The 144179-nt window shown below is 37.3% G+C and overlaps 1 protein-coding gene across 2 annotated transcripts; it reads left to right on the plus strand.

Moving 5' to 3' along the window:
* The first annotated feature begins 11711 nt into the window (after positions 1-11711).
* QRFPR (pyroglutamylated RFamide peptide receptor) lies at positions 11712-65116 on the plus strand. Of its 2 annotated transcripts, none has more exons than XM_058721486.1 (6): positions 11712-12401; positions 53931-54089; positions 56761-56825; positions 60771-61006; positions 62201-62298; positions 63084-65116. In XM_058721486.1, the coding sequence occupies exons 1-6, from the start codon at positions 12062-12064 to the stop codon at positions 63422-63424; spliced, it is 1239 nt and encodes a 412-aa protein (XP_058577469.1). In that variant the 5' UTR covers positions 11712-12061; the 3' UTR covers positions 63425-65116. The 2 variants fall into 2 exon arrangements, with proteins under 2 accessions (XP_058577469.1, XP_058577470.1); XM_058721487.1 differs by having other exon boundaries at positions 56764-56825.
* Positions 65117-144179: the final 79063 nt, after the last annotated feature.

Consider the following 144179-nt stretch of genomic DNA (forward strand, 5'->3'; position numbering starts at 1 on the left):
AAAATAAATGAAATATATGTGTGTTCACTGAGCAACAAAACTACAATGTATGTAAAATAAACACTAATATGGTGGACCCCTAGGCAGCTCAGTCAGTTAAATGGCTAACTTTGATTCAGGTCATGATCTCACAGTCCATGAGTTCAAGCTCCCTGTAGAGCTCTGTGCTGACAGCTCAGAGTCTGGAGCCTGCTTCGGATTCTGTGGCTCCCTCTCTCTCTGCATCTCCCTGCTTGCACTCTGTGTGTGTCTCTCTCTCTCAAAAATAAATAAGCATTAAAAAAAACCTAAAAATAAAGTAAACACTATTATGAAAAATAGACATATCCACAATTATGGTTAGATATCCTCTCTCAAAAATTAATAAAATTAGAAGACAGAAAATAAGCAAGGAAATAGAGGAACTCAACCACACCATCAACAAACAAGATCTAATCAATGTTTATAGAACACTCCATCCAGCACAACAGAATGTACATATATATATGTACATATATATATACACACATATATATACACACACACACACATATATATATATATATATATATATATATATATTTAATGCCCTTGAAATGTACAGCAAGATAGGTCATATACTGCACCAGAAAAAGACCTCAACAAATATAAAAGAATTGTAATAATACAAAATATCTTTTCTGACCACAATGAAATAAAGCTAGGAAAAAGAAATACAACAGGGAAATTTTCAGACACTTGGAAACTAAATAACAGACTTCCAAATAATTCATGGGTCATAAAAGAAAATTTAAAGAAAATTTAAAAGTACATTGAGTGAAAATGAAAATATAACATACAAAAACATATGGGACATAGTGAAAGCAGTGCCAAGAAGGAAATTTATGGCACTAAATGCTTACATTAGAAAAGAAGAAAATTTCAAGGGACTAAAGTAAGTTTCCATCTCAAGAAACTGGGAATAGTTGAGCAAAATAAATTGAAAGTAAGCAGAAGAAAGAAAATAATAAGGGTAAGAGCAGATATTAATAAAATTGAAAGCAGAAATATAATAAAGAAAATCAATGAAACAAAGAGCTGGTCCTATTTAAATATCAGTAAGATTAACAAAATTTTAACAAAACTCACAAAGAAAAAAGAAAGAAGACAAAAATTACCAATATAAGAAATAAAACAGGTTATCACTACTCATCCTGCAAACATCAAAATGATAACAAAAGAATACTATTAACAACCCTATACACATAAATTTGATAGATAAAATTTATCAATTCCTCAAAAAACACAAACTGCTACAATTCAATATAAAATAATTTGAACATCCCTATACTATTAAGTGAATTAAATTCATATTTGAAATATCCTAAAAAAAGAAACTCTTAGACCCAGAAGTTTTCATTTGAGAATTTTATCAAACTTTTAAAGAAGAATTAATACCAATCCTACACAATCTCTTACAGAAAATAGAACAGAAATGAACACTTTCCAATCCATTCTATGAAGCCAGTATACCTGGATACCTGTAAAGGAAAAACACACTTCTGTATATCTCTCCTTTATACTCACACTATTACCACCTGCACACTTTTGATACCAGGTGTGTGGGTTTTCCACACATTATGCAATTCTCTGACACAAGCTGGGTGCCCTCCAATTTAACTCAATTATGACACTATCTACCTAGAGATAATGTCAGATCATACAGTTTAAGGATTCCATTAAACAAGACACCCACCCCCGCACACACACACACACACGTACCATTTCAGATGCCAATTGCAAGTCTCAGGTTGTCCCCTGTCTTACCAGCTAAACATCAGGATTCCCATCACCCCCTCCTTGAGCTTGATAATTTGAATGGCTCATGGAATTCAGGGAAATACTTTCATTTACTGGTTTATTATACAAAATATGATAAAGAATGCATATGAACATCAAGATGGAATAGATGAATAGGGAAAGTATGAGGGAAGGGGTGCAGAGCATCCATGCCTTTGCCAGGAGTGTTACCCACCCAGTACCTTTATGTGTTCAACAACCTAGAAGTTCTTAAACCCTGTACTCTGAGATTGTTATGGAGGCTTCATCATATAAGCATGATTAATTATTAACTCCATTTCTACCTTACAGAGAATGGGTGATGAGACTGAAAATTCCAAGTTTCTGGTCATAGCTTGGTCTTTCTGGTGACAAGTTCCTGTCTAGGAGCTCACCAAGAGTCACCTCAAGTGAAACAAAGATATTCCTATCAACCAGGAAATTTCAAGGGATCTAAATGCTCTGTTTCAGGAACTGGAATCAAAGACCAAATATTAGAACAAAATATGCTCCCAGGGCTCTTACCACTTAGAAAATTTTAAGAATTTCAGAAGATCTGTGCCAGGAACTGGAGGCAGAGACCAATAAATATTTCCTGTTATTTTACAATACAAAAATTAGACAAAGATAGTACAAAAAGAGAAACTCATAAACCAGTATCATTCTTGAATATAAACATGAATATCCTTTAAAAATAGAATTCAGCAATATGTAAAAATAACTATATACCATGACCAAATAGGGTTTATTTCAGATATTCAAGACTGGTTCAATATTCTTAAGTGAATCAATGCAATCCACATTAACAGGTTGAAGGAAAAATAACCCATATGATTGTATTAATTGATGTAGAAAAAGTATTTGAAAAAATTCAACATCATTTATGATAAAGTCTCTCAACATGTTAAGAATAGAAGGAGTATCGTCAAACTGATAAAGAACCTGTAGCTGACATTGTCCTTAGTGGTGAAAGACTTAGTGGTTCCCCCAAGACTGAAGATAAGGCAAGGATGCTCATTCTCATCTCTGTGATTTAATATAGTCATTTAAGCTCTAGCCATTGCAATAAGGCAAGAAAAAGAAATACAAGATACACAATTCAGAAAGGAAGAAGCAAAACTGCCCCTCTTCTCAAATGATATGATTGTCTATGTAGACAATCCCAAGAAATTTACACAACAATATCTCCTAAAGCTAATAAGTGAATTCAGCAACATGGTAGGTTTCAAGATCTACATACAAAATAAATCACACTTCTATTGTAATGAATACATGGAACTGAAAATTAGTAATAAAATACCATGCACAGATGCTTTAAAGAAAAGATATGCTTAAGTGCAAATATGACAAAATATATACAAGACTTATATGCTAAAAACTGAAAAAATGCTAATGGGAGAAATCAAAGAAGACCTAAATAGTGGTGAGACATACCCTATTCACAGATTGGAAGACTCAGCATAGTAAAGATGTCAATTTCTATCAAAATCCCAGCAAAGCTTTATTGAGGACATATACAAATTTATTACAAAATTTATATGAAAAGTCACAAGCTCTAGGATATCTAAAATGCTTTGAAAAAGAAAAACATAGTGGGTGAAATCACTCTACCTGATTTCAATACTTACATAACTACAGTATTTATGACTGTGTGGTGTTGGAGAAGTTAGACACTTAGATCAACACCTAAAATAGAATGGAAGGCTTAAAATGAAAAATGAAAAATTTTAAATCGAAATTTGGAGGACATAGGATGTGGTGAAGAATTGTTAGACTGTACATTAAAAGTATAATCAACAAGGGGCGCCTGGGTGGCTCAGTCGGTTAAGCGTCCAACTTCAGCTCAGGTCGCGATCTCATGGTCTGTGAGTTCGAGCCCCGCGTTGGGCTCTGGGCTGATGGCTCAGAGCCTGGAGCCTGCTTCCGATTCTGTGTCTCCCTCTCTCTCTGCCCCTCCCCCGTTCATGCTCTGTATCTCTCTGTCTCAAAAATAAATAAATGTTAAAAAAAAGTATAATCAACAAAAGAAAAATTGATAAATAGTACTGATTAAAAACTTTGATCCATGAGAGACCCTGTTAAAAGGGTAAATAACAAAACATAGACTAGAAGAAAATATTTGTAAACCATTTATTTAACAGAAAATTGGTATCTAGAATATAAAAAGACCCCTCAACACTAACAGCAAATAAGTGAAACAATTCAATTAGAAAATGGGAAAGATAGAGGTTTTTGGGGGGGAGTTAAGATGGCAGAGCAGCATGGAGACCCTGAGCTTACCTTGTCCCTGAAACACAGCTAGATCAGCACCAAAACATTTTGAACACCTAGGAAGTTGATATCAGTATTAATACAACAACCTGAATAACTTGAACCACAGAACCCAGCAGGTACAAGGTGCAGAGAGGTGAACCAGAGGAGAGAAAAGCTGTGGAGGGTAGGGAGTTGTTTTTGCAGAGAGAAGACAGAGAGAGAAAGGGGAGAGTGTGGCAAATCGGGACTGTGCAAGAAAAGCACTGCCCCGAAAGTAGCTGTAGAGAAAGAGAGAGAAAGAGTGAAAACACTCGCAAGGGACTGAATAACAAAATTGTTCCCCAAAACCATCGATGGGAAAAAAGGAGAGGGTTTCCTTCTTTTTATTTTTTTTTAATGTTTATTCATTTTTGAGAGAGACAGAGCGTGAGTGAAGGAGAGGCAGAGAGACAGAGAGAGAGAGCTAGAGAGAGAGAGAGAGAGAGAGAGAGAGAGACGCAGAATCTGAAGTAGACTCTAGGCTCTGAGCTGTCAGCACAGAGCCCAGTGAGGGGCTTGAACCCACAAACCATGAGATCATGACCTGAAGTCAGATGTTTAACTGACTGAGCCACCCAGGAGCCCCTGAAAGGAGAGGGTTTCAATATCAACATGATTCTATAAACAGTGGAGTGCAGAGTCTGAAGTTCTGGATCTCAGTGCGTGGTGGTGCTCCCATGAAGAAACCGAGAGAATCCTTAGGAGCTGGCAGTGGGGTCTGAGGGGTCCATATGCCACATGGGGAGAAATGATTCCCTTGCTTAGAGAGCATTTGGTAGAGTCATATGGCCTCCCCATAAGCAGAGGTCCCAGTGAACCCTGGAGAGCAGCCACATTTGCTGGTATTGGGACAAAGATGTCAAAGTACATTGAAACCTGGTGCCAGCTGTGTGTTGTGATTTGCCATAATCTCTGAACCTGTGCTGCTGTGTGATAGCATGAATGTTTTCTGGGACAAGTGAGCACCTAGCCACTGCTCAGCAAGACTATCACCCAGAGAGTTGGCATGAGTCCAAGCCTCAGAGGTCCTGAAGAGTGAGGTTTTGAAACACAATCCCATTGGAGATAAAATTCTGGAGGGAGGTACTGCTTGGCAGGTGGACAGTTTGGACACGAACATAGTAGAGACAGGGTATGGATAGAGTCATGAGACAAAGGATAGGTGCTTGACTGCGGGTCGGTGAGAACATGAAATCCTGTACCAGAGACTAAGGAGCTGGGTGAAGCCATTTCAACCACTCCCATGCACACACATGCACATGTGAGCCACAGTGATCCACCCCAGTAAGGTAAGCAACACCAGCTAGTGAAGAACAGAGCCATTACAACAAGCTCTGCCCAACTGCACCCTCCAAACACATCCCCTAGAAGACCAGCACAAGGAACTCCATCTGCTTAATATATGTACTGACTATAGAAGGCTTCATAGTTTCAGATCGAGGGGAAACTGGATGTAACTTCATTCAGGTTTCATTCCATTTGCTGGCTCCTTTATTTCTTCATTTTCTTCATTTATGTTTTTGCTTAATTTTTCTTTTTTTTTCCCTTTCTTTCCTTCCTCATTCTTGGATACAGAAAGAAAAAAATTGTTTTTATTTTTTTACTTTATTTTTTATTTAAAAAAATTTTCTATTTCATTTTCTTCACTTCATTTTCTTCTACTTTATTATTTAATCTTTCTTAATTTAAAATTTTTTTCTTACCATTTTTTTCTTTTCTTTCCCTTTTTTCTCTATTCTTTCAAACTTCTTTCAGCAGGCAGACCAAACACACCTAGGATCTACCTTCCTTTATTTGATTATTTGTGCTGTTTTTAATTTTTTAATTTTATTTTTTATTAGTTTTTTTCTTCCTTCCAATGACAAAACAAAGGCATTCACCCCAGAAGACAGAATAGCAAGAAATGAGTGCCAGGGGGTTAATAAACAGATATAAGCAAGATGTATGAATTAGAATTTAGAACCAAAAAAGCATAGAATCCCCTTCTGTAGAGATTAAAGAAATAAAATCTAGTCAGGATGAAATTTAAAATGCTATAACTCAGATGCAAGCTTGAATGGTGCCACGAGGGCAAGGATGAATGAAGCAGAGCAGCAAATCAGCAATTTAGAATATAAAATTATGGAGAATAATGAAGCAGAAAAAAAAGAGGAAAACAAAGGCAAAAGATCACAACACAAGACTTAGAGAACTCAGTGACTTATTAAAAGGGAATAACATCCAAATCATAGGAGTGCCAGAAGATGAAGAGAGAGAAAAGGGGGCAGAAAATTTATGTGAGCAAATTATAGTGGAAAACTTTCTTAATCTGTTGAAGGACACAGACATCAAAATCCACTAGATAAAAAAAAAAAAAAACCTGACCATCACCAAGGCATATCATACACAAATTCACAAAATGCACAGACAAGGAAATAATTATGAAAGCAGAAAGGGGAAAAAAGTCCTTAACATATCAGGGAAGACAGATCAGGTTCGCAGTAGACCTATCCACAAAAATTTGGCAGGCTGGAAAGAAGTGGCAGGATATATTTAATGTGCTGAATTGGAAAAATATGCAGCCAAGAATTCTTTATCCAGCAAGGCTGTCATTCAAAGTAGAAGGAGAGACAGTTTCCCAGGAAAACAAAAACTAAAGGAGTTTGTTACCACTAAACCAGCCCTGTAAGAAATTATAAAGGGGACCCTTTGAGTGGAGAAGAGACAAAACAAAAAAGACCAAAAGCAGCAAAGATTAGAAAGGACCAGAGAATATCATCAGAAACACCAACTCAACAGGCAACACAATGGCATTAAATTCATATCTTTTAGTATTCATTCTAAATGTTAATGGACTAAATGCTCCAATAAAAAGACATAGGGTATCAGAATGGATGAAAAAACAAGACCCATCTATATGCTGCTTACAAGAGACTTATTTTTAGACATAAAGACACATGCAGATTGAAAGTAAGGGGATGGAGAACCATCTATCATGCTAATGTTCATCAAAAGAAAGCTGGATACTTATATCAGACAAACCAAATTTTAAAATAATTACTGTAACAAGAGATGAAGAAAGGTACTATATCAAAATTATCCACCAAGAAGCTCTAACAACTGTAAATATTTATGTCTCCCATGTGGAGGCATCCAAATATATAAATAAATTAATCAATCAGAAATATAAAGGAAACTCATTGATAATAATACCATAATAGTAAGGGACATCAATACCCCACTTAAAGGAATGGACAGATCATCTAAGCAGAAAACCAACAAGGAAACGATGGCTTTGAATGACACACTGGACCGGATGGATTTTACATATATATTCAGAACATTGCATCCTAAAAAGCAGCAGAATACACATTCTTCTTGAGTGCTCATAGAACATTTTCCAGAATAGATCACATACTGGGTCACAAATCAGTCCTCAATAAGTACCAAAGGATTGATATCATACCTTGCATATTTTCAGACCACAACTCTATGAAACTTGAAATCAATCACAGAAAAAAAAAATTTGGAAAGACCATGAATACTTGGAGATTAGAGAACATCCTACTTAAGAATGAATTGGTTAACCGAGAAATTAAGGAGGAAATTAAAAAGTACACGGAAGCCAATCAAAATGAAAACACAACAGCCAAAACCTCTGGATGCAGCAAAGGTTGTCATAAGAGGGAATTATATAGCAATCTAGGACCTCCTAAAGAAGGAAGAAAGAACTCAAATGTACAACCTAACCTTACACCTAAAAGAACTGGGAAAAAAAAATGGCAAAAAAGTGCAAAACCAGCAGAAGAAGGAAAATAATTAAGATCAAAGCAGAAATAAATGATATAGAATCCAAAAAAAATAAAACAAAACAGTACAACAGATAAATGAAACCGGGAACTGGTTATTTGAAAAAATTAACAAAATTGATAAACCTCTAGCAAGTTTGAACAAAAAGAAAAAGGAAAGGATCCAAATAAATAAAATCACGAATGAAAGAGGAGAGATCCCAACAAATACCATAGAAATAAAAACAATAAAAAAAGAATATTATGATCAATTATATGCCAACAAATTGGCCAATCTGAAAGAAATGGATAAATTCCTAGAAATATATAAACTACAAAAACTGAAACAGGAAGAAATAGAAAATTTGAACAGACTCATAACCAGTAAAGAAATTGAATCAGTAATCAAAAATCTCCCAACAAACAAGAATCAAGAGCTGCATGGCTTTCTATGGAAACTCTACCAAACATTTAAAGAAGAGTTGACACCTATTTTTTTGAAGCTGTCTAAAAAAAATACAAATGGAAGGAAAACTTCCAAACTCATTTTATGAGGCCAGCATTACCTTGATTCCAAAACCAAAGACCCCACTAAAAAGAACTACAGACCAATTTCTCTGATGAACATGGATGTAAAAATTATCAACAATATACTAGAAAACTGGATCCAACAGTATATTAAAAGAATTATTCACCACGATCAAGTGGGATTTATTCTTGGGATGCAAGGCTCGTTCAATATCAGCAAATCAATCAGTGTGATACATCACATTAATAAAAGGATACGAACCACATGATCCTCTCAATAGATGCAGAAAAGGCATTTGAGAAAATACAGCATCGCTTCTTGATAAAAATCTCAAAACACTAGGGATAGAAGGATCATACCTCAAGTCATAAAGGCCACATATAAAAGACCCACCGCTAATATCATCCTCAATAAGGAAAAACTGAGAGCTTTCCCAGTAAGGTCAGGAACATTACAAGGATGTCTACTCTCACCACTGCTCTTCAAGATAGTACTGGAAGTCCTAGCCTCAGCAATCAGAGAACAGAAGAAATAAAAGGCATCCAAATCATCAAGGAAGAAGTCAAACATTCACTCCTTTCAGATGACATGATACTCTGTGTGAAAAACCCAAAAGACTCTACCAAAAAATGCCAGAACTGATACATGAATTCAGCAAAGTCACAGGATATAAAATCAAAGTACAGAAATAGGTTTCCTTTCTATACACCAATAATGAAGCAGAAGAAAGAGAAATCAATGAATTGATCCCATTTACAATTGCATCAAAAGCCATAGAATACCTAGGAATAAACCTAACGAAAGAGGTGAAAAATCTATACACTGAATACCATAGAAAGCTTATGAAAGAAATTGAAGAAGACACACACGAAAAAATGGAAAAACATTCCACGCTCATGGATTAGAAGAACTAATATTGTTAAAATGTCAGTATTACCCAAAGCAATCTACATATTCAATGCAATCCCTATCAAAATAACACCAGCATTCGTGACAGAGCTAGAATAAACAATCGTAACATTTGTACAAAACCAGAGAAGACCCTGAATAGCCAAAGTAATGTTGAAAAAGAAAACCAAAACCAGACCTTAAACTGTATTACAAAGCTGTAATCATCACAACAATGTGGTACTGGCACAAAAACAGACACATAGATCAATGGAACAGAATAAAAAGCCCAGAAATGGACCCACAAATGTATGGCCAACTAATCTTTTACAAAGAAGGAAAGGATATCTAGTGGAAAAAGCAGTCTCTTCAGCAAATGGTGTTGGGAAAAAGTGGACAGCAATATGCAGAAGAAAGAACCTGGACCACTTTCTTACACTATACACAAAAAATAAACTCAAAATTGATGAAAGGCCTAAATGTAAGACAGGAAGCCACCAAAATCCTAGAGGAGAAAATAGACAGCAGCCTCTTTAACCTCAGCTGCAGCAACTTCTTATTTGTCATATCTCCAGAGGCAAGGGAAACAAAAGCAAAACTGAACTATTGGGACCTCATGAAGATAAAAACCTTTTGCATGGTGAAGGACAGGAAAACTAAAAGGTAACCAATGGAATGGGAGAAGATGTTTGCAAATGACATATCAGATAAAGGGATAGTATCTAAAATCTATAAAGAACTTACCAGACTCAACACCTAAAAAACAAATAATCCAGTGAACAAATGGGCAAAGGACCCGCATAGACACTTTTCCCAAGAAGACATCCAGATGGCTAACAGACACATGAAAAAGGGCTCAACATCACTCATCATCAGGGAAATACAAATCAAAGCCATAATGGGATGTCATCTCATACTTGTCAGAATGGCTAACATTAACAACTCAGGCAACAGATGTTGGTGAGGATGCAAAGAAAGGAATCCTTTAGCACTGCTGGTGGGAATGCAAACTGGTGTAGCCACTCTGGAAAACAGTATGGAGGTTCCTCAAAAAATTAAAAATAGAACTAACCTACTACCCAGCAATTTTACTACTGGGAATTTGTCCAAAGGATAAAGCAATGCTGATAGAAGGGACACATGCACCCCAATGTCTATAGCAGCACTATTAACAATAGTCAAAGTATGGAAAGAGCCCAATCTCCATTTTAAAAAAGAAATATGAAAAAAGAAAGACAATGGGCAAAATACATGAAAAACTATTTCTCCGAAGAAAATACTGGGATAGCAAATAAGCCCACGGGAAGATGCTAATCATTAACTATCAGGAAAATGCAAATTAGGGATGAAGGAAATATCACTGCATACTTATTAGAACATATATAAAAAACAATGACAATGCCAAATGCTGGTAAGGATGTGGAAAAATTGAATCTCTCATATGTCGCTATGGCTAATGTAAAATGGTACACTTTGGAACGGAATTTGACAATTTCTTTCAAACCTAACTATATAAACCATAGATCCAACCACCAAACTTCTTGGCATTTCCCAGAGAAATAAAAATATTCGTTCACATAAAAACCTGTACATGATTCTTCATAGCAGCTCTATTTTTAATAGAGCTGGAAACAACCAAAATGTCCTCGTCTCCATGAATGGTTAAACAAACCCTGGGCCATTATCAGCAATAAAAAAGGAATAATAATAACTTGGGTGGATCTGAATGGCACTATGCTGAGTGGAAAAAATCAGTATCAAAAGGTATAATTTGTGATTCAATTTACACAATCTTATGTCAAAAGCATAGAGATGGAGAACAGCTTAGTAATTGCCAGGGGTTCAGGGCTGCGGGGGAGGGGAGAGGGACTTGGTATGACTACAAACATGTAGCAGGAGGGAGATCGTTTTGGTCATAGTTTTGTATCTTGATTTTGGTGATGGTTATGGGAATCTACACTCGGGATAAAGACGGACTTTACACACACACTGTAGCTATGTCAAATTCCTGGTCTGGTATTGTACCTTAATTAACTACGATGTAATCACGGGAGAAAGTAGATAAAGGATGCTTGGGACCTCTCTGTATTATCCTTGCAATTTTCTGTGTGCTGTAATTATTTTTGAAAATATAGGGAAAAATTAAAAATCCCATTTTGCCTCGGGTAGCTGTGGCCTACATTATTTAGTCAAAGGAGAAACCGTGAGACGGTACAAACCCCAATTCCGGGTTTTACACAGAAGCATGACCTGGGGCAGAAGAAAGGCTCAGGGCTGCAGAAGGCGGGGAGCCAGAGAGAGGTTTCCCTCTCCCTGAGGGTGTGGGAGGCGGCGTCGGAGCGCCTGAAGCAGGGAGGTGAGTGGCGCGCCGCCCAGTCCCAGCCCCACCCTCCGCGGGCTCCTGGAGTCCGTGCGATCCCTGCAGCAGAAGGCTGGGGAGCCGGAGGCGCGAGGACTCTGGAGCGGTGCTCCTGCGTTCCCGACACCGCGGCTCCAAACCTTGAGAGGACCAAGAGAACTTTCTTTGAACTGCGAACAGTTTTGGTCAACGGGATAGCCTCCCATGCTTTGGCTTCCCGCCTCTTCATTGTGGTTCTGATCCCTCGCTGCTTTCCTTCTCGAACCTGCTGGGGTGCAATCGGAAGCCCGTCAGCGCGCCAGACGGCTGTCCGGACCTGCGAGGGTGGGAGGCGGCCGCCAGCCCTGTCCCCTCGCAGCCCCCGCCCCGCCGCGCAGCGGTGCTCGCCCGGGGTAGCTGGCTGTGCCTGGCGCTCGGGCAGCGCGCGGCATGCAGTCTCTCAACATCACCCGGGAGCAGTTCTCCAGGCTGCTACGGGACCATAACCTGACGCGCGAGCAGTTCATCGCGCGCTACGGGCTGCGGCCGCTTGTCTACACCCCGGAGCTGCCGGGGCGCGCCAAGCTGGCCTTCGTGCTCACCAGCGTGCTCATATTTGCCCTAGCGCTCTTTGGCAACGCGCTGGTGGTCTATGTGGTGACCCGCAGCAAGGCCATGCGCACCGTCACGAACATCTTCATCTGCTCCTTGGCGCTCAGCGACCTGCTCATCGCCTTCTTCTGCATCCCGGTCACCATGCTACAGAACATCTCTGACACCTGGCTGGGGGGTGAGTCCGCGAGCGCACCTTCTTCTCTAAACCCCAGTCTGCCAAGGGACTCTTCCCGCCCCCTCTATTCCTTACATTTCTGTCTCTACCAAATGAATCCAGTGCTCCTTCTTAGAACTTCCTCACTTGTGCTCACTTGGAGAGAAGTTTTTTGCCACTTTTAATTCAGCCCAACGTTTCTTTTCCTTGTCGCTTAAAGACATAGTTAGGAAAATGCCTAGGAAACGTACAAGGCAGTGAGGTGGGGAGTTGCACCTCTCTCCTGTTATTTCAGCTCCTTTTCCCATAATTACCAGGATTTTCCCTATTTCCAATAAAAGTAAGATAAAAATATTTCACATAATAAAAGTCTCGATATCCGCTCTTCCTGCATACCTCTAGGTTCACTCCACAGTTGCCTCTATGGCTTCCAAACAGGTATTTGTAGATCTAACTCTTATATGAGGATTTAAACTATATATATGTATATATATATATATATATATATATATATATCTTGGAATAGTCCTTCTTTTTAAAGATTGTATTAACAGTCAAGCAGGGAGAAAGAACACAGAAAACATAACATACCCCCTGCTGACTGATAATGAAGGAGACAGCGATTTGTCCTCCTTCCTTAAAAGGGGAGTGGAAATGGCAGAAAAGCCATTCAGAGTCATTGAACTGGGAGCAGTATGTTGAGGTTGAGAAAAAAGTAGACACTTCACTTCCCTAAATGATTCAGTCTTTCCAGAGACACAGCTTTAGAGCATCCTTGTAATCCGTAAGCAGTATTGTCTTCTATTGTCACCAGTGTTCTTGGTGTGCCTTGGGGAGGAAGCACAGGTTGTGTTGTACCCCATTGTCATGGATGGGTGCATCCTTGAGGCCTCATCAAAATTCTTAGAAAGTGGTTGGAAATACAGAGGGAATGTGAGAGAAATGGGTCATTATGCCTTTAAACCCTGCCATTTCCACTCCTTTGCTACTTCCTTTAAATCTCACTGCGGGTGTTCATTTCATCCTACATTAACAATTTGAGATTTTCTTTCCCTGGCATAGCTTTTTTCCCCCATTAATTTGCATTGGATTTTATCATTAGTGGGTCAAGACGCTAAAATCTTTGATTCCCACCTCATCTGTAATGTAAATATTCCCAAAACTAAATTAAACATTAGAGAACATAGCATCCACTTGAGGGTGACACAGTGCAGGAATTTGCAAACTGACTTATGCGTTATAGCCTTTCTTATGCACTCTGATGAAATCATTGTCCTTGGGCATTTTAAAGTTGCCTGGTGCAACTAACTCCGCCAAATTAATGGGTAAACTTTTGGTCATCATATATAACTTATTTTTTGAGGCAATGGTACAGGAGTTTTCATTTCTGCATGTTTCTGAAGACAGATTTATGAAGCATATATGTATTGCTGGATGATTATAGCTCTGTGTGTAAAGGTAAACACAGTGAAGAAAAGTGGGATGTTATACTGGGAATTCAAAGACCTGGATTACTACTTTGGCTCTGATACATGTTGATTCAACACATCTGAGCCTCAGTTTCTCAATAAAATATTAGGAGTTCTGGGAGCCTGGAAGTGGAATAAAGCAGATGTTTAGCCCCTAGCCATCCTAGGAGATCAAGCCTGGGAAAGATTACAGGGTGGATCTTTCTTTCAGAGGACTTAGGTGGGCGCTGCAAAGATTTTTCTTAAACTTTCTGTTTTCCTTGCTTCCCCGTTCATGAAGGACATTTCACTTTAGGTTCTAAATGCTGAAAAAGAGTAATACATTGGGTATGTATTTTACAGGTTAGTGTGAGGATAAATGTGTTAGTAAAAGTGCTTTGAAGCAATTTATTATTCCATGAAAGTATAAGGTATTAATTCTATTAAGGATTGTTTGATTTTAGGTGGCTTATGTTTATCTGAGACTAGATTTATAGAATAAATATTCTTATAAATCAAGTAAGTAACACCAAAATTGAAGTTCAGGGGAAAGAAGAGAGCTTGCAGAGTTTCTGGAGAAAGTGATACAGATTTAACCTGTCCTTTATAGGATAGGATAATAATTGCAACACTCCTTTGATAAATTAACAAAAGAGCTTTCAAGGGAATGTAATCTAATAGTTCAAAGTTAATTCACAGTCTATTAGTCCCTAAAGCTATTGAGGATCTTCTTTATGGCAAAGCATTTTACCTTGGTAATACAAAAAAATGAACAAAGCTTATCTAATGACTTTTGGGGCCTCAGAGAATATGAAATATCCCAGAATAAGCAAATCTAGGATTTAATAGAAGAGGATCCATTCTGCTGCAAGAGCACAGAAGTCAGGAAGGCTTTACCAAGGACTTTTGAGCTAGATATTGAGGAATGATTCAGATTGTTCCTAACAAAGGAAGAAGGTTGGAGTGTGTTCTAGGAACAGGGGTCAATCCAAAGTTTGGAGGAAAGGAAAAGGTGATGAATTCCAGGAATGCTGTGTAAGCCATTTCAAGAATATAGTTTATATGTGAGCAATGGTGGGAAATGAGACAGAAGAGTAGGCTAGTGCAAATGGGGAAGAAAAAGTATATTATCAGTTATACTACACCTAAAATATGAATACCCCTCAAATTCCTTCAGAAGTGAAATAGGAAACATAAATGGAACAGCAGAGACCACTAGGAGGAAACAGTGGAGAAGGAAGTCTGCTACCTCCCCTAAAGCGGGCAGGATCCCTGCAGGCAGGGGTGTCAGATCTTCTTTGGTTGTTGTAGTTACTGCCTTTTTTTTTTTTTTCAGAGAAGCTGGGAATATGGAATGTTATGATCTTGGCATGTAATTCAAATTTAAAAGTAGAATTGTGTAAAAGAACCTCTCTGTGGGTTTGGCCACGAATAATTCATGAACCTCCAGTTTGTGACTTCTCAAAGCCTCCCTCTCAAACATTTCTGACAAAGGTAGAGCTATAAATGACTGTTGTTTTCTTCTTTAGTCCACTTATCTCCCTTGCTAGGGACCAGTGTTACCTACTGAGTCAAAGCCTGCATTTGGACAAGACCTCCAGGTGATTCATAAGCACATGAAAATTTGAGAAGCACCACTATAAGTAACGATTTTCAGACTTGGCTGCCTAGAGAACCTCTTGAGAGACTTTGAAAATGATCTGTGCAGGCCCCAGTCCAAATTAATTACATCTGACTCTCTGGAGCCAGCTTGCACTGACTTACAGAGACCATTGTGTTCATCTTTACTCAGTTCCCCATTCAGGGACATCATATTGTTGGCTTGAAATCAGCCATGGTGTAGCTCATGGATGGCTCAGTCGGTTAAGCATCCAACTTCAGCTCAGGTCATGATCTCACCACAGTTCATGGGTTTGAGCCCCATGTCGGGCTCTGTTCTGACAGCACAGAGCCTGGAGCCTGCTTCAGATTCTGTGTCTTTCTCTCTGCCCCTCCCCTGTTCACCCTCTGTCTCTCTCTCTCAAAAATAAATAAACATTAAAAAAAAAAAAAGAAGTCGGTCATGGTAGGAGTATTTACACTGTGGACATCAGCAGCTGCAGATCAGTTTCTTTTTTAAAGAAAAAACCCCAAAACTCAAAACCATACAGTTGTCTTCCAGCATACCACTGAGCAAAACTTTGAGTTTCCATTTGTACAGTGGTGACACTATAAATGACAGGTGCAACAAATTATATCCATAAATATTTGGTTTATTTATATGAGTTACACTCAATTTAGAAGATCTTAATTCAGCATCTGAGTTTGCTCAGCATTGAGGAAAGTGTATGTTCAATCCTTCTGTATATCTGGCATTACCAACCTAATGCCAACTCTCTGTGATCAACAGTTGATTTGCTCCCACACTACTCCCCAGAACTTCTGACATGGAGCTGGTAGGAGTAGAGATTCACTGCCCCCAAGAATAGTAAATAACATTTGCTTATGATTTTTTTTAATCACTAATGTGAGGATGGGGTTTTATTGTCTTAGCAATTAGGAGTCAGGCCTTGGAAGTTCTGTGTGCATTCTAGTCACCAATCTGTTTGGTTCAACTTCAGCAGTGAACTTGCCCTTTGTGTTCTTGGCACCACAGAATTTACCTATCCTTATCTGCTGGCTGTTCTTCCTCATTTTGTCTCTTTTTTTCGTTCTTTAATATATTTCTTCGAAATATCTAAATGTTCCTCCAAATTTACTGACAGTATGGTGAAATTTTTTTCAACTAAATTCAGTACAATAGATTTTGCTTCTGAACAATGCTCCAGAACACTTTTCTCTCTTCTCTAGGTGTCCATAAGCTTCTCTTTTTCCTTCTTACTTTGCTTTCTATATATCAGTCTTTTTCTCTATATTCTTTCCTTCAGTGATTCTCATACTTTCTCTCATTTTTTGAGTGTGTGTCACCTGAAGCCTGGTACGCAATCTCTTTTCTTCCATTGTTCATTTCTGCATAGAGGCTACAATCAAGACTCTCCTTTTATTGGTGATAATTCTGAAACCAGTATCTAATTATCTAATTATTGTAAGCCATAATCTCTCTTATCTGTAAAGTAGGCATTTACACATGGATATCTAATTAGCATCCACCATTCTCTCACCTTACTTTGTCTCTCGGCCCAGGGTCTAAATTATTATTAATAGTACTATGAGTCATTCTTGTATTCAGCATCCTCTGAATATCTGCTGTGTGCACTGGAATATTGTAAGTGTAGAGAAAGCTGTGTCCTTGTGGAACTGCCAGGTTTCAGTTAGAGCAAGAAGGGGAAGGTGCCATTCAAAGAAAACATGGGCGAGGTAGGGGATTTCGTTGATGTCAGAGATCCAGAGTGCACTATGGAGAAAGCAGGGGGGGGGGGGCGTGTTAGGGAATGGGACCTTGGGTCATAGTGGGGATATCAAGAGCCTAGATTGGGTCCAGGGGCAAGGGATGGTCTAGGAGAATAGGACTCATGGTGACTGAGATAAAAGTGAACTTAAAACATGAAGGGATTAATTCTAAAGTCTTTCCAGAAGGAGTTGGAAAATCAGTTCTAATCTTACCCTCCTTTATGGTTCTCAGCATTAATAAATTGAGATGCGGAGGCCTTGATGGCCTTGCCAGGAGCCCACAGGTCTCTCTGCTGGCTTTCATCCTGCTGGGGGTGTAGTCACAGCCAGGGGAAGTGTGCACCCAGAGCTCTATGCATCTCCCTGCAATCCTGTTGTGGGCACTGAAAAGAATTTTCTAATGATGACTGGCAAATTGACTAAAAGCAATTACAAAAAAGGAGTTCCAAAAATACCCTAAGTAATGGCAGCCTCACTGGGAGAAGTGTACTTTCACATACACTTACTACATTTGAAGACTACTTGCTTAGGTAAAAAAAAATGTGAAAATTAATTTTTTCAGTAGCTGATAGGAAAATTCCTATTAGAGCAGTGATTCTCAATCTTGCCAACAGATGGAATCACTCGGGGGAGTTCCTAAAATGATGACTGTTCTGGGGCCCCTGGGTGGCTCAGTCGGTTAAGTGTCCGACTTCTGCTCAGGTCATGATCTCGTGGTCCGTGATTTCGAGCCCCGTGTCGGACTCTGTGCTGACAGCTCAGAGCCTGGAGCCTGTTTCAGATTCTGTGTCTCCTTCTCTCTCTGACCCTCCCCCGTTCATGCTCTGTCTCTCTCTGTCTCAAAAATAAATAAACGTTAAAAAAAATTAAAAAAAAAATGATGACTGTTCCTACCCCTTAGAGATTCTGATTTAATTGGGCTGAATGTGATACCTAGGTACTGGATTTTCAGAAGTTCCTGAATTGTATAATTTGTAGCCAAGGTTGAGAACCACTGTTGTAGGGTAAATGTTGACAGCACCAAGGCTTGGGTTATTGTGAAGGTGAAAAGAAATAATGGATGTAAAGTGCTTAAATAGCACAGTGCCTGCTACCTATGCCAGCACACGTTTGCTATGTGTTGTATAAAAAAAAAACAATCGGAATTAGAATGCTTGGAAAATGCAAAAGTAAGCTGCATAAAATGGAATCCAACATGGAACTCTGAGACAGTTCTCCCATTGTACCCAGCCACGTCTTTACTAAAGCCATACACTTTTTTGGAGTCTTTCATGGTGGATTTAGAAAGAAGTCAAAAATGATTAAAATGTTGGGCTGATGTAAGATGAAAGACAAAAAGAATTATTCTCTCACTTGGAGAATGAAACTCTAATTTAACATTTTTAAATTAAAAAATTTTTTTTTCAATGTCTATTTATTTTAGAGAGACTGGCCGACTGTGAGCAGGGGAGGGGCAGAGAGAGAGAGGGAGAGAGAGAGAGAAAGAGAGAGAGAGAGAGACATGGAATCTGAAGTAGGCTCCAGGCTCCGCACTGTCACCACAGAGCCCAAGGCAGGGCTTGAACTCACAAATTATGAGATCATGATGGGGGCAAAACTCGGACGCTTAACTGACTGAGCCCCGGGGTGCCCCTGAAACTTAGCACACCCCACAGCAAGGTTTTCAGTGCATGTTACCCACAGCCATGGTGGCTGGTGTCAGTGTGTATGGAACAGGCGGGTTCCCAAGCTTTATCAAAATAGCCCCCTTCTCTCTTGTTAATAAATGGGGTTTTGCATAACATTTCATATTTGTGAAAAAGGATTTTACTGGAAGAAAGAACTGGAAGGAGGGAGGGTGAGAAAAAAACGAACACTCACTGTACACAACACAGAAATTCAGGTGAGTTTTTAGAGATTTCAGCTTGATAAATTGTGAAATAGGTTATTAAAGGAAATTGTTGAACATTATGTGGTGAAAAGATCTTAATTAGGGGGGCCGGCTCAGAGCAGAGGGATTAGACTGGAACTATTTCATTATTTGATTGGTGATTAGAAAACATCACTTACACATGTTATAATAATTTTCTCTTTTCCTATAGCATTTCAGAAACTTCAGAGTTTCTGGGGGAAATTTAAATATGGTGAAACTGATGTAAAATCAACAGTATTATGGGGCTTTTTAAAAACCTTTTAATGGGAATGATGAAAGCTCTTGACGAAGAGTAGACTCACTGAAAAAAATAAAAGAAAGAAATCAAAGAGAGACCCAATGGTAGTTTGGAACTCAAATGAAAAAATGTGCCAAGGCTAACCTCTGGGTGATCTTCTCTAAAATCAATTATGGGCACACTTTAAGAAGAAAAGATACCATGGTCAAGAAATTCACTAAGTTTTCTTGGAAGGCTGCAGGGTGGTAGTAAAAGCAGTGGGATTTGTATGCGTCTCTACGTAGAGACAACAGCATTTCATGGTTAAAATAAGGACACAGAAGGGATGCCTGGGTGGCTCAGTCGGTTAATCATCTGACTCTTGACTTCAGCTCAGGTCATGATCTTGCAATTTGTGAGATTGAGCCCTGTGGTGGGGCTCTGCGCTGACAATGCAGATCCTGCTTGGGATTCTCTTTCTTCCTCTCTCTCTGCCCCTCCCCCCATTCACGTGCTCAAAATCAATAAATAAACTTTTTTTTAAATTTTTTTTTAACGTTTATTTATTTTTGAGACAGAGAGAGACAGAGCATGAACGGGGGAGGGTCAGAGAGAGGGAGACACAGAATCTGAAACAGGCTCCAGGCTCTGAACGGTCAGCACAGAGCCCGACGCGGGGCTCGAACTCACAGACTGCGAGATCATGACCTGAGCCGAAGTCGGCCGCTTAACCGACTGAGCCACCCAGGCGCCCCAAATAAACTTTTTTTAAAAAGGGACACAAAAGGATTTGGCAATGACAAAACTTGGAAAAATTCATTGGGCACTTAAGAGGCATAAAAAAAATCTCTTTTTCATCTGCTTTTCTAAAATAGAGCTTAGCATGTTCTTTGGCCAGTGGTTGGTTTATTATAATTCTTGTTTGCAACTAGAGAAGCCCATTTTAAACTAACTTAAGAAAAGGAGCGGGCAGCGTGGGGCGGGGGGCGGGGGAGGTATTCTGACTCATGGAACTGAAAAAACTCAGGATTAGGGTTAGCTTCTGGCACAGCTGGATCCAGGTCCTCTGACAGTGACTCTGGAGGCCCACCATCCTTCCTCTCTGTGCCCAGCCTCACTTCCTTCTGTTTTGCGGCTTCATTCTTGGAATATCTTTTTCAGGTAGTATGAAAGATGGTCCTGGAGCTATAGGCTCACATTTTCTTTAAAACTCCCTATCTCAACTCAAATGTGTATCCACAGATAATTTTGTTGTCTTGATTCCTGCTTTAAAATTAAGTATTGATTTCATTTTTTTAAAGTTTATTTATTTTGAGAAAGTGTGAGCGAGGGAGGGGCAGAGAGTAAGGGAGACAGAGAATCTGAAACAGGCTCTGTGAGCTGTTAGCAAGGAGCCAGAGGGGTCCGTCTCCTGAAAGGTGAGATCATGACCTGAGCTGAAATCAGGAGTCAGAAACTTAGACGCTTAACCAACTGAGCCGCCTAGGCGCCCCTGAAGATTGATTTCTAATTATTAATTTTTAAGTACTCAAGTGTTTATTGTTCTTATCTGTCTAGGCAAGACAAAATTTGTTCTTCTTGTGGCTGTTTCTGAGAAATACATCGCGTATAGTACCAGAAAGATTGTAGATTATTAAGGACTAGTGGAATTCTCCTTAAAATGTATTGTGTTCTTATAACACAGGAGAAATAAAAGAGGTAAAAAGACAGTTTGGTTCAGGGGCGCCTAGGTCGCTCAGGTGACCGATTTAGGCTCAGGTCACGATCTTGCGGTTCATATGTTCGAGCCCCGTGTCCCACTCTGTGCTGACAGCTCAGAGCCTGGAGCCTGCTTCGGATCCTGTGTCTCCCTCCCTCTCTCTCTGCCCCTGCCCTGCTCATGCTGCCTCTCTCTGTGTGTCAAAATAAATAAACATTAAAAAATTATAAAAAAATTAATATAAATCAAAATGAGTAGGTCCTTAGTGTGGACAATACTGGGTTTTAATCCTGTCGCACCATTTATGACTCACAAGTTACTGTGCTATTAACTACATTTCCTTGCATTCAATCTGCTCCTATTAGGAGATGTTATACGATGTTATAAACTGAGAAGTTATAAAATAATGTCTGATGTTGCCCCCCAGTGGACAATGTAGCAGCATACATTACATCAAAATGCAAGATTTACATCATACTATATTTTATCAAAAATATTAATGCATATTCAGTTCTTATGATTTCCCATTGTATTTCAGTATGAAGTATACAATATTTACACATTTCCACCTATAAAACTTTTCACCTATAAAACTTGAAACGAGGTTGAAAGTCTCTTTCAATACATGTATAAAAAATATTTTAAAAAATCTCTTCTTTGTAGAATTGAGATGCATTTAATATCTGCAGTGTTATTTGCAGGTTGACAAACACAGTGTTTCATACTGGGACAATTATTTTATTTCTCCTTGCTGTAGCTTCTTCATCTGTAAATTTGGGAAACGTATGCATACTTTATAGGGCTGCTGTGAGAGTGAATGACCCTGTATGTGAAGGACCCAGCACTTAGTGGGCACCCAAAGAAAGGAAGCTAATTGTGACTTACGGCTGCAAATTATTACTATTTAAATGTTAGGGTGGCACCTGGGTGACTTAACTGGTTAAGCATCTGACCCTTGATTTCGGCTCACATCGTGATCTCATAGTTGTTGAGGTGGAGCCCTGCATCGGGCTTTGTGCCGATGGTGCGGAGCCCGCTTGGGATTTCTCTCTTCCTCTCTCTCTGCCTACCCCCTGCTTGTGTTCTCTCTCACTCTCAAAAAAATAAACATTAAGATAAAATAAAATAAATAAAATAAAATAAAATAAATAAAATGTGAATTTTATTTTAATTTGGTTTATAGACAATAAGGATGATAGAGTTTAAAAAAACTGTAATTACAGAATTAATTTCTCAAGGACATATGATATGCACTTATATAAAACAACTATAAGTAGTCCCATCCACATATAACTTAGTTTTGTTAACAAAGCCTTGAATAATTACCATGAAAATATTTACTTCTATATTCAATGAAAAGTCAAACTAATCATTTGTAGTCTAAACACAGAAAAGAGTACTTACTTTTGTTCATTTCGGAAGCAATAACATATCCTGAAAAGAGGCTTAAGTGGTAAAAGACTTGTTGGGGCCGATATAGATTTTGTAGTTCCTTGCAAGGCCCATGTGTCTTTCCAGGACACTGCAGACCATAGGCACCGTGTTGCCACGCTAGTATTAATACAGACACGTCCTGCTATGCTGGCACAGGGCACGGTTTCTCTTTCTGCAACGGGTTGCGTTTCATCACCTGTTTCTGCCCCATTTGTGCACAGTTTTGCCTACATAGTTAGACCTCATATGCTAGTTTCTGGGATCTGGAGGACAAATTTCTGAAATAAAAAAGTTGTCCTGGTCTTTTCCTCAGAAACTTTCACGAGAACAGACTCCTGCATATTTACTCTCAGTGGTTCTGCCCACCTGTGTACTAAAGTTTGGAGCCCTAACACACAACACATATTCCCAGAAGTCCATATTGACTCAGCTTTAGAAGTACTGTCAGCTTATTCTACAGATAGGGCAACATGTGTGGCTTTTTAAAACTTTTCCTCTACTGCAATATCTACAAACAATAAGGGATTTATTTTTTATAAGGAGGAATTTTATTGAGTCAAAATCGAATCCAAGTATCAATATAGACCTAATCCAAGCAGTGATTTCTTCAGTGGATTCTGAGGAAGAACAGTTTTACTTTAAAAAAAAAAATCAGAGTGATGGAGCTTTGAAAATTAGCACTGGTCTATTGCTTAAAATGAATTAAATGAAGACTTAATGACATAAAACATCACTCTGGGCAAGATCCGGTTAAAATTTTGTATTACCTATAAATAGAATCATTAGCTGTAAAATATAGATCTTCACACTGTGTTTGCAAGATGCAAAAATAGCTGGTCTATTCAATAAACACATTATTCAAATTAGATTTTCAGTGTTGGGGAAATAATACATGTGAATTTTATGACTTTGAAGACACAATCTATTTGCCTGTTTTTGGTCTTCTGCATTAGAAGGTAAGCTCCATAAAGTCAAAGACTTCATCTCTCTTGTTTATCCATCATTTAGTTAATTGCACGGTAATAGTTCTCAATATCACCTAGTAGCTTCTCAATAAATATTTTTGGATGCATTAAAGTATATCACCTTATTCGTCATTGTACTAATATTTGAGACTTTTAAGGAATCAGTTGTATTTATTTTCGCAACATGAGGAAGAATGAGATTATATTTATCTTTTGTATATATTTTTGCTTTTTTCTGGTTGCAAGGAATGAAGATTCAATTTACCTCAAATAATTGGAGTATGGCAAGCCTATTTTGTAGTAAAGAATAGAGGGATCTCCTTTGAATTTAGGGACAGTAGCAGGTAGGTCTCATGAAAACTGAAGTGGGATCCAAAGCAGCAGCTATGTGGAGTTCAGCATGAAGAATTCATGAATCTCCAGGGCTCAGCCATGAATGTGACTTTGCTCCAGTCCACCAGTGGACAAAAACTTGCTTATTAAGTCTGATTGCTTTGTACTACCATGGTGTACAATCATTTGGTTTGGTTGATCTTTTTACCATTACATATCTTTCCCTTTCTGCTTTCTACTCTTGGAAAGCTGAATAAATCCTAGGGTTCCAGGTGGCTCAGGCTTGGTACAGTGTCACATTCAAAGAGACTTAGTCCAGTGACCAACACTAATGTAAAATAATTTTGATCAAAGAAATTTTCAAAGATTTTAGTTCATTACTCACAAAATTATTTCTTGAAATCCCTCTCTTCCATTTCATTCAGGTCTTTAATATTACACGTAGTAGTGCCCCACAAAACTTTTTTCACCATGCAAAGATCGTGTGTCTTTTCAGAACACCCCAGACTGTACTGCTGCCTCAGTGATATTAATTCAAAAGCTATCACTGACTTGTGCCCTCATCTTGTAATGCAGGATGTCAAGGTCTCTCAACTTCCCTATCCCATCCCAAGGAAGCCTCCCTTGGTTAAGAACATATGCTTCAGTTACCTGTGGGCATTCTTACTACCTACTTCTTTCTATTCATCCTCATCAGTCTTTTCTCAGGTCTCCCTATTTCTATTCCTTCTCTCCCCATCTCCCTCCGCCTCCTACCCTCTCCCTCTCTGTCTTTAAATCTCAGTCTTATTTATGCAAATATCCCATCCTGATATGTGACCCCAATTATTACATACAATCTGGTTAATGAAACAGCCCATAGAGAGAACCATCCAGCAGGCATGTCTTTGAGTTAAAGAGAAAAGGGTAGAGGAGAGAAAGAAGCCAGGAGAACTCTTATGCTCATTTTATCCCTGTCGTATTTGTTTGTCTTTAGATTTTCTACTTTCTCATAACCCTTGTGGCCCCCACTCTTACTCATGACTTTTCTATATATCTATTGGCTTCATCTCACAGTCCTTATTCTGTTTCCTATGTCTTAATCCAAAGAGAAGGAATTTGACTGGCTTAGACTTTGGGCCCAAATGTCAGCAAAAGGCTAGGAGGAATAGGTGGGTTCATGTGACCCATGGGTTCATATGGGGCCACTCCTTCGACAGAGTTGGAGAGAAAAGGCAGTGCATTTGCCTGGCAGGATTGGCCTGAGATAAAATATAGTTTTGGCTCCTTCTTTAGGAAATTCCTAGAGGCCACAAAATGCACTAGGTTTGCATGGAATCCAGAGAGGTTAACTGACTAATTTATGTCTCTTAAACAATCTGTGAAATTCTCAAATTTTTGGAAGAACAGTTCTCTGTAATATATTTGCGAAGTTATTTCAATAACAATGATGAACATTTCAAGTCAGCTAAGCATGAATCTTGGTTAGTTATTTCAATTGCCTTTGCTTTTTATTCTTTTCAGACTTCATTTTTAAAGGCCTTTCTTGTAGTAAATATGTCAAAGAAAGACTTTTTCTGTTTTTTAAAGCAACTCTGTACACTTACACCCATTTCCTCTCTTCCTGGAGAAAGGTATATAGCAAAAAGGAAAAAAAAACTTTTAAAAAGGAAGAGAACTGGGGAAAAACATCCACATTTTTCTAATATTGTCAGAAAATCTTGACTTACAGATGTTACTGACAGATGGGAAACTGACTATATGAGAATGGAATTGTATTATCTTCCATTAAAAACTTTAAGGAAATCTCTAACAGAAAAAAAATTATTCAGAGAGAAGCATACAAGTCAAAATTGTATACTGAGCTATTTGGGTACTGCATGGTTTTCATACATCTTTTCAACATGTTTTCAGCTCTAGGTAGTAGCAATGGTGGAGTATTACAGACAATCGAAGGGTTTTTTGCTTGTTTGCTTGTTTTTTTTTAAGTTCCTGAAATAAAGGGGTAAATAAAAAGTGGCTGCTTCACTGGTAACTAGAAGGAACTTTATCTGGGGGTAAACTGTACTGATTCCTTTAATTTGAAAAGGGAAAAGGAGCTAAGTGTCTGGAAAGAGCCTAAGGAAAGGAGACGCTGCCCCTTTGCTAAAACAGTTCTTCTGCCAGGCGTAAGAGGTCATTAGGTCAAGAGGTGGTAGGACCCACCTCTCGTGGCCCAGTTACCTTGGTAACAAAAATGGGCCAGGAAAGAGCATTCCCTAACAGCAAAATAGAAAGTCTTCAATATACTGTGTACTTTCCTTGCTGTTTAGAATCTGCTCCATGGACCACCAGCAGCAGCAGCACCTGGAACCTTGTTAGAAACTGTCTCAGACCCCATCCTGGGCTTATGACCTATGTGGTCCATATGCACAAGGGAGTTTGAGGCTGGTTTATAATATACCATTGCTGTGTTACACTTTTGCTTCTGATGAACATGGGATAGATTCTTTTGACCAAAGGTGAAAGACCATTGAGCACTTTTCATTAGCAAATAGAATGGCTAAATACACCTCTTTGATTACCTATTGTACCATAGAGGCAGTTACTACAGTAACCAGGACTTATGCCATTATTTTCTTCCAAGTCATCATTATACCCAGAAGGGTACAGAATTTTATATACAATCAACTTTATTTATCTGCTTGATTTGTTGTGACAAAAACCAAGCTGATCCAAATTTAATGGGTGAAAATTTCCTGAGTAAGTAAGCTTTTACGAAACTGTTTGCTCTGATTTTTCAGAAATTACATTTTTCCTTAATAAACTTCTAGGATATTGAGTGCTTTTTCTGCTTTCTGTAGCCTAGGTGTGGATTTTCAGAGTGAAATCGATGGGATTTTGTTGTCAAAAGATATTATTTAAATAGATTTTTATAGAATTTTTACCATTTATTCATTTATTCATTCATTTACTCATCCAACTAGTGTTTATTGACTGCCTAGTAGATGCCAGCCACAATGTCAAACTTGAGATACAAGGGTGAACAGTACGCCGTGTAGACTGTGTAAAGATTTTGAGAGACATCAGGCTTCCTGGAAAATACAAGTAGCTCCATAGCCCTGGAGTTTAGCATTCAAAGGAGAAGTGGTGAGAGATAAAGCTAGAGAGAAAAGGAAGACAGATCATGAAGAGCCTTCTACTGCTATGTTAAGGAGTTTGAACTTCATTTTGGAGCAGAGGCATCACTGTTCTAAGGCAGTGAATTTCAGAGTATGAGTTGCAACTTATTAATGAGTCATGAAGTCATTTGGTGAGTCAGGATTAGCAACTGAAGAAAAATACAAATATATTAAATATATTAGAATAGAGAATATCAAAGATCATTTACATAATAAAACTTTTGGTTACATGTGTACACACACGCACACACACACACACACACACATATATATACACACACATACACACAGTAAGAAATACTTTTATTTATGTGTGTGTGTGTGTGTGTGTGTGTGTAATATAAAGGTATTTCTTATTGAGGTGAGAACCACTGCTGGAAAGGGAGTCGGGCTAGAGCAAGTCCAGTTGACCATAAACAGGTTAGACCAGCAGAACTCAGCAGCGCTTTGATTTGGGTGTGTGGCTACACAGTGGCTATACTTTGTTTTGGCCAACTGTCAGGATTGGGTTACTAAAATGGAGGAATTACCGCTTCTCGGCCTTTTGGCTAAGATCAAGTGTGGAGGAATTGATGATGCAATTTATAAGGAACACAGATAATCAAAAAATCGATTTACCTATGGTTGTTAATAAAGTAGTAAGTCTTTTGTATCCATTTTGGAATGTGTGGGTGTAAATGAGACTGACAAAGGCAAATTGTTTAGATTATGCCAAAAGATGTAAGCACTGGCTGAGTAGAAGAATGGCTGTCTTACATATGATTTTTGCCTAGGGCCTCCTAGCTCTCTGTTTGTATTACTGTTACTTATTACTATTTATTAGTAATTTCATTACTATTATTAATAAAAACAGCTTTTATTGAAAAAAAAGTATGGTGTACTCTCTGTGGATAATGTATTTTAATTTTCGGACTGTGTTAAGTTAGATATTAGTAAATTATAGCATAGGAGACCCATCACTCAAATAAAATTTAGGAAAATATTACCCCATTAAGATTCAAAAAACTAGTGTTTAGAAAAACAGGGTGGGAAAGCAATAAGAAATGTGAAAGGTGTAGAGATGAGATGTGGAAAAGAAGGAATGGAGATAATCAACATTTTCCGAGTCTAAATACACACACGGGTAGCTAATAGAGTTGTATTAATTGGGCAAGTAGTGAAGTAATTTAAAGGAATTTAAAAGAAATAACATTGCTGCTTCTAAACCAGTGTGGCACACTGAATACACACTTCTTTTGTAAAGCCTTCACTAATTACTTAAAATCTGTTATCTAGGGGCTATTTTTCATGGTGGCTAAGAGCATAGACTCTGGAGCCAGACTGCTTGCTCCATCATGTGGAATATAGGAATGACCTTAGGGAATTTGGTTTAGTCCTCATTTCTTTCTACAGCTGGAGATGTTAGCAATTCCTACCTTATAGTGTTGCTATGAGGATTTTATGGAGTTTATGGCTTGAGTTAATGCTTGCTAGAACAATACCTGGCATATGGCAAATGCTCAGTAAATATTACTGGAATGGAAGTTAGTGTTTTAACTTTGAACATCATCACTAGTTTCTCAGCCAAAGACATTGCTGGAAGATATAGGACACTAAACAGTGACATAAGAAGAGAGAGCAGGGGAGATCAGAGGTGGAATTTCATGCTGTTGCAAAACTCTAGAAGTTAATGAGAGCAGTGCAGAGAAAGAGATGAAAGATAACATATTAGTCAGGGTTCTCCAGGGAAACTGAATATGTATATATTGCATATATACACATATATATTATATACTGTATATATATACACATATATATGTGTGTGTATATATATATACACATACATATACGTATATATGTATATACATAAATACATACATATATACACATACATATACATATATATGTGTATATATACAGTATATAATATATAGTATATAATATAGTATATAGTAGGTAATATAGTTATGTAATATAGTATATAATATATAATATATAATGTATAATTATATATTATATATAATGTATATATTATGTATAATGTATAATTATATATATAATGTATAAACATAATATATAATGTATATATATAGTATATATATACTATAGTATATAGTATATAGTATAGTATATGTACTATAGTATATATAGTATATATATATACTATAGTATATAGTATATAGTATAGTATATATACTATAGTATATAGTATAGTATATAGTATATATAAAGTATATAGTATATATATAATATAGTATATAATATATAATAGTATATAATATATATAGTATATAGTATACAGTATATAGTATATAGTATATACTAGTGTATACTACACACTAGTATATACTAGTATAGTCTATACTAGTATATACTAGTGTGTAGTATACACTAGTATATACTAGTATAGACTATACTAGTATATAGTATATATGTAGTATATAATATATAATATATAGAATATATATTTAGCATATAGTATATAGTATAGTATATAGTATATATATGTATATAGTATATAATATATATAGTATACTATATAATATTATATAGTATATACTATATATGTACATATATAGTATATGCTATATATATATATATATATACTATTATAATTTATTATAATGATTGGCTCACATAGTTATGGATGTTGAAGAGTCCCACAACATGTTGTTTGCAAGCTGGAGACACAGGAAACCCACTGCTGGTGGCAGTTCAAAGGCCTGAGAGACAGAGAATCAATGTGTAGATTCCAGTCCATGTCTGAAGGCCTGAGAACCAGAGATGTCCAGGGAAGAAGAAGAAAATTGGTTTCTCAGCTCAAGCAGGCAGGCAGAGAGCAAACTCAACCTTCCTCTGCCTTTTTGTTCTATTTAGGCTCTCAACAGATTAAATGATGTCCACTCCTGTTGGGAAGGGCCATCTGCTTTACTCAGTTCACCAGTTCAAATGCTGATCTCTTTTGGAAACAACCTCACAGACACACCTAGATATACTGCTTAGCCAGATATGTGGGCATCCTATGATCCAGTCAAATTGACATCAAATTAACAAGAATTCATCAATAAAACATAAACCTCCTTTTACAACTAGTCCTTTCAAGAATAGTGATTCAGATAAAACAGAGAAAGAATAGAAAAGAAGAAAACAAAACCATAAGTCACTAAACATATATTCATTGGCATTATTTTTAGTTATAATTTATTTGAATATTATTATGTATCTGATGGTATGCTAGAGCTAGCTTGCACCAGCTCATGAGAACCACCTGTGTGCATTTCTTTCCAACTCCACATCCACTAATACCATGTTGGTAGTTTGGAATTGGCCACGGTGAGAGTATTTACAGGAGGGATATTCACAAACACTACAAATCATAATCTTTTTTCTTTTTAACTTGGAAAGCTGGTTTTTAATAATTACCAGCATATCTTCACTTGTATCCCTTGTAATGTAGATGATAAACAATAGACAGCATTCTAGGTATTACTTGCCACTATTGGTGTAATGTATATTTTTCTTTTGTCATTTCTCAATTAGATTTAGTTCATTTTTAAATGCTTTTTTAAAAATGCTTATTTATTTTGAGAGAGAGAAAGAGCATTAACGGGAAAGGAACAGAAAGAGAGGAAGAGAGAGAATCCCAAGCAGGCTCCAAGCCGTCAGCATAGAGCCCCATGCAGGGCTCCATCCACCAACTGCAAAATCATGACCTGAGCCCAAATCAAGAGTCAGATGCTTAACTGGCTTAGCCACTCAGGCACCCCAATATTTTGTTTTTGGTTTTTAAATATTTTGATTCCTTTAGCCTTATCTGTATCCAAGCAAAATTATTTGGAATACTACTTTGTAATTAAATGTTTATTTGTGGGATATTGTTTAATGTCTGTTCTCTTTCCATGAAGAACAGCTAAGAGTGTTTCTGTTTTGTTTTAGTCTGAATCCAAAAAGCCTTGGGGCACCTGGGTGGCTCAGTCGGTTAAGCGTCTCTTAGTTTTGGTTCAGGTCATGATCTCAGGGTTAATGAATTCGAGCCCTGCATCTGCATCCAGCTCTGTGCTAACAGCATGGGGCCTACTTAGTATTCTCTCTCTCCCTCTCTCTCTCTACCTCTCCCCATTCATGTGCATGAGTTCTCTCTTTCTGTCTCTCTCTCTCTCAAAATAAATAAATAAGCTTCAAAAAAAGACTTAAAAAAAAGCCTTAAACAGTATATGACCCATAGGTGAATGAATGAACAAATGTGTAAATGAGTGAGAAGATAGAATATAGAATGTAAAATCAGTGTGATAGATTGAGAATATCCCTCCAAGCCCTTCCCACCCCACCCCCACGCCCCACAGTTAGAAGCTATGTTGGAAACGTAGACCTTGAAGTGAAGGCTCATTCTCAAATACATTTCTACCTCAGTGGTTCTCAAATTTCACTACATATTAAAACCACCTGGGAGCTTTTTAAAACCCTAAGGCCTCACTCATATCCCATAAATTAGATTCCCTCAGTGTGAGATTTAGTCATTGATTTCTTTTAAAGATTTCCAGGTAATCCCAACATGTAGCCAAGTTTCAGAACCAGTGCTTCCTAGGGCCTGAAATCTGGGGCTACATCTTAGAATTCCAAGCACACACATATTCCCTGTTTTGGGGAAGGGAGTCTGAATATCTATCTAGAAGTGCCTGCTGACAGTGTAACCAACTGATGGTACTGTTTCTGTCTTCAGATATGCACTCATTTGCAGTCTGTGTTCATATATTTATCTAATACTTTTATTTACAGCAGATAATTTATCTGTTTAGAGTTCACTTTTGTATATGATGTAGGATAGGCAACTTGGTTTATTTTTCTCCATGTAGAGCTAGTCTTCTTTACACCACCTATAAACAAACAGTTTTATAATTACGCACCGATCTGTGGTGGCCTTTTAATTATAAATCAATTTCCTATCTTCTTCTTAAATTTCTATTTTGAAATATTGTCTAGTTGCCTATGCCCACACCAGTGCTATAGTGTTTGTTGCAAAGGTTATTAGCATATCTACATATTGCATAAGGAAAGTCTCCTACTCCTTTAACCTCCTTTTTCTTTCTTTTTTAAATATTTACTTTTGGGAGAGCTCAAGCAGGGGACAGGCACAGAGAGGGGGACAGAGGATCTGAAGCAGGGTCTGTGCTGACAGGCTGACAGCAGTGAGCCCAGTGTGGGGCTGGAACCCACGAACTGCAAGACCATGACAGGAGCTGAAGTCAGACGCTCAACGGACTGAGCCACCCAGATGCCCCTCACCTCCTTTTTCAGAGTTGATGTAGCTATGTATGGACTTTTATTATTCCACACACATTTAAAAATAAGTTTGTCAATTTCCTAAAAACTCCCCCTGGAATTTTGATAGGTATTGTATTCAATTTGCTTATTATTTTGGAGATAATTGACATCTTTGCCATGTTAAGTCACTGTATGATATTGTTATATTAATTTTATGTGGTAAAACAGAACATTAGTCCCTCAAAGATTTCCATATTATAATCTCCACAATCTTCTACTTCTATATTACCTTGTATGACAAGAGGGCTTTTACATGGGAAAGGATCTGGAGATGGGGAAATTATCCTGGGTTATCTGGGTGGGCCCAATTAATCACAGGGTACTTATAAAAGGAAGTCAGGAGTGTCAAAGGTAGAGAAGAAATGTGACAAGTGTCAGGGATCAGACTGATGCAGGGCCATGGGTCAGGGAATGTGGGCAGTCTCTAGACATTGGAAAGGGCAAGGAAACAGATTCCCTTCTAAAGCCTTCAGAAGGAATGTAGCCCTAAAGACCCATTTTAAATATCTGACTTACAGAATTGTAAGGTATATATTTGTGTTCCTTTAAGACACTGAGATTGTGGTTATTTATTATAGCAGCAATAGGAAAATAACACAACCACCCTAGGCATATATAATAACTCTCCATTTGTTGGGTCTTGTTTGATGTTATTCCTTGGTAACCAAAACTTGATATATTCAGGTATTGGGTGGGCATTTCCTTTCTTTTTTTTGGGGGGGTGGTGGTGGTGGGCATGTTCTTTAAGAGAAGGTTAGGACCCCTTCCCAGCTCTAGGAGTTGCATTTGATTAATTTAGACCAATATTTTAAATTTCATTCTCCTTGTCAATAATGAGTTTAAAAATGGGCATGTGGCCCATTTTGGCCATGGGGTCTGAGGTTTTCCTCATTTTTATAAAGGGCTTATAAAAATATATATACTTTTCTTTACCCTTTTGCTTTTTGAAATGGTCTGAGATACTGCAGTCATTTATTTGGACAAAGGGACAATCCTAAGAACAAAAGCAAAAATATGCTGAGGAAGACAAAGTAACCCAATGAAGAAAACCCAATCTGTGGTGAAATCATTCAGCTGTGGAATTTACCACACTGTTATTTCCCTACCTATGGAATGCCTTTTATATGAAATGATACATTTTCCTTATGTTTTCGTTCAGTTGAATTGAATTTTCTTTTTAAAAAAATGTTTATTTATTTTTGAGAGAGAGAGAGAGTGTGTGAGCAGGGAAGGGGAAGAGAGAGGAAGACACAGAAGAATTTTCTTTTATTTGCAGTCTGAAATATCCTAATTAGTCAATATGTAAAACAAATAAGTAGAAATAAAAATTATTTATTCCAACATACAGAAATGATTACAGTGATCATTTTAGTGTGTTACATTTTAGTTTTTTCCTATGTATATTTTTAGAAAAATAGAAACATTTTAGTGTTTGGGTATATGTGTGTGCATATGTGTATATTGTTTGTTTACTGCTTGTTTCAGTTTTCTGTTTCATTTTAAAATATGCTTTGAAAAAATGATTTAATAATTTAGTAATTTACAACATATTAACATATAATTTATTTCTCAATTTCCCTGTTTTGACATTAGTTTATACTAATTTGAGGTTATTGTATGTTTGGTGAGAAAACGAGTACATGAGTTACATGAATATTTTGAAAATTTCATTTAGCAATTCTTGGGAAGGACACTTCATAATGTGTTTTGTTGGCTGATAACCTTCATTTTCAAGAATTCTTTTCTGATGCCTAACCTGAACTTCTCCATATCTTTTATCATTTATGAACACAAAAAAATCCTCCTTTATTACTTGACAGTGAGTTATTTTAACATTTTAGCATAAAGAAATCACATTAATTCTTTTTGCTTTATTTCCCTAATGTTTAACCTGGGGTCATTTAATTCTGTTATTTGAAAGTCTAATTATTGCCATTAGTGGAGAGGAAAAAGCCAATTCAGTTATTTTGCTAAAATGGTATTTATAGCTATTAGAATAACAAAAATTAGAAGAAAAATACCAGAACATGCATAATTTTACTGTAGTGGACTTGTTTTCTGGCACAAATATACACCCAGAAGATTCTTCTTATAAGGTAATTGAAGGAAGTGCTCTGAGCAGAATTACAATATTAGTATGAGCTTTGGCTCCACAAGAAAAACCGTAAGGTCTTATAATCCATGAGGCCCCTGGTGTAGGCCTACTCATCCTAAATCAGAGTCTTTCTTGGGGCCACTCCAACCCATGAATGCACAGAACACCAGTTGTCTGTACATTGCCACATTCTTAAATATGTAAAGGCAACTAAGGATTGTCAGACAGTTTGAAGAAGATGTGCAAAATAAAAGGGAACAAGACAGATAAATGAAACTGGAAGGAATGGATTATTTATAGATGAATTTAGAAATAAACTCTAAGTAGTATTTTTATATTTACAGACATAACCCTGAAATGTCTTCTCACCTGATATTTTCCCAGTGGAATTACTATTTGTTTTTAAGTCTCAAACTTCTACAGTAAATGTATCATTCGGCACCACAATTTGCAAGCTGATGTTTACATAAGAAAAAATTTATGTCCCTCAAATTAATAAAACATTTTAAGCAAAACGATACATAGAAACATTCTTTAGCTATGTTCCAAATATAGTTGGTAGAACAACATTACAAATAGATGTTTTGAAAAGCATGCCGAGTGTCCACAAAGAGATGCGTGTGCCAAATGTTGCTGACACCAAGAGAAACATCATGTCATTTTATTCATTCTTTGCAATTGAGCCATTCTTTGCAGCTCTTTGTTAACACTTGCAAAGAAGACTGGCTTTGAGAAGAGATCAATGAGGAAGATGCTGAAGAATTTTTTAAATGTCATGCTGATAAATTAACAAGTACTGAACTTGTTTGGAATATCTGTTGGAAAAATTAATCACAGTGATAAGCTCGAAAACATTCAATTTAACCACTAGACATTGCTTGCTGAAAATAACTTGTGGGCTATACAGATACAACGCTAATCATTACCCTTGAAGTTGGTGGAGATATTATTGCTTAATATTTCTTATAGCGCCATGCAAAGAATTCTATAAACGTGAGCTAGAAGAGAGTAAATAAAGCACCGTTCTGTCGTTTTTCATCCTGAAGTGTCATCTGCCACCCTGAAGATCCATTTAGTAGCCCCTACCAACACAAGAAGGATAAAGAATCTGTCAGCTTCTGAGTTTGATAGTTTGCCTGAAATTGCACCTTCGCAACCCAGCTTACCCATGACTTTACTTACCACAACCAGTGACAGTGATTATACTTCAACCCTCCTCCTCTTTCAAATTTCCAATCTGTTCCCTTCTTCATAAGTAACAGGACACCCCAGGTATTTGCCCTGTTTTGTTGCAAATTTTACCTTCATTTTTCTAATATATTTTTTAACTTATGTGTGCTATTTGCTATGCCTTGTTTGAAAAGAGATATTAATGATGTGCATGAAAATGCTGCATGCAGAGCAGCATAGGTACAAACCATTTGATAACAACCACTCTGTTTTTCAACCAAGAGCATTATTTTAGACATCTTATATAGTACATGATGGTTTTACTGTGTTTTAGTTACAAGTTACACTTAAGGAAATCTGTTGGGAGTTTAATTGGGCTTTTTAAAAAATGGAAAATGGACTACCAGTCTATATTTCACACAATGTCTCATTTTCATGAATGACTTACCGATGTTGAGTGAGAGACCTCTGGATTTAAGGAGATACTGACTTCATAAATCATGAGTAAGCTTCTCTGAAAAAAAAAATCAAGAATAAGGAAAAGCTCTTAAAAGTGAAAATGTAAAAAAATTAAAAAAAAAAAAAGGGGGGGGGGCACCTGGGTGGCTTCGTCGGTTGAGCATCCGACTTCGGCTCAGGTCATGATCTCACGGTCCGTGAGTTCGAGCCCCGCGTCAGGCTCTGTGCTGACAGCTCAGAGCCTGGAGCCTGTTTCAGATTCTGTGTCTCCCTCTCTCTCTGCCCCTCCCCTGTTCATGCTCTGTCTCTGTCTCAAAAATAAATAAACGTTAAAAAAAAATTAAAAAAAAAAGCGAAAATGTAATTGATGAATTTGTATAAATATTATAAGAAATGGAAGACAAAGACAAGAAAATCTCCATAATGTGGAGCAAAAGACAAAGAGAATCTATAAAGCAAATATATACATATATATATACCACAAAAGTGGTAAACATAGTAAGATCAATCCAGGAATTCCAACACCTGATTAATAGGAGTTCCACAAAAAAAAAAAAAAAAATGCACAAAGAAAAGCACAGAGATAAATTTGTTAGAAATCTCTAATTTCAAAAGGTGCATACAAGGCCAAAGAAAAAGAGTAAAAAATGGTACATGCTCCAACATATCCCTGCAATATTTCAGAATTTCAATTGCCAAGAGATCAATAAAATCTTCCAAATAGTAAACCAGGATACTTGTAAGTGAGGAAAAATCACATGGACAATAAAGATGCTAAAAATCAATAAAGAAAGGTCTTCAATATTCCAAAGAAAGATGATACTGAATTTAAAGTCAAATTATAGCCATTTTCAGACACACAAGAACTTAAAGAGCTTACTTTAAAATCATTATTTTTGAAGAAATTACTTATAAAATATTCACATGAAACACAAGAACCAAGAAGTTGTGAAATTAAAGAAAAAGTGGGGAAGGAATCCATTGAAAATGAATATTATGATAACAGTTATACAGCAGTCTATTAAAAAAAAAACAAAAACTGCAGCCATCAAAGTTAGAAGTCAGTAGTCTTCTAGAAGAATCTTAAAATAACAAATATTGATGAAGTCCCAATAGTTTATTTTTGCTTTTGCTTCCCTTGCATCAGGAGACATATCTAGTAAAAATTTGCTATGGCCTCTGTCTACTGCCTGTGTTCTCCTCTAGGATTTTGATGATTTCCTGTCTCATATTTAGGTCTTTCATCCATTTTGAATTTATTTTTTGTGTATGGTTTAAGAAAGTGGTTCAGTTTCATTCTTTTACGTATTGCTGTCTAGTTTTCTCAACATGTGTGTAATTTATTCTAAGCAGCAAATGTTATGTGAAAAGTTGAGATACAGTATAAAAGTGATAAGAATGGTGATAATGGTGATGATGACAGCAAAAACATAGCTAACATTTATTTTTATTTTTATTTTATTTTTTTTTTTAAATTTTTTTTTTCAACGTTTTTTATTTATTTTTGGGACAGAGAGAGACAGAGCATGAACGGGGGAGGGGCAGAGAGAGAGGGAGACACAGAATCGGAAACAGGCTCCAGGCTCCGAGCCGTCGGCCCAGAGCCCGACGCGGGGCTCGAACTCACGGACCGCGAGATCGTGACCTGGCTGAAGTCGGACACTCAACCGACTGCGCCACCCAGGCGCCCCCATAGCTAACATTTATGAATGCACTTTCACACAGTGCCAGGCATGTCCTAAACACATTATTATTATTATTACTTCATTGAATCCTCTTCTTTTTTTTAAATTTTTTTTTCTTTTTTTTAATTTATTTTTTAATATATGAAATTTACTGTCAAATTGGTTTCCATACAACACCCAGTGCTCATCCCAAAAGGTGCCCTTCTCAATACCCATCACCCACCCTGCCCTTCCTCCCACCCCCCATCAACCCTCAGTTTGTTCTCAGTTTTTAAGAGTCTCTTATGCTGTGGCTCTCTCCCACTCTAACCTCTTTTCTTTTTTTTTTTTTTCCTTCCCCTCCCCCATGGGATTCTGTTACGTTTCTCAGGATCCACATAAGAGTGAAACCATATGCTATCTGTCTTTCTCTGTATGGCTTATTTCACTTAGCATCACACTCTCCAGTTCCATCCACGTTGCTACAAAAGGCCATATTTCATTTTTTCTCATTGCCACGTAGTATTCCATTGTGTATATAAACCACAATTTCTTAATCCATTCATCAGTTGATGGACATTTAGGCTCTTTCCATAATCTGGCTATTGTTAAGAGTGCTGCTATAAACATTGGGGTACAAGTGCCCCTATGCATCAGTACTCCTGTATCCCTTGGATAAATTCCTAGCAGTGCTATTGCTGGGTCATAGGGTAGGTCTATTTTTAATTTTCTGAGGAACCTCCACATCGCTTTCCAGAGCAGCTGCACCAATTTGCATTCCCACCAACAGTGCAAGAGGGTTCCCATTTCTCCACATCCTCTCCAGCATCTATAGTCTCCTGATTTGTTCATTTTGGCCACTCTGACTGGCGTGAGGTGATATCTGAGTGTGGTTTTGATTTGTATTTCCCTGATAAGGAGCGACGTTGAACATCTTTTCATGTGCCTGTTGGCCATCCGGATGTCTTCTTTAGAGAAGTGTCTTTTCATGTTTTCTGCCCATTTCTTCACTGGGTTATTTGTTTTTCGGGTGTGGAGTTTGATGAGCTCTTTATAGATTTTGGAGACTAGCCCTTTGTCCGATATGTCATTTGCAAATATCTTTTCCCATTCCATTGGTTGCCTTTTAGTTTTGTTGGTTGTTTCCTTTGCTGTGTAGAAGCTTTTTATCTTCATAAGGTCCCAGTAATTCACTTTTGCTTTTAATTCCCTTGCCTTTGGGGATGTGCCGAGTAAGAGATTGCTACGGCTGAGGTCAGAGAGGTCTTTTCCTGCTTTCTCCTCTAAGGTTTTGATGGTTTCCTGTCTCACATTCAGGTCCTTTATCCATTTTGAGTTTATTTTTGTGAATGGTGTGAGAAAGTGGTCTAGAACCTTCTTCATGTTGCTGTCCAGTTCTCCCAGCACCATTTGTTAAAGAGACTGTCTTTTTTCCATTGGATATTCTTTCCTGCTTTGTCAAAGATGAGTTGGCCATACGTTTGTGGGTCTAGTTCTGGGGTTTCTATTCGATTCCATTGGTCTATGTGTCTGTTTTTATGCCAATACCATGCTGTCTTGATGATGACAGCTTTGTAGTAGAGGCTAAAGTCTGGGATTGTGATGCCTCCTGCTTTGGTCTTCTTCAAAATTACTTTGGCTATTCGGGGCCTTTTGTGGCTCCATATGAATTTTAGGATTGCTTGTTCTAGTTTCGAGAAGAATGCTGGTGCAATTTTGATTGGGATTGCATTGAATGTGTAGATAGCTTTGGGTAGTATTGACATTTTGACAATATTTATTCTTCCAATCCATGAGCAGGGAATGTCTTTCCATTTCTTTATATCTTCTTCAATTACCTGCATAAGCTTTCTATAGTTTTCAGCATACAGATCTTTTACATCTTTGGTTAGATTTATTCCTAGGTATTTTATGCTTCTTGGTGCAATTGTGAATGGGATCAGTTTCTTTATTTGTCTTTCTGTTGCTTCATTGTTAGTGTATAAGAATGCAACTGATTTCTGTACATTGATTTTGTATCCTGCAACTTTGCTGAATTCATGTATCAGTTCTAGCAGACTTTTGGTGGAGTCTATCAGATTTTCCATGTATAATATCATGTCATCTGCAAAAAGCGAAAGCTTGACTTCATCTTTGCCAATTTTGATGCCTTTGATTTCCTTTTGTTGTCTGATTGCTGATGCTAGAACTTCCAGCACGATGTTAAACAACAGCGGAGGGAGTGGGCATCCCTGTCGTGTTCCTGATCTCAGGGAAAAAGCTCTCAGTTTTTCCCCGTTGAGGATGATGTTAGCTGTGGGCTTTTCATAAATGGCTTTTATGATGTTTAAGTATGTTCCTTCTATCCCGACTTTCTCAAGAGTTTTTATTAAGAAAGGTGCTGGATTTTGTCAAAGGCCTTTTCTGCATTGATTGACAGGATCATATGGTTCTTCTCTTTTTTTTTGTTAATGTGATGTATCACGTTGATCGATTTGCGAATGTTGAACCAGCCCTGCATCCCAGGAATGAATCCCACTTGATCATGGTGAATAATTCTTTTTATATGCTGTTGAATTCGATTTGCTAGTATCTTATTGAGAATTTTTGCATCCATATTCATCAGAGATATTGGCCTGTAGTTCTCTTTTTTTACTGGGTCTCTGTCTGGTTTAGGAATCAAAGGAATACTGGCTTCATAGAATGAGTCTGGAAGTTTTCCTTCCCTTTCTATTTCTTGGAATAGCTTGAGAAGGATAGGTATTATCTCTGCTCTAAACGTCTGGTAGAACTCCCCTGGGAAGCCATCTGGTCCTGGACTCTTATTTGTTGGGAGATTTTTGATAACCGATTCAATTTCTTCGCTGGTTATGGGTCTGTTCAAGCTTTCTATTTCCTCCTGATTGAGTTTTGGAAGAGTGTGGGTGTTTAGGAATTTGTCCATTTCTTCCAGGTTGTCCAATTTGTTGGCATATAATTTTTCTTAGTATTCCCTGATAATTGTTTGTATCTCTGAGAGATTGGTTGTAATCATTCCATTTTCATTCATGATTTTATCTATTTGGGTTATCTCCCTTTTCTTTTTGAGAAGCCTGGCTAGAGGTTTGTCAATTTTGTTTATTTTTTCAAAAAACCAACTCTTGGTTTTGTTGATCTGCTCTACCGTTTTTTTAGATTCTATATTGTTTATTTCTGCTCTGATCTTTATTATTTCTCTTCTTCTGCTGGGTTTAGGCTGCCTTTGCTGTTCTGCTTCTATTTCCTTTAGGTGTGCTGTTAGATTTTGTATTTGGGATTTTTCTTGTTTCTTGAGATAGGCCTGGATTGCAATGTATTTTCCTCTCAGGACTGCCTTCGCTGCGTCCCAAAGCGTTTGGATTGTTGTATTTTCATTTTCGTTTGTTTCCATATATTTTTTAATTTCTTCTCTAATTGCCTGGTTGACCACTCATTCGTTAGTAGGGTGTTCTTTAACCTCCATGCTTTTGCAGGTTTTCCAGACTTTTTCCTGTGGTTGATTTCAAGCTTCATAGCATTGTGGTCTGAAAGTATGCATGGTATAATTTCAATTCTTGTAAACTTATGAAGGGCTGTTTTGTGACCCAGTATATGATCTATCTTGGAGAATGTTCCATGTGCACTCGAGAAGAAAGTATATTCTGTTGCTTTGGGATGCAGAGTTCTAAATAGATCTGTCAAGTCCATCTGATCCAATGTATCATTCAGGGCCCTTGTTTCTTTATTGACTGTGTGTCTAGATGATCTATCCATTTCTGTAAGTGGTGTGTTAAAGTCCCCTGCAATGACCACATTCTTATCAATAAGGTTGCTTATGTTTATGAGTAACTGTTTTATATATCTGGGGGCTCCGGTATTTGGCGCATAGACATTTATAATTGTTAGCTCTTCCTGATGGATAGACACTGTAATTATTATATAATGCCCTTCTTCATCTCTTGTTACAGCCTTTAATTTAAAGTCTAGTTTGTCTGATATAAGTATGGCTACTCCAGCTTTCTTTTGGCTTCCAGTAGCATGATAAATAGTTCTCCATCCCCTCACTCTCAATCTAAAGGTGTCCTCAGATCTAAAATGAGTCTCTTGTAGACAGCAAATAGATGGGTCTTGTTTTTTTATCCATTCTGATACCCTATGTCTTTTGGTTGGCGCATTTAATCCATTTACATTCAGTGTTATTATAGAAAGATACGGGTTTAGAGTCATTGTGATGTCTGTATGTTTTATGCTTGTAGTGATGTCTCTGGTACTTTGTCTCACAGGATCCCCCTTAGGATCTCTTGTAGGGCTGGTTTGGTGGTGACAAATTCCTTCAGTTTTTGTTTGTTTGGGAAGACCTTTATCTCTCCTTCTATTCTAAATGACAGACTTGCTGGATAAAGGATTCTCGGCTGCATATTTTTTCTGTTCAGCACACTGAAGATATCGTGCCAAGCCTTTCTGGCCTGCCAAGTTTCAAAGGAGAGATCAGTCACGAGTCTTATAGGTCTCCCTTTATATGTGAGGGCACGTTTATCCCTTGCTGCTTTCAGAATTTTCTCTTTATCCTTGTATTTTGCCAGTTTCACTATGATATGTCGTGCAGAAGATCGATTCAAGTTACGTCTGAAGGGAGTTCTCTGTGCCTCTTGGATTTCAATGCCTTTTTCCTTCCCCAGTTCAGGGAAGTTCTCAGCTGTAATTTCTTCAAGTACCCCTTCAGCACCTTTCCCTCTCTCTTCCTCCTCTGGGATACCAATTATGCGTATATTATTTCTTTTTAGTGTATCACTTAGTTCTCTAATTTTCCCCTCATACTCCTGGATTTTTTTTATCTCTCTTTCTCTCAGCTTCCTCTTTCTCCATAACTTTATCTTCTAGTTCACCTATTCTCTCCTCTGCCTCTTCAATCTGAGCCGTCGTGGTTTCCATTTTGTTTTGCATTTCGTTTAAAGCGTTTTTCGCTCCTCGTGACTGTTCCTTAGTCCCTTGATCTCTGTGGCAAGAGATTCTCTGCTGTCCTGTATACTGTTTTCAAGCCCAGCGATTAATTTTATGACTATTATTCTAAATTCACTTTCTGTTATATTATTTAAATCCTTTTTGATCAGTTCATTAGCTGTTGTTATTTCCTGGAGATTCTTCTGAGGGGAATTCTTCCGTTTGGTCATTTTGGATAGTCCCTGGAGTGGTGAGGACCTGCAGGGCACTTCCCCTGTGCTGTGGTGTATAACTGGAGTTGGTGGGCGGGGCCGCAGTCAGACCTGATGTCTGCCCCCAGCGCACTGCTGGGGCCACAGTCAGACTGGTGTGTGCCTTCTCTTCCCCTCTCCTAGGGGCGGGATTCACTGTGGGGTGGTGTGGCCGCCTGGGCTACTTGCACACTGCCAGGCTTGTGGTGCTGAGGATCTGGCGTATTAGCTGGGGTGGGTAGGCAAGGTACACGGGGGCAGGAGGGACAGGCTTAGCTTGCTTCTCCTTAGGTGATCCACTTCAGGAGGGGCCCTGTGGCAGTGGGAGGGAGTCAGATCCACTGCCGGAGGTTTGGCTCCACAGAAGCACAGAGATGGGTGTTTGCTCGGAGCGAGCAAGTTCCCTGGCAGGGACTGGTTCCTTTTGGGAGTTTGGCTGGGGATGGGTGAGGGAGATGGCCCTGGCGAGCGCCTTTGTTCCCCGCCAAGCTGAGCTCTGTCGTCCGGGGGCTCAGCAGCTCTCCCTCCCTTTGTCCTCCAGCCTTCCCGCTTTCTGAGCAGAGCTGTTAACTTATGACCTCCCAGACGCTAAGTCGCGCTTGCTGTCGGAACACAGTCCGTCCGGCCCCTCCGCTTTTGCCAGCCAGACTCGGGGGCTCCGCTTGGCCGGCAGGCTGCCCCTCCGCCCCGGCTCCCTCCCGCCAGTCCGTGGAGCGCGCACCGCCTCGCCGCCCTTCCTACCCTCTTCCGTGGGCCTCTCGTCTGCGCTTGGCTCTGGAGACTCCTTTCTGCTAATCCTCTGGTGGTTTTCTGGGTTATTTAGGCAGGTGTAGGTGGAATCTAAGTGATCAGCAGGACGCGCGGTGAGCCCAGCGTCCTCCTACGCCGCCATCTTCCTTTTTTTAATTTTTTTAACATTTATTCATTTTTTGATAGAGACAGAGCGTGGGTGGGGGAGGGGCAGAGAGAGAAGGAGACACAGAATCCAAAGCAACCTCCCGGCTCTGACCTGACAGCACACAGCCCTACGGGGGGCTCGAACTCACAGAGGGTGAGATTATGACCCGGGCTCGAACTCATGGAGTGTGAGATTATAACCTGAGCTGAAGTCAGATGCTTAACTGACTGAGCCACCCAGACATCCCATTCACTGAATCCTCTTACAGCTATGTGAGACAAGTACTATTATCATCATCTACATTTAAAAATAAGAAAACCCAAGACACAGAGAAGTAAGATAATTTGCTTTAGGTCACACAGTTAAGTAGTAGTAGTTCCAGGATCCAAATCCAGGCAGTAATTCCAGACCTCATACTCTAAACCACTAGACTATGTTGAAGAAGGTACGTGTTTCTTCTTCCAACTAGAAAAAAATACAATAAAAAAATACCTGGAAAAAATAATAAGCAAAAATACTCTAGAAGAAAATTATGGCCCAAATATAAAGCACATTAAAATATGGCATACTTTAGAGCATTGAATAAGTTAACAAGGATCATGATTATAAAATCAGAGGAAGAGAAATGTATTTAGAACATACATGTTGGCTTTGCCATTATAAAATAATGAAAATGCTATTTATAGTTTTAATCTTTTATAATTATAATATAGGTCAAGTGAAGAAGATTTAATATGGCTATGAAACAGAATGGAAAGCTATCCGTGTTGATAAAGTAAATGCAAACGTGAGCTGATAGAAGTTTGAAGGAAGAAGAAAGGAAGCAAAGGAGGAAGGAGGTGGGGTATCATTATCTTACAAAGTAGGGGACAAGATAAGCTGTTGGAAGTTGATAGGCCAATGAATAGGGGTTTAAGTATATTACTTTATGGGCCTAAGATAGAGAAGACTCCACTCAAGAATTTAGGAAATAATCTCCCAAAACCTTTCCAAAGAAGTTATTGAAGGGAGTGTTATAATTCTAAGAAAATTAAAAGCTGTGGAGAGAAGCAGGAGTGAGAGGTGGTAAAAATGAACCAAAAGCCCATCTATCCTCGAAGAAAGTCAATAGATATCAGTAAAATCAGTAAATGAAGAAAAGGCTATATAAAGCAATTAGTTTGGAGATGTAAAGGTACTTGGTAGAAGAATTAAAAACAAGTAGGTGTTGGGAACTAGAACAGCAGATGAGCAAGGGTGGGCAGAGACCTATTCGTTTTCATTATAGCCCTTCTGACTTTAAACAATTTGCTCATAATTCTGTGATTTAAAAGACATTTTTTAAAAGAAAGAGAAGAAGAAATTTACTTTGCAACTGAAAAATCTCTCCAAAAGAAATATCCAGGCCCAGATATTTACACTGGAGAATTCTATGAAACATTTAAATTAACACTAATTTTACATAAATTCTTCCAGAAAATTTAAACAGAAGGAAGAATTACTAATTCATTTCATGAGGTCCTTATTACTCTAATAAACCAAACAAAGACAGTACAATAAAAAGAAAACTGCAGTCTACTGTCTTTTATGAACTTAGATACAAAAATCCTTAATACATTACAGACAGAATCCAACAACATATAAAAAGAATGATCAAGTGCAATTTATCTAGGTATGTAAGACTGACTCAGTATTAAAGTTGATTAAAATAATCCATGTAATCCACCATAGCTAATCAATATAATTAGCTAAAGAAGAAAAACCATATAATCATAGCAATTGGCACAGAAAAAAAAAATTTGGCAAAATCTAGCACTATTCATGATAAAATTCTCAGCAAGTTAGTAATAAACTTCCTCAACTTAATAAAGACAATGTAAAAAGCCTACAGCTAATAACATACTTAATGGTAAAAGACTGAATACTTTTGTTCTAAAATCAGGAACAGGGCAAGGATGTTTGCTCTCATCATTCTTATGTAACATAGCACTCAAAATTCCAGCCACTGCAGGGAGACAAAGAAAGAAAATAAAAGACATGCAGTTTGGAAAGGAAGAAATAATACTACCTTTATCTGCAAATGACATTATTTTCTACATAGAAAATCTCTAGGAATCTACAAAAATCTCCTATAATTGAATTCAGCAAGGTCACAGTATACCAGATCACTGCACAAAATACAACAGTATTTCTACATATTAACAAGTAACATTCAGAAGCTGAAATGAAAAATATCATGCTCTTTATAATTGCTCTAAAGAAAATGAAATACGTACTTAGATATGCTGTGAGCCAAAAACATACAGGTCCTATGTGCTGAAAATTACAAAATGCTGATGAAGTCAGAGAATACATAAGTATATGGAGAGATATACTGTGTTCATGGATTGGAAAACTTTAACATATCAAAGATGCCAATTCTCCCCAAATTGATCAATAGGTCTAATGTAATTTCTATCAAAATCCCTTCAAGGAGTTTTGAAAACAATATGCTTTGGAAAACTTATTCTAAAATATATATCAATAGATACAGGACCTAGAAGAGCTAAGGTAATCTTGACAAAAAAAAAAAAAAAAAGAATGCAGTGGGAGTATTCCCTTTACAGAATATTAAAGCTTCCTATGTAGGTGAAGTAATCAAGACACAGTATTGGCAGAGAGATAGATCTAGATGAATAGAATAGAACAGAGAATTCAAAAATATATGTACACAAATATCTCAACTGTTTTTGACGAAGGTACATTTCAAAGGAGGAAGAACTACCTGTTCAACGATTATTGCTGGGGCAATCGATTTTCATAGTCCAAAAGAAATAAAGCAAACAAAAACTCCTTAGCTTAAAAACCCCACTTTATACAAAAATGTACTCAAAATGGATCACAGACTTAAAGGTAAATGCAAACCTTTAAAACTTATAGAAAAAAACTCATGAGAAAATCTCCAGGACTTCTTAACAGACACCAAAAGCACAATGCATAATAGGAAAATTTGGGAAACTCGCCTCATCAAAATTAAATGCTTACTCTGTGAAAGATAAGTGAAGAGATGAGGAGATAAGTTACAGACTGGGAGAAAATTCTTATAAAGCATGTATCATACGTCTGACAAAGGACTAGCATCTATATCATATAAACACTCTTAAAACTCAGCAATAAAAAGATAATTCTAATAGAAAATGGATAGTAAAAGATATGAGGAGACATTTTATCTCAGGGAATATACAGATGGCAAAGAAACATGAGAAGATGTTTGGCATTATTAGAAATTGGAGAAATAAAAAAAAACCCCACAAGATATCACTATACAGCTATCAGAATGATTAAAATTTAAAGAAATGACACTAAATATTAACAAGAATATGAAGAAATGAGTCATTCATACATTGCCAACAGAAATGTAAAATGATACAGCCACTCTGGAAAATAGTTTGACAGTTTCTTATAAATGTAAACATGCAATTACCACACAACCAGGTAATGACATTCTTGGGCATTTATCCCAGAAAAATGAAAACTTATGTTCACACCAAAGCCTGTACACAAATATTCATAACTGCTGTATTTGTAGTAGTAAAAAACTGAAATAACCCAGATATTTTTCAATGGATGAATGATGAAACAAACTGGGGAATATTGCTAAGCAATACAAAGGAATAAACTATTGATGAATTCCAACAGTTGGAACAATTGGCCAAAACTTATGAATCAGTATATATAAGTTGACATAAATGTAATCATCACAACACCTCTCCTTGCTGGATACAACTCTCACTCTCTTGTAATCTAGACAGGGTCCAGCAGTGTTTCATTTCATCTGGTTTCTCTTCCGTTCCACTTAGGGGAAGTGCCTTGCTATGGTCTGTGTGTTTGTGCCCACCCCAAGTTTATATGTTGAAATCCTATTGTCCATTGTGATGGTTTTAAAATGTGGAGCCTTTGAGGGGCGCCTGGGTGGCTCAGTTGGTTGGGCGGCCGACTTCGGCTCAGGTCATGATCTCGCGGTCGGTGGGTTTGAGCCCCGCGTTGGGCTCTGTGCTGACAGCTCAGAGCCTGGAGCCTGTTTCGGATTCTGTCTCCCTTTCTCTGACCCTCCCCCATTCATGCTCTGTCTCTCTCTGTCTCAAAAATAAATAAACGTTAAAAAAAATTTAAAAAAATAAAAATAAAAAAAAATGTGGAGCCTTTGAGAGGTGCTTAGGTGGAGAGGGTAGAGCCCTCATGAATGCAATTGGTGTTCTTATGAAAGAGCTCCCACAGAGCTCCCTAACCCATTTCACCAAGTAAGGATACAAGAAGTCTATGACCTGGAAGAGGTCCTCACCCACCCATACTGGCACCCTAATCTCATATCTCCAGCCTCTAGACTGTGAGAAATAAATTTCTCTTGTTTATAAGCCAACTAGTCTGTGGTATGTTGTCATAGCAGCTCAAGTGGACTGAAACGTGCCTCCTCTCAGAGCCAGCTGGGCAGTTTCTGTCTCCTTCCCTAAGTCGAGCAACAATTCTGGAGAAAAATGGCTCAACTTCTATCTGTTTCCTATGGCAACCTCTCTACCAATTTTTCTCTTGGCACCCGGTAGCTGTAGGGCTCTTCTGTCTTTCCCTCCACTCTGCAAGAGCTAAGGCTCCTTCTGCTTCCTCCTAGGTTTCTCCTTTGCCCCAAACCAAGCTTTCTTTCTCTTGGGCTAAGTTCTATCCTGCTACACAAATGCAGTGTTAGTGGACACTTCATAGGTCTTAAAATAATAACTAGAGTGCTTTGTCATAGTCTCATGCTAAATAGGAATAAATATCAGAAGGGCCAAGATCCTAGGAGGGATAGGCAACACATCTCTTTTCAGATATTTAGCAACTATTCTCCTCTTCAGTTTGTATGCTTTAAGTAGGCAGAATATTCTAGGGTACTGTATAAGACCACTTAAGGGTTTTATAACTTCTTTAAAATTGCAGATGACTTGTGTGCTGGAACCTCATCAAATTAAACTAGATGCAGTTGGAGCTGCTCCAGATAAGGTAGGGTCAGAGCTTAGAACCTCTTCTCCCTTCCTGCTTTGGACATGCCTCTCTTCCTTATTGGCAGCTGCTTGGGAACCCCTGCAGAAATACAGAGCTCTGTGGGATACTGAATGAGCCTGGCTCATCTCTGGGAGGACCTTCCATGGTTCTAGTCTTTTGTGGTTATCAGCCACAGCTTGCATAACAATTCTGATTTTGACTCTATTTCATTTGTTCCTCACTTTCCTACTATCTGATATGTTTCAGGATTTGGTAAATTTGCTCATTAACAGTTGCTTAAGAAACATATTGGACAAAGCCAGAAACTCACAAGCTATATTGGGGCAGAATGTATCAATTGTTTCAATATGGCTTGTTTTGGTACAGAAAATTAAGGTAATTATAATGCCAGATTTTTCCAGATTGTTTTATAATGCGTTAAACCATTGTTTCAAATAGTGGTTATATAAAGTAGCCTTTTTTTTGGTAATATAATCTGTATATGTCTATTCACATTTTTTATTTGTTTTGTTTTGCTTTTGTTTTACTAACCTTGGAACAGATTCTTCAGAGAATGGCTATCATTAGATACTTTCATGCAATTATACTTCATTGTACCAGTTTCTAAACTAATAAAAGAATGTTTTAATCTTTTCTACATATAAATACCCTGTTCTTTTTACTCTGCCTTTCCACTTTGGTCATTGTTAAACTCACCATTACACTAGGATGAAAATAAATACTGGCCAAATGTTTTCAATTTCCAAGCACCAGTTTGAGAAATAATGAGGTCTTGTTTCCATTTGAACCACTAAGACCAATATTATGCATGGTGGGAAGTGAGGGCAGGATTGAATAGACAGAGTGGGTACCATTCTGTCAGAACACAAGAGTTCTTGTTCTGGAAAATAAAGTTGTATAAATAAGTCAAGGTTGGAAATAGAAGGCAATAAATAGTAAACAAAAACATTTCTTCTTAATCTAGTAGTCAAAGGAGACTTGTAGTTTCTTATGCAGGAGTCACACATAGTAGAAATAGAAGCAGCAATGGAAAAACCGTAATAGTAGGATCCGACTGTGTTATTTTAGAGTTAGCAATACACACAGAAAGAACATTGATCAGAGTAGTCTACATTTTGGGAAATCCATCTTCTAAAGAAATGATAATAAAAATGGAGTATATCAAATAAATTTACTCAGTTACAAGCAACTGTTGATAGCTAAGTGGCTTAAGAGAAGGGAAGGTACTGGAAGGATGTGGGAGGCTCAAGGATCAGTGTGAAGCTTGAGGAATGGGTCTGTAACAGAGGAACTGAGGGTACTCAGAGGTCAAAAGCGGTAACTAAGCTGTGGTCTGTTAACACTCAAGATCTGGTGAGCACAGGATTGCACCACCTCGACCCCCCTTCCACCTTCAATGTGTTCTTTCAACATATTAAAAGAATTGAAGTAAATTTGGAACACTGGAAGCTGATAGATTGTGAGAATTCTTTGTCTTCTATAGCAGGACTTCTTACCTAACCTGCCCACATACGGTAGAGTTTATACACTAGAGGATATTGTGTTGCTGTTAGGAAATGCAGGTGGATGGTGGATAATAAAAATATGAGAAATAGGAATTCCAGGCAGGCTTAAACAAACACAATCTGATATTAAAATCAGGTAATCCCATAAAGAAAAAAGGAAGGACATTCCAAGAAAGCAGTGCCCTATATAGGGAATTCTAGGATTATTTCAGTTTCAAATTGCCACTGTTAGGAAGACATGTTGCAAAGGACACATTCTTCCAAAGTAGCTCAGACCTATAAATTTTACACTAGGGAATCTAAAGTGTAGAACAAGCTGACTGAAGAGTCATCAGAGAGAGTACCAGAACAAGGGTAGGAAATTTAATGGACGACAGAAAAAAAAAAATCTTCAGTGCCTTTTTTGCTTTAGTCTTCTAGACCTTGAAAAATGATCTCCAAATTTAAAAAGAGCATACCAACGATGTTTAGAATGAAAAATAAAGGTCCAAGATAAGTGAATGGATAGCAAAAGAGCATCTATCTATTTAAAAAAAAAAATTAATGTTTATTTTTGAAAGAGACAGAGACAGAGCATGAATGGGAGAGGGGCAGAGAGAGAGAGAGAGACACAGAATCTTAAGCAGGATCCAGGCTCTGAGCTGTCAGCACACAGCCTGACGCGGGGCTCGAATTCACAGACCGTGAGATCATGACCTGTGCCCAAGTGAGATGCTCAACTGACTGAGCCACACAGGACACCTGAACATCTACCTATTTTTAAAAGAACTCAAATCTTCAGCCTGGATAAATACCATACCATAACACTGAAGAAACTTGGCAATGTGATCAAGAACACACAGCCAGTAATTTCTTAAAACATTGAAGAAATGTCAGAAGCAATGAGTTGGGCAAATGCTGTCTGGATGCATTAAAAGGGTAAGATGACAGATTATAGAACTACGACAACCCGGTGCGAGATTCTCAAGTGGATTATTAAACAGATGATTTATGAGACAAGAAAACTGCCACATAACATGGATGTGTTAAGTGAGGATGACATAGTAGAAAGAATTGGAGTCAGACGACCTGAGCACAGGCCCTCATCTGTCAATAGACAGCTGTTTAGACATGAGCAAATCATTTGAGTGTTTTGAGCTGCATATCTTGATTTGGGAAATGTTATAAAACTAGATGCCCTTTGATGGTAGTTTAGAATGTATCCACAAAGAATCTATTAGCTCTAAATGTACCAAATTACCCCAATTCTTTTTGATGATAAAACGGCTTCCATTTATTAAAGAACACATCCTGTGATGGGCATTTATATGATTTTATAATCACATCAGTACACCCACAAGTCCTGTGACAGATGGGTGTTATTAATCCCTTTTTACAAATGATGAAATTGAGACTCAGAGTGGCTAAGAAAAAGATCAGAAGAATCAGGATCAGAGCGTATCCTAGAAACAGGGAATCAGTTGACCAATATCCCATGCTATTATTATAGACACAATGAATATATTTAGGATGGATAATACTACCATGAGATAAGACTACAGTAAACATTACCATAATAATTCTTACTTTTGAATAGTTACACATAAACTGTGTTGATAATGAATCCATGTTTATCTCATGGAAAGTTTCTTCTGGTGTTTCTTAACCTCAGCCTATCCAACTATTTTTTAATAAACAACTTGGTTGAAAGAGTAGAAGAAATTCTTATCAGATTTTTTAAAAAACAAAAAAGGAGATATTTTCAGATGAATAATTTATTTACATTTACCTTTATTCAAGTATCACATCCAAGATAGGATTAAAGGTAATTTAATTCATTCATAGTATGATCAGTATTCAAACAGTGAAATATATTAGTATGGAAAGCAAATTTCTGCACTTAGCATTTAAACAACTCTAATAGACAAGGAAAGGCCTTAACTTTGAACAGGGTTTGGATTTGGGAAACTGGAACAGAGGATAAATGAGTGTGATTGGCTCTTGGATTGAAATTTGGAGCTTCCCAAAAGGATTGGAAAGGAAGTATCTAGAGTGATATCTAAATACGTCTTTTGCCTTAGTTACAGCAATATTGGATGGACAAAAATATTCTATTAAAAATAATTTTCTGTTAAATGGACCCAGTTGGTTTCAAGTTGATTTCAAGTGCAACAGAAGCCAACTATTTGAAAATCCTAGCACTGAAAGTTGTTGTAAATTCTAGTCACAGTCACAGAACAATGTGAGAGGTATTGGAAAGGAAGCAATATAATCCTTCAGTTTCTGCTTTAGCTAGACCATATCTTGGGATGGTGGGTTTCCTTCAGGACCATGTAGTTACTAAACCAAAGAAAGTCCATGGAAGGCATCCAAGGAATTGAAAGGTTTGAAAACATGTCAAATGAAGAACAACTAGAAAAACTATAAAAGAAAAGACTTAGGAGTGGCACGGCTCTTTCAAAGATACGAAGAGCTGATGTTTGGAAAAGATAGTTGGTTAGTTCTGAAACTCTCAGAAAGCAGAAAGTGAAACTGGAAGTGGGTGGAACTACTGAAAAGCACTTTCTCCAGTGAGAGCCTTTCTCCCAAGCTGAATGGAGGCATTTTGAGAGGTTAAAAGCCCTCTGGTTACTCATTATCTTCAATTCAGTGAATTCTGGTTGAGAGCCTCCTTGTGCCATTCTAAATGCTTGAAATATATCAGGGAAGAAAACAGATAATTCTTGCTCTTGGATTGTTTACATTCTGGTAGACATAGGGAAACTTTTAATGAAAATGAAACCAATCAGTAAATTATGTAGTCTTTAGGAAAGTGAAAAAGTTAAGGAAAAAAAGGTAGAGTAAGAGAGAGGAGGAGTTCTCTGGGGGAAAAGCATTCCAAGCAGAAAAGGAAAGCCACACATCAGCCTGAGATGGGAGTATGCCAGAAGGAAGCCTCTTCTGCAGATATTTAAGCAGAGCTTGGCAGATAATCTATGAGAGAAGCTGAAAAGATGATTTTTGTTTTTGGTGAGAGCTTGGACTCCATGCCTTCTGAGGTCTCTTACAACTCTTCATATTCCCTGAGTTTCTGATTCTCTGATAATTCAGAGTAACTAATTTGGTAGCAATGAGCAAGATGGAGTCAAGAGCAGAAATGTTAGACCAAGGTTACAAATGAATGGTGAAGGGGCAAGGCAGATAGTTAAACATTTCAAAACACTGGCAATGCATTCAAGTATTGTAAAAAATATTATGTAAATCATGCAAAGTCTATTTGCACACCAAATCTTGCCCAGGGGCCACCAATTTGAGATCTTTGCATTAGAGAAAGTGAAATCAGTTATGAGTGTAATGATGTAATCCACACATAAGGTCTTGGACAGAAAGGCAAAGGAGAATAAAAAATAAAAGAAGAAATCTGAGTCTTTGGTGAGAATTCTTCCTTTTCCGTGATTTGACAAAGAACCAAAAAGAAAGACATAAAGATGACTACCTGTAGTTGAGACACCAGGAGACCACTTCACGCTGACTTTGTTGTTTCTCAAGCAAAGCTCACATTGATTTTTTTTCTGCCTGTTATCAATAACCAGATACTAACTGGTCCTCTCATTGTCCTCTTATATATAATTACCTATAATTAAGGAACTTAAAGATAATATCAGCCTGTTCAATCTTTTTCAATTATTTCGAGTCTATAATGTCACTATAATCATAAAACTTTTGAACAGAGGCTCAGAATTAATCAACTGTAACAATTACAAAAACACAGATAAAACTTTTATCTTGATGTTTAACTGGTCCTGTTTCCTTGCTGCAGGTGCCTTCATTTGCAAGATGCTGCCATTTGTCCAGTCAACTGCTATCGTGACAGAAATTCTTACTATGACCTGCATTGCTGTGGAAAGGCACCAGGGACTTGTGCATCCTTTTAAAATGAAGTGGCAATACACCAACAGAAGGGCTTTCACCATGCTAGGTGAGAGTGTGCCAGTGGCAGTACTCATGCTCTTCTTCAGTACAGAACAAAAGAATTTCTTCAATGTGAACTATATTGATGAAGCGGACGAGTAGCTTCTTGTCTAGCCTTGTAGGCATCAGGGTGTAATTTTGGGGTTTTAGTCCTCTCCCCATTTTACCTTGACCTCCACTCCTTTTCTCCTTTCAGTCCTAACTTCACACTTCAAATCTCCTTATCTCAGATTTACTTCTTCAGTTTAAGTCTTAAACTTTTAAGCACTACTTTTAGTTGATTTAAGATAACCTTCAATGGCATTACCACATTAACATTTATTAGATTAGTAAACTGTCATCCTGAGGTAAGAGGCGTGTAACCTAAAATGCCCTTCTTAGGGCCAGTAGATTTTGACAGGGGGAAGGAAAGGTGTTTTTAGATGGGTAGAGAACGAGGGTGCTGCTCAGAGGAGGCCCCAGTGCTGAGGACACAATAGCCGCGGGGCTCATGGGGACGCTAGGTGCTTGCTGAGTGCTGGAGGCGCCTGATGAAGACAGATTCCATCCACTTCATAATTTTGCTTCAGACATTCCTGCATCCTCAGGTTGATGTAACCATTTCTGAGTCAGCAAGACATGAGGAGCATGTACCTCTTGATAAGTGGCAAACTGGAAGTGGTGTCCTAAAGCCTAGCACAGTAAGATGGAAGCATTTCTCTATTTGATAATTACAATCGAGCCATTTAAAGTAGAGCCGTAGCATATGTATTACAGCTAAATAATGAAAGGTTGAGGAAAAAACTAGTGCAATAACCAAAAAGAGCAATTTTTACTAGTATCTCACTTGAGAGGAATAGGTAAACATTTATTTCTGCTTTAGGAGTTTAGCCAGCATGGGAGAGTAGAATTACAGAAAGAACTCCTAAGGGTTTTGCCATGCCAAACTCATTTAACATAGTATAAGTGAATAGATAAACCAACGGGGAAAATATTCATTAGTTTTAGTTCTTTTCAAATTTATGTCACATCCTCCCTACAAAGAATTCAAAGACCTCTTGGCTTTTAATAATTGACATCTTCCCACCTTCAAAACATCTGAAAAGTGTGTGTCAGTGTAGAAAGAGGATGAGGAAAGGAATACATGGAGGAGGAAAGTCATTAAAAAAGGAAAGAGAAGTAGAGAGTCTCAGCATCTGAGGGCAAAGTCGATAACAGGCAGTCAAGGCAGTTTCTACTCCAAAAATTCATAGGAGACAGAAAGGATTTTAAATCAGGAAGGCTCAGCATCCCATGGGGCTTTCACAGTGTTGCCTGATGTCTCTCTTTGGTCAAATACCTCTTAGCTGAGACTGCTTTGCCTCCAGGCCCCCACTATCAGAGACCTGCTAGACTTATTTGCCCACAAAGGTTCATTTACACCAGTAATATTCATCTAATCCCAGCCTTTCTATCCCTGAACAGGCAGTAGATCCAGAAGGATTGGCAAGGAGCTAAGTCAATTAGACTCAGAATCCAGAATTTCTACTAAAATTGGAAAAGTGATTGGATGTAAGATTACATAGTGAGACAATCAATGATTGGACTAGATTAGAGCAGATGTTTATGGTGATGTGGATAGAGATTGATTTGTGAGTCTGAGAACTGTCTTGAATCATCGAATAATAATGACTATCTATAGGCAGTGCCAGTTCATGTATTTCTTTATAATAAACCCCAGTTATGGCTTAAGTGAGTCCCAGTTCCTTGAAATCCAAGGCAATATACTGTTTTCTTAATAGTACCTAATACAGATAGAATAAGAAGAATTTGAGCTGGGATATTTCTCTCAGAATTGATGGTGGGTCTCTTGGTTATGGCCTCATCCTAGTCTGTTCTGATTCTCTTTTGTTCCTTGCTAAAGACACATCATTAAAGCAATTCTGTCAACAAAATCATGAAGGACAGGAAATTTGGAAAAAAGCATTCTGGTTTCTTATCAAATGTTTGCTTTGTAAATAAGAAAATAATACTCATATTATGATGCATAAGATAAATGTACTCAATTTTAAGAAGAAATTGTAGAGGGTGATCAATATCATGTTTAAGTTATTCATCCGTTTGACAACCAAACAGCAGGTGCTTCTGAGGGCCAGGAATTTTCTTTTGGGAAAATTTCACCTGTTTAGGGAAACAAACAAGTACAAAAATAAATTGCATGTGTTTGCCCTTAATGAGCTTAGAAAAGTTGAAAAGAAACAACTAAGGGCAACAAAGGTGCCACTCTAGAGGGCAAATGGAACCAACAGGGAATTAGTTCTATCAGGAAATGATGGTGGCCTTCAAAGATTTCCTAGAGACAGTGACTTTTGAGTTAAGTCCTGGGAAATGAAGAACGTGGACAGAAATATAACAGGGGAGAGAGGCAAGTGAGAGAACCTCAGGGATCATGTTAAGGGTTTAAGTTTTATCTTTTAGGTAGTACAACACTATTAAAGATTTTGATTAAACACTTAAAAATGTTTCAGGAAGACTATTCCAGCAACAATTTTGAGGACAGAGAAATAGCAGCAGTGGGAACATGTAGCCACTGCACTGATCTAGGGCAGAGATGATTGCACATAAGGAGTCTTCATGCTTACAGCATATGCTTTATGCTTAAGTATGCATGTGTTCTGCTTCACTCACTGAATCAGATTCTGATGATTTTAATGTCTTAGCAGGTGTGGTCTGGCTGCTGGCAGTCATCGTAGGATCACCCATGTGGCATGTACAACGCCTTGAGGTAGGTTCGGGGCTGGCTTGATCATCATATTATTGAATGTTCCCCAGCCTTCTCAATTACAATCATTTTTCTTCCTGCAAGAGCTTTATAGCAAATTCTGGTGACCCCAATTATTTCACTGAAAAATTTTCAAATGAAATAAAATAATTTGTTTTAAGATTTTTCCCTCTGTTTTATCTAGTTCTTCCTTGGTTAAGACTTTAATGCTTAAAAGAAAACTTATCAGAGTCATTTTCTACATTTTCCTGTCAGCTGAACATATTTTCCTAGTGGCCTCCCGTGTCTCATTACATTTTAAGAGTTCAACGGTTGCTTTAGATTTTTATTTTATTTTTAAAACACATCGAAAAATTGTAATCAATCATCTGCTTATTTGTTGATTCTCCCTCATAAGTCCTTTCTTCTCTGCCTCCCATACATTGACAAATTGAAATTTGAATTGGAATGTGTGACAGGATCATCTTATCTGATCTCTCCCCTTCCCCCACACCTTAAACTGATGGTCTAGCATTGTCTGGCTATTCACAGCAAGGGGACACTGTGCTGTTTTTGATGACCCAGCTTATCCCATTGGGCATACATACACGTCCTGCATCGGTGATCTAGCCCAGACAGTAGTCTTCAAAGGCAGTAGTGGGTTGATCACTAGATAATTTTTTTTAACTGTATCCTTTTATACCTTTTTAAATTGATATAGACAAAAGTGAAACTTTACTAGATGGTAAATGTCGATTGGCAAGGATAGCAAATGAGCCCTCAGGAAAGGGTACATTTAAAACATGACTTGATTTTTTTTTTCTTTCTTTCTTTCTTTCTTTCTTTCTTTCTTTCTTTCTTTCTTCTTCTTTTTTTTTTTTTTAATGTAATTGGTATATTGAATAAGCTGGACTCCACAGGTGAGAGCTGGAAGTAATTTTATTCTATCCCTTGCTACCTATAAAAACGTGACCTGAGAACTTTCCAATACTTTGACAAAATTTTGTGGATGAAGCTCTGAGCAGGCCCTGTAATTCTTTCAGCCATTCAGATAGCAACATTCCTATGGTCACTTTCACTCACAGCAACTTGTTAATTCTGTCATTAAAATTCCAGCCCAGTGTCACAATCACATAAATCCATATTCTCAATCAACACAAAATGTCTCCCAGCTCAGCTTGAACTGTTTTTAGGTCTAGAATCCTACAATATGCAAAGGGGAGGTGATTCCCTTCTTCTCTGCTTCCTTACTGGGTGTTTCTCTTTCTCTCTTCCCATCCAAGAAAATGGCTGCCCTTGGCAACTTGGGAGCTGGTGTTAAGGATGGGGAGAGGAAGGGACAGGTGTACTGGTATCATCGCCCACATGTGTGTGACTTTGCTGCCCATGATTGATTCCTTATTCATGGGTTTTTCAAAGATAACACCACTGAGGCTTCTGACTGCTGCTCCAGCAGGCTGCTCATGTATCTTCCACACACAACTGTAAGTGGCTGGGTCTTTTCTCTAAGGCTGTCCTTATTCCGGCAGGTATCCCATACTGATGGAGGCTTCACAAGTGACCCAACCCAGTAGTCATTTGTGGGGCCCATTTCTGGCCCACAGAACACAAAGAGTTTTGTCTATTTTTTAAAATAAAATTATCATATGCTCTAAATATGTTTTGAATATGTAACTCATTTAGTTTTTAGGAAATGCATATGTAATTGGCAGAGTCGGTCCTCACTATCAGACAAATCAGCTAAATCAGATTTGCTTTCTGTCAGGAAAAAGTGTGATTTCATTTTTCCTATCAAATAAATCTATTAATATGCATCCCATGGCCACCTTCTCACTTCTAAATTCTATTAGAGAGAGTGTGTGTGAGCATGCATAAAGCCTGAATTTCTCACCTGGATGAAATAAAACACCATCAACTTTACCATTTCGACCCACTGAGGTTCTCTTTGCTTTGCTGTCAATGGGCTCTCTCTCAGGAGTGATGTATTTGACAATTTTCATGGGATGGAAGCAAAGAGGTGGCTAAATTAAAGTTGTCATCATCACTTCTGCCTCTTTACTGTATGAAAAATGTAAATTCACAACATCCCAACACCTGTCAAAATACCTTTCTTCTAATGCCAGAATAGAAATATGTTTGATATAGGGAAAACACAAAACCCTATCATGGATTTATGGTGTCTTGATTACGGTGGCTTCACTGACATCAGTAGTTCAAACCACCTCCTTTTTTAGTGCCTCATAGTAAGAGTAGGACTGAGTGAGACATCTGACTTATGTAGATGGGGAGAAGAGAGATAGAAGCGAGCTGGGAGTGCAGGGCCAGCACAACACTCAATCTCAGGCTTCCCCTAGGCAGTGGAATTTTATTTTATTTTATTTTATTTTTTTTAATTTTTTTTTTTTCAACGTTTTTTATTTATTTTTGGGACAGAGAGAGACAGAGCATGAACGGGGGAGGGGCAGAGAGAGAGGGAGACACAGAATCGGAAACAGGCTCCAGGCTCCGAGCCATCAGCCCAGAGCCTGACGCGGGGCTCGAACTCACGGACCGCGAGATCGTGACCTGGCTGAAGTCGGATGCTTAACCGACTGCGCCACCCAGGCGCCCCTAGGCAGTGGAATTTTAGAGAACTGTGTGGTTGCAAAGAGACAATCGGAAATTGATTCCCATAAAACCATGTGCCTGTGCACTCAGAAAGTCTTTGCTTGTTCCCAAGGCAACATGCACCCCCTTGGAGACTATCAGTCTAGCTTTGTGTTTTAAGATGTGCCAATATGTTGCCCCCATGGTCGTCGGCATTTGTGGGCTCTGCCTACATGGGGTCAGCATGAATTTCACCTTAATATCCCGTTCCCAGGGAGTTTGGATCTTGAAATTATTATTCAGTAAGTGTTTTCATCCCTTGTTGCATTTGTAAATAACACCTAGATCAGAACTTGAATTTTCTTGCCTTTGATAAGTATACCAGAAAGCTTTTTCCCCCATTCAATTGACTAAAGATTGGCAATAAAATTTGCAGGAATGGAGGCAGAAATATGTCTAGGACCTAGGGATTCTTCATCTGGAAATCTCTGAAGTGACTAAAATGGCAATAGTTTTGATAAATTTTCTAACTTTTATTCTTATTATCCAGATAAATGACTTTGCTTAGTTTGTCCCTTCTTAGCATTTGCTACTGTTATTAATATTGTTTTTAATAATATTCTGAACCCAACCATCTGTCAGAAATAGTATTAACAAAGAGACATTGCATTTCTGTAAAATATCTACCTCAAAGGCTGATAGCTGAGTCTGAATATTTGTAGATAGACAATAGTTTGAATCCCAATTTCTTATTCATCTCAAATCTTAAAGCTATCAGCTGTCTTTCTAAAATCTTTGCAAGCAACCTGATCATTGCAATCTGAAATAGCAGTAACAAAATGCAATCTTTCAGTACTGTGAACTGAAAGATAGCTGATACTTTGCCAAAATCTGTCTCTTCAACAATTGAGGAAGCAAAATAATGGAACATTAAACTAGCTGGTGTGCAATTACAAGATGTTTTCTTTTTTTCATATGTACCTTGATTGATGTAGTTAGTGTATTCTTCCTCTGAAAAGTAATAATCCTCATCTGGACAGTATGCATACATACTTTGGTCAAAGAGTATAGCTCTTTCATCGAATTGAAAAAATTCTGACTACAGTGTAAAAAAAAGTTGAGAAACATTAAAAAAATAGCCTATTGACCTCAATTCCATTTAAAATAGAAAGGAAGTATAGAACTGTTAAGAATGTAAGAAATGATGTGGAGAAAATGACACCTTACAAAAACGAACAATCAAAATCATATCTAATTTGCAATATGGATCCACAGTAAATACAGGAGGGTTTGAAAACTGCAGCATTATAGCAGTACGTGGCTGTTTTCTGTTCTGTTGATACTGACTCTGCCTCCTCTAACTGATTTGCTTTTATGTTAAAGATTAAGTATGACTTCTTGTATGAAAAGGAGCATGTCTGCTGTCTGGAAGAGTGGGCCAGCCCTGTGCACCAGAAAATCTATACGACGTTCATCCTTGTCATCCTGTTCCTCCTGCCTCTTATGCTGATGCTTATCCTGTACACTAAAATTGGTTATGAACTTTGGATAAAGAAAAGAGTGGGGGACTGCTCAGTGTTTCGAACTATTCACGGAAAAGAAATGTCAAAAATAGCCAGGTCTGTTTAATGAAGCAGTCGCCTCCGTTTAAAATACTTTTAATTAGTTGTGCTTGAGGGGGAAGTTGCTAGAGCTCTCCCAATTCTTGGGAACTTTAGCCCAAGTGCCATTTGTAATTCATGTTCAGAGAATGGGCTGATGTTCAACTTTGGAGATTTTAGGAATAGCAGGTATTTAGACAATTTGGAAAACTATTGAATTTTCATCGATATGTCAGGATGACATGCTAGGAAGAGCTGTGGTGTTTTCCTCTCTACCACACGGCAGTTACGTGGTGCAGATAAGTATTCTTACACCTAAGGCTTCCGCTTTCCTCACATGTGACAGGGAGAATAATAAATACCCATCCTCAGATGATGCTGAAATACATGAAATCTGTATGAAAATTCTTTGGTGACCAGAGTATGCTATTTACCTTATTATTATTATCTATACTATCATAATAAGGGCTTTCTTTTCTGATTATATTCATTAATAAAAATTTTAAAACACAATTTACTGATATAGTACTTGTATTCCATATCATTTATTTTATAATCTACATGGAACAGCTATTAAAAACAAAAACAAAAATCTTAGAAGTTTAATGGTTAGATGAAATTCTATCATTTCTTCAAGTGTGCAGCGACCTCTAGCGTCCAGTTTGTATGAAGAAATCCTCCCTGTCAGTGTCCAGGGCTGGATCTTCAGCTCTTTGGGACTTATTGCTGATTTCACTCTCCACTTCACTTCCTCAGAAGAGTGTTCTTCAGCATAAAAATGAATAAGAGCTTAAACACTTGACTTTAGCTGCCTAACTTTAAGTCCAAACTAGCCCTTACAGTTTAAATCCCTTATTAGTCATCTGACTTTGCAAGTTACTCAACCTTCTCCGTGCCTCAGTTTCTGCATCTGTCAAATGGCTTACTGAGAAGATTAATGACATAACCCATGCCAAGCATCTAGCAGAGTGTTAGATCTATAATGAGCATCCTTCATAATGATGTTTATAAGATGAGAGATTTGGGAATGAGGGCAATAGCAATGGGAAGAGATGATAAACAGCCCACAATTAACCTATCATGAACTTTATTAATATTTGAAAAGTTATGGTTGAGAGATTTAGGCTCAAACTTTATTTAATAGCTTTGATATCAATTTGACAAATTTGCCAAGGAGAAGTTAACTAATGCGATGTGTCCTTGTGGGTCCAGGAAGAAGAAGCGAGCTGTCATTATGATGGTGACAGTGGTGGCTCTCTTTGCTCTATGCTGGGCACCTTTCCACATCGTGCACATGATGACTGAATACAGTGAGTGCTTTTCATTCTCATTTGTTAGAAGTTCTAGTTCATATCTTGCTAGACTAGACCATGAATCATTGAAAAATTTGTTGCTACTCCCTTGGGTAATCAAATATCAAACATTTAATGGATTTCTCTTGTATTTTCAAGATTACCAGATCATTACATGGTAGGTTAATTATGTACAATTTTGAACAAAACTTTAATAATCGCAGAAGGGACAGAAACATTTTTGAGAGTCTTTTTTTATGCTCTGTCCCCTGTTCTCCCTAAACCATTCAAACATGGAGGAGGTGTGATGGCCTATGAGCATTCTCTGTTTAGATCTAGAATCCTGACTTGAACCACATGAATTTGATAACACCTAGGATTTCAGCCAGACCCCCGGTGTATTACCTGTGATAATCTGAGAATTAACATGATTCTCAGATACAGATTGTATTTCTATAACACAAGTGAACGTTTGAATGGTAACTGCTGCTTCCCAGTTTACATGACATTTGGAATCAAGTCGAAATGCGGTAAGTTCCTTAATATGAGCTGGGCACCAGGCTAAGCTTGTAAGCCAAGATTCTCTAAGAATGGGAACTCATCACAGAGCTCATTTTTCTTCAGACATCTGAAGACATTTTCTTCAGACAAATTTGGCTCTTCCCAAAATTGCCTTGAGTATTTTTCACACCTTTAACCACTTGTACAAGTGTAAGTGTTTGGTAAAGATATATGATAAACAGAAATTTTACTTTATGCTCATGAAAACATAATACATTGTAGACTATTACTTTTTATTTCAGGCAATTTTGAAAAGGAATATGATGATGTCACAATCAAGATGATTTTTGCTATCGTGCAAATAATTGGATTTTCCAATTCTATCTGTAATCCCATTGTTTATGCATTTATGAACGAAAACTTCAAAAAAAATTTTTTGTCTGCAGTTTGTTATTGCATAGTAAAAGAAACCTTATCTCCAGCACGAAGGCATGGAAATTCAGGAATTACAATGATGCAGAAGAAAGCAGTGTTTTCCCAGAGAGAGAACCCAGTGGAGGAGACAAAAGGAGAAGCATTCAGTGATGGCAACATTGAAGTCAAATTGTGTGAACAATCAGAGGAGAAAAAATACATCAAATGACATCTTGCCCTGTTCAATTCTGAACTTTCTGAAAATTCTGCTTTAGGTGGTGGCCGCTAATTATAACAATGTCTGCATAATTAGGACTGTTTGTAGCTTAATTGGAAGAGAAAATTATTTTGAGCAAAGGTGGAAGACATTTTTTTTTTATTCTCAGAATGAGGAAAAGAAGGAAACAAATCATTTTCTTCATAAAAATATAACATTATACATGAAAAGACAATTTTGAAAAATTAGTAAACTATCCTTGTAGATTATTAAAAAAAAAACTTGTATAGAAATAAATGTTTTTGCCTGGTAATTTTTCCCCTAATGCAGTCAATGTAATGTGACTTTCTATGTATTTCTAAATGAGCTGAGGAAATAACTTAAAAATTATGCCTTCTTTTTTGAGTAAGTTAATGGTTGAACACAGTAATGTAATTTTCAGTGCTGTTGAAGCTTGGTAATACAGTCTCTTACAAATGAGGTCTGTCCAATAATCATCAAGTCAAAGAAGATGGCGAAGCCGCAAAATGACCAATGAATGTGATTCAGAGGCAGATGCCCGGGTGTGAGCTTCTTCTAGCCCTACCAGCTACCACTGCTGTGATGACTGGCAAGCCACTGAACCTCTTTAAGCCTCTGTTTCTTCCTGTGTATACTGGTGAGGTACCTCTTCTGCTTCACAGGGTCACTGCCAGAAGAAAACGAGATGTGAGCAGGAAAGCCCTTTGTACTGTACAGCACCCTCAGGTTCTGAAGCATCATCGCAGCCCCATGTTCCAGGCCTCCCCTTTCTGCTCCCTTTTGCTTCCTGAGAGTTGCCCTCAACCCTGCCAGCTTTCCACCCATGCCTGTTTTGTAGCTGGTTTCTCTAATCAAAAGAAGGATGTTTCTGGGATCCTCATTTATAGGCTGGCTGTAATATATGTAAGCCAATCTAACTATCTCAAATATTTATATTTTTAAATCCCTTACTTTAGTAGTGGGATGAATGGTTCTTATATAAAAGGACTTTTAGATGTAGTTAGCAGATGAGAGCATTAACTCCAAGCCCATGATTTTACTGTGCCCAAGACTGACCCCCGAGAGAGCAAGGCTAGGAAGAATGGAGTTCCCCACTCATATTCCTTACCTTACGTCAATCTCCCTTAATCATAACCTCCCTTCTTTCCAGTCTTCTCCTCTTACCCTCAAATATCATGGAACCAGTGACCACATCCCAGTGCCCTGTCACTTCCCCTTTAACAACTGTGATTCCCAAAGTCCATTCACAGCTTCTTGGCTAAAGTGTTTCTTTTGCCTCCAGTTTTGCAGCACTTATTCTTTCTACCAGGAAATAGAGAAAGGAAGAGAAGCTCAAGAATTATCAGAGTATTATTTCACTTGTAAAGCTTTAAGGTTTGGGAACCAGAGAACTCAGGCTATTCGGATCTTTCAAAATGTAGACATTTGACTTTTTAGGTGTGCCAGGATAAAATGGATACAGCAACACAACTGAAACAGTGTGTGGTATTAAGAAAAAATGGCAATATGACACAGAAAATTAACAAAGTCAAGAGAAGACAACTGATGATTTGGTTTGTGTTGAAATGGACTTACTATGGATTATGTGTGTGTGCCATTCTCCTGTTATGAGTAGCTATCTTGTAGCAAAACAGTAATTATCATTAAATCATTAAACCATTAAAAACGAATCATATTCACTGATTTTGGTTATCCTTATTTAATCAGCAGATATCCATATAACTCTTCCTAAATTTGATGTACATATGTTCCAAATATAACTTACTGAAGATGGGATCAATCAACACTATTACTAACCATTTAATTATTAAGGTTGGAGATTTTTAAAATTCCTAAACATTGCAGAGATTGATCAAAAAACATCTGGCTGCACCTGGGTGGCTCAATCTGTTAAGCATCCAACTCCTGGTTTCGGCTCAGGTCATGATATCGCAGTTTGTGAGTTCTAGCTCTGGGTCGGGCTTTGCGCTGGAGACTGCTTAGGATTCTCTCTCTCCCTCTCTCTCTCTCTGCCCCTCCCCTGCTCTCTCTGTCTCTCCAAATAAATAAGTAAACCTTAAAAAAATAAAAAAATAAAACATATAGATATTAAACAATTTAAATACTGTAAAATGTCCAGACACCTGTGAAAGATTTTTTACCCCTCACATTGCATTCATGCCATTTCAGAAATAAAAATAGAGCAGTTTTGTTTTTGGTCCTTTAAACATGTAATCTTTTTATTCTGTTATAAGAGTTTGGAAGAGAAAACTGGTTCAATCCATTATTGGGAAACTATTATAATTAGTCAAAGAAGCTCCAGTCTGGACACTGAGCACTGATGATAGTGTAACACAGCTTATGAGCCCATACAGAGTTCACCTTGGATTTGCAAAAGGAGCCCTGGTTCTGAGCTTTCTTCTGGTTTCCTCTGACTTCCCTGCCCCCTGAGTCTCTTAGACCTTTTGTCCTCCACCCAGGCATCTGCTTTCTCCCCTTTTTTTTTCTTTGCCCTAGGCTGTCACTCATTTTATTCCATCTGATTTCCCCTGAATTTGTGCTTGCAGTGAGAATTGAAAAAGTCTCTTTGGATCCAGAAGGGAGGGTTGTGGAGGGGTACAGAAGGCTAGTCATTAAAACCATTCATTAGCATTTGGGTAAAATGTCTATGAAATCAGTGAAAAGATATGCATCACTGCTTAGACCTCTAAGCCTTTTATTTCATTATGGATCATTATGCCAAAAAGAGCTGTGTCTTTTCTTCTACTCTACAAACAAAACACAACAAGAAAAACTAAAACCAAAACAAAACAAAAAATACACATCTCTCTTTTCTTAGTTTCTTATGGATCAGGACATCAGCATTTTGCATACTCGTTTGACCAATTTCTAAGCCTGAAAATGTTTTAAAAAAATTTAATGTTTTTATTTATTTTTGAGAGAGAGACAGAGCTAGTGGGAGAGGGGCAGAGAGAGAGAGCGGGGGAGACACAGAATCTGAAGCAGGCTCCAGGCTCTGAGCTGTCAGCACAGAGCCCAATGCAGGGCTCGAACTCACAGACTGTAAGGTCATGACCTGAGCCAAAGTCAGGAGCTCAACTGACTCAGCCACCACATGCCCCAAGTCCAAAAACGTTTCAAAAAGAAGAACCAAGTTGCAGGGCTTATACTACCTTATCTGCAGACCTATTATAAATTGCAATAATCAAAAATTACAAAAATCAAAATTATAATAATCAAAAGAGTGTGGCACTGGCACTGCAAAAGAATAGTTACCCGAAGTAGACGCACAAGTATATGGTCAACTTATTTTGACAAAAGTGGTAACATAATTCAATGGGTACAGGAAAATCTTTCAAACAAATGGTTCTGAAACAATTGGATGCCCATATACCGAAAATGGGAACTTAGGCCTTATACTACATACAAAAATTAACTTAAAATGCATCATATTCTTAAATATAAAAATAAGAATAAGAATATTCTATAAAACTTCTAGAATAAAACTCAGAATAAAATCTTTGTAGCCTGGATTAGGCAAGGCAAAGATTTTGTGGACAGGGCACTGAAAGCAAAGCAGGAAGCCTAAAAGAAAGAATTGATAAAATAAACTTCAACCAAAAAAAAAAAAAAAAAAAAAAAGAAGAAGAAGAAAGAAAGAAAAGAAAAGAAAAGAAAAGAAAAAAGAAAAGACCTATACATGAATGTTCATAGCAGCTTAATTCAAAATAACCAAAAATTGCAAATAACCCAAACATTTAGCAACCTATTCATTTAGCAATGAATAAATAAGCAAATTGTGTTGAGGCTATCTAATTGAGTATGACTCTGCAATAAAAGGAATTAACTACCGATACATGCAACAAGGATCCATTTCAAAAGTATTATGCTAAGTAAGAGAAGCAAAACAGAAAAGACTATATACTCTATGACTTAATTTACCTGAATTGTAGAAAAGACAAAACTCTAGGAATAGCAAACAGGCAAGTGGTACTAGAGGCTAGCTAAATTTAGGCAACTGAATGTAGAGGGCATGAGAGACATCTTTGGATGATGGAAATGTTCTATATCTTGATTCTGGTCGTGGTTACGTGACTTTCTACATACGTATATTTTATTTATTGCCATGTTTATTGCCATGTGTGTCAGGTGAAGTTATGGTAATAAAATGTGAAAATCACACATTCAAGAATTTTCTTCTAATACTCAACCTGACTGTCTCCATTCCACATATGGTCTGTAAAAATACAATTCCTTTCTTTATCACTCCATAAAGAGTTGTTTTTACATTCTCAGTTCATCAAAGTAGCCTTAACATGATTTTCTGCTTTATAGCTACCAAATCAGCCTGGAGCCATTTAATTCCATTATCTGTCAGACTAGCAGGCTCTTAAATACAATCTTGAGAAGTTATTGCTATGAGCAAAGAGTCAAAAAGCAGTTCAACTACATTTCAAATGGAGTAGCTGTAGGTTTTATGGGTCATGCAGGAGCTCTTGAAATGTTGAAACAAAACCAGACCCAACTCATGAAAAAGTGTAGATTGGCTGCACTTTTTAGATGTTGTTCTTATTCAACAATATTTTTGGAGTTCCTACTATGTGTAAAACCTAGACACCCTGTTTTCATTTCAGGATCAAGAAAATCCTTAAAAAAAAAAAAAAAAAAAAGAAAAAAGAAAGAAGGAGAAGGAGAAGGAGAAAAATCCTTTTTACTCTGAACCAGATAAGGCTAAAGAGGGTTGGTTGGCAAATGAGAGAATAGGGGAAAGTCATAAAATCAGGTGAATCTGTATATTTTAAAACCATACATAAATTTACTGGCTTATATCTCAGGCCCTATGTTTTCTTGTTCACTCAAAGTTTTGTTTTCTAGAACTGAGATTATGATCCATCTATGAAATAAGAAATCAGAAAAAAATGAGATAAGATGACATAAAAATGCTCCAATTTATATCTTTAGAATCCTGAGAAGACAGGAGTAAATGAAATATAGGTCCAACTCCACAGGTTTCCTTTTTTTTTAATGTTTATTTATTTTTGAGAGAGAGAGAGAGTGTGTTTGTCTGAGTAGGGGAGGTGCAGAGAGAGAGGGAGACAGAGGTTACAAAAGAAAAACAAAACCGGAGGCATCACAATTCCAGACTTTAAGCTGGATTACAAAGCTGTAATCATCAAGATAGTATGGTATTGGCACAAAAACAGACACATAGATCAATGGAATAGAATAGAAATCCCAGAAATGGACCCACAGCTGTATGGCCAATTCATCTTCAACAAAGCAGGAAAGAGTATCCAATGGAAAAAAGAATCTTTTCAGAAAATGGTGCTGGGAAAACTGGAGCGACATATAGAAGAATGAAACTGGAACATTCCTACACCATAGACAAAAACAAATTGAAAATGGATGAAAGACCTAAATACCTAAATGTGAGACAGGAAAAGAGGATAAAGATCCTAGAGGATAAAACAGGCAGCAACCTCTTTGACCTTGGCTGCAGCAACTTCTTACCTGACACGTCTCCGGTAGCAAGGGAAATAAAAGCAAAAATTAACTATTGGGATCTCATTAAGATAAAAAGCTTATGCACAGAAAAGGAAACAATCATTTCTGCCTTCTTAAAGGCTTGTTAGACATTTTAGAACATCCTACAAAAGGAAGGAATAAGACTTTGATAGAGATAGAAAACTGAATCTAGAATAACAAAATAATTCAAGATAATAAAAGAAGGCTTAGAAATAAATTTAATTAGTACTATTCTCAAGGAGATTTAAGAAAACCGTTTTTATAAAAACATAAATAAAGCATGCTACAAAATGGGGAAAAACGGGTTAATGAAACTCTGAGAAATTAAAAATACGTTGCTGAAATTAAAAATAGACTACGTACTCATCTTTATCCCCCATATATTTAGAAAAGCCCCAACATTTTCCTTCAAAAGCATTTCCCAAAGTATGTTTGTATAGCAAACCTCTTGAGGCTATGTTTATTATCTGGAGTGTTGTCTGGAGACAGATGGCACATTCAAACGGAGTAATTTGAGGTGTAATTAATAAAGGGACGATTTACAAAGGAGTGAGCAGGGTACAGAAAAGCAGAAGCATTAGTGCAGTATCAGCTGTTCATTATAGCAAGGCACAGTTCCCATCCCTAGGCCTGAAGGGGAGCCAAGAAGATGGAGGAAGATGAACAGGAGGAAGACGAAGAAGAGCAGGAGGAGAAACGGAAGAAACTGAGGGAGAGAGACAGTGAAAGATCTGTGTGTAAGGGGCTACCTATTGGAGCTGGGACTGTGGATGGAGGCATGATGAGCCAGCCCATGCTACTCCTCGTGGTGGGTGCCATGGGCACTAATGCACTGACCTGACTCCTAGCTCCCTCTAATCTGCAAATGGTCTCCATTCCCCAGACACAGCCTAGCAGCAAGGGAGCCCTTTGATCCAGGCACAGAGCACAGTGATGCAGGGTGCATGGTTCTGGGTGGACAAACAGAAAATATCCAGTACATGTATGCGTGAACACTTTTAGTGCTGCATTCATACTTAATGATGGATTAGCTAAATATTAAAGTCTAAGTTCTAAATTCATTTCATTCATTACATCTAAATCTGTGAAGTTTTGTTTGATATCAATGTGGCTCTTTTTTGTCTGTTTGTTTTTAATATAATTTATTGACAAATTGGTTTCCATACAACACCCAGTGCTCAACGTAGCTCTTTAGAATTCTGATGTCAGTCTGAGATATCCTCTTTCTCTTTGATACCTTTTTTTTTTTTTTTTTTTTTTTAAAATTTTTTTTTCAACGTTTTTTATTTATTTTTGGGACAGAGAGAGACAGAGCATGAACGGGGGAGGGGCAGAGAGAGAGGGAGACACAGAATCGGAAACAGGCTCCAGGCTCCGAGCCATCAGCCCAGAGCCTGACGCGGGGCTCGAACTCACGGACCGCGAGATCGTGACCTGGCTGAAGCCGGACGCTTAACCGACTGCGCCACCCAGGCGCCCCTCTTTGATACCTTTTAAAACTTGTTCTTTGAATTAGAGCCTGTAAAATTTTACCACCTTGTGTTTAGATGTATATTTTTTTTTCTTTGATACTCTTTGAGTCCTTTTAGTCTGAGGTTTCTAATCTTTATTTTTGAAAATCTCTGGTTATTATTTCTTTAAATATTTCCTTCCCTCTCTTTATTTTTTCTTCTGGAATTTCTTTTCTGTAGATTTTATATATCTACATCCACTCCCCATTTCACTCAATTTTTCATTAATGATTTTTTTTCATCCGTTTAAACTTCTTTGATGTCTTCTGGGAGAGTTTCTTAATTTGATATTCTTGCTCAACAATTTGTTTGTTTTCTCTACTCTGCCTTTTGATCCTGACTTACAATATTTTTATTTCAAATTTTATATTTTCATACTGAATATATCCATTTGATTTTTCATTGTAACTGTTAGTTTTTTTCTCATATCACTGGAATCCTCCTTAATATTAAAAAAAAAAAATGAGTGTGCCTGGGTGGCTCAGTCAGTTAAGCAGCTGACTCTTGGTCTCAGCTCAGTTCATGATCTCATGGTTGTAAGACTGAACTCCACATTGAGCTCCCCACTGAGCATAAAGTCTGCTTGGGATTCTCTCTCTCTCTCTCTCTCTCTCTCTCTCTGCCTCCCCACTTATCCTCCCCTCCCAAATAAATAAATAACATTTAAAAAATTGAAGTATTGTTGAGCTCCTTAACATTTCTATCTTTTTAAGTTTGTTTATTTATTTAAGGAGAGAGAATGCAATCAGGGAAGAGTCAAGGAGAGAGAGGGAGAGAGAAAATCCCAAGCAGGCTTTCTGCTGTTAGCACAGAGCCTCACATGAGCTCAGTCTCACAAATTGTGAGATCATGACCTGACTCAAAATCAGGAGTTGGATGCTTAACTGACTGAACCACCCAGACACCTCTTAACATTTCTTGAAAGATATTTATTGTGCTTATTTTAAGTTCTTGATCTCCTCATTCCACTTATTTTGCATGGCTACATAGATTATTTATTCTATCACTGTCCTTTAATATCAGTTATGCTTTTCAGATGTCTCCTTAATTTACTCTGTGAGTTCATATTTCTCTTAAAAAATAGAGATCTTGGCTTACTATATAAAGGGGACTTAAAGAAAGAGAGGTTACATCCAGATGCTGCCCTTTTAGTGAGTTTACAGAAAGAGAGGATGTCCCTCAGGATGCAGAGTTGCCAGCACCCCAATTTAGACTACTATCATTGTTTACTCCTATCTCCCTCAGGTAATCCTGGTCGTTTTATTATGATGTCAACTGAATTCCTTTTTCCAATGAAGATGAAGTCATCACATTTTTATTCTAGCCATTTATCTATCCATCTAATATATATTTGTTGAGTGACTTCTATATGCCAACCTTGCATTTGCAAGATAGTTAGCTCTAGTTATTAGTTATTAGTCCATTGAATAGGCTGTATCTTTGAAGAAAACTAACTGATCACCTTGAAAACAGGTATATACATATAACTTTACTAATAACCATTTTCCAAACCTTTAAGTATGTGGTAAAGCAAAATTTTTTTTAATGTGCAACAACTAAAATATTTATACCTGTAAAAGAATTATTTATACTTTCAAATGCAGCCTTATTAAAGTGCAAATTCTGAGACACTATAATAGGGGTTATCTTATGATTTGTGTCGATGTTTATTGTTACTCAAGAAGGCAGAATATGCATATGAAAAGACAGCAGTAGACAACAAAACTGTGTCAAATGGGATTCAAATATTACTGTGGAAATTTAGAGAAGGTCCTGGAATAGTCAAGGAGACAGTGAGGCAGCAATAGCTGCAATTTGAAGTGTTTGGACAAGTTGTGAGGTTAAAATAGTCTGGGGAAGAAAGGATGTTCTAGATAAGAGAAGTAGCGCAAATAAAGATTCATAGAGGTGCTGAGGGAGAATTCTGTTGAAAATGTAATAAGATTTGTTTTAAAGCAAAGACATCTATGAGTAGGGAATAGTGGTTGGAGTGTTAGATTGTATGGAAATGGTCCAAAATAGTCAACTATGGGAAATGTGTCAGTAAGGGATGATTGAAAGGGTTTCTGAGTTAGCAGGTGGGCCAGATAAAAGTTAGGTTTCACAAGTTATTGGTCAATCAAAGCAGCATGGTCTTATAAAATTTTCTAATAATGCCAAAGAGTAAATGGGGTTTGTCTGGGAAATTCAGATCAGCAAATACGGTGATCACAAAAAGAACACTAAAATAAAGGGTATTTTTTTGAAAATATAACAGCTGTTCTATTTTTAATAACAGAAAAAAAAAATGATTAAGAAAGCAAAAGAAAACAGTAAGGAGGAAGAGAACTGATTTTGACAGGAATGAGTAGATATGAAAGGTCTTCTCTCTGTCATCAGACACAAATAATAGGAGTAGATACAGAAGGAAGGTGGGAAATGTGCAGTGTGGCACAGAAAACATTGGTAGGTGGACTTCTGTGAGTAGATGAGATTTCAGACTGTCTGATATCATTACTCTGGTTGAAAATTTGATGTGAGGGGCGCCTGGGTGGCTCAGTCGGTTAGGCGTCCGACTTCAGCTCAGGTCACGATCTCACGGTCCATGAGTTCGAGCCCCGCGTCGGGCTCCGGGCTGATGGCTCAGAGCCTGGAGCCTGCTTCCGATTCTGTGTCTCCCTCTCTCTCTGCCCCTCCCCCGTTCATGCTCTGTCTCTCTCTGTCTCAAAAATAAATAAAAAAGTTTAAAAAAAATTGAAAATTTGATGTGAGTGAACATCTGTACACCACCTCTCTCTCATCACCTCCCCGGGTGGGAAAAGAGGAAAGTGTTTTTCTCTTTTGAGGCTCTGACCTCGCTAGTAATAAGGTCCTCTGAGAATGGAATCTCACTGAGGCTTTCAACATTCTGTAGGAGAAATGGAAGCTCTTAATATTGCCCAAGAACTGATTGAAGCTTTGTGTTTCCGTGGTTTTAGATGACATCCTTATCCTTAGCTGGTCTTTCATCAAAACATGCCTATGTCATAAGACGGATAAGATAAAAACATATAGTTAAAATACATCCAAGAAGTTACTACCTACTGGGGGGAGAGAAGCAACTAAAAGCACATATTTTTGTTTCCTGTGTCATCTTCCTATGGGGAGGACAAAATGTTTTTTTTCTGCAGGTCTCCCTGAAGAGTTTGGCCTAATCAATTTGTTTCCCAACTCTTAAGGCACTTCTTGCCTGTGACACATGTCTCTGACAGTCAGTCCTGTACTGCCTTTTGTTGTCTTAGATCTTGTTTTGATCTTGTTTTGGGGTCCTCATGTAACACAAATATATACAGACAGATTTCTATAAAAGTGAGGGATGAGTGAACTGTTCACTGTTTTTGCCCATCCTGGGGACCAGAATCTGAATATATGTTGGTAGTATTTTTCAGCAAATCATCAAATTTTCAGTAAGACAACAGTAACTCTGTCCAGGGTGGATAAAGAAACACATTCTGTGTTGTACCATGTTGCTCTGGCCTCCTAGTCTCATCCACTGAGGCTTCCTCATCTTGTTGGGGGCCCAAACTTATAGGTTTGAGGCTTTGTTTTATCTTACTTGTTCTAAATATAGAGTTCTACATTTTAATAAACTTGCCACCTTCACCATTGAAAAAATGTGGTGTATGCTATAGTTCTTTCTCTCTCGCTCTACAAGCTTTCTGTAGAGACCAGTATTTTTCTGCCCTGGTAGCAACAATAATCAAAAAGTATAAAGGCCTTGTAGTGGGAATCCGTTGGTTTGTTGTTTTTGCTGGACTGAAAACATTCATCCTTTTTATGGTAAAAAATTCCTTTGGGGAATCTCCCCTTTGTCATATTGGACTACAGTGTTGGACTGGAATTATCTCTACTTGCAACTCCAGAATGTTCCATGATTAGTATAGGCCACGGTGATTGGTTTAAGGATGAGCACATGGCCCAATTTTAGCCAACAAGAATCAGGCCTAAGACATTTTTGCCAATTTTGAAATAGAAACACTTTTGCTTTCTTGTTGGATTCAAGACAAGTGCTGCTGCACCCATCTTTTGAATAATGCCAAATAGTGACTTAATAACAAGGCTTCCACTGAAGAGGTGAGGCACAAAATGGAAAGTAGAAACCAGGCCTTGGATCAAGCTTCACTAAGGGAAATCAGCTCCTGGGATGCTGAAATTTGTGTTCATAAATTCAATTTTGATGAAGCCTCTTGGAATTTCTTATATCTTCTTATATCTGAAAAGATATAAGGCATTGAATGAATAAAGCCTCTTTAAACATCTGTGTGCAGGTTTTTGTGCGGACATAAGTGTTCAAAAACAACTGAATGAATATGTTACTGACTGCTTGGAGTTCAAAATGAAAATGCATCCTGATTTGCTAATACCCTGATATTTTCTCTGTGTTTATTCATTCATTTATTCGACACATTTATTGAGACATATTCTGTATCATTTCTGTATCAGAAATTTTGTTAGATTCTGAGAATAAAGTGGTAAGCTAAATGAGATATGGTTTCTGACCAGTGGAGGGTAATGATATCTACTGGGAAAGCTGGATATTATTAAGAGACACACATCAAAATCAGGATGGAAAGAACTAAAGAGATTGAAGAGATACTTCATAGGTGAAATAGACAGGATTTGCTAGTGCATGGGCTTTGGGGAGTGGGTAGAGGGAGAGATCTCAGGTTCCCATGTAATGTAAGGTTAGATGGTCATATCATTTACTTAAATTCATATTTAATTATTTCATGCTCAATATTGTATGAATTACATTTATGTTTTATCTTGCCAGCTCCCAGGAGCTGAATTGGTTCAGGTAAGTCCTAATCTTTCTGAACCTCACCTTTCTTATTTATAGGACAAGGTAAGGGTATAAAGATTCAATGAGATTGTGGTCATTGAAACTTTAAACCTAAAATTCAGAAATGTAAAGAATACCTTATTACTTTATTAAAAATTAATAGCATTATTCTAACCATAGTCTATATTTTACTGTGTTGGTTGGAAATCTGGTTGAAGGATTGAGTCACTGGTTCTAACCTCCTTCTGCAAATATTACATTTATTTATATTTTGCTGTTACAGAAATGTGTACCTTACTGTGTAGGTTTAATTTAAATGCCTACACAAGTAGAACTAAGTTTTTCTAAGAACATGATTTCTAAAACAAATTTAAAAAACTAGACACATAATTAAATGAAAATAAAAGAGGCATACTACAAACTTTCTTTTGGTAGAAAGAAAAGAGAATTGGACTTCATAGTAAAAATAAAGGAATTTAGGTAAGTGGCTAATTTAAGTTGGAATAATCCAAGCCAATTTTTATCTCCAATAGCTGTTTTGGGTTATTTATCTGGTGATTACCTTACTTTTACAGATCATTGAGAGTATAAAACTCAAGACCTAAAAGGAAAGTAATTATTCTTATTTTGCTCACTAAAATTGAAGTATTACTTGTCTCATGATATAAATCTACATTGTCTTACATCTAGAAAAAATACAATGGTACAGATAGCAAATGGATAAAGCCATTTATATTTGGCATTAGAATGCAAGTATATTTAAATTACAATTGTACTCCATCTTGGAATTTTTATCCCTCTACCAAAACTGTGCAGTTGTCTTTTATATATACTCATTAATTTATTATGTATTATTAAATACCTATAGTGGCTAATACACTGGGCATGCAACACAGAATAAATGCTCACTCTGGGGACTTACAGTCTGTATTAGTGTAGGAAAGGGAGAAAAAAATTCAAGTAAAATGGACAAGTTGAAAAAAACAAAACACTACTGAGAAATCAGCTGTTTTGGAATCAGAGGAGGGGGGATATGCTACAGATGGTAGTGAATAGGAATCAGGAATAAGCCATGATAGAACTGACCATAAATTGAAAGGAGAAAAAGGCCTTAAATCACCCAACATCTTTTCTGAAAGTATTTAATGATTTTAGTCAGAAGCTGATTTATGGGATATTGAGTTTTATGCCCTGAACATTTTTCTAGATGTGTTGTGTGTGTGTGTTATTATTGTTGTTTTTTATCTTTTAGAAATTTCAATTATATTTTTTAATTCTATTCAAGATTTTTCTGAAGTATTTTCCCCTTATGTTTTATACACGATTGTTTGATCTTCAAATTAAAATGGACACTTATCCAATTGGGATTTCTTGGATCACTTCTTTCTTGCTCACATCTTAGTATGTAGCCTTTCTTGTATTTTCTGTAATTCTAGTAAAATGTAATGAATAGGTATATATATAAATAATTATAATATATAATTATAATAATATAATACATAAATAAATATAAGTAATAAAACAATATATCATGCTGTTGTGAGGATTAAGAAAACATCTATGTAAATGCACTAACACTGTGATGCATATGAAAAACATGTATTCATTCCACGTATAGTAGTTTCCTTCCTTTCTCATCCTACCTCTGAAATTTTTTTGAGAACTCACGTATTCCAAGATATTGATTCTGGGAACTGAAAAATTTGAAATACTTAACTTCTTTCTGTCAGAGAAGGGGAAGAAACTCATTAAAGAAGCATGTAGAGAATTAGATTTGGTTCATTTTCATAAAAAAAGATTATTTTAGCAAAATAAAAATTGCCTTGCTCTTAAGACACCTAGATTTTTTTTTTTTTTTGCAGTGCATCTGACATAGCATAAAATTTACTACTTAAAAGTATGAAACTCAGGAGTTTCCAGTATATTCACAAATTTGTGCAACTATCACCACTGTCTAATTTCAGAATATTTCCATTACACCAAATCAAAGCCTTATATTCATTAGCAGTCACTCTCTACTATTTCCTTCTCTAGCTCTGGAAGCCACCAATCTACTTTCTGTCCCTATGGGTTTCCCTATTCTGGCACCTATTTATGTATTCTGCCTATTCTTAACAAAATAGAATAATTATAACAATATACTGTAATAAAGGTTAAATGAAAGTGACTTCTCTCAAAATATCTTATTGTACTATACTCAGCCTACTTTTGATGATGTGATGTGATGAAATGCCTCTGGGATAAGATGAAATGAAGTGAATGACATAGGCATTGTGACATAGTGTTAGGCTACTACTGACCTTTAGAAGGAAAATCATATGCTTCCAGGCCCCTGTTGACCACAGGTAACTGAAACCAAGGAAAACAAAACTGTAGATAAGGGGGAGGGACTACTGTAATGTTTATTATGTTGTCATATGTACCAATAGTCCATTCCTTTTTATGGATAAATAATATTCCATTGAATGGACCTACCACTTCTTATGAATTCATCAGTTGATAAACATTTTTTTCTACATTTTGTCTATTATGAATAATGCTGCTATGAAGATTCATGTGTAAGTTTTTGTCTGACAATATATTTTTAACTCTACTGTATATATACCTAGGATGGAATTGCTGGATCATAAGGTAACTCTATGCTTAACTTTTTGAGGAACTGTCAAAACGTTTTTCACAGGAAGTATACATTTTACCCTCCCCAAATCAATGTTCAGGAGTTCAAATTTCTCCACAATCTCTCCACACTTGTTATGCTCCAATTTTTTGATCATAGACATCTCAGTGAATGTGACATGATATTGTGGTCTTGATTTGCACATCACTAATGATGTGGTTCTTTTCACGTGTTTGTTGTCCATTTTTATATCACTATTGGAGAAATGTTGATTCAAATCATTTTTCCATTTTTTAATTGGATTATTTAGGTTTCTAGTTGAAAGAGCTCTTTATATATTTGGATACTAGCTCCTTAACAGATTTATCATTTGAAAATATTTCCACCAATTCTGTGGGTTATCTTTTCACTTTCTTAATAGTGTCCTTTGATATGTAAAAAATTTAAAATTTAATGAAGTCCAACTTACCTATATTTTCTTCACTTGCTTGTGTTTCATGTCATGTCTGAGAAAAACATACCTAATCCAAGGTAACAAAGATTTAGATGCATATTTTTTTCTAAGAGTTTTATTTTCTCTTTAGATGCAGTATCTGTCTCCAGTGATACCTTTTCAAAGGTGTTCTTTGTTCCTTTCAGCTTTTATATATTTTTAGAACCTTTTTTTTAAAAAAATCTGGTTATTTTTGAGAGAGAGAGAGAGAGAGAGAGAGAGAGAGAGAGAAAGAGAGAGAAAACATGAGTGGGGGAGGGGCAGAGAGAGAGGAAGACAGAGGATCCTAAGCAGCAGGCTCCCCGCTGACAGCAGAGAGCCTCATGTGGGGCTGGAACTCAGGAACTGTGAGATCATGACCTCAGCCCAAGTTAAAGCTTAACAGACTGAGCCACCCAGGTGCCCCTATTTTTAGAACCTTTCTATTGTACTCTTCTTCACATAATTCATGTTTGCATAACTGCTAGTATTGGCATTTTTGTTCTCTGAGTTAAAGTTTATTAATTTCCTCTCTACACCACCATTACACATTTCTGAGATAAAAAGTACTTACATTTTCCAAGTATTTGAAAGAAGAACACCTACATTTAAAATGTCTGGAACTATAATGATATAGTGCTATAGCAACAAACATTTACTTGAAGCCATAAGGAGAAGAAACAAATTATATGACATGAGAGGAAGACATAATTTAAAAAAAAAACATAATCTTTACTCAAATCAGTAGGAAAAATAGCCAAGTGAGAATGCTGAATGAAGAGTAATTTTCAACAACTTTTCCCTTTTGATTTAAATCCATTTGTATTATGGTATAAAATAGGAGACTCTTGGATTTGAAAAACAATCCTCTATTGCGATTCTAAGAAAACATTGTAAACATCTTTTTCTTGCTGTCTTCATTCTACCAGAATACCTAAGCTGCATTGCACATTTGTTCCATAGAAAGTGTCTTGTTTTCTAATTTCATCAACCTATGCCCAAATCTGTTTGAATGAAATCTCTTGGCACTTCTCTCTATTATAAACTTTTTTATTGGAGTATAATATATATATAGAGAAAAGTACACAAACCATAAACATAGAGCTCAAAAAAATGGAAGCAATTTTAGCATTTTTCCTCTACTGACACCAATGTTGGCTTTACTATATATTGTGCTCCACATTTCCTTACTGAGTGAAATCCCAGCTTATTCCATTGGAAATAGTTGTTCAAATAGCATATATTTAAATACCTTAGATTTCCAGAGAGATAAGTTACTATATTAGAACCTTTGAAACATTAGAAAATATCTAATAGTTTATCATTTTCAGAGCACGGGGTGGTTGATCTGACAACCACATACACGTGTTGTGCTACATGTGTTATGACTGAATCCTCCTGGGAAAGTGGAGGTCAAAGCTTAATGAGGTTACTAGAGGTAGAGCAGGACCAGACCTAAATCTAAAGTCTGCACTCTTCATGTGCCAGGGTGTCCAACAGTGGCACGTAAGATGAATTTTTGGTGGCATTCAGTTGAACATTTTGAAACTTAATGTCCTGTGTTTTTTTTATATGCCCTAGAAAAAAATATAATAGTTATAACAAGGTGATAAGCTCTCAAAGAGGAGTTTAGTGAATCACAGAAAAAACTTTGAGGCTGCAATCCTATGAGGCTGGTACTGAAGACTGGATCACTACCTCCATTCCCACCTGCATGAAATGGACCTTATGGCACACTACAGTCTGGGAAGAGAAAAAACTACATTTCCTAGATGCCTTTAGAGGTCAGGCTTCCCTGGGATCTAGCATCAGCCTGGGATCTAGGAGGCACACCCTACTGCATCTATGTATTTATCATCATAACTGTCCCTTATCATTATTTGAGGGCATAGATGGAACTTACATAGAGGCCCCACTTCTGCTGTTTTTGCCGCCTCTGCAGAGAAATACAGCCATGGGAGCGACTGGTTTTCTGTGGAAGCAGCAGAGGCGTTGCCTTGACTCAACTTCTGTCACTAATCGTTTTCAGTCCCATGTCATCATGTAGAGTTAGGGGTTGGTTGAAGGCAACAGAACACCCTTTAGTCAATTTATGTCAAAGAGGTTAAACAGCAGTTTTGTGGTGACTCCCAATACTTTTGGAAGGGCTGGAGGAGCAAGCTCTAGACTGAGTTTGCAGGAATTACTCTCATAAAGTGTAACTGGCCTGATGAGAAGCCACTTTCTCTGCTACAGTCTGGAAGATAAGGAATCAAGGACTACCACCACACTTGTTGGCTTCAAGAATCCATCTCGTTTATCATGATTCACTCACTACATGGATCATGATTTGTTCATTCCAAATTTATTATTTTCTCTATTTATTTTATCTCTCTTCCCTTTTCACATTTTTAAATAAAACAATTTGTTGATAATGAAAAATGCAGAGCTGTATTTAATGTAAATATAACCTAAACTGACCAAGTGCATACAGAAAATACACTGTAAAATACTATAGTTTAAAAAAAAATGTTATTCCGCTCTCTCCACCAAATCTGACCTCCATCTTTGAGGCATTTGTTATTTTTTTCACATTGTTCTGCAGGTGGCGCCATTGCTGCACAGTGTCAGGTCAGTTGCATAAGAATTGGCCTTCAAGAAGGCTCAGAACAGGTTAATTTTAAAGATCCTCTGGAACTCCAGCACATGGTTGGGTCAGAGCTAAGTATTTTCAGGTTTGGTCTGTGGTTAAATGTTGGCGAGTTGCCTGTACTGTCTGGAAAGTAAAGGTAAAAACAGGTTTGGCAGTCCTAATCCACAAGTGGGTTTGTCAGCAAGAGACAAGGTGCAGTGCCTTAACCTTTAGTAGGATGCTTTTGACAGCCCAGTTTGTGTATTGTTTTTCTTCTTTCAGAGCTCATCTGGGCTGGTATAAAAATATGCCATCCTGCTCAAGAGGTCATCTTAGTCTGTGGGAAGGTGGGCTAGAAGTTGCCTGGGAGAGGAAGCCATGACACTGTTTCATTTTCAAATTCATGCTTTGTCCTCCTCTTGCCCTGACGCTCTTTCTTGCTTTAATGAGAAAACATTGATTCTGTCTCTTTCTGATTTTTGCTTTATGAAATAAATCATTCCTTCAAAACTTTATTTTTGGAACAAAAAGTAGAATATGAATGTGAGGCGATAAAGCCCAAATAAAGATAAATGGTGAGGCTCATTAACCTATTCAAAAGCCAAACAATGTAACTGAAGAGGAACCTTAGCTACTGTGATTCCTTTCAACTTTTAAAATCTTCTAGCAAATTTGAAAATGGGTGGAAGAATAATAATTCCTAGAAAACTCCAGTTACTTAGAATTCTATTCGAGCCACTTATTTGTGAAAAGAATACAGTTGCATTAATAACACTATCAAACAGACATGCTTGGTAAAGATTCACCTAACCATGACTCTGTGGGTGAGCTCTTTTGAGGGAAGTCCCTTGTATTCTTAGCACTATAATCTGCTATGGGTTTCACAGAATATAGTTTGTACAGCATACATACATTTTTAGTAGGTAGAGATTTTTGTTTGTTCGTACTTAAAAAAAAAAAAGAAAAGCATAGCCTGGAAGAGTGATTTCCATATCTTAGAACAAATATTTCCTGAGCTCCACCCAAACAGATTACAATGCATTAGGTCTGAGGCAAAACTTGAGAATCTATATTTCTAAATGCTTTATAAATCACTCCAAGAATTTGGCAAGTCTTGGAAGCCTGGCTTGTAAAGAAGGAATAAGAAAATTGATGTTGGAAACCAGAAAAAATATGGCTATACTCCCAGGACTTGTGCTACAATTTGAATATCAGTACATTTATAAAACTGGAAATTAATAAAAAGATGGGCTGAAGGTGAGAAGTGAAAATTTGGATTTTGAAACCCTGAAATCTAAATCCCTTTACTGCCTTCTGATGACACCTTGATCAAAATTACTTTTACTCTCAAATTCACTTTAATACATTAAGAGTAGAATCATACTCACTGTCTGATGGTATCTAATAGTGGAATAGAACTTATTTTTGGTAAAAAAAAAAAAAATATATATATATATATAATAATAATCTTTGTGTTGGCCCAATTCTTTAGAAGCTGGTCTTTGGCCATTGGGCATGCTGCACCCTTACGTGTCTTGGTGTTATAAATTTTCTATTACATAAAGCGTCAAGCGAATGGAGAAGGTAGTGTAATCTAATACACACCCGTATGTAATTTAAATTGACTAACAGAGAATACGGATATGGAGTGGGAAAGAAAATGGAGACTGTAGTAAGGTACATGTTGTTTCTAAAGCATATTAAAATAACATGAAAAACCCAGTGTAGAAGCTCTTAGTTCAAATAGTTCAACCTTGTATTTAAAAACAAAAGTTAAGGGGTGCTTGGGTAGTTCAGTCCGTTAAGCATCCGACTTTGGCTCAGGTTATCATCTCCCGGTTTGTGAGCTCAAGCCCCACATGGGGTTTTGTGCTGTCAGCTCAGAGCCTGGAGCCTGCTCACTCTCTGAATTTATCTCTCTCTCAAAAATAAATAAACGTTAAAAATTTTTTTTAATAAATAAAAATAGAAGTTAGGGGCACCTGGGTGGCTGAGCCACTTAAGCATCCAACTTTGGCTCAGGTCATGATCCCCCAGTTCATGGGTTCGAGCCCCACATCAGGCTCTATGCTGACAGGTCAGAGCCTGAAACTGCTTCAGTTTTTGTGTCTCCCTCTCTCTCTGTGCCTCCCTGACTTGTGCTCTTTCACACTCTCTCAAAAATAATAAACATTTAAAAAACTTTTAAAAATTTTTTAAAAAAAGTCAGAGCCATGTCATCCTTTTATTCTTTACTGACTAAGGATAGTACTTCTTTTCGCATTAATAATTTTTTTTTTGAGAGAGAGAGATAGCATGTGAATGAGGGAGAGGGGCAGAAGGAGAGAGAGAATCCTAAGCAGGCTCCACGCTGAGCCCCAACACAGGGCTAGATCTCATGATAGAGAGGTCATGACCTGAGCAGAAATCAAGAGTCTAGGACTTAACTGACTGAGCCACCCAAGCACCCTTTAATAAACCACATTTTATTATTGGTTTTATTAGTAGCTTTATGCTATACATTTTTGCATCACTAGTTTAGATATTACCTTAGAAATACAAAACATAACCATGACTACAGTCTGTTTTTACTATGTCTGAAATACTGTAAGGAGAATATAATAGTTTAACTCCACTTATTCCCTTACCATTATTTTTTTTTGCTATTGTCACATTTTTTTTTCCTTATGAATAAGTTATAAACTCTTGAGCTCCTGTTCCTGGACTTCTGTGTTTTCATCTAGGGCCATTATCTTTTGAGATGGAAAACAACTTTTAGTATTACTGCTATTATAGATCTACTAGCAACAATTCTTTCAACATTGGTTATATGAAAGTTTTTATTTCGTCTTCATTTTTCAAAGGATATTTTCACTCTGCTTAGAGTCCTAGGTTAGAAGGTTTTGTTTTGTTTTTCTCATTCAGTTTTTTAACAGTATCTTTTAGCATATAGTTTTTGACTAGTATTTCTATGAAGGTAATGTGGGCTTTTTCTCTGTTTTAAGGGTTTTTCTTATTATTAGTTTTAAAATAATAAGAGTTGAACTTTTCTTTGTATTTACCTTGCTTAGAATCCATTGAATTTCTTGAATCTGTGGGGTATTTATCATCGGATTTGAAAAGTTTGGGCCATTACTTCTTCAAATAGTTCTCTTGTGTCAATGTCTCTCTTCTCCTTTTGAGACTCCAGTTATGTGTATGTTAGACATTTTAATCATATCTCATCTCTCTTATATGTTGCATTTGGTTTCTTCCATTCTCTTTTGGTGACTGTGCCTCCTGAATACTGTCTATTGAGCCATTTTGAGTCTACAAACCTTGTCTTGTGTATTCAACCTGCTCTTAAACTTATCAAAAGATTTCTTAATTTCAAATTCTGCTTTTTACATTTCTAGAATGCTTGATTCTTTTTTGCAGACTCTAATTCTGTATTGCAATCCTCTAGTTTTTCATCCATTTTGTCTATATTTACCTCAACTTTCTTTAACTTGTTAATCATGGTTACTTAAAGTCCTGTTAACCACAACTTCTGGATTCTCTCTCAGCTTACACCATCTGGTGACTTTATCTCATGTCCTCTTTGGATCCACCACTTTATTTTGTGTTTTTATAGTATTTCAGATTCTCTTTTGTTTCTGATATCATTTATTTCTTCTGAGGTCTGTGCATCAACCAGTTCATTTGGGATTTTTTTTAACGTTTATTTATTTTTGAGACAGAGAGAGACAGAGCATGAATGGGGGAGGGTCAGAGAGAGGGAGACACGGAATCCGAAACAGGCTCTAGGCTCTGAGCTGTTAGCACAGAGCCCGACACGGGGCTCGAACTCACAGACCGCGAGATCATGACCTGAGCTGAAGTCGGCCACTTAACCGACTGAGCCACCCAGGCTCCCCTCATTTGGGATTTTTAATAGTACTTCTTATTCTATCCTGTTTTTTATACCATTTATTTTTTATGCGGCCTGTGTTGCAAGATAACTTTCAACGGCAGAAAATTCAAAATTCTTTCTATTTGTAAATTGTTGAAAAGTCACACCTTGAGAATAGTGGTTTGAGAAAATTTCTGTGTTCTGGTCACTGTACAGAAGCATGAAATGCTGGAATCTAAGGACTGTTCTTGCTTAATATATTCTACAAAATGCTATCTGCAGCTTTTTAGTCCAGAGTAGCTTCATTTTTCCTGACTATATTTCTCTCTGTGATATTGTTATTAGTGGCAAGAAGAGTATTTATTTTAATTTTTACTTTCAAAAGGGGAAAGAAAAGTTTCTAGATTCATTCCAGTATGAAAAGGGTTCTCTTTTTCCTTTGAAAATTATAGCTCACATATAATCCATTTTCCTTCCCAAATCATCAATTCCACTTCTCGTGTTCCAAATATTGTTATTTTATTTAACTACTTCATAGCCATGTGAGCTACACAAATATTATTTATGCATAGACTAATGCCAGAATGGTTTATTTAGCTATAAATTTATTTTCCTCCTAAAAATCAAACATACTACATGTGTTTTGTACTTGAAGAGCATCAATCAAACATTGGAGACCCACTTAATTGTAGTGAATGAAGGGAAATTAATTTAGGGCATTTAATCCCTGAGCCCATTTTTAAATAACATCATACATTTTAAAGTAGACTCATTTTATTTGTTTTCTAACCTATTTTATAAAGCCTTTATTATCAGGAATAATGAATAAAAGAATACATTTTCACTAAACAAACATTCTTTCTTCTATTAGGGTCACCATGACCTAAAAGCATTATTTTGAACTTCTGGAAGAAATGTCCCCAGATTTACTTGTCCTTAATAACCCTTTTACAGCACATATAATAATAAAAGTTTATTAAGATTATGATTCCATTAGATTTTACATGTGTGTGTGTGTGTGTGTGTGTGTCTGTGTGTGTGTGTATTCCAGGCAAGCAAGATTTATAAGCAAATTTTAAATAAATTTGCAGAAATTATTTATTCATCTCCTTCAGGTTATAAAGGAAGACTGATTTTGTTTTGTTTTGCTTTGCTATTGAAAAAATATGGCACACCTTGTTGAACAATAGACAAAAGACATAGCTTGTTGAACCCGATTTGTTCTTGTAGAAGGAAAAATCAGAGACAGCAGTGTCAAGACAGCCTCAGACCCATGTAGGGGATTTTTCTGAGGGTTTCCAGTAATACCCACCCACCTTCTTAAACTCTGGTTCTCTGCCTTGACATATAAGCCTCAATACACACAATTTTCCTCTGATTGGTATTTCAGTCATCAGATTCAGATTCACAAAATTTTTAACTAGCAACCTCTCTGCTATCATCCAATGGTGTTTATAGAGAAAACCTTTAATATACCCTGCCTATTATTACTCCATTTATATACTTTCTGACTACCAAAAATAATTTTAATTTCCACACACAGTAATCCACACTCATGAAAATACTTCCCAGCACGGGAGCAGAGAATCACTAAGATATTTCATTGAAAAATCCATGAAGAAATTGTTAGTACTTATCATTGATAGGTAGATTGGGCCTCCTACAAATATGATCCCACAATGTCTCTCTAGCACACCTGATGCAGAGGCGCTGTGGATTGAATGAGGTACTGCATATAAAGTGCTTAGTGTGAGGTCCTACATTCGGGAAACTCCAGCAATTTTAGTTATTATTACTATTACTATTACTATTAGACAGTAGTGCTTTTGCCAGGTCAGCACGTAGCCATTTCTCTCTCGACATTGGTGTGTCCCAGAATGCTTGTAAATAAAACATGGGCCATTATCAGACAGTCATCTTTTCTCCAAAAGGTGGCTAAGTTGCACACAATCATTCAGTCATATCATAGTTAAGCCAAGTCTGTACTCTCTCGAAAACTTGGTTTACCCTTGTTGCAACGAAAGCTTTAAATGTGTCTTTTCAAGTGAATGCCTTATTTTTGTGACAAAGGTGGAACTGGCTCTTAAGTTCATCATCACGTGGAAATACATTAAGAGTGAATTACATGGATAAACGTGTAACTCCTGGATTAGACATGAATTCCCCACGACCTATCTATCAACCTGTATAAACCTCCATAGACAACCTGCTCAGGTGTGTGTGTGGGGATGTATAAGATTGCAAGGTTGCAATACATGTTTGTATTATAGCAGGAAAATTCCTTTCTAATCTTCTCATGAACAGATTCAACTGAATGGTTTGTTGTGTTTAACCAATTCTCTACTGTTCCAAGTTTCAGCTTGTAATGCCTTACAGTATTGAAGAAATTTAGCAAGGCTCATTTTACTCATTTTCTTTCTATCAGAAGCCAAATGTGCTTTCGAAATATGAGCGACTATGTCATTTGTTAAGTTCAACGTGTAATTAAGTGGGCCACTTTAAGCAACATGCAAAGATAAGGAAATAGGATTTTAGCCACACATCTGCAGCACACCTACACAATGCAAAACTACGTAGGTTGTATAATTTATTATCTAAATCAGGTGACTTTAGAGAATGAAAAGATGCTCTGTTCATAATGAGAATAGGTATGAACAGAGACTGTCCCCGGTTAAATAGGATGTATGGCCACTCTAACTGTAACCCTCCTAGGAGCTTGGAAAAATACTGGAAAACATGAGTTTTGTTTTCTTGTAAACTCTCCCACAGGTCTGTATCATGCCTGGCCAAACTGTAGCTCTAACAGTTAGGTGATGACCTTTGATATTAGTGGATAAGTACATATAGATAATAAAGATAATAAACCTTACAGAGGAGGTGAACAAATTTACCAGCAGATTAGGGACATACAGATCGTAAACCTTACACAGGAGGTGAACAAATTTACCAGCAGACTGGGGACAAGGGAATGATGCCTGAGCATCTACTGCAGGAACTATGTCAGAATGTCTGAGCCTGCCCAGGACTGAGTCTGCCAAGTATTTCCGTATTGGGGTCCAGTTCACATTTCCTAGGTATTCTGGGGTCCTGGCCTCAGTTTCAGGCCCATCTATGCACCCATCAAGACTGAAAGTGGAACTAGGTCTGTCAGGGCCTTGGAGAAAAATGAAGGCCTGCAGAATCATGGCCTGAATGTGAAATAGAAGTACATACAGAAGTTGTAGAATAAAAATCAGTCAGCAGAAAGAACCTCAGGAAACCCTGGGTTTACAAAATCAACATCCAGGTATACAGAAAAAGTTTTCAAACTGAAGGAAAGCTTCAGTCTCAGATTATTTTATACATCCAAGGGATTACCTTGAGCCTCAGAGGAGCCCAGACCTAGGTGGTGCTTTTGTTTAACGAGACCGAAAGGTAGGATGAAGGAGAGATAGGAAGTTAAACATCTCAGCTGGGGTGAAAGGAACTCAGTCTGAGTTTTAAGTCTTTCATTCAAAGAGGCAGTGAGAGAGTGTGACTGCATCTGTAAATGGTTCCTGGTATGTTAGGGCCTATATTTCTGTACAGATAAAAATACAAGGGAGAATAGCAACAAGTAGACAGTGAAAAAGCGTGGGTTTCAACATTGAATATTTCCACGTGTCTGAAAATATCTAAGAAACCCCTCATTTCTCTTTCTCAGCTCTAGGGAGCAAATAGCCCCAAAAGATTAAGGGCCACAGAGGTCCTGATAGCTGTGTGTTTGTAAGTCTTACTCAGAGAATGAGAGGAAGATGGGTTTAGGAACGTCAGAGAATGACTGTAAAAACATTAACAAAGCTTCTGGGACTTTACTCTTCCAGGAAAATTCATAGAACCATGAGATCGGAGAACCAGAAAGGAGCCTACAGACCAGTGATCCAGATCCCCTCACTTGATAGATGAAGCTAATGAGACCCCACTTTGTTAGTAAGTTGTCTGGAGTTGCCACTCAGCCAGACAGTGGCAGAACTAGTGTTGAATCTCAGTGCTCCTGACTCCCTGTTCAAGGCAGTGGAGGGAGGGTAAGAAGGAACTGTTCAGGGGGGAAAAGAATTTGAAATCTAAAACATGGGAGGTAGTGAGGTAAACTTAAAAAATGGATTTTCAGATTTGGAACATGGAGTTAGAAAAAAGCATAGAAATGGAAGTAAGCATGTAATCAGAAAGTAAGGGTGGTGCATTGGCTGGAAGGAGCAGGTAATAGTGAGAATAAGGAAGCCAACATTAAGGAAAATTACTTTTTTTTATTTTCTTTTTTCTTTTTTAAAATTTACATTCAAGTTAGTTAGCATATAGTGCAACAATGATTTCAAAGGAAAATTTCTAAAGGCAACAAACACATGTCACCTGCCACCAATTAGGGTCATTGTTGCTATGCATCATCGTCACCCGGATTATTTCTTTGACAATGATATTTTAGAGGAACTTCCCTGACACTCTGTTTCCCAACACCAATGGCATTTTCTTTTGTGTACTCTATAAATATTTTGTAGATTAGTCAAAATGGTTTGTCATGGTATCCATAAACTGAGGGGGTGGGACTATGGCAAAGATTCTGATCTGGACTCCAAGCTTTATGTACAAATTTTCCAGAATCAAAATATCTGGTTCATGAGCCCAGATGTAAGCTGGTATATTGCTTACGTGTCTCACCATTTGGCTGTAATGAGATATTCATGATGTTCACTATCATTCCTGGAATACGCATCTGCTTACACTTCAAACACTCTTTGAAGGCTAGGATTAGATTTTGTCAACCTCTGCAGGTCCCTTGCCTACCACATGCCTGGAACGTAGGTGGTGCTCAGTAGATATTTTTTAAGTCCATGAAGGATAGATGAGTGAATAGCTGTCACTAATGACATTACCTAGTGAGGTTGAATTGCCTGGCGCATCTCAATCAAAGAGAACTTGTTACTTATTACATACAAGAAGCCCTGATAAAATGTGATAACCAGGCAATTACTGGAGCATGTCCACCCCCCAAATAATTTTCCAAACCTGTGAGCTTTTTTCATGACTCACTCTTCTACACTTTGTAATAACCAAATACAGAAATGAAGGCCATATAGATCTGTATTTTTTTCTATTCCATTGACCTTGTTTCACTTGTCAATCAACCAAAGTCAATGAAAACTGCCTGAAGGAGCTAAATTTTAGTGAAACAAAATTTTAGATAAAAATCTAAAAGAAAAGCACACTCTGACAATGTAGCTAGTAGATCGGGGTTTCTGTTTTTCACACTGCTGAAGGTAAAAGTCACAGCAGCAGGGAGCCCATGTCACTAAGGAGCAATCAGCCACAGCCCTAAGGTTCCCTTACTAACAGAGCTGCAGGTGGCCTGGAGCCAGCCAGACTGCCCTAGCCAGGCTCTGTCAACCTCACCAGGCTTCCTCCCTGTCTGCAGTATCAGTCCCACAAATGAGAACTGTAATGTCAGTTTCCATCAGAAAAGTAGCTGAAGACTATTTTTAAAAAGCTTCTGCATGCACTGTTTTGACTGATGAACAGTGGAACTGGTAGATATCCTTTTCTTCCTAGTACAGCTAGCCCCTTTGCAAATAGGATGCATCGGAGAGGGAAGGAAATTTAGAAGCATATGAAGTAAACAGTGGCCAATCATGAGGCCTCATGCCCCCCCCCCCCCCCATAACCTTCACTGGGGGGAAAATGGGCACATCAATTAAGCAACTAGGACATTTTTGGAGGCAGATTCAGTTACCTGGGAAGAGGCAATCCCTTTAAGAGAGCATAGAAACGGCTCTTTGGGTATTTTCAGAGCAGTGTACCAGAGATGCAGGTTAACTCAGGTGTTCAAGAAAAATATAATTTCCTCCTTGTCAGAACTCACTTGATCTTCCTCAAGAGATCCTGCTCCTCTGAGTAGGAGGAAAAAAGTATTTAGTACAACTTGGAAAACCAAGTTTGATCTAATAATATAAATATTCTCTTGAGTAACGCTCAGTGTTTCAGGAATTGCCTCCTTCCTCACCCCAGGTCTCTAGACAGGTAGACTCCAACGGAGAGACAGAGAGACTCCCCAGCAGTGTGTGGTGGGGAGTGGAGAGTTTGCATAGCCTCACAGTGACAGAGAAGAGGGGGGTCTTGGGGATCCCTGCAGAGGTCACTGAGGATCCCTCAGCTCTTCTGTTGCCATACAATGCTCCTTGCATCTGATTAGTGTATAACCGATTGGTGTATAAAGCTGAATTTTTCAGCAAATGTACTCTTTAATGTGCCTTTAAGAGCAAAGGTACTCTTAAATGTACCTTTAAGAGCAAAGGTGGCTCTTAAGGGGCACCTGGGTGGCTCAGTCGGTTAACCATCCCATATTTGATTTTGGCTCGGGTCATGCTCTCACTGTGAGATACAGCCATGCATCGGGCTCTGCACTGACAGTGTGGAGCCTGCTTGGGATTCTCTCTCTCTCTCTCTCTCTCTCTCTCTCTCTTTCTCTTTTTGCTCCTCCTCCACTTATGCTCTCATGCTGTCTCTCAAAATAAATAAAATAAACATTTTGTTAAAGATGGCTGTTAAAAATAACCTTTAGAGAAGATCTAGCAGCTACCTATTAGCTCCCTGACCAGGATGTGCCAAGTCATTTTGACCAGAACTTCTCTAATGGAGGGTGGAGAGAAGGAAGAGGTGAGAATATTCTAAATGGCCAATACTCCTTGCCCTTGGAGGGTATGATTCAGAGTCAGACTGTTTTGACTTTTGAGTAATTTTATTTTGTTTTGTTTTTGTTTTTTTACAGGCAATCTTTTTTTTTTTTTTTTAAGTAACCTCCACATTCAACATGGGGTTTGAACTCACAATCCCAACTGAGATCAAGAGTCACATGCTCTACTGACTGAGCCAAACAAGTGCCCCTAGTTTTGTTTTCTAAATGTGGACCTGCCCTTTGGTGTGCAGAGCTTAGAAAAGGGCTGGATAAATTTGCATCCGGAGCCCAAAATCTTCTTGGAAAGAAAAGAGCCATCTGCTCCTAACAATTAGAAGTTAGGGAAATAGGGCATGGTGGAATGATGTGGCCCTTCCTAGAACCTGAAGGCACAAAAGAACATCTTTTCATCCTTCAGGGAAAGAGTAATGATGTAAGCTGGTGACCCAAAAGTTATGACCTGGGGCTGATTCTTGCACAAGGCTTGATCCATATAGGAAGGCCCTCTGCTAGAGTACAGTGCTTGAGAACAATGACCAAGCTTGTAGGCCTGATCTTGGAGCCTGGCAGAGCACCATCGAGGCTTGGACAGGGACCTGGGCCAGCATGGACATCCTGCACTAATGCAATCACAGCCACCAGAACATGCAGGATCCAAGTAGCCATGCAGCAGCAACCGCCTGGTGTTTGGAAGAGAAGCTCTTTCTCGATGGTGTAAGTCCCTGGGAGCAAATGAAAGGAAACTTGATGACCTGTACATACCTAAGAGGTATGAATACGTTTGTATTCTGACCTGGGGAATGAGTACACTTAGGTTACAAATCAAGCCATAATCAAGATTTAGTGAACTGCTATGTTCCTGCCCCACATTTAGGTGCTTAGGCATAGAAAGTAGTTTACAGCATGGCACCTATCTGCAAGGAGTTACTGCTGAATGTTAGAGAGGTAGTTGTGTCAGAGAATAAGAGAGTGCATTGAAAGCATTAATTGTGCATAAATAACGACACATATACAACATTAACTAGTTACCAGATGCTGCTCTTGATGCTTCACATGTTTAAACTTGACACTAATCCCATTATTTCCATTTCACAGGTGAAGACAGTAAACACAAAGAATTTCAGTAATTTGCCAAAGGTCACACAGCAGTATGCGCAGAAGCCAAGACTGGAAATCCATAGTCCGGTTTCAGAGTCTGTGCTCCTAAGTAACTATGCCACATGGCCACCATGCATGAGGTCGCGGGAGCTCAGAGTAAACAATAGCAAAACTTAGGTAGTGTAGATAAATGCACAAGACTAATTTAACATGGAGAATAAAAGCAAAAGTTACATTTTACAGAGCGGCAAAGTAAAGAGATGTATTAAGAGCACGTGTGTTTAAGCAAAGTTAGATTGATTTCTTTAAACTACAGCGATAAGATAAAGAACTTTTAAAGAAGCCATCAAGATGTTGAACACTATGTTCACCTTCTTAGAGGATTACCACAGGAGCTTAATTTCATTTTCATACATCTAGCTTCTTATCTTTATATCTTCATGTTTGTATTCATTCAGCAAATATTTAATAAGCACTGGATATTCAACAATGAATACGATATATTCCCTTCCTTCAAGGAACTTACAGGTAAACAGGGATGATAAATAATCAAGTAAAATGATCAAAATAGTGTGAAAAGTGCTGTGCTACAGGGGCAAATATAGAGAGCTGTGGGCACCCAAGGTGGGGAATGGCTAACTCCTGGTGCAGGTCAGGAAGGGGTGCATAAGAAGGGGTCATTTGAGCTTATGGGAGAAAGGGTAGTGTGTGGAGGACAAAGGAAGCAGCACATTTAAAGTCCTGGCAAGAGAAAGCATTTTAGGAATTAAAGTTATTTAGTATGTCTGGAAAAATTAACTTTATGTGGGAAATGGCTTGGCAGGCATGGTATCTAACAAGACAAGAGACACCTTTGAGTTGTATCATGAGGGTCTTACTGATTGTATTGTGAGGACAAGGGGGAATTGTGGAAAGGCTTAAAGCAGGGATATAACAAAATTTGATCTATATTAAAGAGAACAACCCTAGTAGCAGCATAGATAAGGTTTGGAGGCTGCTGAGACTGGGGATGATTCCAATGAAATCAGATTCAGTGAAATTAAAGTGGAAATCGGATCCAGGAGGATTGAGATATGAATGATTGGTGAGGAAGTAAACACTAAAAGCAAGCAAACTCTTGCTAGAAATTTGGAAATTTAGGGGATACTAAGCTAGTTTTTTTTTTTTTCTTCAATAGGAAAGATTAAAAACTTAACCCCAAAGAAAAATGGGACTTTGTTAAGCAATCTGAACCCTTACTCTGAGTTCTTTCTTGACTTCTAGGGAAACTAATTCTGTGGGGAAAACTTTTCAGACTTAAAAATGGTAGTAAAAAAAAAAAATACTTAAACCTTTACTGAGAGGATTACAGTAAGTTAATTCTCTCCTACTCTTATCCTTTCTTTCTTGGACCTGAGATAGAGTGAAAATAAGTCTTGTGAAGAAAAAAATAATTTAGAGGAATTTGATGTTTTAATCTTTAGTTTCTTGTTGATTCAAAAATCTTTCCCCCATCTTGCACAATCCACTTTAGTTTAATGAAATATAACAAGTGATGCCTTGGTATAAAGCAGAAATCATAATTAGTATTCACAAGAAAGGGTTGAGCAAACATTGGTAATTACATCCATGAATAATACATTATGGACTATTAAAAATATAAAATATAATTTTAATTAAAATGAAGTTTTACAAATTTATTTAATCCCATCTTACAAATAAACACCATACAATTTTTCAGAATCATTTTTGTTGCATTATGTACAAAGACATGTAATCAATGTCCCTTTTTTTTCCCCCAGCAGGCTGATTTTTATTTAAAAAGTAGCTACTTCCTCATTTAAAAAGCTACACAAAATATTCTCAGAAATCTGGTCTGAAGACTATTTTTCATTTGAGGATTCATCCTCCTAACGGCCCTCACCACATTTTTCCTGTAAGAGAGCTTCCTTCCCTCCCTCAGTGAGTCCACCCATGTCTGGATTAAACCAGTCTTGAGTATTTACTCCACAGAAGCACACTGTCCCAGCAGTCTTTGCCTCAGATATCTTTATTTTATACTTTCAAAAACAGATGTGTAATAAAAGACCTTCCTTTCTTTATGGACTTGATTTAATGATCTACAACGTGTTTTTCTTTTTGTAGTCAGGGGTTTACACAATCCATTTATACTCATCTTTATACTCCTTTATGTTCCTTTGCTCAAAGTAGGCAGGGACAAAATTAAATAATTAATTCAATAACTATAATGTATGCCAAGGTCTGTGATAAACCTTAAGAACACAAAGATGAATAAAACATGGTTTTATGATCTAATAGAAGAAGGCAGGTGTTTAAATTTAAATTTATTAAATTTGTTAAATATGTTAAAGATGCTGTCATAAAATTATGTCTTTGGTAAAGTGGATCCACAAGGAAAGGAGCAGTCTTTCTGTGGAGGGTCTGGAAGGAGTTGGGGAAAGCTTCATAAAGAAGATGGTTAGGACCAATTGAATTATAGTGCCCAGATCTTCAGTGCCTCTCTGTAACAAAATTATGCCTCCACACCATTTTCTATGAGACGTTACAGCTGACCTCTGAACACATAGAACTTTTGACTCCCCAGAAACTTAACTACTACTAGCCTACTGTCCTACTGTTGACCAGAAGCCTTACCAATAACATAGAGAATTAACACATATGTTGTATGTTACATGTATTTTATACTGTATTCTTACAATGAAATAAGCTAGAGAAAAGAAAATGTTATTAAGTAAATCATAAGGAAGGGACGCCTGGGTGGCTCAGTTGGTTAAGTGGCTGACTCTTGATTTTGGCTCAGGTCATGATCCCAGGGTCATGGGGTTAAGTCTTGTGTTGGGCTCTGCATGCTGAGCTTGGAGCCTGCCTGAGAGTCTCTCTCTCTTTCTCTCTCTGCTCCCCCCCCCCCCACTGCCCCTCTCCTCCGCTTGTCTGCACTCTCTCTAAAAAGAAAGAAAGGAGAAAATCATGAGGAAGAGAAAATACATTTACAGTGCTGATTGTAAAAACTTCATGTGTAAGTGGACCCTCAGAGTTCAAACTCATGTTGTTTAAGGCTCAACTGTACTGTGACTCTGAATGTTGAATAAGGAAAGCGTACTTTTCTGCTCCATTAATTCTGTCCTTGGGCACGCACCTTGTATCGAGTAATGGAGTGTTAAAAATCTTTAAATTTATGTTAGTGATTGAGTGCTTTTCTGGACCTGCCATTCACCAAGGAGAAAAATGGGCCCTAGGTAGCCACATGTCCCTCAAGGAGGGACATGAGGAATAGATGTAAACCTAACCCACAGCCTGAAACTGAGCTTCCCCAGCTCATCTGAAAACCCATCAGCATGAAATAAATGACTATGGTTGTAATCCACCAAAAATTTGGGGATTATTTATCACCTAGCATATAGCTAGATGAAAAGCTATTGAAACTTCAGTAATACAATGATCCTTCATCAAAGCAAGGAAGATGTATGTGTCAGGTGGACGGTGTATGAATGGCATTCCAAGCAGGAGGAATAGCATGAGCAAGTTCCTCCAGGTCCACAAAAGTCTTGCTGTGCACTGAAGTTATTCAATAGATGGTAATATAGGACATGAGTGGGGCATAGAATTAGACTGCAATAATCAGGAACAGACTGTCATAGAAGAGTTTGTTGCCAGGCTATGAGGGTTTAGCCTTTATCCTATAGGTGTTAAAAAACCACTGGAGGGGCGCCCGGGTGGCTCAGTCGGTTAAGTGTCCGACTTCAGCTCAGGTCATGATCTCACAGTTCGTGAATTTGAGCCCCACGTCGGGCTCTGTTCTGACCACTCAGAGCCTGCAGCCTGCTTGGATTCTGTGTCTTCCTCTCTCTCTCTGCCTTTCCCCTGCTCATGCTCTCTCTCTGTCTCTCAAAAATAAATAAACATTAAAAAAGTTAAAAAAAGGGAAAAAGAAACCACTGGAATAGTTTAAGCAGGTAAGAGGTATAGTTAGATCCACATTTTGGAAAGAATTTAACAGCAGTGTGGGGCCAGTTTGGAGCCGGGCCAAAACCAAGGAGTTTCAGGATACCAGTGAGCAATACTGAGGACAGAGGAGAGTGCAGGGTCTAGAGAGGTTGTGGGATTAAGATCATCATCAACAGCATCATCATTGTTCACAAAATCAACCTTCTACAATACTTTTCTAAGGGAGCTCAGGGGAAGTTCTCAAAAAGTCAAATTTATTGACTGCCAATAATCAGACAAAGCACTGCTCTGAATACTAAGCTTCTTGAAAATCAATTAGCCAAAGGCACATTCATTTAAAGCCAATTGGCCAAATAATTCATTTCTCCCTAAACCACCGTTTCTCCTTAACCGATAGTATAAAATGAGTACAGGACCCTGTGAACATACAGAAAAGGGAGAGGCAAGGCCACATGTAGGGGCAGACACAGGAGTTAGTGTGGGGAAAGGGCGCAGCAAAGTTGGAGGGGCAGGGAGAGGGGGCAAGAGGAATGGGGAAACCACAACAATCCTTAATAATTCGGCAAATTAGCTTTTGGCAACTGACTTTCATTGATTTGTGGTGAATTGCTATTCATCAGTTGGAACCCCCCAGGGAGCAAATAGCACATTCCTGGGATAGAACTGGAAAGACTTTAATGAAGGGACGATTTAGAGAGGAATGAAAGTCAGCGAGGTCTGACGAAGCATTAAGAGACAAGCAGTAGCAAAAATGCTTTTCCACTTGGGCCTGCAGGGGTAGGCCCTGCCTTTGGGAAGAGGACTGCTGGAGAGGGATGCAGCTTCTGACCATCCTGCTGAAACTGCACCGCTCATGCGCCCTCTTGAAAGTGTGCTCCATGGAGTTTGCAACCGGAGCTTAGTGGGGAAGAGGTCCCCGGTGTGTGTGCGCGCATGCGTGCATGTGTGCGTGTTTGTGTGGACACAGGTAGGTGAGAGAAAGGGCTTGGTCCTCTACCTCTGCTTCAGTCCTCTACCTCTACTTAACTGCTTCAGTTAGGGTGGCTCCATTAGTTGTTACATATTAGAGTTTCTTATAATAAAACAAAAAAAAAAAAAAAAAAAAAAGGACTTACTGAATTATAGACCTTCTATTATGTACACACTAGAAAATACAAAACAATATGGAAGGGTCTCTGCTCCAAGTAGCCTACAGTTCAGGTGAGGAGAGAAAGCATGTATCAAGATAAACAACTGTGAAAACTAATAGATACTGAATGCTACATGAGGGCAATAGATAATTAGGGCCACAGAATTCAGAAAGAAAGGCGGCATTAAAGTTAACGATGGTGGTTCTCTTTAATTTCTCATGATTTTGTGAATCATGTAGGTGAAAATGGTTCCCTCTTTTTTGAGATTTTTGGTTATTATTTATATTTTATTTTATTATTAATTTTTTTTTAGTGTTTATTTATTCTTGAGAGAGAGAGAGAGAGAGAGCATGAGCAGGGGAGGAACAGAGAAAGAAGGAGACACAGAATCAGAAGCAGGCTCCAGGCTCTGAGCTGTCAGCATAGAACCCGACATGGGGCTGGAACCCATGAACTGGGAGATCATGACCTGAGCTGAAGTTGGATGCTCAACCACCTGAGCCACCCAGGCGCCCCTATTATTTATATTTTAGTTGACATTCACTGCAATATTGGTTTCAGAAGTAGAATTCAGTGATTCATCACTTACCTACAACACCCAGTGCTTATCACAGTGCCATCCTTAATACCTGTCACCTATCTGGCCCATCACCCACCCACCTCCCTCCATCAGCCCTCAGTTTATTCTCTGTTGTTAAGAATCTCTTGTGGTTTACTTTACTTCTCTTCCCCACCCCCCTCTTCCCCTATGTTCATGTGTTTTGTTTCTTAAATTCCACATATCAGTGAAATAGTATGATATTGTCTTTTTCTGCTTGACTATTTCACTTAGCATAACACATTGTAGTTCCACCCACGTTGTTGCAAATGGCAAAATTTCATTCTTTTTTATGGCTGAGTAGTATTCCATTGTGTCTGTCTATGTGTGTGTATATATATATATATATATATATGCACATCTTCTTTATCCATTTATGGGTTGATGAGCATTTGGGCTCTCTCCACAGTTTGGCTATTGTTGATAGCACTGCTATAAACATCAGGGTGCATGTATCCCTCTCAATCAGTATTTTTGTATCCTTTGGGTAAATACTAAGTGCAATAGTTGGATCATAGGGTAGTTCTATTTTTAGTTTTTTGAGGAACCTCCATACTGTTCTCTAGAGTGGCTGCACCAGTTTGCATTCCCACTAGCAATGCAAGAGGGTTCTCCTTTCTCTGCATCCTTGCCAACACCTGTTGTATCCTGTTTTGTTTATTTTAGTTGTTCTGACAGGTGTAAATGTTTCCATTTTTTATTTCAGAGCAAAATTTGTGGTCCATCCTTAGGCAGTATATTGAAATTTATGGCATACATTTTATTAATATAAACTTTATCCCTGACTCCATTTTATAACATGATCTTTGTTTTTTCTTGTTCTGCTTTTTCTTACATAAGACTAGTTATTTTCATGTTTTGGAATCAGAAGAGTATGATTCAAATTCTTATGCTACCATTTATTACCTAAAAGACCTCAGATAAATTATCTAATTTTCTCAGTTTAGTCACTTATAAAAGTTTAACCTAAGATAATTTTGTGAGAATGTATATTTTTAGCACATAGTACCTTAAGTATAGATTAATCTGAAGCCTCTAGTGTTGGTTTTCTTAGTCAGGACTATTACCTTCGAGATTTAGCTAAAGGGTCAGAGTTAAGGACATGAGGCAGTAATTGTCCCCATGTTCAAAACTTAACTGCTGGAGGTCTCAATGAGGGCAGTACAACTCCTCAATGGGGAATTTCTGGAAACTTGAGGGGGTAATTTTGGCTGTCAAAGGGGGTTGGAGTGCTGTTTCTGACATTTAGTGGGAGGAGGTGGGGATGCTTGACATCCTGCAATGCATAGGACAGTCCCACTCAGCAGAGAATTGCCCCACTTCCCCCACAACCTTCAATTGTCCCATTGATGGAAACCCTCTTTATAATTCTCTGAACCCAGAATTGCACATGTAGACACTTGGAACTTTTGGGACCATTTTAACAAAGTCTGATATTTCAGGGATGGAACTACTGAGTAAACAGTAGGGAAATTAACCAAGAGTTGTTCACCATTTTGGAAAGTTCCATAGGGACCCTCCCAAAGAAAATCACAAATGTGCTCAAAGGGCATCTGGCTCCACCTGCCCTGCAAGGCACTACTATCACATCAATTATAGGAACCTCTGGAGCTCTGTGCCTTTCCCCTACCCATACCTTTTGGCCACAGCACACAAGAGAAGGAAGCAAGATGCAAGTAGCAGAGTTGGAAAGGCAGTAGGAAGAACAAATCATCTCTCTTCCCCACTGAAGTCTCCAAGCCACGGGACAAAATGGACACTATGAGATGATTGTATTGATTACAAGAGTATAAAATCACGCTTCTGCATTGGATTGGACTGGGAAGTTTTAAAGCCTGAAAACAAGTTGTAAGTACTGGAAAAAGGCATAAGAACAAACTATGGGGCCTGTCTCAAGGGTGATATCTGACAGTGAAGATGTGTAAGAGCTGTGATGAGAGAAAAATGCAGTCAATCCCTGTCTGTTCTCCCTCTGAGATATCCCCGTTCAATTCACCAGCTGCAGAAGGGATCTAAACACTATTATCACCTACCCCTATTATGGTCATGCTCTAAATAGGTGAGCTGGCAGATACTGGAAGTGAGACTCTCCTCACAACATTGGGTGAGGCACACTCTAGCCTTCAGGTAGGGGGCATGTGAGTCTTTTCCTTCTAGCCTTGTTTCCACACCATACAGGGGAAGCTCTCTAAAATCAAGTCAAAGAAAAATTGAACTTTTAGGAGCTGTCACTTAGACAACCAATATGGAGATAGAACTTAGGATGTTTGAATAAAACTGGACTAGGGCAAATACTATTCCTTTAGAAATCCCTTTCTTTCCAAAAAATTTCTGCTCCTTTAGATAGCTACACTATATTGCTGGTTTGGTCCTTGGAAGATCAAGAAGAGACTGAAAAGGGATCAGGGAAATGGAGCCATGAAATAAGTAGCCTGGTGCTGTCTCCATGCTCCATACATTTCATGGAGCCCACATCACTAGGATTGGCATGAAAATAGTGATTCAGTTTCCACACCAGCCGGTAATCAAACAAGGTTGTTTACTATGTGCTCTAACCATGTACTTTTCAGGAAGCTGGTGTATTTGTAGGCAGCTGGACAAAGATTTGAAAGTTAAGACCTAGAGAAATCCTTTCTCTAGATCACAACAACCAACTAGCCCCAGAGCAGCCCATTCTAATAGCTTTGTTTTATATCCTGGGAGAACTTCAAACATTTTCTCCCCTAGGGAAATTTGTTTCTATCATTATTTAATTATGATTATTAATAATTTGGGTTGGTAATTTGACATTTCATCTATGGAGCTGGGTTTAAAAATACTTATAAACAAGACATAAAAGAATCTCATTTTCTGCTACTTAGAGAATGCTACATTTTTGCATGATTATTGAGTAGCAAGTTTTTTGTTCTTTTACAACTTATAGTGAAAGTATTTTTAGGAAATTTTAATTCTTAAAGTTTTTTCTAAGTTTAAGAAGCAAAAGTTGTGTTTACATATTAAAATTGTACGAGCTGTTAGATTATTGACAATTTTAATTGTCATTTCCTGAAGAACTAATTCCTAAGAAAGCTCTTTTTAGACTTAAAAACTCCCAGTGTGGGATCTGTGTTGATTTTAATCAGTGCCCAATGGCACTCTCCCTGACTTTTCTTAAGGCTTCAATGCCGTATCTTTCCTTTCTGAATCTGAGCCTGGGAAGTATGATAGAACAAAACAGGAAGAAATGTAATAATGTTAATTAATCATCTATACCAGTCATGGAGCTAAGTGTTTACTTGCTGTGGAGAAACTTATTGCATTTTAAAGTCTATTTTTAATGAGAACCCTGAGGACAAACTTCTTTCTGTTGGCCTTTCTGTTGGTACTAGATGTGCTCTTGAACATTGATTTTTTAGATAACTAATGGGGCTGATCATGCTTCCCTTTCTGTTGTCTTTTTTTTTTCCCCACAACAAAAATTAAAGCCAAAATTGAGTTCTCCATTTTGTAAGTATTTAGAACTTTATGGAGTGCATTTGCAGAATAGCCTCATTTCTGCCTTCTTATCTCATTTTCTTATCTCATTTCTTATCTCATTTCTACCTTCTTATCTCCTTACATCAGTTCCAACTCATGTTATCTTTCTGCTTTGTATTCCTCTTTATAAGTTTATCTAAATCCTTATAATCTGGAAAAAGAAGGCATCAGGCATTCATACATGAAAGCTCTTAGAATGCTGCCAGCAATATATATTCTAGAACTACTTATCAGTTGCAGGCATTGCTCAGGGAGAGAAAGCCCATGGGAAAGGGAATTTATTCTATTGTCCTGGAATATTTGTACAGCTCTAACACTATGGAAAAGGGTTTCAAGCACCCTCACTTTATTTTTTTTTTATTTACTTATTTTGAGAAAGAGATAGAGAAGGGAGAAGGGAGGGGCATAGAGAGAGGGGAGAGAGAATCCCAAGCAGGCTCCATGCTGTCTGTGCAGAGCCTGACATGGGGCTTGAACTCATGAACTGTGAGATCATGATCTGAGCTGAAATCAAGAGTTGCACACTTAGGGGGATGGGAGGGAGGGGAGGGTGGGTGATGGGTATTGAGGAGAGCACCTTTTGGGATGAGCACTGAGTGTTGTATGGAAACCAATTTGACAATAAATTTCATATATTGGGAAAAAATAAAAAATAAATAAAAATAAATTTAAAAAAATAAACAGTTGCACACTTAACTGACTGAGGCACCCAGGTGCCCCCAAGCAATCCTGCTTTCTAAAAAAACTACAAGACATATTTCTATGGACCTGCTCAGAGGTGTCTAACCCAGTACTTTGCTTTTTCACCCTGATGTCTAGTTCTTTGGGAGGATTCAGTGAAGAGATTACAGAGGAGTGGAGAATGTTTAGATGTTTCTTCCCATTCCTACCTTAAGCCTATAGGGACTTCTCAAAGAATTACCTAAATTCTAGAAATTTGAGGACCATCTCTAAGAAGTCACCAGGCAAAGAGTGAGTACAGTGGAAGAGCTCTTAAGAGAATGTGATGGGTGGGGCACCTGGGTGGCTCAGTTGGTTAAGTGTCCAACTCTTGATTTTAGCTTAGGTCATGATCTCATGGTTCATGAGTTTGAGTCTTGTGTTGGGCTCTGTGCTGATGGCATGAAGCCTGCTTGGTATTCTCTCTCTCTGCCCCTCCCCTGCTCCCTCCCTTTCTCTGTCTCTCTCAAAATACATAAATAAGAGAATGTGATGGGTATTACCTGGGGTTAGGAAATGTGAGCATAGAACTGGTCCCTTCTATCTGAAGAACTCTGAAGTCAGGAAGCTGGTGGGAATAGTGTACAATGGCAAGGCAAGGAGACAGGGCAGTAGTGAGAGCAGCCCCATTCAGAGAAAATTTTATGGTAATAATATGGAGGAGTTTTTCATTGTCCAGGTAGGTACCCCCAAAGGTAGCTAAACTCAAGCTTGTTTATTTTTAATTTTTTTATGTTTATTTATTTATTTTGAGAGAGAGAGAAAGAGCACAAATGGGGTAAGGAGAGAGAGAGGGAGAGAGAATTCCAAGCAGGCTCCACACTGTCAGTGCAGAGCCCGTCGTTCAAACCCATGAACTGTGGGATCATGACCTGAGATGACATCAAGAGTTGGACACTTAACCAAATGAACCACCCAGGTGCTCCTACACTCAAGCTTCTTGAAACCACTCCACTCAGTGGTGATCCCGTGCAAGGGCAAGATTACTCCAGGGGTTGTAAACGACTAGAGATGGGAGCCCAGTAGGGGTCGTGGAGGTCAGTTAGGAAGTATATTGCTCTCGTCAAGAAATTGCAGTTCAGAGGTTTCCATGGAGCCCACATATATGCCTAGGAAATTGCCGGTATTTGATTATCTGTATCACTGGAGGACATTATTTGATCCACCATTGGAGGACATTCTGAAATTCAGCCTGTACAAATCAGCACCAGTTAAATGGTGGCTAACCCAGTACTTTGCTTTAATATATAAAGATATATATTAAATATATATTTAATAGTTATATTTAAATATAAACACATGGTCTTTTTTTTAATTGAAATATAATTGACATGCAACATTATCAGTTTCTTCTTTTTAAGTTTATTTATTTATCTTGAGAGAGATAGAGACAGCACCAGTGGGGGAGGGGCAGAGAGAGAGGGAAAGAGAGAGAATCACAAATAGACTCCACACTGCCAACGCAGAGCCCAACATGGCTCCAAACCCATGAAGCCACCAGATCATGACCTGAGCCTAAACCAAGAGTTGGACACTTAACTGACTGAGCCATCCAGGTGGCACACAACATTATTTGTTTCAAACATACAACATGATTCAATATTTGTATATTTTACAAAATGATCACCACAATAAGTCTAGTTAATACCAGTCACCATACATATTTATAGAATTTATTTTTCTTGTAATGAGAATTTCTAAGATTTATTCTCTCAGCAACTTTCAAATATGCAAAGAAGTATTAACTACACACTACACACATTAACTACACACTAATGTATTAACTACATTACATTATCATAACTTATTATTTTTTATTTTTATTTTATTTTCTTTTAACGTTTATTTATTTTTGAGACAGAGAGAGACAGAGCATGAACGGGGGAGGGTCAGAGAGAGGGAGACACAGAATCTGAAACAGGCTCCAGGCTCTGAGCTGTCAGCACAGAGCCCGACGCGGGGCTCAAACTCACGCACCATGAGATCATGACCTGAGCCGAAGTCGGCTGCTCAACCAACTGAGCCACCCAGGCGCCCCATAACTTATTATTTTTTAACTGGAAGTTTGTACCTTTGGACTCCCTTCATGCATTTTGCCCCCACACAATTCCTGTCTCTGGCAACCAACAATCTGTTCTCTCTTCTATACGCTTGTTTTTTATTTTGTTTTATTTTGTTTTGTTTTTAGATTCCTCATACAAGTGAGATCATACAGTATTTGTCTTACTCTGTCTTACTTCACTCAGCATAATGCCCTCAGGTTTCATCCATGTTGTCAGAAATGGCAAGATTTCATTTTTAATGACTGAATAATATTCCATTGTGTGTGTATAATATCTATTATATTATGTATTATATTAATATTATATATATTATCTTTATCCACACTCATCCATTGATAGGCACAGGTTGTTTCCACTTCTTGGCTCTTGTAAATAATGCTTCAATGAATGTGCAGGTCCATATATCTTTTCAAGTTAGCATTTTTATTTTCTTCAGATAAATACCCAGTAGTAGAATTGCTGCATCATATGGTAATTCTATTTCTAATTTTTTTGAAGGAACATCTATACTCTTTTCCTTAATGGATGTACCAATTTGTATTTCCACCAATAATGCATAAGGGTTTCCTTTTCTCCACATTGTAGGTGTTGAATTATCCTTGCATCTCTGAAATAAATCCCACTTGGTTATGGTAAATGAATCCTTTTAATATCTTGTTCAATTTGATTTGCTAATATTTGTTGAGAACTTCTGCATCTATCTTCATCAGAGATACTGGTCTGTAGTTTTGTGGTATCTTTGTGTGGCTTTCTCTTTGTCTTTGGTTTTCTGTAATTTGAACATGGTATGCCTATGTGTGTAATTTGTTTTTGTATGGTATTTATCCTGCTTGATATTCTCTGAACTTCCTGGATCTGTGGTTTAGTGTCTGTCATTAGTTTTGGAAATTCTTGGCCATTTTTGCTTTAAATATCTCTTCTTTCTGTTTTTGTATCCCATTTATACATATGTTACACCTTTTGAAATTGTTCCACATTTCTTGAAAGTCCTGTTTTTTGTTTTTTGTTCTTTCTTTCTTCTCTGTATTTTAGTTTGGAGATTCAATTGACCTATTTTGAAGCTCATGAATTCTTCCTTTGGCTGAGTGCCAGTCTGCTGGTGAGCCCATCAAATGCATTATTTATTTCTGCTACAGTTTTTTTGTTTGTTTGTTTGTTTGTTTTTCCTAGCACTTCTTTGATTCTTTCTTAGAGTTTCTGTCTCTCCGCTTACATTAACCTTATGTTCTTGCATGTTATCTATGTTTTCCATTAGAGGTCTTAACAATATTAATAATTATTTTAAATCCCTTGTGTCATATTTGTGTCTGGCTCTGATGATTGCTTTATCTCTTGAAGTTGTGTTTCTTTTTACCATTTAACATACCTTGCTTTTTGTTGAAAGCCAGATATGATGTGTAGGATAATAACTGATCTAAAGCCTTTTATTGTGTGGTTTTATGTTAATATGGCTAGAAATCAAACTATGTGTAATGTTTTTTTGTAGCTGTAGATACGAGAAGCTTTAAACTTCTCTAGTGTTCTTGATCTTCTCCCCCTATTGTCTTTGGGCTTTCCTAGAAATTTTTTAAGTCTGTGCCATGAAACTCTTTTAGTTGTAGTCCACTGTTATTATTCTGCAGTCTTATTGCTGTGACATAAAATATTGAAAGGGAAAGCATTCTATACTCTTATGATTAAATCTCAATCTGCCAGTGGGCTAGTGCCCCAGGCTGTGACCTTCACAAGTGTTTCTTAGGTTTTATTTTATTTTATTTTTTCCTCTTTAGGTGAGACAGGATGGCTTGAGGGGGCTGAAGTTGGTTAATGTTCATCCCTCTAAGTAGGATAAGGCTTTGGTAAAGCATTTTCACCAGGGTAATAGCTCTTTCTTATGGAGAATGCTGTGAGCATATTTTGAAGTATTTTTCCTTTCCCCCTGCCAGAGCCATAAGGGGATCTTTCCTGAGTCTTTATTGTGAAGACTTGGTGGGGTTTCTGGAGGAAAAATGCATAATAATCACAGGAGTGATGTCACATCCACTGGGGCCACCCATACTCAAGGGGAAGGGAAATGTACTAGGACAAGGCTTATTGAGGATAATATTAGAGTTCTGCCTATCACAGTGACATTCTGGCAAGCTAAATTGATAGCAAGAATTCTAGCTTAATTGAAGTACACAATGAAGGGTCCATTTTATTATCACTCCATTGGACTGATAATAAATGTAAGTTATAGTATACTTAATACACTATATTAAGTTATAGTATACTTAGTATAGTATACTTATAAGTATCTTTCTGAGGATCAGTTTCCTCTTCAGTAACATTCTTAACCTAACACAGTTGTTGCAGATGTTTGTATGTCTAACTTTTATTACAGTGACAACCATGTAGTACTTGCAAATGTGGTTGTATCTGAATTATCACAGTAGCTTTGAATTTCTGTGTGCCAGAATGACCTTAAACACTGACAGCAAGAGAGAAAATTGAGGGTTCTTTAAAGCACAAGAGAGTGATAAATGAGTTCACATTGTAAACGGAAAACTGTACACATATATTAAAGGTTTCAAAAGCAGCCTTTAATAGTGAGACAAATGGAATTGCCCTTCAGCTCCTCTTAACAAAACCAATGTCCTCTTTCAGGTACCAAATAGATTTGATGGGTCAAGGGATCAAAGCTACTATTAGAAAAGAGAAAATAACTTTTCTAACTGATAGAAAGTTATATTACTTATAGAAACAGATCATCTGAAAGAATAATCAGGAAATAGTAGCAAAGAAATTTCTTAATAACTCATGAAATTAGTATGAGAGTGGGTGGAAGAAGCTAGTTTTACAAGCTACTAAAATACATAAAGACAAAGAATATAGTATTAGCAACACAATAGGAGATAGGGTTACAAGATTGATAGCTAAGCCCTAAAACATATTGTTGTTTGTTGTTGTTGTTGTTGTTGTTGTTGTTGTTGGAGCTAAGATATATCTGTCTGGAAAAAAAGAACAATTGGTAAATAAGAAAAAGTTATTACATCCCCTTCTTCTGCAATGTACCAATATAAATTCTAACCTTATTTAGCTTTTTACTACTATTATTAATAACAGAGGCAATAATCATTACTATTCAGGAAACAGCCCTCAAACCTCTGAGTTACCTGGTTGTTGTTTGTTTGTTTTTTTTAATGTTTTCATTTATTTTTGACACAGAGAGAGACAGAGCATGAGCAGGGGAGGGGCAGAGACAGAGGGAGACACAGAATCTGAAGCAGGCTCCAGGCTCTGACCTGTCAGCACAGAGCCCGACACAGGGCTCAAACTCACAGAATGTGAGATCATACCCTGAGCTGAAGTCGGACGCTTAACCAACTGAGCCACCCAGGCACCCCTTACCTGGTTGATTGTTAACAGCCATCAGTCCGTGTCCCTCAGGTAGGTGGTGGTAACCTATCAAAAGTCCTGTGCTTTGTTTCTTTCTTCCTTTTTCCTACAGAACAACACAAGGCTACAACCCTGGATAAGTGCTTCTATTCTGGAGGCTCCTATATCTTTCAGAAGTGGTAGGAAGGATAGATTCCAAGGTGAGCCTTGTAGAGAAAACAATAGTGTCATTTGTCTTCCATCCCAAGCCATATTCACCAATAAAGCTTTTTGGTAGTAAAAGTTTTATTTTTATTTCATATGCCTGACTTCTACAACTGTCTTCTAATTGCTACTGAACTTGGGCTGGATAAAGCACTGCTTTATTACACCTGTCAAACTCCAACAACTGTTTGCTGAAACAAATTATGTTTGAGCTACTCATATTATTTTACTCATTTCTTTTTACTAACTTTAGTGACCAACGTTAATAGCTCCATTTTATAGAAGAAAGTGTTGAAGTTGAAAGACTTTAAATCATTCTAAAGGTCACATAAGTAGTGTAAAAAATAAAAGAGAAACAAAACTAGGTGAACATAGAAATCATTATCAAATCTCTAAAGAGAACAAAGTTGTCTGAGTTTAAAAGCAGTAGAAGTATGTAAATTTTCACTCTTATTCAACGTAGTCCTGGAAGTTCTAGCAAATTGCAATTAGGTCAGAAAAAGAAATAAAACCATACAACGTGGAAAGGGGAAAAAAAAGAAAGCTTTTCTGATTTACACATGACATTATTGTCTACAAACACAATCCCATGGATCTACCAAAAAATCTAGAACTAATGAGTGAATTCAGCAAGGTCATAGGTTACAAAATCAACACACAAAAGTGAATCATACTTCTGTGTGCTAACAATTAAACATGTTAAAACCAAAATTAGAAATTCAATGCCATTTAAAATTATTTTAAAAAATGACATTCCTAGGTGTACATAAAATAACATTTTAGGATCCATCTGATGAAAATTACAAATGACTGGTGAAGTAAGTGGCTCAGTAGGTTGAGTGTCCATTCTTGATTTTGGCTCAGCTCATGATCTTATGGTTTGTGGTTTCAAGCGCTGTGTTGGGGACTCTCTCTCTCTTTCTCTGCCCCTCCCCTGCTCATGCTTTCTCTCTCCCCTTCTCTCTCTCTCAAAGTAAATAAATAAAAAACCTTATCCAAAACCTCCCACTGATATGCCCCAATTCGAGAGACCCCCCGAAAACAAACCACCAGAGTCCAGAGCCAAGGCCAAGCGGCAAGGGTCGTTTATTGCAGGTTCGAACCCGGTCCTCCGCGCACTCGTCGCCAGTGACGCAAGAGGCCCCGAGCAAGGATCTTACAGCTTCTTTTATAGACAGGCACAAACAAGTTAGGGATTTTTTTGAGGTTACAGAGTTGTTATAGGCTGACATTTAAATTTGAACGCTCAGCAGAACTTGATTGGTTCCCGCCTTTATTTCAAATCATTCAGCAGAACTTGATTGGTTCCCGCCTTTATGTCAGACTATGACCAGGTGCACCTTGGCTGGTTTCGGGAACCGCGGGGGAAGGGAAAGATTTTTTTTCTTTGCAGTTGTGAGTACACCTGGTAACTTTTCTCTTAGCCTCTCACCACCTTATACAAAAATTAACCCAGAATGACTTGTCAACTTAAATATAAATATAAAATCATAAAATGTTTATAATGTGTATTATGTTTTACAAAATTTATTTAAAAATTGTATTGGGGTGCCTGGGTGGCGCAGTCGGTTAAGTGTCCGACTTCAGCCAGGTCACCATCTCGCGGTCCGTGAGTTCGAGCCCCGCGTCAGGCTCTGGGCTGATGGCTCGGAGCCTGGAGCCTGTTTCCGATTCTGTGTCTCCCTCTCTCTCTGCCCCTCCCCCGTTCATGCTCTGTCTCTCTCTGTCCAAAAATAAATAAAAAACGTTGAAAAAATATATATATAAAAAAATAAAAATAAAATAAAAATTGTATTAAAAAACAATGAGAATTTTTTTAAGGATCTAGGGATAGGCAAAGAGTTCTTAGGACTGACATCAAAGCACAATGCATAAGAGGAATATTGATAAATTGAACTTCATCAACATTAAAAATTTATTCTTTGGAAATACCAAGTAAAGAAGATGTAAAAATAAAGCTACAGACTGGGAGAAAGTATTTGTAAAACACTTATCTGATAAAAGATTAGTATTTACAAATATAAAGAACTCTCAAAATTCAGCATGAAAAAATTCAATTAGATGGGACGCCTGGGTGGCTCAGTTGTTTCAGCATCCAACTTTGACTCAGGTCATGATCACATGATTTGTAGATTCAAGCCCCACATTGAGCTCTGCACTGTCAGCCTGTCAACATGGAGCCCCCTTCGGATGCTCTGTCTCCCTCTCTCTGTCCCTCTCCACCTGCCCTCTCCCAAAAATAAATAAATATGAAAAAATGCATTTAGAAAATAGACAAATTTGTTGCATACACCAATAATAAAGCAGCAGAAAGAGAAATCAAGGAATCAATCCAATTTACAATTGTACCAAAAGCCATAAAATACCCAGGAATAAACCTAACCAAAGAGGTGAAAAATCTATACACTGAAAACTATAGAAAGTTTATGAAAGAAATTGAAGAAGACACCAAAAACAAACAAACAAAAAACAACAACAACCTAAAACAAACAGACAAAAAACAACAACAACCTTCCATGCTCATGGATTGGAAGAACAAATATTGTTAAAATGTTGATACTACTCAAAGCAATCTACATATTCAATGCAATCCCTATCAAAATAACACCAGAATTCTTCACAGAGCTAGAACAAACAATCCTAAAATTTGGATGGAACCAGAAAACACCCCAAATACTCAAAGTAATGGCTACGAAAGAAAGAAAGCCAAAGCTGGAGGCATCACAATTCTGGGCTTCAAGCTGTGTTACAAAGCTGTAATCATCAAGACACATAATCAAGTATGATACTGACATGAGAACAGACACATAGATCAATGGAACAGAATAGAGAACCCAGAAATGGACCCACAAATACTGGCCAACTAATCTTTGACAAAGGAAGAATGAGTATCCAATGGAAAAAAGACAGTCTCTTCAGCAAATGGTGCTGGGAAAACTCGACAGTGACATGCAGAAGAATGAACCTGGACCACTTTCTTACACCATACACAAAAATAAACTCAAAATGGATGAAAGACCTAAACATAAGACAGGAAGACACCAAAATCCTAGAGGAGAAAACAAGCAACGACCTCTTTGACCTTAGCTGGAGCAACTTCTTACTTGACATGTCTCCAGAGGCAAGGGAAACAAAAGCAAAAATGAACTACTCATCAAGATAAAAATCTTCTGCACAACAAAGAAAACAATCAGCAAAACTAAGAGGCAATGGACGGAATGGAAGAAGATATTTGAAAATTACATATTAGATAAAGGTTTAGTATCCAAAATCTATGAAGAACTTATCAAACTCAACACCTAAAGAAACCCAAATAATCCAGTGAAGAAATGGGCAAAAGACATGAATAGACACTTTTCCAAAGAAGACATCCAGATGGCTAACAGACACATGAAAAAGTGTTCAACATCACTCATTATCATGGAAATACAAATCAAAACCACAATGAGATACCACCTCACACCAGTCAGAGTGGCTAAAATTAACAACTCAGGGAACAACAGATGTTGGTAAGAATGTAGAGAAAGAGGAACCCTCTTACACTGTTGGTGGGAATGCAAACTTGTGCAGCAACTCTAGAAAACAGTATGGAGGTTCCTCAAAAAATTAAAAATAGAACTGCCCTATGGCCCAGCAATTGTACTACTAGGTGTTTATCCAAAGGATACAGGAGTGCCTATTCGTAGGGCACATGCACCCCAATGTTTATGGTATCACTATTGACAATAGCCAAAGTATGGAAAGAGCCCAAATATCCATTGACTGATGAATGGATAAATAAGATGTGGTACATATATACAATGGAATATTGTATTCCTCGGCCATCAAAAAGAATGAAATATTGCCTTTAGTAACAACATGGGTGGAACTAGAGTGTGTTATGCTAAGTGAAATAAGTCAGTCAGAGAAAGACAAATATAATATGATTTCACTCATATGTGGAATTTAAGATACAAAACAGATCAACATAAGGGAAGGGAAACAAAAATAATATAAAAACAGAGAGGGAAACACACCATAAAAGACTCTTATATACAAAGAACAAACTGAGGGTTGCTGGAGAGGTGTTGGGTCGGGGGGATGGGCTAAATGAGCAAGGGGTATTAAGGAGGACACTTGTTGAGATGAGCACTGGGTGTTATATGAAAGTGATGAATCACTAAATGCTATTCCTAAAATTATTATTACACTATATGTTAACTAACTTGGATTTAAATTAAAAATAAATAAAATAAAATAAAATAAAATAAAATAGGCCTTTGAAAATAAAAAAAGAGAAAATAGACAAAAGACATGAAGAGACATGTCATCAAAGAGAATATACAGATTGCAAATGAAAAGATGTTCAACATAATTAACCATTCAAGAAATGCAAATTAAAACCACAATGAGTTACCATTATGCATCTATCACAATTCCTGTAATTAAAAAATAATGACAATACCAAATGTTGAAGACAGTGCAGAGAACCTGAATCAGTCATACACTGCTGGTAGGAATGTAAAATGGTACAGTCACTCTGGAAAACAGTTTGGAAGTTTCAAATAGAACTAAATATGCACCCCCATTAAGATGGCTATTATTAAAGGAAAAAAAAGCAGAAAATAAGAGTTGGTGAGGATATGGAGAAGTTGGAACCCTGTGGGCATATAAAATTGTATAGCCACTGTGGCAAACAGTATGGTGCTTCCTCAAAAAATGAAACACTGAATTATCATAGGATCCAGAAATTTCATTTCTGGGTATATACCCAAAAGAACTGAAATCAAGAACTTAAAGAGATATTTGTACACCCATGTTAGAGCAACATTATTCACAATAGGCAAAATGTAGAGGCAACCCAAGTGTCCATCTAGGGATAAATAGATAAAATGTGGTATGTACATGCAATGAAATATTATTCAGCCTTAAAAGGAAAGAGATTCTGACAGATGGTACAACATGTGTAAACCTTGAAAACATGCTGAGTTAAATGAGTCTGACACAAAAGAACAAATATTTTATGATTTCACTCATATGAGGTTTCCAGAATGGTCAATTTATAGACAGAAAGTAGAATAGTGGTTATACAGTGGCCTGGGGATGGGGAGTAATGGAGCATTATTGTTTAATGAATAAAGAGTTTCAGTTTTGGATGAGGAAAATGTTCTGGAGGTTGTCAATTGTTACACAATAAGGTGAACATACTTAATGTAAAATGGTTTAAAGTGCAAATTTCATGCTATATATCTTTTACCACACACAGACACACAAACTAAATTAAACATGCAACTACCAAAGGACCCAATAACTACACTCTTGGGTATTTATCTGAAAGAAATAAGAACGTGTATGTAAATAAAATACCGTATACAAATGTTCACCACCACTTTATTTGTAATAGCCAAAACCTGTAAACAGTCCAGATACCCCTTAATGGGTGACTGGCTAACAGTCTAGATACCCCTTAATGTGGCATGTACTTACCATGGACCACTACTCAGCAATAAAAAAGAATTGAATACTGGTACACAGAATCACTTGGAAGGATCTTTAAAGAAATATTTTGAGTGAAAGAAAGCCAATTCCAAAAAGTTATATGCTTTATGGTTCCATTTATGTAACAATTTTGAGAAAATTTCAGAAATATAAAACAGATTAGTGGTTTTCAGAGGTTAGGGATAGGGAAAGAAGGGAGGCAAAGGGCAAAAGATTGTGAAAAAATCATGTAGAAGAAGGAAATGCATACATTTCATACACACAAATGAATACAAATAAAACTGGGAAATCTGAATAAAACCAATGCATTATATCAATATTGGTATCATGGTTGAAATATTGTACTATTTTTTTGTAATTTTTTTTGTTTTGTTTTGCTCAATGGTACCATTGGGAGAAAACTTGGTAAAAGGCACCTGGATCTCTGTGTATTACTTCTTACAGCTGCATGTGAATCTACAATTATATCAATAAAAATTCAAATAAAAAAAGAAAACAATAAATAACATTACACACAAAAAATATCAGTGTACAGGAGTTTATAAATGCTTAAAAATCTGTGCATACAAAATAAGAACATGGCCAAAATTCTAATATGAAAACAAACAATTTTGATAGCAAATGTTATAGCAAAAGGTTCAATGAAGCCATCCATACCCAAGAAGCCTCTGAGGGGCACATGAGAAAAGGATGTGAATAAAAAGTTCGCTTTAGTAGTAGTGTTGTCTACTGTGTTGTCTTCAGACCTGCAGAAGTCCCCAAGACACTCTATGTTGACAGTGTACAAAGTAATGGTGGGTAAACAATGCCTTAGCATGAAGCAAGACAATGGCACCAAAGTAGTAATCATTGCATTTTTCACTGCTATGCACTCAGAGTAAACGGAATGAAACAAAATAAAACAAAACAAAAAGGCCAATTTTACTGAAAAATGTCCTTAATGAAGCAGTAAAAGTGATGTTATGAGTCTTATTAAATCTTAATCCCTGAGGACACATATTGTTAATTTTCTGTCAGACAAAATGGCAAGTAGAACAAAGCACTTCTGGTGAGTACCAAAGTAAAATAGTGTCTCAGGGAAGCACTTTGTCATTGTAGAAACTGCAAGCTATACCAGCCATTTTTTTTTCATGAAAGATTTTTACTTGAAAGAAATGACAGGCAAATTATAGCTACCCATACTTAGGTATTTGGCAGACTTTTATTTATTTATTTTTTTTGAAACCGAAAGAAGTGAGCCTGTCACGTGCCAATGATGAAATCTGAGATTTCAGGTGAAAATTAGAATACTGGAAAATATATAACTACCATTGTAAACTTGGTATCTTTCCATTTCTTCAAGACTTTTCTGACGATATTGGTGGCAATATTAACGAGTTTTTGACATTTTATAATAAAATATGAGAACATTTGGAAGATTTGCAGTACTCAGTGAACTAATATTTTTAAATATTAGTAAAAAAAAATCTATCCAAAGACTAGAAACATCAATGGATTTTAATGAAAAGAACACTAAAGCTTCACTGATATGGTTTCAGATTATGTTTTGCAAGTAATCCTCAAGAAATAGCCACTTGTCAAGGTCTGGTGTATTATCAAAAAAGAATGCCTCTATTTTCTCAGAAAAGAGAAATATCCCTCCTTTACCAAGTAGAGTAGACCCGTAAACAATGTGAAGGTTAGGGACCCTGATCCCCACTGAAGTCCTAAATCCATACATAATTTTTGACTCCCCTCAAATGAAACTACTAATAGCCTACTAATTGACTGACAGATTTACTGGTAACATAGTCGATTAACAGATATTTTGTATGTTATGTTCATTATATATTGTTTTTTACAATAAGGAAACTAGGGAAAAGAAAATAATATTAAGTAAGTCATAAAGAAAAGAAATTACACTTAGAGTACTGGAGTGTAAAAAATTTGTGTATAAACAGACCCACACAGTTCAAGACCATAAATTTCAAAGGTCAACTGAACATATCAGTGGGAGACTGAATTTTCTTCATATAATTCAACCAAAGCAACATATTGTGACTGATTAATTAACAAAGCAAGTTTGAGAATTCAGTTGTCTTCTAATCAGTCTGACATTAGAAATATTTGTAAAAATGTAAAATAATGCCACTCTTATCAAAATGTTTTTTGTTTTGGAAATTATTATCTTTCATTAAAATGTTATATGTGATAATATGTAATAGATTTATTTTTTCAGTGAATTAAGTACATGTTTTAAAACTTCTCAGTTTCAATTTCTGATATAGTGACTTATCAAAAGATATGACCCACATAAGCAAAAATTTTAAGGTCCTCAATATTTTTAAGAGGTAAAGGATCCTGAAACTAAAAAGTTGAGCACTGCTGTAGGATAGGAAATATAACTGGTTAGAATAACAACAGAAAGATGTTTGATCTCATTTGCAATAAAAAAAATTCAAGGTAAGACAATACTAATTTTTCTTTGGAAAATAATGCTCAAGGTGGGTAAATTATTCAAGGTAAAATAGATGTGAATGTTCAACACTTTTTTGGAGGGTAGGGACAAATTAAAAATATAAGAAGTCTACTGGGCACCTGGGTGGCTTTGTCAGTTAAGTTTCCAATCCTTGATTTCAGCTTAGGTCATCATATTACTGTTCCTGAGATTGAGCCCCATGTTGGGCTCTGCACTGACAGCACAGAGCCTGCTTGGGATCTGCTCACTCCTGCCCCTACCCCACTCACATGCTTGTGTGCGCTCCTTCCCCAAACAAATAAACATTAAGTTAATAATAAGAAGAATATCAAAATCTTTCAAAATGTTTGACCTGGTATTTAACTTTTAAGGATTTCAGGAAGGAAATATACCATAAGGGGAAAAGAGTACTGTACATGAAGATGTTCATTGACACTAATTTGTACATTAATAAGAGTAGTAAAATTTTTAAATTATTTTTTAAGTTTATTTATTTTGAGAGAGACAGAGACAGCATGAGTGGGAGAGGAGCAGAGAGAGAGAGGGAGAGAGAGCAAATCCCAAGCAGGCTCAGCGCTGCCAGCACAGAGCCAATGTGGGGCTTGAACCCACGAAGCCAAGAGATCATGGCCTAAGCCAAAACCAAGAGTTCGATGCTTAACCAACTGAGCCACCCAGGTGCCCCAAAAGTAGTCAAATGTTTGAAACAATCTAAATATTGGGAAAAAAGGACAATGGCTTAGGAAACAAGAATATTGACAGTAAGTAAAGTTTTATGCAGCTCTTTAAATCACGTTTCAAATAATTTGAGCTAACATAGAAATACCTGTGTTACAACTTAAATTTTAAAAATAAGGTATATACTTTCAAATACAATAGGATTAGAAGTACACATATAACTATGAGTTTAAAAAAAGACCAGATGGACATACACTGTAATATATGTCATTTTTCTATCTTTATTTCTCTTATCTTTTGTAATAGGTGTGTTTTTGTTTATAACCGATTTAAAGATAAACTTTTTCAAAAAATACATGGCATTTCTACACATTCAATGTAATCCCCATCAAAATAACACCAGAATTCTTCACAGAGCTAGAACAAACAATTCTAGAATTTATATGGAATCGAAGGACTCTGAATGGCCAAAGTAATGTTGAAAAAAAAAAAAAAAGCTGGAGGCATCATAATTTTGGACTTCAAGCTGAATTTAAAAAATGTAATCATCAAGATAGTATGGTACCGGCACAAAAACAGATACACAGTCAATGGAACAGAATAGAGAACCCAGAAGTGGGCCCACAAATGTACGGCCATCTAATCTTTGACAAAGCAGGAAAGAACATCCAATGGAAAAAAAAAAAAAAAGTCTCTTCAGCAAATCGCTTTGGGAAAAGTGGACAGCAACATGAAGAAGAATGAATCTGAACCACTTTCTTACACCTTACATAAAAATAAATTCAAAATTAATGAAAGACCTAAATGTAAGACAGGAAGCCATCAAAATAATAGAGGAGAAAACAGGCAACAACCTCTTTGACACTGACCACAGCAGCTTCTTACTAGAATTCTTACTACTTGCCTCTGGAAACAAGGGAAACAAAAGCAAAAATAAACTATTGGGACCTCATCAAGATAAAAAGCTTCTTCACAGCAAAGGAAACAATCAACAAAGCTAAAAGGCAACCGACAGGATGGGAGAAGTTATTTGTAAATGACATATCAGATAAAGGGTTAGTATACAAAATCTACAAAGAACTTATCAAACTCAACACCCCAAAAACAAATAATCCAGCAAAGAAATGGGCAAAAGACATGAATAGACACTTTTCCAAAGAAGACATCCAGATGACTAAGAGACATATGAGAAGATGATCAACATCACTCATCATCATGAGTGTTAGGTACAAAAAGATAAGTTTCCATTTCAATTAGTCGAGATTCTCCAAAGAAATAGAAGAAATAGGAGATTTTTCTGTATACACACACACACACACACACACACACACATTTATATGTGTGTGTATGTGTCTATATGTATATATATATGTATATACACACACATATATATATATATATATATATATATATATATATATTTACACTGGTTTCTCCTATGGGAGGCAGATGTGGCAAAAAGACTTTACATTCATTGTTTTTAAGCAAAGTACAAGATCTGTGTGCCTCTTGCCAGAGTAATTTTACTTATAGGAAGAGGAATGGAACAAATACTGGCATTATGTAAATATTACTTAGAATGATATTTTAGAGGAAATAAAAGGGCTGTAAAACCCTTTAGGCTTGTCTTTGTCTCTTGGACTCTGAAATGAATTAAAACATGCTTTGGTCTAAAAGGGGAGGAATCCAAAATTTTAGTAGATATGCTAAATATTATTGAATGATGAAGTAATTCCTGCCTCATGTCCCTGGCAAAATAATCTTCAAGTAAGGTCATAAGTAATCATCTTGGTAATGGACTTGATGTCCTTTTAAATATATATGTGTGTGTGTGTATATATATGTATATGTATACATATATATAAATGTAAGTAAATATAGGATTTGATGTCCTTTTATATATATATCCTTTTATATGTGATATCCTTATATATATATACATATATATAAATGTAAGTATATACAGTATTTATACATATAAAAGGAAGTAGTGATGTCCTTTTACAAATATATAAAATGTAAGTATGTATGTACATATGCATTTATATATATAAAATAAGGAACAAACTGAGATATATTTCCTTGTGACCTAAAAATATTAATAATAGGAAATTTTATTTTATATAGAAACATATCAAGCTACATAGAAGCATAAAATTTAAGGAAAAAAATGATTATTAGCAAAGTCATTAGATTGATATTTGTATATTACATATTAAAAAAATTATTTTGAAGTGACACTGTGAGACTTCCAAGGTAACCTTTTTCAGAAAAGAGTTATAGCTTTGGCCTCTCTCTGGCTTTTGCTCTGGATCTCTATCCCTCTGTCTGGATGCTTGCCCTTGGAAAACATCCATCATTCTGTGAGGATGCCAAGCTGCCACATACAGGGGCCACATGTTGGTGTACCCACCCCATAACTGCCAGATGTTTGGGTCAGCAAATCTTCATATGACTTGACCCCTCAGCCTTGAAGTCACTCCAGCTTCAAAATGCAGGAGAGAGTAAATCAGATACAAGTTGTGCCCCCTGAGCCTTGTCCAAATACAAGTGAGCAAATACATGTTGCTGCTGTTTTAAGCCATCGTGTCTTCGGGTGGTTTGCTACAGAGAAAAAAAAAAGGGGGGGGGGAAGATACAAGATACTACCTAAGTCTAAATTCAAGGCAACATGGGACACCTGGGTGGCTCAGTCAGTTGAGCGTCCGACTTCAGCTCAGGTCATGATCTCACAGTTCATGAGTTTGAGCCCCGTGTCAGGCTCTGTGCTGACAGCTCAAAGCCTGTAGCCTGCTTCAGATTCTGTGTGTGTGTGTGTCTCTCTCTGCCCCTTCCTCACTCGCACTCTGTCTCTCTCTCTCTCAAAAATAATTAAACATTTAAAAAAATAGATTCAAGGCAACAGATGTTTTTGTATTGTTATAATAGAAAGCATATTATTTTCGGTTATTTTTCCCTCTTTGCATGTTCTCTCTCTCTCTCTCTCTCACACACACACACACACACACACACACACAGGTTCTAATATCTTAATTACTTAAAGTCTGGATCTAAACAAACACTGAGATCAGCCACAAAGAATTGCCTGAACGTGATCTGTTCTGGTAACAGGTGGTCCAACAGTATGAATGTGCTTCCCAGCTCAAGCTATATATTGATGATTTATAGCAAAAGAACACATCTGGAGATGACACAGCTGATTGTGAATGACGGTGGACCTAACAGAAGAGAGAGATGATGTTTCCAGCAAACATTAGCATCCTGTTATGACTCACTGTGTCTTCGGGCATGAGAAAGGCACAATGTCTGTTCCTTTATCTTTAGAACATTGGAGGCATTTTGTCCCCACTCTGCTACACTGAAAGAACGGATAACTAAGCAAGAAGAGTTGAAGGTAGTGCTGATTCTTCTGAATACATTCAGAAAGTCTCTGGCAACAGTAATATAACTATTCAACTATCCCTATTTTTCTGTGATGGTCCACAGATTAAACACAAGTATTGGTCCTTCTGTGTCAGGCACTGTGCTAGGCACTTGGGCTACCACCCTAAACAGGGCACAATCTCTGGCCACAGTAATCCTGTATCTAGAAGAGAAAGACACATATATAGACAATTTCGGCACAGAGTGATAAAAGCTGTAATGGAGTTGAATACAGAGGTATTCAACTGTCCTCCCAGAGAACAGACACTAAGCCAGTTTTGAGGATGGCTGGCTTTTACAAGGACTTTCTGGAATGCAGCCCTGAAGGAAGAATAGAAAGGGCCGGAAGGGAGCTTTCTTATATAGAGGATATACGGTGTCTATACGATCAAAAGCAAGAGACATTGCAGTACCATCAGGGAATGAAAAGCTCTTTTTATTCCTCGTTTGGTTGGTCATCTTTGGTTTTTAAAATAGAATGAGGCGTGCTAAGAGATGAGAGTAGATATGAGGGCGACTGTTTGATCATGGGGTACACAAGAGTTTCCATTTGGAAGCTAAATCAGGAAGTAATATAATCATACTTGTGCTTTAAGAAAACAAAAACAACACCACTCCGGTTGCAGCATGGAGACCAGCTTAGAAAAGGCTGGATTCAAATGGAGAGTTATTGGAGTTAATTGGTTACATGCTGATAAGAAAGAGAGCTGCCTCTGGTGATTTCCTCGGTGCTGGTGGGTGCCTCAAACCTCAGGTCCTGGAGTGAGGATGGCGGTGGCTTTAGTGCTCAGCGCCCTCCCAGTTATCCTTTGTCTGTGTCCAGTGACATCATGCCACATTCTGGGTGCTTGTGGAGCCCCGCACTTTTCCAAACATCCCCAGCCCTAATAAACCAATGCAACCGTTCATTTCCACCTTCTGCCTTTTATTTAATTCTGCTTTCTGCTGTGATGGTATTATTATGGTAAGGAATGAAAAATAATTGCCACCATGATGCTAACAACTAATTATGAAATAAAGTTCAGATAATAATACTACGGTAATATCTGGATAACCCTCAAACTCCTCTACACATACACTGCCTCTTCAGTTTAAAGGTAAGACTGTAAATAATACAATAAATAAAACAGGATAGACATTTTGATGGTAAATAAGGGGCAAGAAGGGGGCAATTTGTGTAATGTTTGATGTTTAAAAGTGAATGTATATTATTTCTAAACCCTAATTTTAAAATATCTTGCATATATTCATTTTCTCCTGTGACTCTATGTAACCAGCATGTTACCAAAATTTGAAGCAGATTTATATTGTTGTTATCTAAATAATGCATTAAATTTCAGAAATTGCCTGAATCTTCACCCCTGCCTATATCCTCGCATTTGTTGCATAATTTTGCAGTGCCCTACCATTTTTACTCTGGGCTTAACCATATAACTTGATTTGGTCAGTGAGTTGTTAGCAAATTGGAAGCAAATAAAGACTTAAAAAGCACTTGCACAATTCGGCCTTCTCTGTCTTGCACCTTTGCCTTTGTAATGAGAACACACTTAGACTCCCCTGCTGGAGGATGAAAGACATGTGGAGTGAAGCCTAGTCACTGTGGTTGTCACAGCTGAAGCCAGTCTAGATCAGTATGCAGCCAGCTGCATATGAGGAAACCAAGCCAAACTCAAGAGAACCATCCGGTCAACCCCCATCTTCTTCCAGTCTCATGTACAATTATGCTTATTGTGGAATGCTACTGAGATTTTGCAGTTCGTACACAACATTTTAAGGCAATAAATAACTGATACAGAGAAAATAGAAAATTTCCTCTGGCGTGATTGGTCAAAATTTGTTGTTTCTTTTACAACTGCTTGTTTAGAAAAGTCTTTTTAAACCTCATTACTTATTATTGATAGTGTCATTATTTGTTAAATTGACAACTGATCTTGGTTATACAACTTTTTAAGATCAAACTTTTTCAAGTTTGGGGACGGCTTTATCAAATTTCTTTTATATTTATCACAGATATAATTGTTGCTCGTATTAATACTGCTACTATTTATTGGTTTGTGTCCTACAAACATAGGAATTCTGGAAAGATCTATCTTGCATGATTTTTATCAAAATCAGGCAAAAAGCATATGGCACATTGATATTTGTATTTACTGCATTACTTAAAATGTTCCTGACAGGGAATACCTTCCATTTTGAATAGCTCTCTTTGGGATCTGAAGCCTCTAATTACAATTTTACACATCTGATTGGAAGAGTTTTATGTAAACTATCTTCTAGTTTTGTACATTTAAGATCTTGATTTTCCTCCTGCATACGTGTACTTCTGATGTCGCTCTCTATAGGATGTATTTGGATTTTGCCATCACCACTGGCCCTGTTCTGCATTTCCTAATACCTGATGAGTTGCCATGTGGGGCAGTAGGAATATTCCTGGCAGCCATTTCTATTGGGGAAAGCAAGCAAAATTTAATCACATATGACAAAATGATTATGAAACACATACATATATCTTTCTATACTCAACTTAAATGTATCAACAACTGAACTTCCCTGTAGCTGGATCCCAAAAATGTCTGTGGCCACTCCAAATGCCATAAAATGAGGGGAATTACAAAAGAGGAAGACAGCAAAAATACCTTATATTTGCAAAATTTCAAAAAGATATGACTAAGTAAACATATTTCTAAAGTTCTTCCTCTTAGAGCTTTGAAGGGAGCCCAAACAACTGAAGAAGCCCAAGCATAGTTCAGAGAGATTTAAAGAGATTAAGTAATTTGTTCCAGGCCACAATGTAGCAAGAGGCCAACTAAAACTCAGACCCACACTGTCTAAATTCAGAGCACAAAGATTTTAACCACCCTTGTATGCTGATTCTTGCTGCAAGAAAAGGTTTAACATAACCTGAACTACAGTTAGGGATAATTAGGAAAGAAGAAGAGGTTTTTGGAAGAAAGCTTTGACTAAGTGGTTACTCACTGGATAAATTGGCGTGGAAGATCTGAGGTTCAGCTAGGACTGTCTGCAGGCAGGGATTAAACATCAACTATGAGGAGAGGAGAGATACAGAGACTGGAAACCCAGCTGGGCCTGGAAGTCCAGTGGGAAGATAACTGGTGTGGGAGTCATATTAAGTAGCCGAGAAGGAAGGGGAACTAGAAGAAGCAGGGATTAAAGGGTGGGTTGAGTGGATAAAGAGGTTACAGATTTTGGTGATGCAGTAGTAAGGCCGTAAGTGCTCCTTGGTGGTGAGTTAAATCTGTTATAAATTTTAAATCCAAGTTTAGAGTTAAGAAGGAACTGTTTTTGAGGTTGCAAAGAATAGAGAGTGGGGGAGAGGATGAAAAGAAAAATTCAAGCAAAGTCATGAAGGCCTAACAAGAAGATAAGAAAGAAATTCATTGCCTCCTATTTAAAATTTTCTATTATTTGAAAGTTATTATTAAATCCTTCACACTTCTCCATTAACCCAAAGTAGAACTTCAGACATTCATCAAAGGGTCTTTCTAACATTATAGTTACTTTTGACTTATGAATTCTTGGGTTTCTTCTTTTCAGTTATCATATCTCCAAATGAGTCTATTGCACAACCTTCTAATAATGTTCTGGCTAAGGTCAGAAACAGAGAGAACTTCATTTCTACTGGTTAACCACAGTAGTGTGTTTGTTTACACCTATAATACTGTGGTGGTACATGGCCCCTCTTGCATCAATGCCAATTTCACAATACATAGCAATGTAGGGGTAAGTTGTTTAGACCTTCAAAACCAATACCACCATGACTTCCCTTCCAGAGTTCATGGTTGTATGTTTATGATTTTTAACATGACGTCTACACCAGATAAACTTGTTCAAAGAAGGTAAGGCATTCTCGCTCTACAATGGCCAATGGACTGTGGACTTCAATCTTTTGAAATACTTTACAATGAAGAGCTGTAAATGGATCCCAGTCTTTTCTCCACTTGACTTTTTATTTAGACCACAGTACTGCATCTTCTCCTTGGTAAGACACCCCAGGCTAGAAGGGAATTGAATACCGGCAGGAGTATAAATTACCCCCTCGGTCCCTTGGCTCGCTTATTGGCCTAATGAATTCCATCTTTTGAAGTCAAAGGGTGTGGAGGCCAAAGCTTTCATTTATGAAATGTCAAGAAATAATTAAAATCATAACACAAATAACACCAAAGGAACCTCATGGAGTTCTTGGTATCTTGGGGGGGTGGGGGGGTGGGGAATTTCAGTGCATATCTCAGCCTTAAGTGTAGAGCTTTGCTGAAAACACAGAGCAGTGAAATTGTCAGTAATTTGGAAAGCCCAAATCAAATAGCCTTTGAGGGAAAATGGCTTTTTAATATTTTTAATGCAATTTGACTGATTCCATTACATACAGAGACCTAATTAATGCTGCTTTGAACCACTAAAAGGAAAAGGTAACCTTGAAGAGACTCTTTGCACTGTCTAATAAGAATAAAATAAACCAAATGTGATTGTTATTGAGCCTCTTTTAAGGTAAAAAATATTTTTATTGGGGAGCCTGGGTGGCTCAGTCGGTTGAGCGACCAACTTCGGCTCAGGTCATGATCTCAGGGTTCGGGAGTTTGAGCCCCGTGTTGGGCTCTGTGCTGACAGCTCAGAGCCTGGAGCCTGCTTCTGATTCTGTGTCTCCCTCTCTCTGACCCTCTCCCGCTCATGCTCTGTCTCTCTCTGTCTCAGAAATAAATAAACATAAATAAATAAATAAATAAATTTTTTTAACGTTTTTTTTAAATAACGTTATTTTTTTAACGTTTATTTATTTCTGAGACAGAGAGATAGAGCATGAACGGGGGAGGGCCAGAGAGAGAGGGAGACACAGAATCTGAAACAGGCTCCAGGCTCTGAGCTGCCAGCACAGAGCCCAACGGGGTGCTCGAACCCACGAACTGCAAGATGGTGACCTGAGCTGAAGTCAGACGCTTAGCTGACTGAGCCACCCAGGCGCCCCTAAAATAAAATTAAAAAAAATATATTTTATTGTTTTTATACAAAACTTGCTATTGCAAAATATCTATTAAAATCACTTTAAAGTTAAAAGTTTGTTCATAAACACAAATTTCTTTTATCAGTACAGTAAACCTATTTGATAAGTATGGCTCATATGTTAGTTACAGTTTATATATGAGGAAGCTGAGGAGTTGTGATGCCAAGTTCACTTAAAAAAAAACCCACACAGCTAGTAAGGAGTAAATCCACACTTGAACTCAAGTTTCTAACTTCTGCACCAACGATCTTCTCATTAACATCACCGTCAGACTCCTTCTGCAGTCAGCATTAGCCTTGTCCCTGTTCCTGGACACGAAAGGAGGAAGCTATTTACTGGATCTTCCAGAGCGCCTTTTAGGTGTGTAAGCCTCAGGCAAACAATTTTTGTGGATCCCCTGTTTATATTAACATTTCGATTAAAAATGTGTTATCAGATTGGGGCGCCTGGGTGGCTCAGGTCTGACTTTGGCCCAGGTCACGATCTCACAGTTTGTGAGTTTGAGCCCCAAGTAGGACTCTGTGTTGACAGCTGAGAGCCTGGAGTCTGCTTCAGATTCTGTGTCTCCCTCTCTCTTTCTGCCCCTCCCCTGCTCTCTCTCTCTCTCTCTCTCTCAAAATTAAATAAACATAATTTTTTTTAAAATCCATGATCAGATTTATGGCCCCATGGGGAGTATAGTGTTTTATTGAGGAGGATTTAGAATAATGGATAGAGAAGAGGTACTTACATATTTGTTTATTGTGTAATCAGTTTAGTGAAGATTATTTGTGGTGTACAAGCACCATCTCTTCCTGTTCATATTCAGGAATCACCTTTTCATGTTCTTTACTGACAAACATGTGGCTTCTGGGTAATTTGACATCTCACCACAAGCAAATGGTAGCAATGCTGTTATAACTCAAAATGCTATGGATCTTTGAAACCTGCTCATCTGGAAAAAAAATACAGCTCTTCTTGCCCCTGCAATTGTCCAATAACATTTATTTAAAGCTGGTTACATCATTACTTTTGACACTGTGTGATCTATCATGCTGCCCATGAGTGCTGGCTTCCAATGACCCTCAGAAAGTTTGTCTGTATTTTATCAAAGGAGTCCACAAATAAAAGTTTTCCTCCATCTATGCAGGAAAATGAGGAAAATAGTTAATTTTAGTTTTATAGTGACATTAAATTTACCAGCTACAACTTTGTGCCTTAACTATAGAACTACATATCTTCCAAGTAAATCTTCTCTTGAACTCGTTAGGCCATAATCGTTGTATTCTTAGAATGTCCTCTCCTTCAAGGTCACTTGCACCCTTGCCTTCCACACATTGATGCCAGTGAGAAGGACAGGCAAGAGACCAGTGAATAAAATAAGAAGAATAGTCCCATTGTGCAAGGACTGTCCACCCTTATCTGGCATGGTCTGAGAAAGATCTGAGAGTACAACATCATAATATTAATCAGAGGCAAGAGAGAACATGGAATGAAGGGCCTTCTGGTATCACAGCACATTGGCCTTGAACACATTGAGACAGATAGGTGTGGCCTGCTCTGGGACACTGACCAATATATGGCAGGGAGCCTGCAGAGGAGATGGGCCTGGACACCAGAGGGGGTACACAGGCTAAAGTACATTTTCTGCCATGAACTGCCACCTTCGAGTTTTATAGAAGAGAGATGACACCCTGGCTGAAAGGTGGACAGGTGAGAGCCATGCTCAGCCCACACCTGAAGCTTGAGACCAAGGGTCAGCAGTCGATCAGAGTCTTGAACTTATCGTGTGTCTGACCTGAGAGTCACATCAAGTCACTGTGTCACTATCATGCTGATGGCCAATTTCATAGTATCCCATAAAAGAAATACACTAGTCCATAGGACAAAACATTTGTCTGGCCACCCTCCTGGAACTAGGGCCTGGTCAGGAATATAGGGGACAATACCATGGCACAAGTCCCAGAGCCCCTTGTTTGGGGGATAGAGCACCAGGGAGTGCTCTTGTTTGAAGAAACAAAAACCAGGGTCACACAAGTCTCAGTATACATTCAGAGCACCCTGCCCAGGTGGCTCTGCTGGTTTCAGCTGGTCTCAGGCACCAGAAGGGTCTTAGAAATTGAGGAAGATATTCCAAAGCCTAGGGCCTCCTGAAGTGCAAGACCTGAACAGGGGCCTTTCTTGCCCAGGCATGAATGTACTCGTCCCTCCATTCACTGCTTCTTCGTTGTCAAGACAATAAAAAGATCCAAAATATATGATAAAAACTCTCGCTGTGCTGAGTATCATCCATTTACCCATACAAATCCATTTCCACCCCCTTTTTACCTGCTCTTTGCCCCAGAGGCTGACTGGAAAGGAGAACATGTTCAGGTTTTCTGTATCCCCTGACTTCCAGCTAGGTTTGAACAACGGGGAGCCCCTGTCAGAGATGAGAGGAAAATAGACAAATGTGGTTAGGAAATCATTCTCCTACATTTTTCCTCGTGAGGCCATTGTGGCCTAGTCCCTCCACCAAAGGCCACTGCTCCTCTCAGGAAGCCATCTCCACACTAGTCTCTGGGTCCTGGTCACCATCTCTCACTGGGACCAATTTTGCTGCTTCTAGCCCCAGGATATTGCACTATTCCTGAGGTGGGTTTAAGCCTCCTTATAACTGACCTTTCTAGAATTAGCCTTTACTGATACACATAAAAACACAATGCTTTGTTAAAAGATACATAGATTAGACAGATAGCTGACAACTGGAGAGGGCTCTTGTTCAGGGACTCGCTGCTGACATGAACTGCCTGCCAGCCTCATGAATAAGTTAACCTCATACAATTGGCTATTGGGGCCCACACTTTAAGTTTCAGATGAATGAGCTTTTTGTAAGAGAGGACTTGGGAGTCCTCCAGCTTGCACAAGGAACGTGCCACTCTGCCTGCTTTTGGAGAGAGAAGCGTCCATTTCCTGGTCCTCTGCAGACAGTGTTATGGTTTGGCATAGGCTTGCAGCCAATCATCATGGTTGGTTACTGTAAATAACCATCTGTAAAATAAAGGAGTCAAGACTAGATCTCTGAATCAGTCCATCACTAGGGTCGGGAATTTGTAGAATGTTACCGACGTGGAAGTGCATCTCCCCAGACCTACCCTTAATATTTGCAGGACCCAGGGCAAGAGTACACATGGAGATCAATTTACTATAAGTCTAAATATTCAGAAGTTAAAAATAATGGTAACAACCAAATAAAGTGAGTTCTATATTCCTACCCTAACAAATATGTCTTTATAACAACAAACTGAAAAGTATACATAAAGCTATAGTTTTGGCAAAATATCAAAGATATTGATATCATGATTACTCATATATGAGTGTTACTTTGATAATATTTGGATGTGTAATAAAATGTGTGTAAATACATAACTTATAAGTTATTTTATATTAATTCCAAACTTTTTGGCCTCGTTCAGTAAAGCTACTAATAATGTTATTGTTATCAAAATTTCTCCATAATATGTATTCTACTGATCTAAATGATTAAAAAATTAATATAATTATATTCAAAGTATACAAAATTTTAATATATTTTATACAAATATAAATTATAGTAAATGTAAAAAATTTAAACATTAAAATTATTTTTCATTAATGTTTTTATTTTCTTTTAAATATTCATAACCATGAAAATTAAAATGCAAAATAAAATTAATGACTATCAAATACTTATGTCAAAATTATTTATATCAGGATTCACTTTTTGTTTGGTTATTTGAAAATACAATAAAATTTTTGTATATTAAAAAAAATTTTAGAGTTCAATATTCTGCTACTGGCCAGCGTAAAATATTAGTGTTGAATTAGTATTGCAAAATGTTACTCACCAGTCATATGCCACTATTGAGAACATCAGACTAACTTGTAAATATCTGCAGAAGCACAAATTAAAACACAAAAAGTAGAAAGAAAATGGACTCCACACTGCCAACAAACAATATTTCATTACCCCAGTGTCTGACACATGGTTGGGCATAATCAATTGTTATTATCATTACTAATAGTAGTAGTTACTAGTAGCATTTGTAGTAGTGGTCGTATTTATTTTTTATTTTGTGGTTCTCTGGTTATTCCTTTGCTTTATGCCACAGAATTATTTAGTGGCAAATTTAACATGAAAGCCAATTTAATTCCTCCTGTAGTTCCACCAAATTTAGTTCTTAAGAATCCATTTACCAAATTAGAAGTTTAATTACCGTCATCTCAGCAGGTGTGTCAATTTCACTTGGAAAGAAGAGATTTTTACTGTTAGAATCTATCCAAATCTATTTAGTAAAAAGTTATCTTTGATTCCAGTATGTCTTAAAACTTTTTAAGTTTATTTATTTATTTTGAGACAGAGAGAGAGAAAGCTCAAGTCAGGGAGGGGAGAGAGAGAGGGAGAGAATCCCAAGCAGACTCCTCACTATCAGCACAGAGCCTGACATGGGGCTTGAACCCACGATCTGCAAGATCATGACCTTAGCTGAAGTCAGACTGCTTAACTGACTGAGCTACCCAGACACCCCTGATTCTAACATGTTTTAAACCAAATTTCCCTCACAATCTGAAACCTGAATTTTGGCTTCTAATTTCAAAGAGAGAAAAGTAATTGAAAGCAAAAATTTATGCAACATCTAATACTTACTTAATTTTTTTTTTTTTTAGTCCAAACAAGGCTAGGAATACCAACACTTAAGAAATAAACTTTGCATTCAGTTATCCTATACTATTTTTTACTTCACTGTCATTTGCCCTTTTAACTTTGTCCACTGGCTTATCAAATAGAAATTGGCAGTGGATCACATTTTCTATTTCTTTGATTTTCAAAAATGGATCTTTTTTTTTAATGTGGATTAAGAAGTGGACCAAAAGAGATAGAGTTGATCAGAATTATTATTTTTTTAAGACATCTCTTCATACCAACAATTTCAAGAAGGTTTCTGTCACCCTCGTGTCTCATATAAATTGGGTTCTTTCTCTTCCAGGAAAGAAAGCAGAAATTTTAAAGTCCTATTAAAATAGTAATGGTATCTGGAAATATTTTCTGTTAGTGCTATGTCAAAGACCACCTCCAACAAAATAACTTATCTTGAAACTGCCTGAAATATCACCTAACTTTTACACGCAGAAACACCTTTTAGAATTAAGATGGTAAAATTTGTAAGTGCAGGGGTGACTGTAAGATTGTTAGGATGCTATTCTGCCTTCTCCAGCTGTTTGCCAATTTCTCTTTTCTCCCAAGAGTGGAAAGAGGGAGATATAGGCCCCAAATCTTTCTCTGTTCCCATGAAAGGAATAGTTTTATCTAGGAGAATTCCCTAATTTTCCCAAGACATTCTAGCCTGATGACAAAGGAGAGCCTGAAGTGCAGACTCTCTGAGACCTGTGTACTTAAAGAAAATATTTCTAAACAATCCAAACAAACGGAAAAGTCTCTGAAAAATGGGGCAGTAATTAATGTCTGAATAGGGGTACATCTAGTAGTCCCAAACATGGTTTATGAATATTATTCAGTGTTTTTATTATCAGTGGCTAGACTCTGAGAGCTCTTGATGTAAAATAAAATGAAATTAAAAGATGTTGGAGCTAAGCTGGCTTTCAGAGTTTTTTAGTGTCAAAATTAAAAATAAAACAGGGAGGTAGTAACCTGTCCAATGCCTCAGTCAGACAGCCCAGTCTGTCAGACTCCGGCATAGACAGATTACAAAGCCTTAGAGGAAGTATGATGCGGTGGGAAGACCATGGGTCATGTGATTGGGCAAAGCTTGGCTCCAATTCCAGTTTGCCATTTCCAAGATTATATTGGAGAAGTCTCTTAAGATGACTAAGCCCCTGTTAACCATTTTCACATTTTACAGAGTGAAGCATAATACCTGTTTGTGGATTAAATAAAATAGTGTCTAAAGTGCAATAGCAGATATTGTGAATGTATATTTTATTTTTCTCTTTCCAATTGAGCATTCTCTTAACTACATATACTTATATAAGATCCCATTAAGGGTAGTGAATAAAGGGGAATGGTGGGTGATATATACTTTTTAAAATCTCTGACCTAGAAAGTTCTTACTTTCAAAGCAATAGGAGGCAGTGACTCATTACTACAGCATTCAAAAATGAAGGAAGGATGGGGGTGGGGGGTTCCTATCAAAGCAAACCATAGAACACAGATGAATAAAAATACACATATACATGTTTTATACACATATATTAAAGTATCTGCATATAGGTGTAACTAGATAAGAGAGTTCAATCATAACTGATTCTACTCTCTTCTGACTCATAAGCAGCATTAAGTAACTTCCTGTACTCTCCTGAAATGAGTTCTCTTTCTGCCCACCCCACCACCCTGCAGCCTGAGAACCTGGCTCTCCTTCAGAAGTTGAGTCACTGCCTTTATTTTAAAGGCTGTTTCTGCCAACAGATTTCTCCATCCAATTTCAGAAAATAAAGATTCACAAAGTGTGATTGCCCTTTAATACTTTGATCAGGGTCTTGTTTTCCTTGGAGCAGGTATAATGCCATTAGACATTTAAGGTTGACCTCGGAAAAGTAGAAAAGTAATTCTGAGATGTTATATAAATCAAAAAAGTTATTACAATATTCAAACTAAAAGAAAAATGCCAACATTTCAACATCTCTCACAGTTGAATTCAACTGCAATTTCTGATGTGCAGAAGGAAGTGGTGATTCATCTCAGTTCATAATGGGCCTCCAAAGTGCTAAATTTCTCTTACTTTACTCAGTCAGCCTCCAAAGGGACCTGAGAAATGTGGATTAATAATGTGGAGACTCAAAATCTTTTTGATTTCTTTTAGTCCTATCAATTAGACTATATGACCCTTTATTAAGCTAATGGATTGAAAATTGAAAGAAAAGCTAATTTTCTTAATTAAAAATAATCAAATTATCATTAATGTAATTTAATTTTTAAATTCACATGGGATTAAATAATAGATAGGCACATTAGCTATTAAACTTTGACTTGTCACACGAAATAAAAAGGTAGTTGTGGTGAATGCATTCAGTTTCAATATTTTATAAAACACCAAAAAAGAATTGTTTCATTAAAAATGACACATGTGGCATAGTTTTATAGAAAGGAAGAACATAAGAAATGCCTTGTGATGTGTATGGTTATATCAAATACTCTTTGTCTACTCCTCTAGCTGTGAAGGCTGTGGTTTAGGGCAGGTTTCAACAATGTTTGTGCAGGCAAAACCTGCCAACCTTGCTTTAAGCCATGTCATGTGCCTCACAGTGTGGCATAGAAAGTTGTGGGAATCTGCTTGGCATTCATACATGTATTCTGGAGGGCTGGAAAGTTAACACCCATGGAGCTTGCTTGACCAGTGAAGAATGGGGCTGATAGAAATGCGTTTCCCTTGACACACAGTTCATAAGACTCTAGGAAGGTCCTACTGAGTGGAGCATCAATTCATCATAGCACCAACAGGTCTTTATATTGCCTACCCTCCTCCCCGCAGTTGATTTCCTGTGTTAGTTATCTACTTTTGTGTAACAAATTGCCTCAAATCTTAGTGACTTAAAACAACAAGTATTTATTCTCACAGTTTCCATGGTCAACAAATCAGAAGCAGTTTCAATGGAGTGGTTCTAGCTCAAAGTCTCTCATGAGCATGTAGTTCAAATCTCAGCTAGGGTCATATTCATCAGAGGGCTTGACTGGGGCTGGAGGATCCACCTCTGAATTTACTCCTGTGGCTGTGAGCAGGAGCACTCAGTTTTTCACCATGTGGACTGGTGCTCACCTCATGACAGAGGGCTTTCCCCAGAGTGAGTGATCCCAGAGAGAAGCCAAGGGAGAGTGCAAGCAGAAATGTCTTATGTCTTATGACCTAGTTTTGGAAGGGTCATACCACCACTTCTGCTGTGTGCTCTCAGTGACCTAGAGTAACTGGTGCAATGTGGGAGGAGACTACACAAGAGTATGAATACCAAGAGGTGGGGACAATGGGCTCTCATGGTGATTGGCTACCATATTTCTATCCTTCATTTATGATCCCTGGAATCACTTCCAGTAAACTACTTGTAAAAGCATTTATTTCAGGTTCTGCTTTTGGGCAGAAGCTATGCTAAGACAACGAATGATTTTCTCTATATAATTTTTTTTTTAATGAGTATATCTGTATGTGCATACAAAAATATTTCTAAAACATTATTAAGTACAAAAAGAATAATGTAGAACTCTTCTAGTATATGTATATAACTAGAAGAATATTTGTAAAAACTTAATAATAGTTAATAGTGGCAGAAAAGGTAAGGAAATAAAGGCTTATTAATTTCAATTTTATTATTCTTAGCATTATTTGAATTTTTGAAACACACTTATGTATTTCTTAAAAAATAATTTGAATTTTTGGGGTGATGAAATTACAGTTAATTTTTAATTTCTCTATAAGTTTATGTATTAAAAGTATACTTGTACTTTTAAAAACAATAACTGTAACAGAGAAAATCTTTCCTGTGAGGAACTATGAAAAATGTTTAAAGGAAAGCTGAATTAAAACAGTACTTCAAACAGTACTGTGTTCAGTCTTTTTAGGCAGTGAGCTATAGTGTTAACCCAATTATTTCATACCAAAAGAAAAGTTGAGAGGCATTCCACTTCTATGAGAAATCCATGTCCAAGGACACATTTCTTGTCATTTTGTTGGCTGTCCATTATCTTAACATTATATTAAAACTGAGAATACATGGAAGAATTATCTGGAACCATGACCCAGAATTTTGTTCTTGTCTTCTGTTACTTTTCATATGTTTCAAACTAAGGTCAAATCCATTAACAATATGGTGCCAAGATAATGAGAATCCTATATAAAGCAGTTGAGAACTTGTTCCTATTATTTCCTCAAAGAACAGCTAAAAATTTACCTTGGAAACAATAGGCAACATTGGCTGGCAAAACAAGCGATAAACTAAAGAGTGCATCCTAAGTATCTTCCTAGCCCAAACTTCTCCAGTTAGAGCAGATGAAACAGGGGCCAAATAACCAGAAGATTTCTGGAATCAGTAGGTCTGTCCTGGTGAAACTGTTGTGGTAGCTGCCCCAGGTGATGCTCAAATATAGTTAAGACCAGGATGGATTTGGATTAAGCTTCTATATCTCTCTTGCCAACAAGACACATAGCTCCAACAGGCAATTCATAAATCTTAACATAATGTGACTTCACATTTTAATCTTTTTAAACCCTCACCTCTCTAGTTGTAAAGCAAGATTTTACTATCATAAGCAAAAGACATCTTTTGTAGCCCAGATGATATCTTAATAGTTGTAACTTCTATTAAAACCAGATACGAATTTATATTAATATATTAAAGAATTTGAATCATCTACTTCATTTGACTAACATTATAATGGAGGAGATAGACCAAAAGGCCTACAATCTTTTTTTCCCTAAAGATGAAAAAAGCGAATTTTAGAAACATTTTTTTTCCTGATGATAGGCACATTTCTCAGGAAGCCAGTTAATTTCGTACAATTTTAATTGTAAATCCAAGTGTCTTTGCCAAGTTTTCCATGTTGTCAATGAGGGACATCTGTGGCTAAGCCATTGTGTCTTTTGGGTGCTCTGGGCCATGACCACAGTGCTATTCCCATTCTGATACATATGGACACTAGCAAGGTTCATTATTGTAATCAGTATTGAGCCAGCTAATGTCTGAAATGCTAAGTGGCATCACTTTCCACTCCTCTGGTGTAAATCTCATTAATGTGGTACAATTCAAAGTCTGATGTAAATACATAAAGAAAAAAAAAAGTTGAAGGATTTTTTTTTCACAAACTGCTTAACTTTCCCTATAAGTTTTGTCCCCTTAAAAAAATCTTGTTGGGGGGTGCTTGGGTGGCTCAGTGGGTTAAGTGTCTGACTTCAGCTTAGGTCATGATCTTCCCGTCTGTGAGTTTGGGCCCCCGAGTCGGGCTCTGTGCTGACAGCTCAGAGCCTGGAGCCTGCTTTGGATTCTGTGTCTCCATCTCTCGCTCTCTGTCCCTCTCCCGCTCACGCTCTGTCTCTGAAAAATGAATAAACCTTAAAAAAAAAATCTTGTTGGGTGGAGGTGTAGAGAATTGGATGAAGGTGGTCAAAAGGTATAAACTTCCTGTTATGAGATAAGTAAGTCCTAGAGATATAATACACAGTATGATGACTATAGTTAAAAGTACTATATTATATATTTGTAAGTTGCTAAGAAAGTAGATCTTAAAAGTTGTATCACAAGAAAGAAATTGTAACTGTGAAATGTGGATGTTAATTAAATTTATTGTGACAATCATTTCTAAGTGTGTGTATGTGTATGTATAGACACATCGTATATATATATATATATATATATATATATATATATACACACACATATATACGTACATATGTGTGTGTGTATATATATATATGTATCCCTTAAACTTACACGGTGTTATATGTCAACTATATCTAAATAAAACTGGGAAAAAAAGTCATGAGTCTACCATGTTCCTCCAAATAGCCTTCTGAAAGAAGCTATGTCCATTTAGAGTGATATAAATTGCTTGAATTTTTATTTTTGTCTTCTTATGGCAAGCTTGAATATATAGTGGTAGATTTAACAAAGCATAGAACACAGTGGATAGCATGAATAAGGTTAAGTATGGCTAAAAATATCCTTGCCAGCAACAGACAGATGGGAAACTATAAAGTCTATACAACCTCAATTCCTTTTGCTCATTTATTCCTAACTCCTTTTAATCAAATATGACTGAGATGTAAATATTAATATAATATGCAAATTGTTATAGCAAGTTTTCTAAATTTTTCCTTCTGCAGTGAAAAGTCTTTTTTTTATTTTTTTTATTTGAAAAATTATTTTTAATGTTTTTTGAGAGAGGGAGAGAGAGACAAACATAAGCAAGGGAGGAGCAGAGATAGAGGGAGACACAGAATCTGAAGCAGGCTCCAGGCTTTGATCTGTCAGCACAGACCCTGATGTGGGGCTCAAACTCAGTGAACCATGAGATCATGACCTGAGCTGAAGTCAGATGCTTAACTGCCTGAGCCACCCAGTGCCCCTGCAGTGAAAAGTCTTGAACCATAGAGAGAGGGAATCTTCCTCTTTTGCTGTCCCCTCTCATTCTTTTGGCTGGGAGAAACACTGAATTTTAATGCCAAACCATATGTATTCTAGTTTGACTCATTAATTATTTTCATAATCACCATAAAATATAACCATAAAGTTCCTTCTCACTACTTCAAGTTTTTTTGTTATGGAAGTAAAACTAGAAAGAAATTGCTTAGGTGAGTTCCCTACATTGTTCATGATTTAGAGTTTCTCTTCAGAAAAGCTTCCCAAAGATTCTTATATCTTCAATGATGTGGTAATTCACTAACTGTACATACCAGCCTTAACTGAAAGTTCTTTTTCAGACATGGAGAGTAATTAAAGTTTTTATACCCTGGTTTTATCTAGGAAAATTAAAAAAAATAATATTTGGGAATTGACTTGAGAATATCAATTTAAATGTAAATAATAAAGAAAACATTATTTTCTTAGCTATATTCCAAAAGTTTCCCCTTGGGAGAGATTCAGTTTTGAAGTTAACACTTTGACAAGCATATTTGGAGATTCCAGTGCTGTAGTTTGGCCAGCACCACAGATGGATTGAGAGAGATGGCAGAAAGCTCTACTGTTCTATTTAGAGGAAGAGATTTGATACTTCATGGGATTGGCTCAGGGAGAAGTAATGGAGAAGAGAGATTGAGAATAATTTAATGTAACTCTGAGTAAAATATCATATGTTGTATAATACAAGTTCTCCCATAGTCTTCTCCACAAAATCATTAGTGAATTTAAATTGCTCACTCATGCTTTATAGAGAAGAATTCCTAAAGGTAGAAACTGAAGAAGTACTGAATCCAGCTTCAAGGCTCGTATGAGGTGAAAGCAGGTGTCCACTGTAGAGATTACATAAGAAATGAGAAAAGATTTCAATGATATGATTTTCAGGCTAGAGAATCACTTCCTTATCTATGACCCCACATCTCTCATAACTTGCATAGATAGAGCAGAATCTTATATTTGCTAAGAAGAAATCTTTATAGTATTTTAAAAAGAATGGTCATATTTGTGTGTACCACCCCTAGATTTGTCAAGGAACAAGGGCTTAAAGACAAGAATATATAAGCATGGTGGCTGGAATGACTTAAACCCCTGGAATTCTAAGTTACATGAACCAGTGATTTTCATTTAGGTTGGTTTGCAATATAAAATCTCCTGCCTGTGATGCAAACGCTTCTGCTTATCATCAGAAGGTCAGTCAGGACAGAGGGTCCTAGGTATTATAGATGGAGAATAGGTACAGTTAAAAAATCTGGTAGCTAAGGTAATTTGCCATTCTATCTGCCTCAGAGTGATCAATATCCAAGCTCTAGTTTCAACACTAGACTTGACCTCAGAGAAAGAAATCTAAGCGTTTCTCAATGAGAGAAACATTCTATTAAACTTTAGCTGTACCTTGTGTATTAAGGAGATAGCCAGATATTAACGTGGATGTGGAGGATGAGTAGAAGAGAAAGTTCTTTGTAGCTGGGTCAAACTTGGATGAGGAGGAAAGAAACAAATGTTCTGTATAAAGGTGCACAATAAACTATAAAGGTCACTTATAGACTAAAGATCTGGCCCTTACTCCTGAATTAGTATTGACTTCTCCTTGGCCATGCTTCAGCAAATTTTTCCCAATTAGCTGCACATGCTTTCTATTTATGACCCTGGAGTAAGCCACCTTTTCCATCCTTGACCCTATTAGCTCAATCCTTCTTCCTCATACCTCCCTTGTTACTGCCTGAATCTGTCCCCCATTGGGCTAACCATGCCTCTCTCTCTAGCAGTGTTTGTGTTTGCACATCTAGATTCCTGACATCTGCTCCATTCTTATACAGTATTTTGTTTTCCAAATGATATTAGGGCACCAACTTTGGCTGTTTGGAACTTTTGATTCCATTTGCTAAACTGTAAAAGTCATATGTGGAGACTTATGGGTAGCAATAACTGAATGCTCCAGTCCAGGGGTAACTATAAGGGCAGAAAGAGACACAGCTTGGAAGAGAGTGGGAAAACAGAATTAAAAATTATTAATAATATTGATTTTTACTTTTTCAACATTTCAAAAAATCTTTGTTGTAATTTATTCTGTCTCCCAAAATTAATGGAAGAGTTCTAGTCATGTTTCTCCAGTAGTTCAAAATGAGCCACCATGCTAGTTTCTTTCTACTCTTCTATCTGGCCCATCTGTAAGTCCTCCTTCAAGAGGAAGTCAACTGAACAGCAGAATACCAGGTTAGTATTAAACTTGTTTCAACCCTCAAACTATTCTATTTTTTCTGTAACTCCTTCCAATTTGGTCTTCACCTCTAATAAAACAAGTCGTGCCAAGATTGGCAAATAAACAACTTTTTTAAAACCCAGTGGGAAATTTTCAAGCAGCTAACTTGACTTGTCAGGAACATTTATATTCTAGCTTCTCTCTCCTCCTTTTCTTCACTTGGCTTCCAGGACATCACATTCTCTGATTATCCCTAAGACTAAGTAGATGCTTCTCAGCCTTTTTTTTTTCTAATTCCTCCTCTGCTCCATTCTTTTAACAATGGAGCACTCCAAAACTCAGTCACTGGATCTTTTCTCTTCTACGCTCACTGTATTGGTGATATCTCATCTAGTCTCATGGCTTTAAGTGTATCTATACATAAATGCTTCCCAAATAAATATATATGACCTGGACTTCCTTCCTTATAGCTTCCCAGCTAATATATACAACCACCCACTTGCTGGCTTGACATGGATATGCATAACTGTAACATATCACAAACTGAATTCTAGATCTTTCTGTGTAAACCTCCTCCCCACATAGGCTTCCTCATCTTAGTAAATGGCAACACCAATCCATCCAGTTGCTTAGACCAAAAAGCCTGAGGTCATCCTTGAATCCTTTTTGTCTAATATCTAATATCCATTTCATCTGCAAATCCTATTGTGTCTGACTTCAGATTATACCCCACCAACACTACACTGCTTTAAGACATCAGAATCTTTTGTTCTAAATAGCATCCTCAATGGTCCCCTGTTCCCACTTTGCTCTCCTAGGGTTTATTTTCAACATAGCACCAAGATTCTTTTGAAAACAAAGTCAGATTATGTTATTCTCCTGCTCAAAACTATCTAGTGTCTTTCAGTGTTTCCCAGAGTAAAAGCCAATGGCCTCTGAAAGGCCAAGAAGCCCTATATAATCTGTCCCTTTTTACCTTTCCATCCTTTCTTTACTTGTATCTTTTCTCAACACACTCCTTCCGCAGGGCCTTTGCTCTTGCCTTCCCTCTGTCTGGCATACTATCCCCTATATATCCGCATGTTCACTCCCTCACCTCCTTATATTTTGGTTTGAATATCATTTTGTCAGTGGAGCCATCTCTGATTACAGTAACCCCTTTTATTCACAGAAGATATGTCTGAAGAGCCCCAGTGGATGTCTGAAGCTGCAGATAGTACCAATGCTTGTATATGTTTTTTTTTTCTATACATGTGTCCTTATGATAAAGTTTAATTTATAAAATAGACACAGTAAGAGATTAACAATAATAACTAACAATAAAATATCACAACTATAACACTATAACTGTAATAAAAGTTATGTGAATGTGGTCTGTCTCAAAATATCTTATTGTATGCATTCATCTTTCTTCTAGTAATGATGTGAGATGATAAAATGCCTACATGAGGAGATGAAATGAAGTGAATGACATAGGCATTGTGACATGGCTTTAGGCTACTATTGACCTTCTGACCATATGTCAGAAGGAGGAAACTCTGCTTCTGGACTGCAGTTGATTAGAGGTTAGAGGTGCTAAATGAAACACCAGAAAGTGAAACCATGGATAAGCAGGAATTACTGTACCAAACCCCACATCTCTATCAATTCTAGGTTTTATGTTTCTGCATATCATTTTTCACTATCTGACATAATCTATGTCTTACTTGCCTGTTAATGTTACTTTTATGTTCCACCAGGGCATAAGATTAGGTGTTCAGTAGATATTGACTAAGTGAATGAATGAATGAATGAATGACGAAAAATAAATCCATATTTCTATTATATTACCTTCCCCATACCCTCAAAGAGAGAAATTTTGTTAATAGTGCTGTTCTCTCTCTGTAGGCAGTTGCAAAGACACAGGTTTTCCCCCACTCATTTGTATGCATTTTGGTTTTATCCTACATGTTTTAAGACATTTAAGTTTTAAAAATAAACAGGGATGCCTGGGTGGCTCAGCTGGTTAGCAACTGACTCTTGGTTTCGGCTCCGGTCACCATGTCATGGTTTGTGAGTTCAGGCTCCACAGAGGGCTCTGCCCTAAGAGCACAGAGCCTGCTTGGAATTTTCTTTCTCCTCTCTCTCTGCCCCTCTCCTTCTCTGTGTGTGTGTGTGTCTCTCAAAATAAATAAATAAACATTAAAATATAAAATAAAATAAAAACAACAAAGCTGATGAAAAAAAAATAACACTGATAAGAGCTAAGGTTTCCAAAACATTAAATGTAAGCAGACAACTTAAAAATGTGTAATTATTGGGGCGCCTGGGTGGCGCAGTCGGTTAAGCGTCCGACTTCAGCCAGGTCACGATCTCGCGGTCCGTGAGTTCGAGCCCCGCGTCGGGCTCTGGGCTGATGGCTCAGAGCCTGGAGCCTGCTTCCGATTCTGTGTCTCCCTCTCTCTCTGCCCCTCCCCCGTTCATGCTCTGTCTCTCTCTGTCCCAAAAATAAATAAAAAACATTAAAAAAAAAAAAAAATTAAAAAAAAAATGTGTAATTATTATAAAAGATCTTGTGGAAAATCACATTTGGGGAATATATTAGTCAAAACAAACACTGAACAATTTAAAACAGTAGACATAAACATGTTTTTAAAAATTGAAGTTAGATGGCGAATTTTCACTCCTGTTATTTACCTGCTATGAAATCTTTAGATTATACATAATATAATATTGCAGGGCCAAGGGGAGCTTTTCTTTAGCCAAGAACTGCTTTATTTCATCCACATAATGCCAATTGGAAAAGTTTTGAGACAATCACAGTGACATGCAGCATCCTCTAACTGACTTTATCAAAATTTGGGGATATGTCTGAGAAACCATTTTTCTGATACATTAATGATATATAAGCCAAGGCATTGAGCAAGGGGAAAGTTCAGTATTAAATGGGAAATTTCATTAGGGTATCATTTTGACCAATGGATACATGAAACTTTACTTGGCCATATGCAAATTCGTTTAGGGAATGTGTTTTGTCAACAATTTACCTAGAAATAAATTAAATCAATTTGAGATTTTGAAATATGATTTTGTAAAATATATCCTAGAGATTTTTTTTCTTTCACAAACGGAGGATTTAAGATCATTCACAAGGTGATAGTTTTCAATAATTTGAAGTTGATACTGAGAATCCCAGAGGCTGAAATGGTTGAGTGTAGGTTTAGTTTTGTTAATAATGAGGGGAAGGTGTCAGATAAACCATACAGTAGCATCCACAAATATCCTGCTTCCTTTTTACTGCCAAATCTGTCTCATGTTATTTCTGTCTACCCACCTCAAAGGCTCCCAAGAATTCAAAATACCTTGGCAATATGTGAGGCAGAACCCCGCTCCCCTCTGTTTCCTTACTTTGTTTAAACTTCACTCAACTCTCCCATTACCTTCTCTTTCCCATCTCACTAGAATCATATTCTTCCAGAAGCACTCATATTTTAATAAACACAAGCATTTTATGCATACACAACCCTTCACACACACACACATACTCACACACACACACACACACACACACACACATCCTACATTATGCTTACATGTATACATTTTATGCTATATCTATATATGGTTCTTCTATAAACATCAGTACTAGTAAACTGATTTATAGACCCTAATACCAACATTGGCAGAAGCTGAACAATGAAATACAAAATCAACACATGTTACAATTTTACTTGTCAACTATACCTTAACAAACCTGAAAAAAAAAACCCATATATTTCTCAATTGAGAAATAAATGATAGAGAGACGATAGATAGATAGATAAATGCAGGATTTTAATTATGTACAATTATGAACTCCAAATCATTGAATAAATGTTATTATATGCTAGGACATAAAAATAAGTGATATACTATAGTCTACTTGAGGATATTATTTGTTGAAATTTTTTTCTAGTGGGTTTAAGTTTCCTTTATCTTATTAATTTTGTTAATGAGATTTTTTCTTCATTTCCTCTAAATGTTTTCCTGTCTCCTGGAAATTGTACAAATTGACGTTTTACTCAATCTACTTGTAAATATATTAGGAGCTTTTAAGCATATAGTTTGTGAAAGGGGGAATCACAGGAGGGAAGTTTACATGAGAAGGTGTTAGTTTTTCTGAGGCAATATTCAAGGTGGCTTCTAAGCTCATCACAAGTTGAACACCATTTCCCATGTCATTGGCACCATGCAGTGAAAACTATACCTTAAACAACATCTTCATACTTCAAAGGGAATATAGACATACTCTCGTATCTAGCCATCAGGCTCATTTATCATGTCAAGTTTTTATAAAATTGCCTGCATTTTAATTGTCCAAGGGTAATAAAGGCAGTCATAATAAAAAGTCTCCCACAGAATCATCATCTAGTCTTAATTTTTTCATGCATCAGAATAGGAATTTGGCAGCTCTGTCCAAGTCTCCAAATTTCTAGAACTGGCCTTGGTACATACACTAGTTTATGTACAGCTGAAGTAGTTTTTGTGTAATTCAAATCATTACAGATTCATTTCTGTAATCTGAATGTCTTCTGTTACTTTGAAAATCTTTGTAAACTCTTTTGAGTGTTCTGAAAGGTGGCCAATTTTGAAAAACCTTTTCTTTTTAAGTGCCTTTCTAGAGGAAACATAAATAAAATAGTCATCAAAATTCTCTACGTCTCTGCAAAGGGTTTAATTCAGGGAGTTCGTGAAGTATTTCATCCAGAAAGTGATGCTATGATGTGGATGAAATGAAAAGAAGTGTAATGAAAGCAATCTTTATGCAACGAGAAAAAATCTAGCCCCACAGAAATTGTACAAATGCTTACTAGTTAAGTCTTTAAACTATGAGTCATGACCCATGATTAATGAAGTATTCCTCCTCAGCTTTCAGTAACCATGAAGGTAATTTTTATAAAAGTAGTTTTTACCCTACCCAGAGTGATAGCTAGAAAAGATAAACTCCTACATAAGGCAGTGGTGGGGGCAGAGAGGGAGGAGGTTACGATCTGCGTGGGAAGCTGTGTAGGTTGTCAGGGAAGCTTCTAGTCCAAGATGGGGCTTCTATTCCTCTAGCTTGAGCAGTTACCAACCGCTTTTCAGTTGTTTAGTTGACCTGTTCTCTCTCTCTCCCTCCCCCACCCCATTGTCAAATCCAACACATTTGTTTGAAAACCAGCATATAGCTTTTATTAAAACAATCCTTGAGTTTGTGTCAACTTGCATCAGCAAATGGACTAAATTATTAAGATTTTATTCACATACATTCTATCATCCAAGCCATGTGTTTCTGTAAATATCTTATTGAGTTACTTCTCTTAAAAATAAAGATGCTGCACCCTTCAATATACTAATTCAGCATTTCATTGGGAATTCTCCAAGGCCTTGGGTCATACTGTTCCTAGTTTTCACCAAAGAAATAATTTCTATCTTTGCATTGCTCAATCTAAGACTGTGGGTCAAAATTATCTCCATAGAGAATACATTCCCCTTACCAAACAGAAATTGATATTCTGAATTTATTTTTCTCTTAAAACCGAAAACTTCATAAAATTGTTTTAATTAGCTTTCTTTTTATCAAAGACCAAGCAATCTAAAATGTCTACATTATATGTTTTGTGTAAACTTATATGTGTATCTATATCCTTCTATATACTTGTGTCTATGTGTATAAACACACACATACACTCATACAGA

Source organism: Neofelis nebulosa, chromosome 3 (genome assembly GCF_028018385.1).
Source record: "Neofelis nebulosa isolate mNeoNeb1 chromosome 3, mNeoNeb1.pri, whole genome shotgun sequence".
NCBI lineage: Eukaryota > Metazoa > Chordata > Mammalia > Carnivora > Felidae > Neofelis > Neofelis nebulosa.

Bases quoted from the DNA above. Each gene is read 5' to 3' on its own strand.
- QRFPR (XM_058721486.1), top strand. From the start codon at position 12,062: ATGCAGTCTCTCAACATCACCCGGGAGCAGTTCTCCAGGCTGCTACGG. The intron at 54,090-56,760 runs GTGAGAGTGTGC...TTAATGTCTTAG, and splicing joins AAGGGCTTTCACCATGCTAG to CAGGTGTGGTCTGGCTGCTG. The intron at 62,299-63,083 runs GTGAGTGCTTTT...TTTTTATTTCAG, and splicing joins GCACATGATGACTGAATACA to GCAATTTTGAAAAGGAATAT.